Source organism: Vulpes lagopus, chromosome 14 (assembly GCF_018345385.1).
Source record: "Vulpes lagopus strain Blue_001 chromosome 14, ASM1834538v1, whole genome shotgun sequence".
Lineage (NCBI taxonomy): Eukaryota > Metazoa > Chordata > Mammalia > Carnivora > Canidae > Vulpes > Vulpes lagopus.
This window is the reverse complement of record NC_054837.1, coordinates 13885570-13993168: the sequence shown is the minus strand read 5'-3', so window position 1 is coordinate 13993168 and position 107599 is coordinate 13885570. Positions and strand designations below refer to the sequence as shown.

At 46.4% G+C, this 107599-nt stretch overlaps 1 protein-coding gene across 4 annotated transcripts; it reads left to right on the top strand.

The window, feature by feature from the left end:
* Positions 1 to 15327: 15327 nt before the first annotated feature.
* Positions 15328 to 89212, top strand: NF2 (neurofibromin 2). Of its 4 annotated transcripts, none has more exons than XM_041728772.1 (17): positions 15329 to 15948; positions 37930 to 38055; positions 40003 to 40125; positions 42207 to 42290; positions 50845 to 50913; positions 51791 to 51873; positions 53712 to 53787; positions 57752 to 57886; positions 60957 to 61031; positions 62980 to 63093; positions 66010 to 66132; positions 66863 to 67080; positions 68438 to 68543; positions 71858 to 71985; positions 73722 to 73887; positions 75633 to 75677; positions 86290 to 89212. In XM_041728772.1, exons 1-16 carry the CDS (start codon positions 15835 to 15837, stop codon positions 75666 to 75668), a joined length of 1776 nt encoding a protein of 591 aa, XP_041584706.1. In that variant the 5' UTR covers positions 15329 to 15834; the 3' UTR covers positions 75669 to 75677; positions 86290 to 89212. The 4 variants fall into 4 exon arrangements, with proteins under 4 accessions (XP_041584708.1, XP_041584706.1, XP_041584707.1 ...); XM_041728773.1 differs by having other exon boundaries at positions 75633 to 75692; XM_041728774.1 differs by lacking the exon at positions 86290 to 89212 and having other exon boundaries at positions 15328 to 15948; positions 73722 to 73894; positions 75633 to 75760.
* The last annotated feature ends 18387 nt before the right edge of the window (positions 89213 to 107599 follow it).

The window sequence follows — 107599 nt, the reverse complement described above, 5'->3', positions numbered from 1 at the left end:
CAGCCACTCAGGAAAAGCCCAGATGAGTAGATGGAGGTGAAACAAATGAAATGTCACTGGTGTCATGTCATAGAGCTGCCCTTCCCTTAGGCTCTGAGTGTGGTAGACTTGAGGCAGAAATGACAGGCTCCACTGGGCCTCCCAGGAAGCCTGGCTTTGGACCTAATCTTAAAAGGGTAAATAGAGAGTTTGCCAGAAGGGAGCATAGCAAGGGGAACCTTAGGCAGGAAAGCATTTGTGCATAATATGTGAAAAGGCCTCCAGGAAGGAACAGGTTAGAAATGTTTAGCACAATCAAATATAATCAAAGGGTAGAGGTTATTTGGAGGCAGCTTCCCACTCAGTACAAGGAATACCTCTTGAACAATGGAGGAGGCAGCCTTGGTGACCTATGATTGAATGATTCCAACAGAGGCTTCAGAGTAATAATTCATTGGCCATGTGGTAGAAGGCATTTGGTAATAAAAACACAGGAAGCCAGAACTCGTGGACAGAAAGGGGCTGGCTCTCCAGGTCTAGGATGAGAGTCTTCACCAAATTCTAGATGTTTCTGGCCACTTCTGCTGGCAAGAAGGAGGGAGGACTGGCCTGTAACCTCCTCACACTGGTCTGACATTTCCAAGAGGTTTTCCCCATCTCTACCCACTTAAGTGGGGCAAGAGGATAAAAGTAGGCAGTTCCAGGAGCATATTCCCATCCCTGACTAGGAGAGATGGGAGATGGATCTCCTTCCCCATGTCATATGAACCACAGTATGGCAGCTTACTGGAAGTGTAGCTTTGAGATTCCAACCCCAGCCTCAGCTAGGGTGACCAACTCATTCCAGTTTACCCTAGACTTAACCAGTTTTAGCACTGAAAAGCCTCCATTCAGGAAACCCCTCTATCCCAGGGAAATCAGATTTGGTCATCCTAATTGTGGCCCTATCCCTCTCCTCACAACACAAATTTACTCCATCCCAGAATCTTTTTCTTGCTTTACTAACTCTGTTTATGGAGTAATTGAAAGAGTAGGGCACAGGGGCTCTCTTTGTGGCACTCAATGACATGTAATGCTGGTTAACTGAGCACCTGGTATAAATGGGCCCCTGACCCCATGGACTGTGCATTCCAGGCAGCAAACCAGATAGATGTTGGACAACGATTCTACAAATAAGACCATTTCCAATAACTGTGGAATAAATTACCCCTAAAATGTAGCAGCTTGAAACTATAAACAGTTATTATCTCACAATGTTCCAAATGAGTCAGAAATTCAGGAGTGAGTAGTTAGCTGGACTGGTTCAGGGTCCAACTCTGGACCCTGGCTCAGGGTCTCCCACAATGCTATAGTCAAGATGTCATCTTGTGGGTGCCTGGGTGTTTGAGTATCTGCCTTTGGCTCAGGTCATGATCCCGGGGTCCTAGGATGGAGTCCCATGTCAAGCTCCCTGCTGGGAGCCTGCTTCTCCCTCTTTCTATATATCTGTCTCTTTCTGTGTCTCTCATGAATAAACAAATAAAATCTTAAAAAAAAAAAGATATCATCTTGGTGGGGTGCCTTGTTGGCTCAGTTGGAAAAGCATGCAACTCTTGATCTTGGCTTTGTGAGTTTGAGCCCCACATTGGATGTAGAGATTATTTTAAATGATTAATATATATATTATGTATACTATATTATATTTATATCAGCTTGGGCTGTGCTCATCTGAAGGCTTGACTGCAGCTGTGAGAACTGCTTCCAAGGTAGGTTGCTCACACACCCAACATGTGAGTGCTGGTTGTTGGCCAGGGGCCTCAGTTCCTTGCCTCGGTGACTTCTCCAGGCACTGCTTGTGTGTCTTTCCCACAGAGCAGCAGGCTTCCACCTAGAGACCAAGTGATCCAAGAGAGAGTAAATGGAAACTTCAAGGACTCTTGTGCCCTTATAAATCACACTTTGTCATTTCTGCATGTCCCATTGGTGACATATGTCAGCCCTGCTAAATGTGGGAGGAGGCCTTACAAGGGTGTGAATACCACGATGTGAGTCATGGGGGCTACCTGAGAGAATGGCTACCATGATTAGGTTTTGTACTAGGCCCAATTTAATTATTGGGATTGGACTTAGCATTCCAAACCATCTTCTGTGAGCAGGCCTCCCCAGCATCATTTTCTTCTGTCCTAGAATCTCTCCCTCTCCTTCCTCTCTGAGCTCCCTTCCTGCCCACTACTGAGTCTGTGACATCTCTTTCTCCCAGACCTGTCCATCCTTCCCCTCTCTGCAGAGAACTGACCTATCTCTTTTCCTCTCTCCCTTCCCAAAGTTGCTCTCAAAGAATCCACCTTCATAACTCATGGCCAAGGCCTGCTGCCCAATCTGTGAAATGAAATGAGAGGAGCCAGGGACAAAGACAGATGGGCAGAGCTGGGTGGAGAGGAACAGGCAGGTTCATAAGTGTAAAATATGAACAAACCTGCCATCATCTATTCTCTGGGACAAATACATCATCACTAAATGGGCTGCAGAAGAGAAAAGAGACAAATTACCCAGCTGTGGCAGTGTCACCTGTTCCTTATTAGTGGGCTTTTATTCTCAGGCCCAACTGCTCTCTGAGAATTGCATCCCTTAGCTCCTATGGGACCCCAAACAGGAGTAAGAGGGACAAGAATGCTTTTATGTTTCAGCTAGGGCACAAGCCACACTGCCAAGTTCTAGCCTTTCTGTAGTATGCATTGTATGCAGATATGAATTATGTGACTCTGACACAGTGCCACAAAAGTGTTAACAAAATTCCACTCCATGTGTAAGTTGGAAATCACACAAATGCCAGAAAAAGAAAACATTTTTACTCCTTAGGTATTAAACAACTTCAAAGCCAAGGGGGGTGGATAGAATGGATGAAAACCTGTTACGCTACTGCCACAAGGCGGTGCCTCTTTCGAGGGGGTTGGGGGACAAATGACCACCTGTGTCATTATGGAGCACATCACACTGTTAACATGCTTTGGACTCTAGCAACTGCTGTTTGTGACCATTTAGCTGTTATTTTGCCATTAGCTGTCATTACAAATCATTTTAAAAAGCTTTAACAACATCATTCAAGCATTTACAAAGTACAGATACTAGTGCTGAAAACCACACCCCAAATCAATATCTTTGGAGTAGATACTAGATGTTATAAAACACTATGAAGAAGACTGAATCACCTCCTCCACAGGTAGTGCTGTTAATTTAGAAGAGTACCCTCAGGTAGAGATAATGCTGCAAAGATACAAAGCAGCATCATAAACAAAAATATGGTAAGAATGGTTGTAGATTTATGAGCTGTACGAACTCATTCCATCACCTACTTTATATTCATTTCCTGGGGGAAAACAGGTCTTAGAATACAAAGTTTTGAATCATTCAAAGTATACAGAAGGCATCCTTCCTGGAAAATGTAACTTTCCTGGACTTCCCTAGCTATCCTGGTATGAATGCAATTTCTTGAGCCTGCTCCTGGAAGGGGAGTCTTATGGGTTGAATTGTGTCCTATGAAATTATAGAAAATATATATTTCATCTGTGCTCTCAGTTCCTGACACAAAGCTCTTAGAACCCTTATCATTTCCTAAGTGATAAGAGTGCTACTAGCACTTTCTGTTCAAATATTTGATCTTTGACCCTGGTTCCTGATGCAGAGCTCCTGAATCCCTTGGTATTTCCTGGGTGATAGGAACATCTTTTGTTCTAATAGGCAATGCCTTGTGGGATCCTGGATGAGGGTGGGTCATCAGAAAAATGAAGCCATCATTAGAAACTTGGAACTTTGAGCTCTAAGCCCTTCCTCCTGGAAGGGAAGAGGGACTGGAGGTTGAGTTAATGACCAATCATGCCTACCTACAAGATGAAACTGCCATAAAACTCCCTAAAATAGAGGTTTCAGAGAGCTTCCAGGTTGGTGAATATATTCATATGTTTGGAAAGGGGTGTATCCCCAACTCTATGGAGACAGAAATTCTTGCTCCCTGGATCCTTCCTGACCTTGCCCCTATATACTGCTGTTCATCTATATTCTTTTTTTAAAAAAGGTTTTATTTATTTATTCATGTGAGACACACAGAGAGAGAGGCAGAGACATAGGCAGAGGGAGAAGCAGGCTCCATGCAGGGAGCCCGACATGGGACTCAATCCTGAGACTCCAGGATCAAGCCCTGAGCCAAAGGCAGGAGCTGAACTGCTGAGCCACCCAGGCGTCCCTCATCTGTATTCTTTATTGTATAATAAACTAGTAAGTCCAAGTGTTCCCCTGAATTCTGCAAGCCATTCTAGCAAATTGTCAAGTCCAAGGAGGTTGTGGGAACCCCAATTTGTAGCCAGTCGGTCAGAAGTACAGATGACAGCCAGGACTTAGGATGGTGTCTGAAGGAGTAGTCTCATGGGACTGTGTCCTTAACTGGAGGGTCTGCACTGACTCTAGTTAGTGTCAGAATTGAATTGAATTGTAGGACATCCAGCTGGTGTCCCAGAGAATGTTTAGTATGAAAAAGCCACAAATGGGGGATCCCTGGGTGGCGCAGTGATTTGGTGCCTGCCTTTGGCCCAGGGCGTGATCCTGGAGACCTGGGATTGAATCCCATGTCAGGATCCCAGTGCATGGAGCCTGCTTCTCCCTCTGCCTGTGTCTCTGCCTCTCTCTCTCTCACTGTGTGCCTATCATAAAAAATAAAAAAATAATTAAAAAAAGAAAAAGAAAAAGCCACAAATGTAGTGTGAGAAGCATAGGGAGTGTTTCAGTAAAGGAGAAACATAGAAGTGTTTGCCCATTCATGTTTCCTAAATAAGAGATGTTGAAGTCCCAATTCCAGTCCCTCAGAATGTGACCTTATTTGGAAATAAGGTCTTTACAGAAGTAACCAGGTTAAAATGAGGTCATTAGGGTGGGTCCCAATCCAACATGACTGGTGTCCTCATGGACCAGGGAAATCTAGACACAGGGCAGGCAGGCATAGAGGGAAGATGATGTGCAGACATGGGGAGATGCCGTGAACAGACTGGAGTGATGTCACCACCAGCCAGTGAACATCTGAGGACACCAGGAGCTGGAAGAGGCAAATAGGGAGCCTCCCCTCCAAGTTTCTGGGGGAGTGTGGCCCTACTGATTTCTGGATTTGGACTTCTATCCTCCAGAGCTGAGAGATAATATGTTTCTACTATTCCAAGCCACCTGGTTCATGTTACTTTGTTACAGCAGCTCTAGGAAGCTAATACATACTGTTAGCTTAAGATTCAAAAGCATCTAGAGACACCTGTGTGGCTCAGCAGTTAAGTGTCTGCCTTCAGCTCAGGTGGTGATCCTGGAGTTTTGGGATCGAGTCCCACATTGGGCTCCCTGCATGGAGCCTGCTTCTCTCTCTTCCTGTGTCTCTGTCTCTCTCTCTGTCTCTCATGAATAAATAAATAAAATCTTTTTTTTGTTAAAGGTTTTATTTATTAATTCATGAGAGACACAGAGAGAGACAGGCAGAGACATAAGCAGAGAGAGAAGCAGGCTCCTAACTTCAGGAGCCCCATGTGGGACTCAATCCCAGGACCCCAGGATCACACCCTGAGCCCAAGGCAGATGAGTGGCTCAACCACTGAGCCACCCAGGCGTCCCAATAAATAAAATCTTTATAAAAAAATATCTACTGCAGTAAAGAACACAGAAACAGCATCAAAATGTTAATTAGGCAAGATTATAAATTTTAGACAGTCATTTTTCAGTACCTGCTATAGACAAAAGCATGCTTGCTACTGGCAAACCATCATGGGCCCAGAGCCAGACACCCGGGTTTAGGATCCAACCTCTATTTCTGTTAGGCTGTGTGGCCTTTGGCCAGTAGGTTAGCTTTAAACACTTCAGTTGTCTTAACTATCTCATGGACATAATAATCTATTTAACCATGAGAGTTCAATGAGAATGCATGGATATGAAAATGATCACACAGTAAAAGCAATAAATGTGTGCTTTGAGGTTTTGCTATTTGCAATCCCATTTCAAGTGATGATAAAATGGAGGCCCAGAGATGATATAAAAAATTTTGCAAGGTCATACAGCACCTTAGACATAGAGGGTGCTCAATCAATTTCAATTATTATTTTTAAAAGGGCTCTTAAATATGTCATATCATTTATTATTAATGCTTGTTTTTACAGATAAGCTAACTGAAGCTCAGAGAAACTAAGTTGCCCAAGGTCACAGAAAAGTAGAAATTCCAGCTTAGGTCTTCCCGCCTCTCTAACACTGCAAGGGACATCTTGGGAAAATCCAAAGATCTTCAACTCCAGGCCCAAAGGGAATGGGATGAATACTAGTGATTTCCTAAGCTGTTCTAGGTTCCTTTCCTGCTTTTATTTCATATAGGCATTGTTCTCTGCAGGCTGCCTGCCATCAGACTCAGTACCTCAGGATGGCCTCTTGGAACACTGGTTCCTGGCTGTGGCCTCAGAAGTCTCGGGTCCTTGACCACCTGGACCAGGTGATCTTTATGAATCAAATCACTTCCCTGAGCCCCAGTCTGCAGACAGGCCAGAGTCTCTTAGTTTGCTGGGTATTTTTTTTAATTTTAAAATTTTTTAAATTTTTATTTATCTGAGAGGAAGAAATAGCACAAGTGGGTCGAGGGACAGAGGGAGAAGGAGAATCAGACTTCTGCTGAGCAGGGAGCCCAACGTGGGGCTTGATCCCAGGGCTCCAGGATCATGACCTGAGCCACCCAGGCACTCAGGTTTCCTCCTTTCTTCCTTCCTTCCTTTCTTTTTCTTTTCTTTTCTTTTCTTTTCTTTTTTTTCTTTCTTTCCTTCTTTTTAAGATTTCATTTATTTAGGGATCCCTGGGTGGCTCAGTGGTTGAGTGCCTGCCTTTGGCCCAGGGCATGATCCTGGAGTCCCAGGATTGAGTTCCACATCGGGCTCCCTGCATGGAGCCCGCTTTTCTCTCTGCTTCTCTCTCTCTCTGTCTCTCATGAATAAACAAATAAAATAAAAATATTTTTAAAAAGATTTTATTTATTTGACAGAAAGAGAGAGAAATAGAGTGCATGAGCAGGGAGAGGAATAAGGGGGGGGGGAAGAGGGGGAGAATCTCCAGCAGACTCCTCACTGAGCAAGGCTCAATCTCATGACCCTGAGATCATGACCTGAGCTGAAATCAAGAGTTGGACATGTAACCAACTGAGCCACCCAGGCACTCCAGTTTGTTTGGTTTTCAATCTCCACCTCGCTCCAAAAATAATGTGGTGCAGCTTACAAAAATACATCTGGAACATTGGTCCAATAATGAGAAAACTTGAGACATACCTGAATTGGGAAACATTTGACAGATATTTGGCCATTACTCTTTAAAAGGGTCAAGGTCATGAAAAACAAGGAAAGGCTAAGGAACTATTCCAGGTTGCAGGAGAATAAGAGAACCAAATGTTACCAGGAATCCTGACTAGGGTCTTGGAACAGAAAAAAGGCAGTAGCAGGAAAATGGTGAAATTTGAATATAGTCTGTAGTTAATAATAGTATATCAGTGTTAATTTCTTGATTCTGATCATTGTACTATGATTAAGTAACATGTTAACATTAGGGAAACTGAGAGATACATAAATTACTATTTTTGCAAACTTTTAAGTCCAATATTAGTTTTCAAGAGGTTAAGGAACACTTGGCTGGCTCAGACAGTACAGCATGCGACTCTTGATCTTGAGGTTATGAGTTCGATCCCTAGATTGGGTATAGAGATAATTTTAAAATAAAATTAAAAAGATTTTTAAATAATAAAAGTTTAAAAATTAGATATATACTGGGATCCCTGGTAGGCTTGGTCTGTGGAGCACATGACTCTTGATCTCAGGGTTGTGAATTCAAGCCCCGTGTTGGGCATGGAGCCTACTTTAAAAAATTAGATACATGTGGGACACCTGGGTGGCTCAGTGGTTTAGTGTCTACCTTTGGCTCAGGGCGTGATCCCAGAGTCCCGGGATCGAGACCCATATCAGGGTCCCTGCATGGAGCCTGCTTCTCCCTCTGCCTATGTCTCTTCCTCTTTCTCTCTGTGTCTCTCATGAATAAATAAATAAATCTTTTTTTTTTTAATTTTTTTATTTATTTATGATAGTCACAGAGAGAGCGAGAGAGAGAGGCAGAGACATAGACAGAGGGAGAAGCAGGCTCCATGCACTGGGAGCCCAACGTGGGATTCGATCCTGGGTCTCCAGGATCGCGCCCTGGGCCAAAGGCAGGCGCTAAACCGCTGTGCCACCCAGGGATCCCAATAAATAAATCTTAAAAAAAATTAAACACATGTAAGCAATACTTTATGTATATAATATATAATATATGTATATATATACATTAACCTAAGAAAAATAACCAAAAAACCCCTTTAGGTCATGGATCTGTAACCGAGTAAATATACAATAAATAGTGCAACAAATAAACAGTAAGTGGGTGAGGAAAAAGTTACTGGAAAGGTAGGAATAAGGGCAGGAAAGATAAGATGAAGCCACAGAATAGGCAAGGCTTAGCACAACCGCCAGAGACCTATTGCAAATTTGGCTCTGAGCTTCCTAACAGCAAACTCCAAGAAGGAAACATGATTGGTACATGACTCACAATGTATATAAGAGAGAAAAACAAAATTATATCCATACATAGGATCCTATGCAGCCCCTAATGATTTTATTATAGAATATTTAATAATATGGGAAAATATTCATAACATATAAATAAATAACAATGAGCAAATCAGAAAATGATAGAGACTGTATGAAAGCAGTGAGCCAATGGATTACGAAAGTTAAAATTTGTTTCTTGGGCTCTTGAGTGGCTCAGTCAGCTAAGCGCCTGCCTTCAGGTCAGGTCATGATCTCAGTGTCCTGGTATTGAGTCCTACAGCAGGGTCCCTGCTCAGCAGGGAGTCTGCTTCTCCTTCTCCCTCTGGCCCTCCACCTGCCCTGCTTGTGAGTGTGCTCTCTCTCTCAAATAAATAAGTAAATAAAATATTTTTAAAAATTGTTTCTTTCTGTGTTTGCCTCCTCTCAGCACCAGCCCAGGACCCCAGAGGGTGCTGTGTCAACCACACACAGAGGGCTATGTGGACACTGGCTGTGTTTTATTATTTTTTCTTTATTATTGGGGGGAGGGGCAGAGGGAAAGGGAGAGAAAGAATCTGGAGCAGGCATCATGCCCAGCATGGAGCTTGACTCAGGGCTAAATCCCACAACCCTGAGATTAGGGCCCTAGCCAAAATCAAAAGTCAAGTGCTTAACTGACTGAGCCACCCAGGTAATCCAGACTTGGCTGTGTTTTATTTTATTTTTTTTAAAGATTTTATCTATTTATTTATTCATGAGAATACACAGAGAGGAGAGAGAGAGGCAGAGGGAGAAGCAGGTTCCATGCAGCGAGCCCGATGTGGGACTTGATTCAGGGTCTCCAGGATCACGACCTGGGCCGAAGGCAGGCGCTAAACTGCTGAGCCACCGGGGCTGCCCTAAATAAGATCTTTAAAAAACAAAACAAAACCCTGCTGCGTGTTGCCATGGTTTTCTGATCATTGAAAAGGCCCTTGATCCTGGTTGCAGCTTTGGTTCTAGTTCTAGCTTCCTTGGTTATGTTGCCACCAAGGAAACTGGGTAGAGGGCATGGGGGTGGGGAGGTTCTGATTATTTAAAAATAAAACATCTAATTAAAATTTTTTTTGTTTCTCTCTGCTAGTATCAATTTTCTATTGCTGTGTTTATAAATTACCACACATTTAGTGGTAATTACATTTTTTTGTGTGATTACATTTATTATCTGACTGTGTTCATGGGTCTGGAATCCAGGCGTGGCATGGTATGATCTCTTGCATAGGGTTTCACAAGGCTGCAAATTGTCAGCCATTCCATGGTTCTCCCCTGGAGCTCAGGATCCTCCTCCTAGCTTACTCAGGTTGTTGGCAGAACTTAGCTCCTTGTGGTTGCGGGATGAAGTTCCTGTTTTCTTGCTAGCTATCAGATGGGAACCACTCTCCACAACCAGAGGCCATCCAGATTTCCTCGCTATGAGGCCCTATAAGCAGCTCACAGCATGGATGTTTACTTTCTTTCAGGTCAGGAGGAGCTCATCTCTCTGACTTCCTTTATTTTTGAACCCTAAACCTCCTTTAAAGAGTTCACCTCAGGGCCCACTGGGTGGCTCAGTTGGTTAAGTGTCTGACTCTTAATTTTGGCTCAAGGTCAATGGGCTGGAGCGTCTTGTTCAGCCTCACATTGGGCTCTATGCTCAGAACACAGTCTGCTTGTGCCTCTCCCCACTCTGTGCATTCTCTTTCTCAAATAAATAAACAAAATCTTAAAAATAAAAAGTCTACCTGACACTATATTTTACACCTGAAGCTAATATAACACTGTATTTTTTTTTTTTAAGATTTATTTATTTATTCATTCAGAGAGAGCAAAAAGAGAGGCAGAGACAGGCAGAGGGAGAAGCAGGCTCCAGGCAGGCAGGAAGCCTGATGTGGGACTCGATCCTGGTTCTCCAGGATCACACCCCGGGCTGCAGGTGGCGCTAAACCACTGCACCACCGGGGCTGCCCACACTGTTAACCATACTGGAATTAAAAAAAAAAAGAAGAGAGGTGCCTGGCTGGCTCAGTTCGTTAAGTATCTGCCTTGGGCTCAGGTCATGATCTCTGGGCCTTGGGATCAAGCCCCACATTGGGCTCCTTGCTCAGCAGGGAGCCTGCTTCTCCCTATCCCTCTGCCTTTCTCCTGCTTGGCTGTTTCTCTCTTTCTCTCAAATAAATAAATAAAATCTTAAAAAAAAAAAAAAAAAGAGCTCACCTTATTAGGTCAGTATCCCTCTGGGATAATCTCCTTTTTGATGAACACAACTGATTGGGGCATTACATCTGCAAAAATCCCCTTTGCCATATAAAACAACATAATCACAGGAATAATATCCCATCATAACTACTGGTCTTACCTATGGCCAATGGGTAGGATTGCATAAGATCAATGCGGAACATTTTACTTTTTGCTTTTTTCTTTAGATTTTATTTGAGAGAGATTGAGCACAAGCAGGGGGAGGGGCAGGAGAGGGAGAAGCAGACTCCCTGCTGAGCAGGGAGCCTGATGTGGGACTCAATTCCAGAATCCCAAGATCATGACCTGAGCTGAAGGCAGACCTTTAACTGACTGAGCCACGTAGGTGCCCCAATGGGGGACATTTTAGAATTATGCTTACCACACTGCTTATCTGCAGTTTCTATTTCTTTTTTGTAACACATATGGATGACCTATAAGGAAAACACAATGAACCTTATTAAAAAAATAAAAAGTAAAACAGTCTCCCATGAGAAATATAAGTGCTAGAGTGTAAGAAATATTTCTCTTGTGGGTCTTCATATAAAAGATCCCGTGTGTACCTTTGTCAGCAAAATCTCTACTGTAAAGACCGAGTTCCGCAGGGTTCTTATAACATCCTTAGTGCAGGCCACTGGCTTTATGCCAATATACAGTAAAAGTAATTCCAGAAACAACAAAGTCCAGTTTTTGGCAGACAGGTTATAATCTAACATTCACATGAAGCATTTGGTACTAGCTGATTCAATCTTGGTGATGAGTTGATTTAATGAGCCTTCTAAAACCACATGCAAAATTTTGTGCATGTGTATGTGTGTGTATTTCTTTGTGGAGAAAGTCTACTGGTTAAATCAGAGAGTTGATAGAGTGCTTTTGACTAAACAAACAAACAAACAAACACAAAAACAGTTAAAGAATCATTGTTCTAGGGGTGCCTGGGTGTCACTGACTCTTGGTTTTGGCTCAGGTTGTGATCTCAGGGTCATGAGGTTGAGCCCTGAGTGTGGCTCTGCACTGAGCTTGGAGACTGCTTGAGATTCTCTTTTCCTCTTCCTCTGCCCCTCCCGCTTGTGCTTTCTCTTTCAAATAAATAAATAAATCTTAAAAAAAAAATTGCTCTAGATCAGGATTTCTTTACTTGTCACCATTGATACTTTGGACTACATAATTCTTTTTTTTTTTTTAAAGATTGTATTTATTTATTTATTCATGAGAAACACAGAAAGAGAGAGAGAGACGCAGAGACACAGGCAGAGAGAGAAGCAGGCTCCATGCAAGGAGCCTGATGTGGGACTCTATCCGGGGTCTCCAAGATCATGCCCTGGGCTGCAGGCGGCGCCAAACCGCTGTGCCACCAGGGCTGCCCTGGACTACATAATTCTTTATTGTGGGAGGTTGTCTGTGCATTGTGAGATGTTTAACATATCCTCAGCCTTTACCAGGGAGTACAGGAACATTCCCTAGTTATTACACACAAAATCTTTAGACATTGTCAAATGTCTCCTGGAGGAAATGGACCTACCTTTGAGAACCACTGGTCTTCTGGAAGAATGGAGGAACAAAATGTAACTAAGGTGAAATCCAGATAAAAAGAGTCCTGGATACAGATTGCATCTCTCCAGGTATGATCTTGGGTAAACACTACCTCCTTTCATCCTTAGCCAGTTTCTTCATGTGTAAACGGGGGATATAATACCTACTAAATAGGGTTTTGATAAAGATCAAAAGAAATAAAGCATGCAAAGCCTTTTGCAGAGTACCTTATGTAGTAAGCACTTAATGTATTATAGATATTAATATTGTTTCCATAAGCGAAACTACTAAGTATTTCCCTGTGTCCTTTATTTCTTCATTCAGTTGGTATTTACTAACTGGTGTCTGTATGTCCAGATTTTTCTTTCTTTCTAAATATTTTATTCTTTTATGTAATCTATAACCCCAACATAGGGCTTGAACTCATGACTCTGAGATCAAGAGTTACCTGTTCCATGGGCTGAGCCAGCCAGGGGTCCCTTAATTATTTAAAAAAAATATATCTATTTTGGGATGCCTTGGTGGCTCAGTGGTTTAGCATCTGCCTTTGGCTAAGGGCATGACCCTGGAGTTCCCGTTGTCGAGTCCCACATCAGGTTCCCTACAGGGAGCCTGCTTCTCCCTCTGCCTATGTCTCTGCCTCTCTCTCCGTGTCTCCCATGAATAAATAAAATCTTTTAAAAAATATGTATTTTTATGTACAATCTACCCCCCAATGTGGGGCTCGATTTCATGAACCCAAGATCAAAAGTTTCATGCTCTACTGACTGAGCCTGTCAGGCATCCCCAGATCTTTTTTAATGAACTCTTTTAATGAACTCTGCTTGAATTATTCTCTTATCCTGTAGGTACTATTATTGTCTGTTTTTTTTTGTGAATGGCCTTTTAATGCCAGCATAATATTCCATTACATCTATTTTTATTCCTGGTCCTGGCCTCCCTTCTGAGATCCAGACCCATGTACCTACTTGGGTGTCTCTCTAAAAATGTTTAAATTTGGCATCTTTGGCCAATTAGTCCAGTACCTAGCACCTAGTAATCCTTCCATAAACAGGAGGTATTACTGGTCATCAATGTTATTTCTACCCCTGCTGTCTGATCTACATCCTCTTTCTACTCCTCAGTAGGATCCCAGAATCACTCATTTTGTCAGCAGTCCTGGCCCTGGGTTAAAGCTCTCATTTGTTTTCCCTGTGGGGGGCCCTTAGGAGAATCCACCCTGGTTCTCCCACCTACAGGGAAGAACTGAAGCAATTAAAATGAAGACACTCTCACTCCAAGCCCACATAGCCCTGAACAATCATTTTAGTGGGGAGAATTTGCTAGCAGTGGTTAGGACATAAAGTTCCCCCACAGCAGCTTTGCTGGGTGGGCCAGCAAATGCTGGTGATTCATGGCACCACAGGGGCCTGTGGGGGAAGAGCTAGATTTATGCTATAGTGCAGTTACAGCAACAGTGTCTGCTGAGTGCTCCAGAACAGTAGTTCATGGTTCTTGGGGCCGCAACAGGGAGCAACTTGGCAGCCACAATTCGGGGAGGGCAGCACAATGGTATGGCCAGCAGGCTCTGGGTGGGATAAATCTGGGTTTTGAGTCCCATCTTAGCTTCTCACTATCTAAATAATAGTTAGCAGGTGGCTCTGTGGGCTGAGCCTCTCACTTTTCCCATCTGTAGAGGAGGTGATGCTAATGGTGGTTAACATTTATGGATTGCTTACTGTTCAGTCAAAACAGAGGAAACTGTCTCTTCTCAACCATTAAGTTATTTTTTAAAAAAGATTTTATGTATTCACCACACACACACACACACACACACACACACACACACAGAGGGGGCAGACCTATGCAGAGGGAGAAGCAGGCTCCCTGAGGGGATCCTGATGGAGGACTCAATTCCAGGACCCCAGGACCACAGCCTGAACCAAAGGCAGACGCTCAACCACTGAGCCACCCAGGTGTCCCTTATTAAGAGTTACTTAAAAGTAGGATTTATATTTTTAATACAGAAAGCTATATACACCCCCACCTCACAACACACCCACTATAACTTGATGACATTTAAAAAATAAATAAAACACAGCTATGGTTTGAAAGTGGAAATCAGAATACAAAATGAGAAACGCTTTCATTTTTTTGGACCGTTCTGTATGTATAAAAACAGCAATTAAAAAAAAATTTTTTTTTATTGGAGTTCAATTTGCCAATATTTAGCATAACACCCAGTGCTCATCCCGCCAAGTGCCCTCCTCAGGGCCCGTCACCCAGTCACCCCAACCCCCCTCCTACCTCCCCTTCCACTACCCCTTGTTCATTTCCCAGAGTTAGGAGTCTCTCACGAAAAACAGCAATTTCATAGGATTCCACCTAGTATATGCCAGCAGCCACCGTTCTAAAGCTTTCTATGTATTAACGTCCTTAAATTCCTCAACAACCCCACGGGGTAGGTACAATCATCACCCTTCCTTGGTAATAACACACTTTCTGCGAGGGAGAAGCAGAACGATCTGGGGGAGTGCCAGCAACCTAAGCAGCTTCCACGTGACTTGAAAAGTTTAGAGAAACACAGAGGTCAGTATATGCCATTAAGGGCCGAGGAGGGTTTTCCGCCGGGTGTCCGACACGCGCCCTCTGGGGTGCCACACTCCACGCGTACTCAGTCCGAAGGGCAGGCCCCCGCTGACCCACCCGCAGCCGCGTACCAGCCTCTAGGTGGTTGCCCGTGGAAGGCGCGCCGGGCTCCGCTGCCTCAACCAATCTTGCTAGAGTGGGCGTACTCCCTGTGAACAAAAGCGTTCGGAGTGACTGCCACTCAGGCCACTCAACGCCGAGCCCAGGCCCGCGCCTCCAATCACAGCGGAACTTCCGATTGGTGGAGTCCCTCTGAAGTAGGGTGGACTGGCAGGAAAACTCCCGCCTCCCTAGGGTTCTCAGCCAATCGCGGTGTCCGAGCGGCAGCCGCCGTGTTCGGTTGCGCTGTGTGTAATGATCTGGGGACCTGAGGGCGGGGCGGGGAGCAGGCCGGGGTCTGTGGGGAGGGGACGCTTCCCGCGGGCGCGCGGAGCGAGGACGGTGACAGCCACGCGCGCACGTGCGCGCCCGGCCGCAGCGCGGCCCCGAGACCTCCGTCGGCCGCTTCGAGGCGCGCGGGGGCTGGGCCGCTGCCGTCTAGGGGCCCCGTCCCGGGGCGTCCCCAGCGTCCCCGGCCCGAGACCCTGAGCGCCGGGCAGAGCCCATCCGCTTGGTCTTGGCTCGTGTTCCGTCCCCGTGGCCGTAAGGGTCCGCCCCCCAACTCCTCTTTACGCTCCCGGGGCAGGGTCCTCACGGCCCATGCTGGCCGCTGGGGGCCCGCGCGGACCAGCCAGCTCCCAGGCGGGCCAGTCGGCTACCATGGTGGCCCTGAGGCCTGTGCGGCTCCTCCAGGGGGGCTAACAGGTCCAGAGCGCAGGCCTCGGGGCGCGAGGGTCCCGGGCCTGAGCCCCGCGCCATGGCCGGGGCCATCGCTTCCCGTATGAGCTTCAGCTCGCTCAAGAGGAAGCAGCCCAAGACGTTCACCGTGCGGATCGTCACCATGGACGCCGAGATGGAGTTCAATTGCGAGGTAACCGACTGGCAACCCCGACGGGCTGTGGCAAGCGGGAGCCGGGCGGAATCCGGCGGGATCCCCGCTCGCCCGGCCCCGCTGTGGGTCGGGCACCAGCTGGGGCGCCCCTGCCGCGGTGACAGTCAAGGTGGAAGCTTGAGGGATCCAGCTCGTATCATCTCTGAGCATAGACGGAGCCAGCCAGAACCAGAAGGAGCCATCTAGGCCCAAATCCTCACGTTAAAGATAATTGCTGCCTTTTTTTTTTTTTTTTTTTTTTAGGGCTTTTGGGTTTGGAAGCACTTCATTCAGGGTTTTCATTCATTGTTACTGGAAGCGTCCGTGGAAGGCGAAATTCTGGTTTTCAGTGTCAGGCTTAAGTTCCGGCTCTATGTTTGTTTGTTTTACTTCATTAGATATTTTTATGTGCCCCAGGTATTAAAAGTTACTCTTGTGTTTTGGAAAATCTATACTTACTTCCTTTTTTTCCAAAGCTTCCATTTTCTGGAAGTGAACTGTTTCAGATAAGAGTTGATGTCTAATACTTTTCATGCAGTTTACACCATGATGATAACAGTTATCATTTGTTGAGTGTGTTGTAAGCGTCAGACATTAATATGTTTAATTCTCACAACGACCCAATGAGGTAGGCACCCCAAACTATGTATCTAGTTTGTGGCAAAGTGGGATTTTAAGTCCAGCTTTTAGCCAAAATAGTACTGCTTCTCATGTAATTTAAGTCCTTGCTAGTCCAAAGTATAGTCTGTGAAACCAGCAGCACTGACAGAAGTGACCTAAGTCAGGGGTTGACACTTTTTCTGTAAAGGGCCACGTAGTAAATATTTTCAGCTTTGCAGGCCATAGGATCTCTGTTACAACTACTTAGTCCTTCAGCTCTACTATTATAGCACAAAAACAGCCTGATGATTCACTTCTAGTATGACAGTGTGAGTAGCTTCATTGACCTCCCTTGGAAGACTAGGAAAAATTACTTCAAAAAACTCAACTATTTAAACCTTCTGGAAATGGTCCTAAGGGACCTAAGGGACATCATCAAATGAATAAAGGGCTATTTGAGAAAATCTATGAAAATTTGCTAAGGCGAGAGTCTATGGTATTTGAACCAAGGCTACTACCTCCCTCCCCACTTCCAATTCAGCAGAGTAGAGATTCCACTCCAGACTGCTGTAACCCAGAACACAGGGCTCCCTCTTCCCTAGCTCCCTGTCAGACCACTTTTTTCCCAGGAGGAACAGGATTTCAGTGTTTCTTATTCTGCATAAGCTTACTTGTTGCTGAGACTAAGTACTAGATATGTATAGTTGAAAGATGGGGCTTACTTCTTCTATCCAGCTCCTATTCACAGAATGGGAGCTGTGCCTTGTGCATGGCATGCTGAGACTACTGGGGCCCCGGTTACTCCTGGCCCAGGCCCAGCTTGTGCAATGGTGGTTCCATGCCAGAGGAGGCAAACTGAGAAAACTTCAGGCTTGTGTGTGTTCCCCCAATCCTTCCTCTTCCACCAAAGACTCAGAGATTTTACCTGGAGGGAGAAGGCGGCTTTAAAACCTGTAGCTCCTGCTCTCTTCCCAAAGGCAGTTACTTCATTTGCAACAAAATGTGGAGAAGTGTATCCCTAAAGGAACTCTTAAAACAGTGGAGGATTTGATGAAGGGCAATTGGGAGGAGGTTATGGGTGTTTTTTTTTCATTTATGATAGTCATCACAGAGAGAGAGAGAGAGAGAGGCAGAGACAGCATGGAGCCTGATGTGGGGATTCGATCCTGGGTCTCCAGGATCGCGCCCTGGGCCAAAGGCAGGCGCTAAACCGCTGTGCCACCCAGGGATCCCGGAGGTTATAGATTTAATGAAGATCCAGCCTAGAAGGTAGGCCAGCTAGTTTGCAGGAGAAAATCAGAGAACTAAAACAGCTGGGAAGAGCCCTTCATGGGATTGAAAAACTTTACCCCCCAAAGAGCCACCCTTGATTGGATTACTTTGTAGAGCAAGTTATGCTCCAGGGCATGGATGAAAATAATAGAAGAGTAAAACACAATTAGTGGAGTTTAACAGCTGGGTGTGATTAGGGGGATGAGAAAGAGCCCTATTAAAACCACTGACACCCAAGGATGACTGTGGCCATAACTGAATTTGTGCCTCTCTGAAGAAAACATCATAGGCCTTAACACTGTGTGAAGGAAATAGATTTCACTAAAACATTCCAGCTCATCACTAAATGAACAAACCAATAACAAGCCCTGGGGCTGGGATTGGGAGAACCAGTACAGTATCTATATTATTTAGATAACGTATTACCTAAAATGTCCAGTTTCCAGCAAAAATTATGAGGCCTGCAAAGAAACAGGGAACTATGAACCATTCAATGGAAAAACACTAGCAATAGAATTGCCTGTGAGAGTGACCAGATGTCAGATTTTGCAGAAAAGATTTCAAATAGGCATTACAAACATGCTCACAGACCTAAAGGAAAACATAATTAAAGAAGGAAAGTATAATGAACATTTTTGCATCAGGTAGAAAAGATCAGTAAAGAGATAAGAATTTTAAAAAAGAACCAAATGAAAATCCTGGAGTTGAAAAATACCATTACTGAAATAAAAATTCACTAGAGGGACTCAAAGTATATTCAAAATGGCAGAACAAAGAATTAGCCTGCTTAAGATAGAATAATAGAGGGCAGCCCAGGTGGCTCAGCGGTATAGCGGTATAGCGCCGCCTTCCGCCCAGGGCGTGACCCTGGATACCCGGGATCGAGTCCTGCATCGGGCTCCCTGCATGGAGCCTGTTCTTCCCTCTGCTTGTCTCTGCCTCTGTGTGTGTGTCTCTCATGAATAAGTAAATATTTTTTAAAAAGATAGGATAATAGAGACTATGCAACCTGAAGAATAGAAAAAGAATGAAAAATGTACAGAGCCTCCAAAAAAAAAATGTACTAAATCATTAAGTGCACATGTGTGATGGGAATACCAGGAGAGGAAAGAGAAAAAATATTTTTAAAAAATAATGGGTGAAACTTCTTTGAATTTGTTGAAAAACAATAGCTTGGACATTTAGGAAGCTCAGTAAACTCCGAGGAGGATAAATACAAAGAGATCCATGAGTAAAACAATGCTGAAAGTCAAAGACAAGGAGAAAATCTTGAAAAAACAGCAAGAGAAAAGGACTTACCACATACAAGGAAATTCCTTTTTTTTTTTTAGATTTTTATTTGTTTATTCACAAAAGACACACAGAGAGAGAGGCAGAGGGGGAAGCCGACTCCATGCAGGAAGCCCGATGTGGGACTCGATCCCTGGACTCCAGGACCACGCCCTGGGCCAAAGGCAGACACTTAACTGCTGAGCCATCCAGGTGTCCCATACAAGGAAATTCCAATAAGATTAACAGCTGTCTTCTCTGCAGAAATCATAGAGGTCAGAGGCTGTGGGATAACATATTCAAAATGCTCAAAGAAAAAATTTGTCAACTAAGAATCCAACATCCAGCAGAGCTGAACATTTCAAAATGGCTATTTCGATTATGAGGGTGAAATAAAGACTTTCCCAGGTAAATGCAAACTGGAGATGTTGCTCAAAGACCTGCCTTACAAGAAATACTAAAGGAAATTTTTTTTTTAAAGATTTTATTTATTCACGAGAGACACACAGAGAGAGGCAGAGACACAGGCAGAGGCAGAAGCAGGCTCCATGCAGGAATCCTGATGTGGGACTTGATCCGGGACTCCAGGATCATGCCCTGAGCCGAAAGCAGATGCTTAACCTCTTAGCCACCCAGGCAGCCCATTAAAGGAAATTCTTGGGGCTGAAAGCAAGCGGCCTCAGACAGTGATTCAAATTGACATTAAAAAAAAAGAGGACTGGGATGCCTGGGTTGCTCAGTGGTTGAGCGTTTGCCTGTGGCTCAGGGTGTGTCCCAGAGTCCTGGGATTGAGTCCCACATCGGGCTCCCTGCTTGGAGCCTGCTTCTCTCTATGTCTCTACCTCTCTCTGTCTCTGTCTCTCTCATGAATAAATAAATAAAATCTTAAAAAAAAATCTGAATTTCATGTAATTTTCACAAATGATGAAATATTATTTAAAAATTTACATTTAAAAATGTAAAAATTACTCTTAGCTCTTAGAATGCACAATAGGTGGCAAATTAGGTTTATATTGTGGGGGATGCCTGGGTGGCTCAGCGGTTTAAGTGTCTGCCTTCAGCTCAGGGTGTGATCCTGGAGTCCTGGGATCGAGTCCCACATCGGGCTCCCTGCAGGGAGGCTGCTACTTCCTCTGCCTGTGTCTCTGCCTCTCTCTCTCTCTCTGTGTCTCTCATGAATAAATAAATAAAATCTTAAAAAAAAAAAAAAGGTTTGTGTTGTGGGTCATAGTTTGCTGACCCCTGATCTAAGCTTCTTCCTTTCTCTCTCTCCCTTCCTTTCTTTCTTCCTTTCCTTTTCCTTTTCTCCTTCCTCCCTCCCTCCCTTCCTTCCTTCCTTCCTTCCTTCCTTCCTTCCTTCCTTCCTTCCTTCCTTCCTTCCTTCCTTCCTTCCTTCCTTCCGGATTTTATTTATTTGAGAGAGAGAGAGAACATAAGCAGGGGTAGTGGCAAAGGAAGAGGGAGAAGCAGGGCTCCCTGCTAAGCAGGGAGCCTGATGTGGGACTCTATCCTAGGACCCCAGGGTCATGACCTGAGCCAAAGGCAGACTGTTAACCAGCTGAGCCACCCAGGTGCCTCTCTCTATATATTTAAACGTAATCTCTGTTTCCAGTGTGGGGCTTGAACTCACAACTCTGAGATCAAGAGTCACATGCTTTACTAACTAGGTCAGCCAGGTGCCCCCCATCTAAGTTTCTGTTTGGTAAAGGCCATGAGACATTGTTAGAGGCTAACTGGTAGGGAAAGGGATTTTGTATGAGATCTCTTCAGCCATAATTTTACCATGAAAATCTCTTTTCTTTAAACAGACCCCTGACACAAAGAGGATGTACAATATTATCGGCTATAGCAGGGTTTCTCAACCTTGGTACTATTGACATTTTGGCTGGATAATTCTTTGTTACGGTGGGGGCTGTCCTGTGCATTGTAAGATGTTTAGAAGCATCACTAGATGCCAGTAGCACCTTCACACCCTCCCAGTTGAGACAACCAAATGTCTTTAGATGTTGTCAAATGTCTCCAGGGGGAAAGCACCCTTCTTTCTCCTCCTCTTCCTGCCACCATATTGAGAACCACTAATCTATATAGAAGATAGAAGTAGTGATATTCAGAGAGGCAGAATGGTATAGAGTCTGTCAAATATACCAGTAAATGACCTACGATCTTGATAAAATGAGAATCCTGATTTTGTACTTCTATGGTAGGACTGAGAATTCTGCATTTCTAACACATTCTCAATTCTCAAATGATGCCAATGCTGCTGGTCCAGGGACCACACTTTGAGTAGGAAAGCATTACTACAAAGTGCCTAGGCATTGAAATAAAATAGACCTGGGCTTGAATTCCAGCTAGACTACTTCAAGCTTGGATAAGATACCTAAGCTCTTTGAACCTCAGTTTTCACGCATCAGTAACATGGAACTAATAATAGTGACCCTGTAAGGTTTTTTTTTTTTTTTTTTTAAACTTATTTATTTGGCCCTGCAAGGTTTTATAAGGAATCATGGAATACATAGTGTCAGGCAGAAGAACTAGAAGGGACTATAGTTGGCCTAAAGTAGGAGGCTCAGGTCACCATGGTCACTGCCCTGTTGTGATTTGTCAAGCTGTTGCATCTCATTGACTTTCCAGTGTGAATACCTGTATTCTTTTAAAAAAGTAACAATAGTCTGATTTATGATGATAGAGCTCTGAGAAACTATTAGCCTTTCTCTCTTGCCTTATTTTTATGTTGTATATTAACTAAGCAAGATGCCAATACAAGAGATAGCAGATGCATTTTGAAGAAAAAAAGAGATGGTACTTGGGGAATTCTTGACTTTTTTTGGGTCAGAGTTAGGTGGTTTCAGAACCAGTGGTAGTTAACGTATGAATCATGTTACCTTATGCTAATAAGTTCAGAGATTTTTGCTGTAGAGATAGGGAATAAATCTCTCTCTTGCACTACTTGCTGCATTGCACAGTTGGCTTGCTGTTTCACAGGATTTTTCCACTTGAAAGATTTGATATTTGTCATTTTGAGAAAGTGGGTGCTGAACGTAATTTACCAGGAGGCTAAATGGTTATGTTATTTCTTATCTAGGCTGGAATTTTACTCAATAACTCAATCTATCAATAAGAAGAGCCAAATATGAAAAATTTCTCAAAATTGAGTTGTGAGAGATTCTAATACCATCTTATTGGAAACAAAGCCTCCTTCTCTTCTTGGTTGACATCCCAAATGTTTTCACATACCCAAGTGGGATTATGATTGGATTAAACACCAACATTACAGATCATTCCAACAAGGAAGTGGACATAAAGTAGGAACTTTTGCAAAGGGAAAACAGAAAGAACGACCCTGGCATTTTCAGGAAGATGTTACATTCTAGATACCCCAAGATTTAGACAAATGCTTCCCTTTTAGGATGCAAACTCCCGGAGGGCTGTGATTTCAGTAATTTCAGAAGAAAGATAGTTTCTCTCTTATCTTTGGGTTCTCCCATGGGGTGTAAATTGTGCCCATGGATGGCCTGGTACTGCAGATCTGGGACACGGGCAATCAGGTGAATGATGGATGCCCTTGTGCCAGTGAAGATTGAAGGAAGCAGGGCATATACTGGCTAGTGCTGCCATCTGCTGGACCCCATGTCTGCTCTTTTGTAGGAGGAAGGGCTAAAGAGTAGCAGTTACTGTGTGCCAGGTACTGTGCTAAATACTCCAAAAGTACTACCTCATTTGATACTTACAATACAGACTCATTCACTTATTCACTCAACAGGTATTTACTGAGTACCTAGCAGTGATCAAGACCTACTTAGGATGGAAGCCCTGTCATTGGCTTCATTTTCAGAAGCTTCAGCAGGGTACATAGTCTGCTTAAAGTCCCCCACAGAGCCACTGTCTATTCTGAAGAGAAAGAAGAGGACAGGAACAGACAGTGGGAGAGTCTCAATAGTGACCAAGGAGGCTAGCAGTTGCTTATTTGAACCTCAAAACAAGGTGTTCAAGTCAGTTGGGGATGTCTTAGCTCAAGTTCTGGTTTACTGTCTGGGCTCTGAAACAGCACAGCCTAGAGGTTATGAGCATCTCAGGATAGCATCGTCTTACGAGCCTGATCCCAGGCTCTGCTCTAACCTTAGACAAGTTCCTTAGTCTCTCAGATGCCTGTTTCCTCGTCTGTAAAATGGGGAGCATAATAATTCTTCCTGCATGGGGTTGTTGCAGGGATTAAAATGGAGTCATTATTGGTAAAGTACTCAGACTAGCACCTGATATGGGTAAGTTCCATATACAGGTTATTCCATAAGAGAAAGTAAATCTAGGGCCTCTCCTTATTTGGCTCCCTTTCCTAGGCTCTCCTGTACTTCCTCACCCTTTTTGCTCTGGGTCTGTTGTCCTGGTTTTTCTGGAAAGTACCAAGTTCTTTTCATATTGTTGTGCCTTTGCATAGAATGCCCTTCTCACTTGTCTGCTGATACAGATGTTCTCATTTTCTGTCTAGGCTCTGCTCAGGTGTTCCCCCCCTCTTTGTGCCCAATAGTACTACATAGCTACCAAGTGATGGGGCTGAGATTCAAACCCAGGTCATCTGTCTTCTAGGTTGGCTCTCTTTCTGTTAAGCTATGCTACCCACATAAGAAGCTCCAAGTAGAAGAAGGAGAGAAACAAATCTGGAGAAAACTTTGGTATTTGGTAAACTGGCAAAGTAAAGTAGAAATAAGAGATCTTACAAAGAACTTCCTAACTCAACCATTTGTTGATGGCATTTGGTGTAAGATACCATTTCAAAACCATTTTGTGAACCTGCCAGTGGGCCTGAATTTTGGCTGGTGTATGATGTGACTGATAACGTCTGTTCCGAATTCACTTCTGAAAGTGAATCCTTTTCACTTGACATGATTCTACTTGGAATTCCTTGCCTTTGGCTTCAAATGAAGCTTACTTTGCAATCGTTTTTTTCTAGTTACATATTTAACATGCTTTGTGGTCCGAATATTCTTCCCTATATTCAGTCTGGTATTCTCTTAATATTTGATATAACCACATAAACAGCAGTTGGTTATCCTCTCTATTCCAAGGCCTTTTCATGTACTTTGGAAAATTAATTATCTAACTTCTTCGAAATCTACTTCCTTTTCTATCCCTTCTCCCCCTTGCAGTTCAGTTTTAGAATAGCCAATATTTAAAGCATTGGAATTTACAGAAAGATACTTAAGAGGGAAGGTCCCAGATTTCCAGGGTGCTTATAATCTGGTTAGAGAAATAGGATACACATGAAAAGATAATGCGAAGAAGTCTATGTATCTATCTAGCATTGATCTATATCAAATGAGGGTGTGTTCCTGTTAGAGAGAAAGAGGAAAGACCATGCAGTGTGGTGAATGGGGAACACATGCCTCCAGGATTTGAAGGCAGGTTTGTGTCCACAGATGAAGGACACGAGTGTTCCTGTCAGTGGATCAGTGGATGTGGTCTGAGCAAAGGCAGCTGGTGGGAATCCTGTGGTTTGAGGAGGGAGAGGAGAGAGATGTGTTTGAATTTGTAGGTTCAGGACAGATACTAGAGGCCCCTAAAGGTCAATTAAGGAGTTTGTATTCATCAAATGCAGTGGGGAGCTTTGAAGGTTTTATTAGGAGAGTGATTTAAAGTGGCCTCCATGCAGAATGGTTTGAAATGTTTGGGGTAGGGGTGGAAAAGTTTGGAAACAAGGAGCCCAATTAGAAGACAGCTACTCTGGGCCAGGTGTCACGCTGAAACCTGAACTAGCTGGGACCTGGGACAAAATGAGACTGAATCCTACGGCCTGGGCACGAGAAGAATCAGGGGGCCTACTAGACCCAAGATTCAGGAGGTACCAAGGTCTAGAGCTAGTCCTCAGGCTGCAAGGCCAGCCAAGCAGGGGGCAGTTTTTGGGTCAGGCCTGGCCATCTTTGGGCTCAGGAGGCTAGCACGCTTTCCTGTGTCTGGTCTGGTGTGTAGTCAGGGTGTTACTTGTATAAAGCCATTGAGAGCCCTCACTGATGTGTGAACAACCCCTGGCTTCTAGGCAAAATTCCTGTGTGACCTTGGGCATATCTTTTCTTTCCCCACTCCAGGCCTCAGTTCTTAGTCTGAAAAATGAGAGGAAATAACTTGATTTCAAAGGCCCTCTGCTTTAACATCCTATTTTAGGTGATCTGGGCAGAAGAAACTCATTGCACAGCTCTCCCTTTCATATTTCCTTCTGAGGTAGGAAACCATCTCAGGATTTGAGCATGTAGGTGTGAGAAAAATCTGCTGGAGGACAGGAAGGATATTGCTTAGGAAACAAGAGCTGGCATTCCAATAAAAGGGGTAAGTTGGTATGGGAGTCCTACCACTGCCACCTGCTGCCTGAGTGATCTTGGACTTACTTCTGTAAGCTTCAGTTGCCACATCTATAAGATGAGGAGAATAATAGTATTTTTCATATAGGATTGTTTTAAGGTGTGAAGGAAGTGGACCTTTATGAGCACTTAGCCCAGGGCCTGACCATAGTAAGCACTTGGTAAGTAAGTATTTAGCTTCTCGTGTTATCATGAGTTGGGAGTGTGGGAGTAAAGCAGAAAGGTTTCATGCTAGAGGCACTATAAATTTTCTCCTTTAATCATCTTCATTTTCTTTGAATCTTCTTTGGGTTATCCATGCCTTTGTAATTGTAGGGTCTCTGGACTCTATAATTAGTCTGAATATAATGAGCTGTATCGTACACCAAATTTCTGTTTAAGGATCTTCTTTGTATTTGATCTCTATTTATCTAGATGTCCACTGTGATAGGAGGATTCTCTTCTGATTTTTGCCATTGTTATTCACTATGCTTTTGTCCCCTGTGTGTCATTTTTCTCATTTTTTTTTTGTTTTTAATGACTTCTCCAATTATTCATGCTAGTTTTGCATTCTGGTCCAAGAACATTTTTGGTACTTGTTTATTTTTAATTTTAGAAGTTAAAGGCATTTGAGGTCTAAAAAACCCAGAATTGAGTTTTCTCAGAGCTGCTAATCTTTTTAGCCAGCTGGTGATAAGGCTTCTCTGGTTTGTTACAGGATGATGTGTTCCATCTTCCTGTCTGTGCTTTGTCTAATTTAGATTCTAAATCCACATGTTTTAGTACATTTTTAGCATGTAAAAATTTATTATCAAACTAGTGCTGACCTCAGGGGGGGAAAAAAGATCTTGAATCAAATCTTCAGTCACAAGTGTGAAGGAAGACTCAAGGTGCTTATCCCATTTTAGAAATCATGCCAGCCACCACTAGGTGGAGTCAGAGCATCATTTCTAAAGTCACTTGTCCTTTTCCTCTTCCAGCTCTCACTACCATTGGACTTTTGGCTTCTTTGCCAAATTTGAACTGAGCTTTGGAAAATTCACAAAAGTTCTCTGTTAGTGAGTTATGTTACTTACGATTTCCCCATCCACCTTGCCAGTTTTAATCTCCTAGTTTTAGTTGTTTTAATAATTTGACTTTCAGAAAAACTTAAAACTGAAGCCCAGAGTTGTTACTAAACTTATCTGAACTGATCTAGAGTTTTAAATTCAGCAACAGTGTCTTTATCTAGTGTATTGACTGGGGATTGACTGGAGATTAAGTAGTCTCATAAATATGTTGTTTTTTTTTTAAAGGTTTTATTTATTTATTCACGAGAGATACACAGAGAGGCAGAGACACAGGCAGAGGGAGAAGCAGGCTCCATGCAGGGAGCCCGACTCGATCCCGGGTCTCCAGGATCACACCTGGGCAGAAGGCGGCACTAAACCGCTGAGCCACTCGGGCTACCCGTAGTCTCATAAATATGTTAAAGAAAACCACAACCCACAGTAGTTCTCATCCATCTGCAGACACTTTTACCAACCCTGTGCACTCATACTTACTCCTTCCAGTGTTGTTAAGCCAGTGTCATCACTGCTGATGACTATGAAACTGAGTTTATTTTTTTTTTATTTTTATTTTTTTAATTTTTATTTATTTATGATAGTCACAGAGAGAGAGAGAGAGAGGCAGAGACATAGGCAGAGGGAGAAGCAGGCTCCATGCACCGGGAGCCTGATGTGGGATTCGATCCCGGGTCTCCAGGATCGCGCCCTGGGCCAAAGGCAAGCGCCAAACCACTGCGCCACCCAGGGATCCCTGAAACTGAGTTTAAAAGGTCAAGCTAGAAACAGAACCCAAATGTTTAAGATTTCTTTCCAGGCTAGAGTTGGGGTTCTTCATGAGCTAGTTCCCATGAATGGATTATGCTCTAGTTCTGTTTTGCTAGGAACTTTTTTTGAAAGAATGTGCTTTTAAACAAACTAATTTTTTTTTTTAAAGATTTTATTTATTCATTCATGAGGGACACACAGAGAGAGGCAGAGATATAGGCAGAGGGAGAAGCAGGCTCCATGCAGGGAGCCCTGTGCAGGACTGAATCCCAGACCCTGGGATTATGACATCAGCCAAAGGCAGATGCTCAACTACTGAGCCACCCAGGCATCCCTAAATACAAACTAATTTTTGTGATGTCCAAGGCAGGAAGAGTTAATCAATTGGATGATACTTAGTCATGGGTTGTACTTTGGTCTGCTAGTTTTACCTCATATTTAGACATTTAAAATTTAGCTCTGTGTCTACCTGCACTGAATTTATGATTGTTTCCTATTTATAGCTCTCTATGGAATTATTATTCTCAGTATTTCAACATTTGTGATTATTGATAATTGCTGAATATCAACAGCATGCCAGGTACTAAAAAAGGTTGTTTTTCAGCAGCATTATAATAACCGTTTTTGTTACATTAGAGAGTTTATCGTTAATACAGTCAGCTCCTGATTATTAGGAGTAAGGAACACAGCAGCAATAGCAGGGCCTGAGTAAGGAGAAAGCATGTAGAAAGCACACATAAATTAAATATTAGGTGTCATTTACATGCCTGAAAATGATTTTCAGATATAGAATGGAATGTTAAAGGACAAAAAGAAAATTATTATAACAGTGGAAAAAGTGCTACAAGATTTATACAAAACCATCTCAAGCTCATAGACCCAGAGGGTGTTAATCCTCAAAGACCACTTGATGATTGTGGAAGCTGAGACCCAAAGAGGTTAAGTGACTTTCTCAACACAGCAGGTTTGGGTGTTTTATAGCTATTTGACAAGGCTATGATTGCTCTCATGTTGTGAGCTAAATTCCAAAGATAGAGATTGTTTCCTTTGCTTTTGGGGGAGTGTATTGCTTTTATAGCACCATAACTGTATTGTCTCTTTTTGCTCTGTCATCTGTCAGCTGACTTTGAAATGCCTCATTTTTTTCATAGCATCATAAAATTGGGGCCTTGCACAGGGCATAAGAGATTGACAGAGGAAGAAATCAAGGCCCAGTGGAGTTACCAAGGCTCACTCAAGGTTATATATAGGCTTGTGTGTGTGGTAGAGGGAGGGAGTTTAGGATCCAGATCCCCTCTCTGGGTTCACTGCTGCTCCCATAACCTCTTTACACTGAGCTGGAAACACGCCAGAAGCTATAAAAATAAGGACTTCTTTCCTCACCCAGAAAACTATAATCCATTTAGTTTTGAAAGACTTAGAGTTTAAAACCTCTATTTTGTGGCTTCCTAAGGTGCTGTGATTTGTTTCTTACTAGTTTCTTTGGTTCTGTGGAAATTTTTCTTGGTTGGTTCTCTGAGATTTGGATTTCCTTGCCAGGGAATTTTTAGAGAGAAGAAATTAGTATGTGTCACCAAAGGGGGAAAATATATACCTTAAGGCCCAATTATGCAATTAGAATTTTAATACAGAGTGTCATAAATTCTAGCTTCATTGCAATCATTACTTAGAAGACTGTTCTACTCAGAAGCCTCATCTGGTCATCATTATCATTACCATCAACATTATCAGCCAACCACAAGCACTTATGGAGTGGCCACAGGTTATGCAGCACCTGCTCGTATTCTGGGAGACTTAGTGTGGTGTGTCTGTGAGGTGTTTATGTAGTAATCCTTGCCTTCAAGGAGTTTGTGATCTGCAAGATTGGAGGAAGGACAGGAATCTTGGGTAAAGACAAATACCTCACTTGCCTGTGTATGTAAAATACACAGTGACTCACTTACCTGGTTTTGTATGGGGGAAGAGGACAGTGGTGAAGTATAAGAACGGACCTTACAAAGTTCTGGTTCTGGATAAATGGAAATCAGTTTGCTGACTTGGGAGGGCACAGCCTGGGTTGCAACAAACAGGGTAATTGGTTGGAGGGAGGAAGTAATTGGTGGAGGGCCTCGGAAGCCATTAATTTAAATAGATTTCACATACTAACAGATGATTGGAGGACTGGGAGAGGAGATTTATTGGCTGTGGTTGATTAAGGCAGAAACTGACAGGCAAGAGATTGGAGGTAGGTTTTTTTTTTTTTTTTTTTTTTTTTTTTTTTTTTTGCAAAGAGGAGGTTTTTGCCTAGATTTAGATGAGGGATGTAGAGAAATCTACATTGTGATTGGTAGAACAGATAAATTAATCTCTTTTTTATGAGGATCCCCTTTTCCCTCATGTTGGGAAATAATGGCTGATAAGGTTTGGAGTGTCCTTTAATTGTGACAGCACACAGCTCAATAGTTTTGCAATTTCAGCTTATGAGACACAAGAACCTGCTTCTGTGGTATGGTGATACCGCACCCTGAGTTGGGTCATGTTGGTTTTACCCCTCTGTTACTCTACGTTTTTTATCCTCTTTGATTAACAAGAATAGATTTTAATGGAGCTCATTATTCACTTATTGCACAGCAAAATCATTTTTATAGCTTTTTCCATTGTGTTTATCTTGTAAGTGGAAGTATTTGGTATCTGTTTTTTTTTTTTTTTTATAACAACAGACAAAAGTTGTATTTAGGCTAGCATCTTAAATTTTCTAGACTTTTATAAACTAGTTCTTGTAGGCCAGTCATGACTGCAGAAGTCAATCAGGAGTAGGTACTGAGAGGAGAAATCATAGTCATCCTTGGTTTTCCATTTCTGAAATAGTGGTAAACACGTGGTGCATGTTCTGAGCCCAGGGAGGCACAATTCCTTCATTGCTCTCTCTGTAAGGGGGCTAATCTTTTGACAATAATTTTTATGGCAAATGCTAGGGCAGCTTGTGAGCTAAACCCTAATAAGTGAATGCTGAGTTTGTCAGTTCTCTTTCATCTTCTGTGCAGCTAATCAAATAGCACCCCCTGTGTGGCTGAAAATCTAGTCCACCTGACCTCTGTGAAATGGAATGTAGTTTCTTAGGTAGCTTTTTCCTGATTTGAGTCTTCTCTTTAAAAATCTAAGTTTAAAAAAAAATAATAAAAATAAAAAAAATAAAAATCTAAGTTTCTCTGTGGTTTAATTCTTGGGCATTTCACATATGGCGGCCAAATTTGATTCTCTTGCTTTAAGAAAGTTGTCGTTTAATCGTGTCATTCTGGCTATGGCCTTTTCCTATCATGTGGCTGGTTTCCTACTGACCCTCCCTGGTTGTGTCAGGAAGGAGGAGGGATTTGATTGTTGATGGATGCATGGCCCAAAGAAAGCAGTGGGAGAAATGCTATGTGAAGGCTTGAAAGTAAAAAATAAATGGTAGTTTTAGGGTTGTGAGTCTAAACCTGGCCAACTGTAAGATCACTGTTGTGGATGTTATTCATAACGTTTCCCTGGTTAATAGACCCCAATTGGTGCTGTAGTTTATTGGTGTCAGTTGCTTCCTACCCAGAAGAGTGCTGTGTTACTGCTGTGGAGGGTGAGTGCTTAGCACTATTTACTTAAAACATTCTAGGTTGATAAATTACCAGCACTTCACTTTGGGTAAAGCTCATAAATCCAGCCCCTACAAAAAATAACAAGCTGACAGCACTTAGTCCTGTTTATAAAGTTCATACGCATCTATCTTTGATACAGGCACAAGTATATATCTATGAAATAGCACTGCAGCCTGTAAAAGTAATGGGAGAGCAGAGTCACAAAGCGAGAAGCATTGTACTTCCAGGCTCACTACTCTTCACTCCCTCCCGCTTGAAGGGCACCTCGAGGACAAGGCCTGCAGCGCAGGGGCTTACATACCGTGAAGTCCAGATTTGTGTTCCTTCCTGCTTTTCTCCTCCCTGCAGATCACCTTTCTCACTCCCGCTACCTCTCTTTTCTTGTCTGCGAAATGATCATCTGCGTATTAGCATCCCTCCTCCTCAGTAGGCTGAGATGAGGTGCTGTGGAGCTGTGGTGATGTGTGTGGAGCAGTTTGAACACTTTGGCCAGGTGGAGAGACATGGGCCTCGGTGAACACTTAGGCAGAACCAGGAGCTCTTCTATTTTGGCAGTCTGTTCAGGAAAAATGACAAACCCTAATAAGAAGGCTTTTAAATAGTGTAAGTGCAAAGCCCGAAAGACTTATGTGTTAACAGGTATCAGAAAAGGAAATACTTTAATAGAAAAATAAACAGGAGACTCATCCCCCTGGCCGTGGCTCCTTAGCGATCTGGCAGGTATTGTTACGGGATGCCTGACTGTTCAGAACCTGGGACCACATGATTCCCAGTCAACTTTGGAGAGTCCGAAGTGTCACATGCATCAGGCTGGAGCGGCGCATTCAGTACCGCATTGAACATTCAGTACTGCAGATAGGGTAATTATGCTGCTTGTCAGATACTAGAAAAGTGCAAAGAAACATTCCTTCAGTTTGCAATAGCTTGGACCCAAGCGGCAGACATGCTGTTCCCTCTGGCTGGCATGACCTCGTTTCTTTAGCCCCTTCACCAGAGTACCAACTACTGGCTGGCTCCCAAGACCCAGCCCAAACAGTGTCTCCTCCGTGAAGCCCCTTACCCCAGCTCCTAGCCTGAGCTGTCTTCTCGCAGCACTCTGTTCTGTTAGCATTTACCAGGTCTTGTTTTCATTATCCATTTACCTACCCGTCTTCCCTGTCAGACATGAATGGGGACAGTGTCTTGTCCTGAATTCATTTATCTCTTGTGCTGAGTACAATGACCAGGACGTAGTGGGTGCTCAATAAATGTTTGTCAAATGAGTGATAGCATGGTTAGCTTGATGAGAATTGATGGTGCCCTTTCTGATCTGTCATCCATCATCCATGGAGTGAAACAAGACCGGGAGGCTTTACATGGCACCACTTGAGAATGTAAGGAGAGGAGGCGGAGTTAGAATATATAGCCATCCTTTATTGAGTATTTACTGGGCACTATATTTACTAAAGTATCTAGGCTTTTAAAATATATTAATGAATTTATCCTTAGATCAATCTGCCAAGACAGGGTCTGTTTATCATCCCCATTTCGAAGCACAAGGAAGTTCAATAACTTGCCCAAGGTCACACAGTGACAGCGCTGAGATTCATACTGATGTTAGGTAACTATTGCCTGTCTCTGCCTCTTAGACTGGTTCCTGGAAAGAATTAAGCCCTAATGTACAGAGGCATCCATCTTAGGTAATGATTTAACTTCTCTCCTGTATATCTAGAAGAGATATGGTTATGTTTCATCCTTGGGAAGAAAGGAGAAAACAGCTGTCCAGATAACTTTTTGGTGGCTAACCACTTTCTGCGGTTAAAGTGAGAGAGGCGGAGTTTGTTAACCAAGAACTGGTTTTAGGTGGTAGTTTTGGTCCTTCTGGAAGCACAGCAGTATTCTCTAATCAAACTGAACCACAGCACTTTCATTTTCTACAAGGACCATCTAAGGTTTTTTTTTTTTTTTTAGTTTATTTATTTAAGTAATCTCTACACCCAACGTAGAGCTCAGACTCATGACCCCGAGATCAAGAGTCTCATGCCCCACCAACTGAGCCAGTCAGGCACCTCTATCTAAGCTTTTTTTTGCCTCTAGACCTTTACATTCGCAGTTCCCTGTGCATGGAACACACTACCCTGCTTGCTCCTTCTTCCCCAAGCCCAGTCGTCACTTGGCTCCTCTCTCCCATGATAAGAGTTGGTTTAGATACCATTTCCAACCCCTCTGGGATACAGTCCTTTCTTGGGGGTCTCTACAGCCTCTGAGGGTCCCTGTGTAGCACTCAAAAGTGTTATAGCACTGAAAACCACACCTGGAGTTGATGGTTTTGTGTGTAGGGTGAGGAAGGTGAGTATCTGTTTTTTTTGTTTTGTTTTGTTTTGTTTTGTTTTTTAAGATTTAAGATTTTATTTATTTATTCATGAGAGAAACAGGCAGAGGGAGAAGCAGGCCCCACGCAGGGAGCCCAACATGGGACTCCATCCTGGGTCTTCAGGGTCACACCCTGGGCTGAAGGTTCAGCTAAACCGCTGAACCACCCGGGCTGCCCTGATTATCTGTTTCTGACTGGTTCATGCCCTAGTCCTATTCTGTAAGAGCAGAGACCGTCTCTTTTGTTCTCTATTTATCTCCTGCACCTTGGGTGGTTCTTAGACACAATATGTGTTCACCAAGTATTTATTGAAGGAGTGGTTGCATGGGGGCTTATTTATTTATTTGAGAGAGAGTTTGCCAGCTGGGAGGGGAAGAGGGGAGGGAAAGAGAAAATCCTAAACAAGTGCATGCCCAGCATGGAGCCCGATGTGGGGCTCGATCTCACGACCCTGAGATCAAGACCTAAGCTGAAATCAAGAGTCGGACGTCTGACTGAGCCACCCAGGTGGCCCTAATGAGGGCTAATTTTGCTTAAGTTTTTGAGCCCTGGGTTTTTGGAGCAGGCAGATCTTCTGTTGGATGGCCACTCTTTGTTGTGTCTTGTATGTACCAAGGCAGCCGGGCAGTGTGGGCAACAGAGAGATGACCGATACCATTCTTCCTCTGAGGCACCTACAATCCTGGGAGACATTCAGACATTCATATCATGTCACAGTATCAGCATAATGCAGTGAATCACTGATAGAACCGTAAAGACAGGCATGGTCACAGTCTAGTAAGTCAGCTGACACCAAAGAAGCCCATTCACGGCCCAAGACCTCCCTTCAGAGTGTTACGGGAACCACCTGGAACAACTGTGACCAGTGGTTCTCATTTGTAAAGAAGTAGAAAATCAAATTAGGAGGACTAAGCAAACCTCATACGCTTGGGGAAGGGCATGTTGAAAAGTAGAACCTCATGTAGGTACATAATATGTTAGAGGTTAGATTTAACCCCAAAGAAAAACTTCTTAATTACTTAACAATAAAGTGGTTTTTTTTTTTTAAGATTTTATTTATTCATGAGAGAGAGAGAGAGAGAGAGAGAGGCAGAGACATAGGCAGAGAGAAGCAGACTCCATGGAGGGAGCCTGATGTGGGACTCGATCCCAGGACTCCGGGATCATGCCCTGGGCCGAAGGCAGGCACTAAACCACTGAGCCACCCAGGCGTCCCTAGAGCTTTTTTCTTTTTAAGATTTTATTTATTCATGAAAGACACACAGAGAGAGGCAGAGACACAGGCAGGAGCAGTCTCCATGAAGGGAGCCTGACGTGGGACTCAATCCCAGGACCCTGGGATTACGACCTGAACCAAAGGCAGATGTTCAACCACTGGGCCACCCAGGGGCCCCCAAGCATTTTCTTTTATAAATAGAGCTAATAAGACTTTAAATCAAATGTATTTAGGACATTTCTGCTTGTCCTCTGGCACCTAAACTTATCCTAACACTTAGTTATTCCTCTATTCCCTCTGAAATATGCCTCTCCTTCGGTATGCTATTTCTCCTCTAGTAGAACCACCTGGTGCTCAAGCCAGAAATGCAGGTGTCACTCTTCATTCTTGTTCCTGCAGTCCCTAACAGCATTCAGGAGTCAGCTCTGCGACTGCCTCTTTCCCACTTCTCAGGCTGTCTTGTCTCTTTCCCACTGCCTTCATCAAGGTGGGAGTTGGCCTCTTTTCTGCCTTTCTTGATTCTAGGCTCCTTTCCTCCAACCCATTCTCTGCCTCGTTGATGGAAGCACATTCCAGAATGCTGATCCAATCCCCTAGTTTCTCTTCGCAAGAGTCTTTTTGGACTCCATGGCAAGCCACCTGGCCCCACATGGCGCCACATTCCCACCATGCCCCCTCTTGAGTTCAGGCTGTCTCAGCATTACGAGATGACTTGCATTTCACTGTAGATATCATGATTTTCTTTTTTAGAATTCTGTCTTTCCATCCTTCATTTAACTCTCATTTGTTCTCTAAAGCCTTTTCTGACTTAAATCTTTGCTGGTGTCTTCCACTGGTCCCATGAGTCCACCATTTTGCATTCTCTGTCTGGTGTTGCTGGGCACATAAGATGTGCTCTGTAGTGCTTATTGAAAGAGTGAGAGGTAGCAGAGACTTTAATTCACATTGAGCTGTAAAGAAGCAATATCTGGCTCCTGTAAGAATGGGTTTGGTTTCAGGGCAGGAGAAGAGTATTGAGATACCAGTTTCTTCCAGGAAAAGGTGGTTGGGGAGTGCTGGTGGAGAGCAAGACAAATGAAGCCCTCAGAGAAGGAAAAGAGGCCACTGAGGAACTGAGGGAGTTGCCTACCTTAGATCACCAGGAAAAGACCAATGCCTGATTCAGAAGGCTGCCAAAGAATCTGAGGCTCAGTTTCTTTATTTTTACTTAAAGGGAAGAGTCTACAGTAGGTAATTACTCTGGCTCACATCTGACCTTAGAGTCAAAGTTAAGAATCTAAATAGGGGCATTCTGAATGGGGGTGAGAATTTTTTTCCCTTTCCTCACTTTATTGCAAGCTTCCTGGGAACAAAGACATTGTCTATTAGCTTTCGGGGATTGTTTTGCATTTTAAAAACAAAGAAGTAGAAAGGAATACTGTAAAACTGCATTAATATGATACTGTGCTTGAGAATTTAAACACCCCCAAAGTCAAGAAATTGACTCATCATCGTCTTCGCAGCTTTGGTTGAGATGCACTGCACATCCAGCTTGCCGACGGTGCCTCCATGGCAGAGCCCAGTCCCGCTGTGGCTGTGGCCGTGAGTTATGACAGCCTGGGAATCGATGCTGTGATCTTCCAGGCCCCTGGGTGTTCAACTTCTCCAAGTTAATGTTGGTTCTTTAGCGTTACATTATCTTGTAGAAAGGTAGTCATTTATAATTTATATACTATGTACTGGCTTAAAATAGAGACAAGAGGATAATCAGCATCCCAAAGCTTCTAGTTTTCCAGCATAACATTTCTTCAGTGAAATCTGCCTGTAGGAATTAAAACCTGCCATGAATTTAAAAAAAAACCCTTGTGCTATTGTCAGACTGGAGAAATGGGGGTGCCACCAAACATTTAGTAAACTTGCAGAAGGGGAAGGAGATTTTTTTAAAAAATAAAACTTGTCATTTTATTTAATCTACTCAAAATCATTTCTGAAGACCTCAACCTTTGCAGTGTCCCAGGGGCCTCTCCTCACAGAGAGGAGATGGGGCAGGGCTGGAAGGGCATACAGGAGAAATGGCCTTCCCCAGCGAAGGACAAAAGCCAATTCATATCTCAGCCACTTGTCTGCTGCAGTTTTGGTGCCCTTCCATATAGGTTGCTACTTTGCTCTTTGACTGTAAACACAGAGAAGGGATGGGCTTTCCTGTTGAGTACCTCATAGAGAACACACTGTTCATTCATATATATTAAAAATAGAAGCCCTACTTGAAAAATCCTCTGTAAAATTAGGTTTTAGCAAAAGCCAGATATCAGAAGTCTCACTTTTTCTTCCTTCTTGCTTTTATAACATGTCTCTAAACCCTAAATTTTCTTCCATTCCTTTTCATTATGCACTTTCTGTGTGCCAGGACATTGGGAGAAGATTTCTAATGAGGGCAGGAGAAGGACAGATGCTTCTGCAGTCGAGTGGTCTTGCCCTTCCAGTATGTCTGGTGACTTTGCATTTGAATCCCCAAATTATTCTTACTGTGACCTCCATCTCTATGATGTGTCTTGTGTGCTCACAACTGCACCCAGTGTATATTTGAATGTCCACCAGATACCTTGGGTTGGGGGTGATGTTGGGGGCTGGGAGGGTGAGGGGCAGCCCAGCTACGGGGCTAGTATGGGAACATCCTGGGTGATTTAACTTGGAAGCCACAAGGTGGCAACATTTACTAAGTGGCTGGGCATTTTCTTCTCTTATTAAGATATTGAATGTACTTTTCCATTTTCTCTGATTGAAAAGCTGAGAAAAAGATTTAGCAACCATTGCTTTAGGTCCTTTTGAAAGTGAAGCTGTAGGATAAGCATGCTGCAATATATTGGTGTTTGTTCATCCCCTGGGTTTAGATACAGAGTTTGAAATTGCTCTGTGTGACTGTGGGTAAGTCACCTCTCCTTTGGTTTCAGTTATATATCAGGATGGTGGTTGGGCTGACTGGTTGCTAGTGGCTCTTTTTGTGCGTGATTTATGACTTCAGTTACAACTTCCTCCCCTCTCTTGCTTTTTAAATAAAACTTCCAGTAAAACTTGTCTTTAAAACCAAACCAAATCAAACAAAACCAGTAGCTGTTTATCAAAGGACAGTGTCATGAGTTAAAAAAAAATTAATGACAAAGTCTCAAAGAAATTAATATCCCTAGAAGCTAGCCATCTCCCTGGGTTAACTCAAGAGGCTAAACTCTCCTAAATGAGGATGCTTATTTACCAGCTTTCCTAAATTAGCAGCTTTGGGGATATTAAGATCTGTAAGGAACTGTCCAAGGGAGGTATTGTGTATGCTTTGGAGTGATTAAGCCATTAAGCTCTAATTGGTATTTTCCCACTCATGGTTTGTGTAGAAAGCTTTAAAATTATTTAGGAATTCTGTGCTCATCAGCCATCTTAGTGTCATCCCCACATTTTGGAACCTGAGAGTAGGGAGTGCAGAGAAAAGGTTTTTGTTCAAGCAGATTATGACTTTTGCTCACAATACCCTTCCTGTTGGCTTGTTATATTGCAGATGAAGTGGAAGGGGAAGGACCTCTTCGACTTGGTGTGCCGGACTCTGGGGCTTCGGGAAACTTGGTTCTTTGGACTGCAGTACACGATCAAGGACACCGTGGCCTGGCTGAAAATGGACAAGAAGGTTGGGCTGGAACTTGATGAGACCAGTGAGGCTGGTGTGTGCTCTGGTTTTTCCCTGAGCATGTGCCTAGCTTCTTTGCTTATCTTGGGGTACTATGGATACACAGTAGAGAAGGGGGCAAGTCCTGAAGTAAGTCACGTAGAAAACAGGTCCCAAAGATGCCACAGGCTATCTGTTCCTCACATGCTCTCCTACAAGCAGAACCAACCAAGATGAAACTGTTGCCATCTCTGGCTTCTTTATTCCCTATCACCAGGCTAATTGCTTCTGGCTTTATGCTGTTTAATTTATTGAACCACTATTCAGGCTTTATGAATAAAAATTATTATATTATTATCCTTTTTTTTTTAATAGTTTATGTCTTTGAAAGATTTGCTTGGGACTCATGTTCTTTAGGGAATGTTTTTAAGTCTTTTTCAGAAACACTGTGGCCCAACTCAGTTTAGACATTAACATGATCTAAGGAATAAAGAGTGCCCTGGTCCCTGTGGCAAAGAAAGAATGTCTGTTTTTTTTTTTTTTTTTTTTTCCTTTATAATTCTCTGAGGCTTCTGAGGCTTAGAAGACAAGTTGAGACTCCCAGCAGTTCTAATGTGGCTTAGAAATGGATATTGCCTAAGGGAACTGCCTTCTGCACAGATTCACATATGCACACAAAGGCACACTTACCTACTTACTTGCCTACCTAACCATGAAGACATTTGGGAACAGGGCCATTTGTTTTTGTTAGTAACTCCTAAAAGTCCTCTAGATCTCAAAGTAAGTCAATGTCTAATTCTTACCCAAATGGTACCCTCTGCAATTGATTTTATCATCTGCTGTATGGCATGATAAACAACGAATGCCTCCTGTTTTTTTACAAGTTTGACTCTAAACTCAAGTGTTCAATTTGTGTTTCCATATGTACACAGTAATCTGAATCATGTTGGAATCTCCACTGGTTATAAATTTCATATGGTAATTCCCAATGATCATAAGCATCAGAATGCCACCATGCACCAATGTCCATGAGAGTGTCCTAGATCTGGTTTATTTTGGGTCTCCTGGGCATTGCCACTTGGAATTTGGGCAGAAGCATGAAGAATTATCTATCTAAGACAGCAAAACTTTCCGTATCTTTTTGTGAATCTCAGCAAAGTAAATTTTAAATCATACCTGAGTGTTAGCCAAATGGATATTAGATTGGGGGCATCAGGAGCCATGGAACCTTGCTGCTCAAAGGAAATAAATTATGACACATGTTAATGGAGCCTTGTAGCTTGTCACATGGCATGTTTATGTCCTGAAATGAAATTCATTCTGGAGAGCAGATGGTTCAAGCTTTTCAGTGGGTGGATGAAATTGTTGGAAGATTAAAGGCAGCATGGTTTACTGACTGTGCTCAAGTATTTTGTAGGGCATCTCTAGAGGTTCCTTGAAACAAAGGGTTGCCACCATGGACACATATCATTTCTGTTGTTCAGTTAATGTTTAGAGGATTTTACAAAGATAGGGTTCATCATCTCTAAGCTCCATCTCAATATGGACCTAAATGTTGGGGGTTGGCAGCAAGAAAAAAGAATAAAGGAAGATTCCACTAGTTCAGAAAATTAAAAAACCGTCAGCCCACTGTAAAGGATAGTGCCCAAGACCTCTGAGCTATAAATTTCTAGTTTTTAACTATCTCTGTGGCCTTGAGAACATCTGTGCCTTAATAATCTTAGCTCTACTCCCCTTTGGGGATATTGATTAATTTGGTTCAGAAACGCCATGTGAGGTGAATATTACCTCTTGTTATAGATGGCTTTGTGAATGCTTCATACTGTAAGACCATAACCTTTGGGACATGTGATGAATGTAGAGAGAGAAAAACATTTTTATGCTCTATGTGAAAGGTTCTTTGATGGTGGCCGGGGAGAAACAGATGCCAACATAGCTTGCTCTTCTTTTACTTTTGTAATTGTGCAGGTGCTGGATCATGATGTTTCAAAGGAAGAACCCGTCACCTTTCACTTCCTGGCCAAATTTTATCCTGAGAATGCTGAGGAGGAGCTGGTTCAGGAGATCACGCAACATTTATTCTTCCTGCAGGTACCCCTGTCCATGCTAGCCCCGTTTGTTCTGCAAGAGCTTGCCCACGCATTGCTAGGGCAGCCTGGATGACCCCCTTGGAGTTGGCCACAGATGTCTTCACATTGCAAAAATGGTCTGCCTTTGGGAAGTCAGTCCCTCTGGTTCCATAATGGGAAAAAAACCAAAACCCCTTGGAATAGAACTGCACTCGAGTGATGTGAATTGGTGTCAGACGAGATTGCAAAACTGGTAGTGTAAGGAAGGGGTCTCTGACTTGAAGTCTCCTTGAAGATGGATCCTGTTTTCTTGTCACTGAGTGAAAAGTACCTAATAGGTACAAAGGAAGTCCAAAGAGAGAGTCTTAGAGTAGTTCTTCCAAAAGTTTGAAATCTGGGGTCATTAAGATAGGACTTCAGAACTCCAGTGAGTTGGAGTTTCACTCCACGTGGCTAATTCTACACATGTGGAACTTCAGACATTGTGCTTCGTGCTGCCCATTGCCTTGAAGTGTCATATTCCTCTCCCACTTCTTTGTTAGACTATATAAGCCCCTTGAAGGCAAGGCTCACCGAGTGCATAGTAGGCATTCCATAAGTAACTGCCCAACCCAGTTCAACAAGTGAGGAGCTCTGTAACTGTGGGTTCAAAGACCACTAGTTGGCTGTCACTGGGAGACAGTGAGTAGGAGTTAGTATGAGGATGAAACTCTTGTCAGTTTTGTTTGTGTTCTAACTGCTCAATTAGAGCGCTGCCCCAGTTTCATGATTAGTTGCAGGGACTGGCGCTGGAGCTGCTTGTGTGCCCAAAGGTGCTCACTGTCAGTAAGAGAGCAGATTGCACAGGAGCATTGGTTATTTCCCAGAAATAGATGTATGTTCTGTCACATAGTCCTCGTATAAATAGTCCTCATATAATTAGTTTGAGTCTCAGATTGTTATGTTCAGTAAATATTAAGTTAAATGTAGTAAAACCCCCAAATAATTTGTTTTACAAAAAAAAAAAAAAGTGTGAGTGTGCATATATTTACACACACACACACACACACACACACACACTCAGACTCCCCATCCCTAACATTTTCCTTCAGAGGGAAACCTTTTCAGTTTATCTACTGAAAAATCCACAGTGTGGATTTTTTTCCCTCTTTGAAAAGAAACCAAGGGATTAGAAAGTTGCAGTGCTTTGAATAAAGCCACATAATAGTCTCCTAGGCCCCAGAATGTCCTAGCGTTAACAGAGATGGCTTTCTTGTTAGCATTTAGAAGCAGTACCCATCCTTCATGTGACTTTGACTTAATTTTCCCTCATACTGAAATGGTAGAGTGTTTTCACTTCTGAGCAAGGCAAAATTTACTACTTTTATGAATCTGGTGACTGTTGCCATCTTTGAAAAGAAAGTTGGCTTTCCTGTTATGTTTATTTCAGTGTGCCCCCACTTCGGGAGGCTCTCTTGCCTCTCTGTCTGGAACATCACACGCTTCACCATTCTAAGAAATTAAATGCAATGAGATATGTTAATTCAACATTATGGCTTAAGAATTATATTTCCTGGACCTCACATGTACTTAAGAGTTTAATCGATCAAACTTTATTGCTTCCTTTCTCCTTAGAGCAGGCATTTTGAATGTGATGGTTTTTTTCCTGCAGTCATAACTCAGTGGCCTTGCTGACTTTTGCCTTGTGTTAAGACTTTAAAGTAGACTCCATTTCCTCTAGTGGTGTGTGTGCTCAGCAGGGGCCGAGGCCACAATCACCACCAGAGCTGGTACTCACACTTCCGGAATTCACAGCTTCTGTCTGTCACAGTCCAGATATCAGTCGCTATTTTAACCAGAAAAGTCTTTTTCCTCTTCAGCATTTGATCATGAATAGAAAATATAAGGGTTTCTTTTATGCGTAGTCATCTTACCAATGACTTCTCAGTGACTGAACTCCCAACCTGTCTGCAGCAATAAAAAAATTGTACCCTTTGTAAGAAAATCATTAACAGACTGGTTTGGCAGCCCTCATTAGAACACCCTGCAGCCATCTGCTGTGACCAGCATGTACAGCTCACTTCCTCGCACACAGTGTCATGTCTCCCTTGTTGCCCCTTTTAGGTAAAGAAGCAGATTTTAGATGAAAAGATCTACTGCCCTCCCGAGGCTTCTGTGCTCCTGGCTTCTTACGCCGTCCAGGCTAAGGTAGGCTCAAAGAAGGGAAGTGCCTTCCTCCTTGGCATTAATGTGTGTCACAGGAGCACTTCAGTCTTTTGTTTCTTTGGTTTTTCTAGGCTTCAGAGAGACTTTCCCCAGGAAGGAGACGTTTAAGACTTGTGGGCTGCAGAAACTATTATCACTGTCCCAGATTCTGTATAATCTTGTGAGGATTATGATGAATTGTCTGTGTAATCTCATTATGCACATGTGGTTAATTACAGTCGCCGGACTTTTTATTAACCAGGGAAAATGAATTTATGGTCTCCAGTTTCGGCCAAACTATAGCCTTTAAGTCAGAAAGGCCCAGGTCTTTATCCCAAACTTATCTTCTGACTGGCAGCCCTGTGTGTGGGAACCACACTACTGCCTCCTTCATCCATCCCTGATGAGCATGGTAGGTGTGCTCATGGCTGGGGATGACAGGCCTTTTGGCTGCCCTGAGCCCAGTTGAGCTGTCAGTGAGTCTTTCATAAAGAAATCACTGTGGATTGGGAATGGCGGTGAAGGAGACCACTGCTCTTGTGTTTTGTCCTGTCTTCATAAGGCCAACTACAGGGTCAGTCAGGGGTGCTTCATGTCTCTCAGATACCCCCTGTACTTGGTCCTACTGCTTCCTACCTCCCACTGCAGCATAAGAAAAGGTCCCCAGAATTGGGGCACCTTCATTACTTTTGTGATTTTGCATAATATGTTCCGTTTTTATTTTCCTTTTTCGTTAGAGGTGTTCATAAAGCCATTTCCCTGTGGTGTTATAAAAATTAGTAAGACACTTTGAACTTCTTAGCCCACTTTTTTTGGGTAGCTTAATACAATTTCAGATCAAAGCCAGGAAATGACTGGCCTGTCATTTGGCGGGGGGAGGGAGTCTGTTCATGCTGGTTAGACTAACAGAAGCACCAGAATCAATTCAGCCATTTGATGACTCGTCTAATATTTGCTGAGTATTCACCAGGCCTGAGGAGGGATTGTTAACTCTGTCACAGATACAGACACTAAAACGAGTATCTGCTCTTAGCAATTTGCCCAAGGTCATTTGGACAATCTTGGGTAAAGCTATGGGCAGAATTCATGGCTTTGGGATTGTTTTGTGCCTCCCCTATTCCACTGCCCAGAAAAATGAGTAATTGAAAAAACAGAAAATGGGCCTTGATTCAACTAAAACATATGCTTCCTTTTATGCTTTGATTAAGAATATTAATAACAGGAAAAATGTGTCCTTTCAATCAGTATTGCCCTGACAGTGGTGAAGCAGTCATTGTCACTCTCATCAAATCTGAGCACTTCCTGGCCCAGAACCTAGTTCCTTTTTAGCACGCTTTCTCCCCAGCTGAGAGGAGACCCAAGCTCTCAAGGACACTACTTCTCTTTGAAGGGCTTTAATCTCAAAGGCTACATTTCCTTTGCATGGATTTTGGACCACAAATTCAAAGGCCACCTGTGGAAAAAAATAACTTTTCAGGGAACCAGCAGATGTTTGCTTAAACAGATTTCACTGTAGGAAAGCCCTACTAATTTGGATCCTACTAATTTAGAGATGAAAGTGATTCACAGACAGCATATGTGGTTCATATGGAGGAGGATGTTCTAACTGTTTTTTCCAGTGTAAATTTTCAGGATCTTACAAATAAAGGTAATCTATGGCTTCGAGTTTGCATTTGAGAAACTAAAGATTATTATAATGTGCTTCCAGTTGCTAGGACTGTTGGTTAACATTAAAAAGGTATCTCTGATTACAATATTAAAAAGATCTTACATGACTGTAATGTTTTACAGTTTTACAAAGTGTTGTCACACATGAATATTTCATGTGATACTCAGTCTAGTCTTTTCCATGAGCCACAGCTTGAGACCATTATGCCCGTTTTGCAGATGAGTAATTTAAGGTTCAGAAAGAATTAGTAATTTGTCTAAAGTCGTAATACTTTATATTAATTCTTTTTTTAATGGGATTTATACCCACTTCTTGATGGATGGGATTTAAAGCAGAATGGAACTAGAGAGTAGAGCTGGGATGAGAACCCTAGTGTAGGGGTGGCCTGACTCTTGCCCTTCCTGTGTAGCATGTGAGGGAGGTCTCTGGATAACACGCACTGTCTTTCTCCAAATTCCAGATTCATTTGTAGGGTCACATAAGTCCAAACTTTTCAGGAAACTATACTGGTTTTCTTCCATCATATTCAGTTTGTTTTCTCCCACAATCTTTCTGAAACAGACAAGAACTTTAGAAGTATGGTGTGAAAGGGAATCGGGCTCATTAACACTTGGAATGTAATTATGCACAAATGTATTCATTACAGTATTTCAGCTGTTCGAATGATATAGACACAGCTAATTCCAAAGCATAAAGAAACAATTACCCTCAAAGTATAAATACAAATATTAATCACATGGTTCAGTTGACAAGAACCATATTTCTTGGTTAGAGTTTGAGTTATGTTTGACCGTTTGAATAAAAAATCTGAGCTGGGTTTGGGGGTTTTTTTGTTGCTTGGCTTTTTTGTTGTTTTGTGGTTTGTTTGTTTGTTTGTTTTTTGGTCCAGTCACATGACATACCAAACCATCTTATAATGTTTTAAGCCTCCTGTTGGGTTTTGGTGTTTGAAATGTGTTCTAATTAAAAATGACTTTGGGAGAGAATGGTATGTAATTTACCAGTCTTGTAATACTTACCTATAGACAGACTCTTAGTGTTCAGAGAAACGAATGGTGGGAGAAGAGGCTTAGTGTTTCTTGGTACTCTTTGATGCCAGGCACTTAAAAAGTTGGGGATGCATAAAGTATAGGTGAAGAGTGGCAAGTGTTAAGCCTGGAGAAGTCTATAAGGGTCCTGATCATAAAGGGTCTTAACTTTATTGTGTGGGTGGTGCAGAGCCAGTTATTATAGTTTAGAGATGTTGTGCCCAAGATTATGTATCCGAGAAACCACCAAGGAGCCGACACTGATGCAAACACACAAGGGTTTATTTACAAGCTTGAGCTTGGGTCCAAGTATACCCGACACCCAGCGGAGCAGGGACTTAGACTGGTGGCTCTGTGAAGGACAGATTGGAGTGAGGCAGATTTGGAAGCAGGGAGACCTGTTAGAAGGCTGTGCGGTGGTTATCCTGGCGAGAGGCTTTAAGGATCATACCTCTGGCAGTAGTCAGTTGGATGGGAGGAGACCAGCTTGAAAATATCCAGGAGGTAAAAGTTAAATATAAATGGTACTATACTTTGCACATTCCCTCACCCCTTTTTGGCTTATATTTTTAGATATTGATATTTTTTCCTACTCAACATCAATTTTGAGATGTATCATGTTGTATGTGTAGATGTAGATGATCGTAATTGCTATATGGTGGCCATTGATGAGTAAGCCTAATTTACTGAACCATCCCCCTTTGAAGGGAGAGGTAAGTTTAGTTGCTCCCTTTTTCCTCATATTATAAACAATGCTTACTGAAAATCCTTTTATATGAGTCCTTGTGTACATGTGCAAAAGCTTTCTCCGCTTAAGGTAGATTTCTACAAGCAGAATTGCGGATATATTCCAGAATATAAAGGATTCTTGAGTATATGAGAAAAAGTATATGAGTATAAAGGGCATGCATAACAGGCACTTTATAGAAGAGAACATGAGAATGGTCAGTAAATACAAAAAGATGTTCAACATCACTGGTAGTCAAGAAAAAGAAAAATTAAAGCAACACTAACATACATTTCAAACTCATAAGATTGACAAGGATTAGTAAATAAGAGACAAACGTTGTTTGAGCCCATGTGCTGATGGAAAGGGACTGTGAACTGGCCTGATCCCTATAAAATGATGGATGCAGTAGGAGCCCATCAGGTGAGAGGACACCCCGTCCCCGTGTCCCCAGAATTCCACTTGTAGGTGGCTACTCCAGAGGAACTTCCATACAGTGTGCCTTTTTTACTTAAAACTATTAGAATAGATGATCCACTTCGTTTTTATTTATTTATTTTTAAATTTTTAAAAAAGATTTTATTTATTCACGAGAGACACAGAAAGAGAGGCAGAGACATAGGCAGAGGGAGAGGCAGGCTCCCTGTGAGGAGCCTGATGTGGGACTCCATCCCAGGATCCTGGGATCACAATCTGAGCCAAAGGCAGATGTTCAACCACTGAGCCACCCAGGAGCCCCTGTCCACCTCATTTTTAAACTACCGAACAGTATTTCCTGAAAAAGAGGGACTGTGGATTATTTAAATGTCTCATTATTGGTAGATATGTAGGTTTGTTTTTCTTCTATTGTTTAAACAAATGCAGTGCACATCTTTGAATATGCGTCTTTGGGCACATAGGAACAATCTTTCTCTAGAAAAAATACCAAGAAATGGCATAACTGGGCTGAAGGATAAGAACTTTTAAAATTTAAATAATGCTGAGTGAAAGAAACCAGACATAAAAGGCTGCCTATTGTGTGATTCCACTTATATGAAATGTCCAGAACAGGCAAATCCGTAGAGACAGAAAGTAGATTTAGTGGTTGCCAGGGGCTGGAAGGAGGAGGAAATCAGGACTTCACTGCTAAATGGGTATGGGATTTCTTTTTGGGGTGATGGAAATATTCTGGAATTAGATAGTGGCAGTAGTTGTACAACATTCTGAATATCCTAAAGACTGCTGAATTGTATGTTTACAATGGTGAATTTTGTGTATTTATTGGAATAAAAAACATTAAATGTGTATGGCCAAATTGTCCTCCAAAAGTTTTGTCCTAATTTAACTTTTTTTTTTTTTTTTAAAGATTTTACTTATTTATTCATGAGAGACACGGAGAGAAAGAGAAGCAGAATCATAGGCAGAGGGAGAAGCAGGCTCCCTGTAGGGAGCCTGATGCGGGACTGGATCCCAGGACCCCAGGATCATGACCTGAGCCAAAGGCAGATGCTCAACCACTGAGCCACCCACACATCCTGTTCTAATTTAACTTTTAAGAACAGCATGTGAGAATACCTGTTTTTCTACATCCTCAGCAACAGTGGATGTTAATAGTCTTTCAAAATTTTTGCTAATCTGACAGAAAAAGAATTTTTTCCTGAAGTTTTCGTTTCCTGATTACCATAGGGGCTGAGAATATTTTCACAGATTTACTTGTGATTTGTATTTCTTTCCTCTGTGAATCAAGTGTTTAGAGCTTACCCATTTTTCTACTGTATTGTCTTTTTCTAAATGATTTATAGGAGCTCCATATATTATGGGTGTTAACCTTTTATCTCTTTTTACATGTATCAGATTTGTCAATCTTTTTCTTTTTATGTTTTGAGTGATTTTAGAATGGTTTCACCAACCGTTGTACACATATCCTATATTTTGTTCTGGTATTTTTATGGATTTTCATTTATAGGTTTGAGTCTTTAATCCACCTGGAATTTAGTGGACTGGTATGTGGTAAGAATCTATTTGTTCTATGTATGTATTGATCAAATCTTTGTTTTGTGAAATCCTGTTCAAAGCATTTGGTCTAATTTTCCGTGTATATAGAGGTTGGATAGCATTTCACATCCAGAAAAAGTTTCTATTTAACCTAAGAATTGACTTCAAGAGTCCTTTAAATGGTGAGCTCCTTTCTTTCTTGAGTTTAAATTCAATTGGTTTATATTAGGGTGGATCCAGGTTTTGTGGGGCTTAAAGTTGATAGAACTTAGGGGCTTCTTTTGTGGGGGGGCTTCTTTTTTAAATGCAAGAGTACCAAATTGTGAATATAAAATTAGATTCAAGCCTACCCAGGTGCTGGGGCCTAAAAACCCAAACTTCATTAGCTTTAAAGTAAATTCACTCCAGGCTGTTTTTAGAATGCATGTGTACAGAGAGGGTGAGGGACAGCCATCTCCATCTACGGAGTGGCACGACTTTCTTTTATCTTAACCAACTGCCACCACTTAAAGATTTTCTCCTCCTTTTGTTTTTTAAGGAGACATTTGAGAGCAGACACACACATCAAGGTGGCTTTAATGTTGTAAGTGGAGTTAGTCCAGTGATGAAGTTCCTTAAGCTGCCTCTGCATTGCTCAGATGTGTAACATTTGATCACTTGAAGTAGCTGGGAGCTCAGTATGATAATGTGGGTCATTAATCTCATGAGCCTTTGGAACCTGGATTTACAACTTTAACTTTGCATATCTGCTTACTTCTGCATTTAGAGTTTGGTCAGCACCATTAAGAGGTTTGCAAATGCAACTAACAGCTTGCTTTCGCATCCTACTCCTTCAGAAATCAGAGAGGCAAACAGTGGCCAATGTCATAAATAATGCAGAGGATAATACTGACATTTGCAATAAGCCAAGCACTATGTAAAAATGCTTCTCTAGATCATCTTCATCCTCATCACCCCCTTACCAGGTAGGCACTATTATGACCCTGGCTTTTCAAATAAGAAAGCTGAAGTTGAGAGGGAGGATGTCCCAGGCCTCAGAGGGATACTCCAGACCAGCCCCCCTTCAAAATCCTCTAAGACCAACACTCATGTAACAAATTAGGAAAGAGACTCAGAGGTAATGCAATCAGAGTTTTTGGCCTTTTTTTGGTAAGATTTTTATTTGTTTGACAGAGCACAAGCAGGGGGAGCAACAGGCAGAGGGAGAGGGAGAAGCAGGCTCCCTGCTGAGCGAGGAGCCCAGTGTGGGGCTCAATTCCAGGACCCCGGGATTATGACCTGAGCCGAAGGCAGATGCTTAACTGCTTAACTGCTTAACTGACTGACCATCCAGGCACCACTGAGTTTTTGTCTTTTGATATCAGGTTGTATTGAGTGCTATGTGTCAAACATAGTTTTACAATTTTTATGGGTATTATTTAATCCTCCCAAAGTCCTGTAAAACAAATAGTGTCATTATCCCCCATTTAACAGATGAGAAAACTGAGACACAAAAATTTCTAAGATTACAGCTACTAAGTGGAAGAGCTGGGATTGAGCCTTTAGCAGCCTGCTTCCAGAGCTAGGCCGCTGCCTGTACTCTGCAGCTCCCTCCAAGACAATGCCCTTAAAACTCAGTCCGGTTACTGGCTCATCACATCCTCAGGCCTTTGGGACATCAAGAGATACCAGGTTCCTTCAGGTTTTTTTAAATGAAGACATGCCTAGACAGAGGTACAGAAACTGTGGCATATTTTAAATATTTAAATTTGACAAGTTAATTACTTTAACATTCATAAAATAGCGTGGTACAATTCTGCTATTTGAAAGATAATGATGAGATTCATAGAAAACATTAATTAATTCATAGTGCTTTTTAACAGGGTGGCATGGGAATAAGGCACAATTTAAAGTTGCTAATGAACATTGTTCAATCCCAAGAGACAGGCTTTGATTTTTATATTTAATATGTTTATAGTTGCTTCTAAGAAATACCTTGATTTTGGGGGGGCGCCTGGGTGGCTAAGTCACTTAAGCTTCTGACTCTTGATTTTGGCTCAGGTCATGATCTCCTAGTCATGAGACTGAGCCCTGTGTTGGGCTCATTACTGAGCGGGGAGTTTGTGTAAGATTCTCTCCTCTCCCTCCCTCTGCCCTTCCTCACTGCCCACTTGTTCATGTGCGTGCACGCTCTCTCTCTCTCTCTCTGAAAAAAAAAAGAAAGAAAGAAAAATGCCTTCATTTTTTAATGCCTGGTCAGACTTAAGTGTTCTCGGAAAGAGAGATTTTTTCTTTTTTCTTCTTTTAAAGATTTTATTTATTTATTTGACAGAGAGAGAGTGCACACACAAGCAGGGGAAGTAGCAGAGGGAGAGGGAGAAGCAGGCTCCCCCCTGAGCAAGGAGCCTGATATGGGGCTCAATCCCAAGACCTGGGGATCATGCCCTGAGACAAAGGCGGCAGACACTTAACCGACTGAGCCACTCAGGCATCCCAGGGATATTTTTTCTTAAATCAGAATATGAATTTCCAAGTTATTGTCCCTGAATGGGTACATTAAAATACAGGGCCTATTTCTGGCCCCACTAGTCACTTGCTCTGTAGCTTCAGGGAAATTAGTTAACCTTTTTCTCCGTTTCTTTGTGCAATGGGAATGACAGCATTGGTATCAGATTTCTCCAAAGCTCTTTTCAGAGCCTGAATGAAAGGTATTAAAACTACTGCCTGCGTTATTCCCAGCTCCCAACCTAGCAATTGGCTCCAATTACCATCCACTTAGAAGGATTTGTAGGTAAGACTCTTATCACACGTTGCTAATTACAACTTTCACAGTTGTGTTTTGTTATTTCCTTTCAAAAGCTAATGTTTTGGTAGTGGCTGCTTTCTTTGTGGGTTAGAAAACACAGCTACATTTCCATACAAATGTCACATTCTTATTAGCACATCACCCATCCATCCCTCATGGGATTATACAACTCTGTTCATAGATATAATCAGCTTTGTATTTTCATTCAAGGATAACAAACTAGCAAGGTTGAAATCTTGACTTGTCATTGGAACTGAATTGGAACTGAATTACTCCCCGAGCTGGGAGGGGATAAGATAGAGTCGAGCTCTGTTCAGAAATGGCATTTGTCTCTAGAATCTCAATCACTTGCCCTCCCTTTCTTCTCCTTCCAGTATGGTGACTACGACCCCTCTGTTCACAAACGTGGATTTTTGGCCCAAGAGGAATTGCTTCCAAAAAGGGTAAGAAATCAATCCCCTGTTTGGGGAGACACAGTGGAGATGTGGTCTATGAAAAAGGTAACTGGGGGACTTGAAGGAATATTGGAAGTACCTGGCAAAAACATTTAAATAAATATTTTGTAATCAATCATGAATAAGAAATGTAGAATTTCTGTTAAGAATATTAAAAAGCACTGGTTCATGAAGTTTGTTTACCATTGCCAGAGCTAGCATGGCCTTGAATGTTTGTTTCCTTCAAAGTGGGTGAGCACCGGTGATTCCCAGGAAAGACTGTTGGAGCAGCATGTGTTCAGCTCAGGGAGCTGAGCTGTTTGCAGTGGGGCAGGGAGAACAGAGATGAATTGGGGTGGACATTGTTTTTAATCCTTGGTGGTGTTTTTATTGTCCATTAGCCACAGAAGCAGGCCTTCCCTCCCTTTTGCTGCTCCCCATTTTATAGCTCCACTCATCTGTCATGTGTAATAAAGGCCTGCTTCTCACCTTTCCCTGACTTTCCCTGCTCCTTTGATGGCTTTTGTGCAGGAGGAGGGAGCAGCACATACAGTTTGGCCCAGCCAGCAGACCCAAGATTAGTGAGCACTTCTGACAGAGCTTGGCCAAGCTCCTCCCTCTGGGATGCACAGCCCGAGAAAGAGGGGCTGCAGCTGGGCAAGGGGTGCACTTAGGCCTGAGTAACGGTGCACCCTTCTAAGTTGTGACTCAGATTGAATGGCGCTTGTTTACACACCCACCTCTGCAATGTTACTGGCTCCCTATATGTGGCTTTTTAAAAATAGCTTTGCTGTTTTGTAAAAATGATGCATAATTATAAAAATGGCAAACAATACCCAAATTTTCTTTGTGTGTGGGTTTTTTGTTTCACTCTATTTTTTGGTAGGTAATAAATCTGTATCAAATGACTCCAGAAATGTGGGAGGAGAGAATTACAGCCTGGTACGCAGAGCACCGAGGCCGAGCCAGGTGAGGCTGCTTCATTATGGGTTTACATTTCCATATGGGTTTTTTGTTGTTCTTGTTGTTTTGTTTTGTTCTTGGAATACAAAATTAGGCCATGCTTGTTGAACAAAATGCAGTACCGAGGTATATAGAAGGAAAAAGAGCTGGGAGTAGCTGGCCTTCAGTTTTGTGTCCTTCTTTTAATGCATGCACAGTCTGTCCAGATGAAAAGACCCATTACATTCATTGGTAATTCAGTTTCATGTTAAGGATTAGAGTGTATGGATATCCCATAGCTTTTTTGTCCATTCTTCTACTGATGACATTTGGAGAAGCTATAGATTTTTTTCTTCCTGCAATGTACAGTCTAATATTGTTATATAATTAAATGAGTAGTTCTGAGGATACATTCTTTGCAAGAGTTGCTGAGTCAAAGGATGTGAGCATTTTGTGTTGACAGGTGCCAGTAAATCGCCTTCCAGAAAGATTGTACCTATTTACCTACCTACCAACAGTGTATGTGCATGTCTTCCCCCCTCATTTCTCTCTCCAATATTCATTTTTATCAATCTAATTTTTGTAATCTAAAAGGTGACTTATTGAATCTTAAGTATTCATTAGCATTTCCCTGATCACTGTAGGAACTGATCATCTTTTCATTAGCCTTTAAAATACCATCCTCTTCTCCAAATCAACTTCCTATAATGTGCTTTTGTTTTTAAAAATTTGTGTACTGAAAAGTGGACAAGTCATAAATGTACCACTCAATGAATTATCACAAAGTGAAAATACCGTGTAATACCAGGTGACGATAGCACATGACCTCCCTGCCTTAACTCACCATCCTTCCTGCTCAAAGCTAGCTACTCTTCTGATCCCTAATTCCATTGAATAGTGGCGCCTGTTTTAAGTTTTTTATAAATGCAGTGGGACAGCCTTTATTTTTTGTGTCTCACTTCTTTTACTCAGCATCATATTGTGAGATTTGGGCTTGTGGTATGTAACAGCAGTAAAATTTTCATTTTCATTGCTGTGCAGAATTCCACTATATTAATAAAGCGTGAGTTATCCATTGTACTACTGATGGACATTGAGGGTGTTGGGCTGTCTTTTGGTTTTTGCTATTAAAATAACATCAAACAATTTTTCAAGAGTTATTATAGCAATTTACATCAGCAGTGTGTGTGATTTCTAGTTGCTCCACATGCTTGCTAACACTGTATGTTCTCTTAGGCTGAATTTTTAAAATTCATTTGAGAACATTTTGAGATTGGAGAAAGACAAGAGGCAAAGTCATAGTGAGATCAAGTTAAAATATTTCAATATTGTACCTATTTGGAAGTTTTCTGCAAGTCATTGCTGCTTTAAGAGCTTACTTTAAATTTGACTCATAGCTTAGAAATAGGTGACCTGGCTTGGATTTTACAGCCCAGATAGCTCTTGGCCTAACCTCCAACAGCACCCAAAGAAATAAAAGTCAGGAAGGTAGCTCTCAGAGAGAATTGTTTGAATACCAAAACTTAGGTGAAGAAAGTTCACAATCAGATAAAGCCACAACTTAATTCTGCATATCTAAATCCATTTGAGAGGTAAAGATAATATACCACGTGCTTTCTTGAATTCCTTGAGCCGAGTGTCATTATTTACCAAGGACAAAGCATGAAATTGAAGCCAAGAGACACTGTAATGAATCTGTTCTCTGGCTTTTATGGGGATGGGAAATTCTACTTGACCTCCATGTGTTTCATAGACTTAGGGCTGGGAAGAGATCTGTTGGTATCTGCTCTGGCTGGCACACAGGTTGGACCGCCCTCTGTTTTCTCACTTAGCTCCAGTGACAGCGTCTTTCATTCTCCTCACAGGGATGAAGCTGAAATGGAATATTTGAAGATAGCTCAGGACCTGGAGATGTACGGCGTGAACTACTTTGCAATCCGGGTGTGTTGAAGCCTCTTTGAGTTCCCTGTGTATAAACAGAGACTGAATCAGATGCAGACTGCTAAAATGGGTTACTTCCTTCTTCCAGGGTGGCAGACTCTTTAATGGTTCAATGGAGGAGAAGAGAAGAGGAAGGGGAGAGGGTCTTATAGTCTCATTTTCTATTTTTGGACTTCAGTTAGATCCTAGGTAATTAATTGTCAGTTGAGCCCCCAATGGGACTTGGGCCTGGTCCTATGCTCAGCAGAAACCTGTTTGAATGCTCTGAGTGTAAGGTTTGATTATTTCTGGCTCTTTGGGATCTGGCCCACAGAGAGCACCTGTAAATACTTTCTTCCCCCAGGCCACAAAGTAGAGTAAAGCTGCTTTTATAGATTACTGATTTGTTTGGGTAGGACTCTTGTTCTCACTAGCAGGCTAATTGGTTTTCTATTTAGACCATTAATAGTCCTACTGTCCTCTGGGAACTCACTGCTTCTGCACCAGAGGCTTCTGTTCTCAGTCCTGGCTCTGTGAGCCTCTTGAGCATCTTTCTCCAGAGGTTCTGCTGCTAGATGCAGCACATGGGAGCTCCTTCCAGAGGAATTCATGCAGTTGGCTCAGGTACTCTATTGCTGGTTCCAAATTGCAGATAAGTAGATGTTAAACAATCACCCACAGCAGTCTGCCTGCTTGCCTGCCTTCCTTCCTTTTGAGAGAGGGGGGTGGTGGGAGGGGCAGAAGGAGAGGGAGAGAGAATCTTAGGCAGACTCCACACCCAGTACAGAGACCCTGGGGACTCAATCCCAGGACCCTGAGATCATGACCTGAGCCAAAATCAGAAGTCAGACATTTAACTGACTGGGCCATCCAGCGCTTCAGTGGCTCACCTTTCATACCATAATTATGGTTTGCTTTCCTTTTTTGGGTTCCTATAAATTTTGTATGCAGTTTAAGTAAATTATAATACATTTTAAATAATGTAGGATAGCTTTCTACCTGATTTATTTTTTAAATACAAAATTTTTAATGGATTGCTTTGTATAAAATTATACTGGCAAGTTCTGTTATTTCATATAGTAAACAAGTGCCTACCTAAAAGACTTTCTATATTAACGCAAAAGGTTACTTTCTTAAGTTTTATTCATTTTTATCTGCTGATTGTCTGGTTTGTTTAAGTACAGACTAATTTAACATATTTCTGTGGTTTTGGCCACTTAATTCCTCTCGGCCCATATGCCCACCATCTAGATACTAGAAAACTAGTGTTTTACAGTCCTTAAAAAAAGTTTCTTATTAGGAAATATTTCTATAGCAGATTAAAATACACAATTGTGTGTGTGTATGTGTTTTGTATTACACAGTAGACATGGCTAATGGATATTTTAGTGTCTTTTGTGTTCAAGTTCCCCTGATTTCACCATCAACTAAGAAAATTATGTGCTTAAAACAATTTAACAGAGACTGCTTGAGTCCTGCCTCTCTGTTTATTCTCTCGAAGTGTTGGGAGTCATGATAGGAAGCAGAGGATAGAATCCTTTTTTATTTTTTTTAATTTAAACTAGTCACAAACATAATGAATTATGTCATTTTCCAAAATGTACCGCAGCACTTAAAAGTACAAAGACTCACTTGTGGGACGCCTGGGTGGCTCGGTGGTTTAGCACCTGCCTTCAGCCCAGGGCATGTTCCTGGAAACCCGGGATTGAGTCCCACGTCGGGCTCCCTGCATGGAGCCTGCTTCTCCCTTTGCCTGTGTCTCTGCCTCTCTGTCTCTGTCTCTCATGAATAAACAAAATCTTTAAAAAAACAAAACAAAAAGCAAAGACTCACTTGTGTTAGTGCGGTAGTTTTAAGAGCTTTGCAGACAAACAGAGGAATCTCTCTCAAGGTTTGGTAATAGCACCGGACTTGGGGGCTTTTGAAGGAGTAAAAAGATTTATCTTGGAGCACTCACTTGTCCACCTGACACCTATTGTTAGATTGGTCCTTCTTATCACAGTCTGAGCACCTTCTCGGTTTGCAGACCTATTTTCCTGCCTTTGAGTCTGGTTCAGTTTCCTAGTTGTCAGCAATAGGTCAGATGCTTTAAGTCCTTGTACAGGGAGCTTCCTTCTATTACCGCACAAAGGCCATACCACACAGTGCAGGTGTATGGGCCTTCAGCCTGAGGATGTAGCTTCCAGGTGCATAGCTGGGTCAGTGATCTGGGGGTCCAGGACACTTGCTCTATGTCTACTCTGACTGCCAACCAACATATGCCAACCAACATAAAGTTAACATTTCAAACAACTTTATTGAGGTAAAATTTCTTTTTTAAAAGATTTAGTTATTTGAGGAAGGGTGGGAGGGGGGAAGAGGGAGAGAATCTTTCTTTTTATTTTTTTTTTATTTTAGAGGGGGAGAATCTTAAGCAGATTCCCCACTGAGCACAGAACTCGACCTGTGGCTTGATCCCAGGATCCTGAGATCATGACCTGAGCAAAACTAAGATTCAGATACTTAACTGACTGAGCCACCCAGGCACCCTGAGGTATTTATATACAATTCATTCTGGTAAATTTTTTCCAATATTCTATTATAAACAATTTCGAACATATAAGAAAGTTGAAAGAATTTTACAGTGAATATCCATATATACCCACTGTCTAGGTTCTATAATTAACATTTTACTATATTTGCTTTATCACACTAAGAATACATTTTAACATAAAATAAAACCATTTGGGGACACCTGGGTGGCTCAGAGGTTGGGCATCTGCCTTTAGCTCTGGATGTGATCCTGGGCCCCGGGATCGAGTCCCACATCGAGCTCCTTGCAGGGAGCCTGCTTCTCCCTCTGCCCGTGTCTCTGCCTCATTTTTTCTGTGTCTCTCATGAGTAAATAAATAGGATTCTTTTTTTAAAAAAAAAGAAAACCCTTTGATCCCAGCACTTACAATTTTCTTTCTAGTGGGGCACCTGGGTGGTTCAGTTAAGTGTCAGACTCTTGATCTCAGCTCAGGTCTTAATCTCAGGGTCATGAGTTCAAGCCCTGTGTTGGGCTCTACTCTGGGCATGTTGTCTACTTAAAAAAAGAAAAAAAAAAAAAGAATTTTCCTTCTGGTAGTACAGCTACGTTTTCTTTTAATGTAAGAGATGCTTAATCCTACAGGTTTTTGTTTTTGTTTTTGTTTTTTTAATCCTACAGGTTTTTATTCTACATCTATGATAACCTGATTATAATAGTTCCCCCTCATCCACAGAGGTACCTTTCCAAGACCCCCCCCCCATGAATGCCTGGTACCGTGGATAATACCAGACCCTATGTATACTATAATATGTTTTTTTTAAAAATATGTATACTTGTGTTAAGTTTAATATATAAATTAGGCACAATGTAAGAGTAATAACAATAATAACAAAAAAAGAACGGTTATAACAGTATACTATAATAAAAGCTATGTGAACATGTTCTTTCTCTCTCAAAACATCTTATTGTACTGTACTCACTCTTTTTATGATGATGTGAGATGATAAAATGTCTACATGAAGAGACGAAGTAAAGTGAATCACATAGGTGTTGTGATGTAGCATTAGGCTACTACTGACCTAATGGTAGTTCAGAAGGAGGATCATCTGCTTCCAGACCTTGGTAACTGAAACTGTAGAAAGCAAAACCACAGATGAAGGGGGGCAGGGGATGACTACAATATTTAATTGAAGGTAACAATGCTTAGATTGCTGCTATATTAGCCATCGAGCCAGTAACAGAAGGCCCCAGTGACCCGTCTCTGGGACATGAGCCCTGAGAACTGTATTTTGCCTCTGCCTGCCCCAATTTAGGAAGCTGGGGGCCCCCTGGGTTACACAATAGCTGTGACTTCTGTTGAGGCCTGTTGGAACTCGTCAGATATAACAGTGTATGCCAGTTTCTTTAGGAAGTTGAATAAAATTTCAAACTTCCACCGGTGCTGATAGTGACTGATCTTTGTTCAATCTACAGAATAAAAAGGGCACTGAGTTGCTGCTTGGAGTGGATGCTCTGGGGCTTCACATCTATGACCCTGAGAACAGGCTGACCCCCAAGATCTCCTTCCCATGGAATGAAATCCGTAATATTTCATACAGCGACAAGGAGGTAGGACATGCTTCGCATGCAGATGTGCCAGTCATGCAGCTTATGGACTTTCCCCCTCTCTCCTCCTTGCTATAGTGGTCCCGAGCCAGACTTCTCCTTGTTACCAGTAAAATCCTTTAACCCCAGGCTTTGGGTTTTTGGTTTTTGTTTTCTGTTAACAGAATACTATTGGCATCCTATTTTCAAATGGCATCCCTAAACCCCCCTGCTGACTAACAAGAGGCTGGGGAGCTCAACTTGTCAAGACTTACCTCCAAAGAATAGTAAACAATCCAGAAAGTAACCTCTTCTTATTATACTAGGCTTTCTATTTCTAGAGAGAAATTCTCTTTGTATTTTTAAGTATAGTAGGCAGTAAGCCCTCTCTCTCTGTGTCCAGTGCTTGAAGATACATGTGGTGGGGATATCTATTTAGCTCCCCGTGTGTGTGTGTGTGTGTGTGTGTGTGTGTGTGTGTGTGAGAGAGAGAGAGAGAGAGTGTGTGTCTCAGTGATAATTAAGTAAGAATATCAGAACTAACTGCTTGTGAGAATTTGAGAATAATTAAATTTGGAGAACTTAGCTGAACACTTTAAGTTAGAAGTCAGATATTTCTATATAGGATGGTGACCTTTCCCAAACACTGTAATCTTATGTTTGTTTGTTCACTAGTTCGTTCTTTGTTAGTTTCAAAGGAATTGTCAAGGATCTGCTTTGTGTTAGGTTTCATAGGAGAAACAAAGATCTAGAAAATCCAGTCTCAGCCCTCAGGGAAGTTATAGTTAAGCGAGGGCCTGGCTGCTGTAAGACAGACCTGCAGTGAGGATGATCCAGTGCTTTTTCGCTTTTCCACTTATGAACACTCTCGCCTCAATTCTGATTCCCTCCTCCTGAGAACATACAAGAGTAGGGGTCAGGTTTGGGGTATCTGTGTCACATAAGGAAGCAGAGATGCAGAGGGATCAGGTAAGCTGTGATTGGGAATAGCAGGGGCTGAGCTCTATGTTTCCTGAAGCCATAGCCCTGGCAAGGGTGGGGAGGTGTTTTTCTGGTAGGGGATGTTGAGGGTGAGTCCTGAGAGCACAGGACATTGAGCAGAAGGCGCAGGCCCAGACAGTGCTCAGTTGCTGGTGCCTGCACAGTTGGGAAGCTGAATGTGGAGTGAGGAACAGTGATGGCTCATGTTGTTGCCTGCAGAGCCCCCACCCTGAGCAGATTTCCTGTTTTCCCATCCCTAATAGCAACTCAAGAAAGGGAACACCAGGCTCCTGGTTTCCAATAACATGGTTGAGATCTACTCGGCCATGCTCGATGAGACAGATTGAGCTTCTTAATCCAAAACATTCTGGCTTTCAAATTTTCTGTAAGTAGCCCAGAAGAGGAGCACTTAGGTATTTCTTTTTTAAAGACTTAAATTAAAAGCTCCACATGACTTAAAGCAGTAGGTATGCTATGGCATGGTAGTTTTTCATCTCTAATTTCCTAAAGTCTGTTTACTGCATATCCACACGTTTGTGTGCTAAAGGCTCCCAAAACACTCGTTTTTCACAGAACCCAAGGATTAAAGTCTCCCCTAGTATGGCCTGGTACAATAAACTCTTAATATACCCTCTCCAGGGGCAGGGTGCCATCACATTCCATCATGTCAATAACTCATGCAGTAAGAGGACCTCAAGCTGACTTGACATAATAGGAAGTAGTCTTAGTAGTTATGCATGACAGCCGTGCTGTCAAAACAGAAATGTTGGTTTATTTTAAGTGATCCATTGATTCTCTGTGCGCATCCCAGCACAGCGCAGAGCCTCTGGTTTCCCTACTACTTGTGGTTTCCCACTGACAGTTCCTGGGTTTGACTTCAAAGCCAAAAATAAGCTCACAAAATTCTCAAATAGCAGCCTCCACAAGAACAATAGTGCTTCTAAGTTAGTTTGACCAAAAGCTAACCCAACGATCATTTTCCTGAGTGTGCTAACCGCTCCTTAGACAAAATAACATGAGGAAGAAATACCCTAGAGTTTATCTTCCCAAACGCATTTGTCTGCTTAGCAAGACTTACTGGGGAATAGATACCCATTTTTTAAGTGCATCTGAAATTGCGGATCTGTCTGGTCTGATCAGGAACAGTTGTGAACAGTGATACCATTTGTTCTTTATATGCTTCCCTGCCTAGTGGTCTGGCCTGGCATCTCCTTTCTTGCTACCAAGCCCGTCCTTATCACTCAGCTTTCTCTCCCCTTTGATTTCAGGAACTGTTACCCTCTTCTTCCATGGTCTGTTCTTCACACTTTATTCCTTTTATGAACAGCTTTCAGCTGATAATCCCCACATTCAGAAACCCATAGTGATGATCTATATGGTGGCACATCAAACCCCACCTCCTCTGACTGTCTACCTGCAGCCCACCCCTGCTTTCCTCCCAGTCTGAGCTCATGGTATCATCTTAGTCATCAGAGAGCTAATAATGTCAGACACACACACACACACACACACACACACACACACACACACACAATGCTCATTTTCCTGATCTCTGCCTCATTCTTTTGTCCTGTCTTGAATGGCCTTATGTCCAGCCTTTTAGCTTCCCTGTCATACTCTTTGTCTATGACCTGCTGAAGTTCCCCTCCTACTTAGGGTGGATCTACTCTGAACCCCCATGACATTTGTGATTTGTGCCACCCAATGAGGCACAACAGATGATATAATTTCTCCAGTAACTGACTGTCACTAGTTTAGTTCCAGCTAGGTAGTGAGCTTCCTGAAGGCAGAACTGAGCATATGGCTCTACAGCCGGCTTCCCAGTATTGGTCCTGTGGTGTGGCCCATCAAGGGCTGGCATTTCAGGTTTCCAAGCCTAAGATGGTGCTGACAACATACCTTCCAGGATCTTGAACTTCCACAGCCGGAGACTTGGCGCCCTCAGCTACTTATAATTCACCATAGTTTAGTGCCTGGGCACCAGGAAGCCAGGACAAAGCATAGCCTTTTGCTGGATCTTTGCCAGTGTAGTTGCTGCTTTTGTGGAATTTCCCAGTTGATGCTAACACTCTAAGCTGTCAGACTGAAACTGTTTTCGGCTTCCTTTTTTCAGTTTACTATTAAACCATTGGATAAGAAAATCGATGTCTTCAAATTCAACTCCTCAAAGCTTCGTGTTAATAAGCTGGTAAGTTGATCCTGGGTTTTGTTGCTGATAACTGTAGTTTTTCTGGAAAACCGAGTGCCTTTTTTTTTTTTTTTAAGATTTTATTTATTTATTCATAAGACACAGAGAGAGACAGAGACAGAGACTTAGGCAGAGGGAGAAGCAGGCTCCACGCAGGGATCCCGATGTGGGACTCAATCCTGGGACTCCAGGATCACGCCCTGGGCCTAAGGCAGATGCTCAACCGCTGAGCCACCCAGGCATCCCCCGAGTGCCTTTTTTTGAGAGATTATTGGAGTGACCTCTTACGATAGCTCACTTGCTATACACTTTGCCAACAGACCTTCAAAGACTCTTCCCTTTAGCATAACCTAACAAGTCAAACCTAAACTTTTTGTGATGTGGAGTTTTTAAAAATTATTTTTATGGAGGTACCTTATACATATAAAAGGATAAGTATAATGTGTATATAAGGTATAAAGAGAGGCAAAAATAAACAGCTACGTACCCACTACCTAGCATTAAGAAACAGCACATTTCTAATACTGTTAAACCCCTCATGTTAACATCCTATTGGTTGGTTTCCCTCACCCTCCTCCCAAAGAGTGATCACCATTCTGAGCTGTGTGTCTATTACTCACTTGCTTTTCCTCGGAACTTGACTTCATATATAGCAAAATGAAAACACTACTAAGTTTTGTGAACTTTTGAAGTTTACCAAGTGCTGTCAACTGTCTATGTTCTGTCACTTTTTTTAATATAACATTATTTTCTGGGATGTATCTGTGTTGATGCTTCAAAATATGAGCCCTTTATTTTCACTGCTATTAATCTTCTTGTGTGTGTGTGTGTGTGTGCGCGCGCGCGCGCATGCCATTTACCTATTAATGAATAATTAAATGCTTTCTACTTCTCTGCCATTTTAATAAGGCTGTTGTGAGCATTCTTGTACCTGCCTCCTGCTGACACAGACAATAGTTTCTCTAGAGAATATCTGCTTAGGAGTACAAGTTGCAGGTCTGTAGTGTATGTCCAAATTCAAGATTACACCATGTTGTTTTCCAAAGAAGGTGAATTAATTGACAGACCCAATGCAGTGGGTGCAACTCCTTTTGCTTTATGTTTTCCTCACTTTGTATTATCCAGCTTTAAAATTTTTTGTCACTATTGTGTGTATGAAATGGTATCTCAATGTCATACTGATGTGCATCTTTATATTTATTAATGAAGTTGAGCATCTTTCTGTATATTTTTTGGCCAAGCTTGTCTTTTTTGTCGAATACTTGTTTTATGTCCTTTGGCTGTTATTCTCTGGGTTGTTTGTATTCTTTATTGGTTCTATCATTTCCCAGCTTGTGGCATACTTCCTCCTTTTTTAATGTCTTAACAAAGAATGTTTAAGTTTAATATAGACAAATGTGTATATCTTTTCCTTAATCATTTGTACTACTTGTGTCTTATCTGATATCCTATATCATAAAGATATTTTTCTATATTCTCCTCTAAAAATTTAAAGGATTCAATCTTTGCATTTAAGTCTTTAATCCTCCTGGAGTTGATTTTTGAGTATGATATAAGGGAGGGATCTTGCTTCTTTTTTTCCACGTGAATAACTTTTTGTCACAGCCCATCCTATTGCATGAGCTTTCCTATCCTCCCTAATTTGCAGAGCCACATCTTAGGAGAATGAGATGCATCCAGAAGACATGCCCAAGTGTCATCTGTTCCTCTCTTAACTTGTGATATATGCCCCCTGGCATACTTGAGGCACCTCCATTTTGCCTATTTCCAGAGCAGAGAGCACTGGAGGCCATTAGTAGGGAGGGCCATGGTGTTTCAGTCTGTGTTTTACTTTTCAGGTTCCTGCTGCCCTCAAGAGCCCAAGACCAAGATTCTGTAGCACTGGTGAGCTGGTAAGCAGTGAAGTAAATTTATGGGTTTAACATTTCTACTGCTTCTGTGAACACAGATTCTCCAGCTCTGTATTGGGAACCATGACCTTTTCATGAGGAGAAGGAAGGCTGATTCTTTGGAAGTTCAGCAGATGAAAGCCCAGGCCAGGGAGGAGAAGGCTAGAAAGCAGGTGAGCAAGAGTGTGTCTGAACCACTGTTGTCACTGCTTTGTGGTCTTAGCTGAGAAGGTAAGGAGCAGTCGTGGGCTGACAAATATCGTTTGGCCACCTTCTCTTATTTTATTTCTGTTGGATCTTTACTGGCTGATGCCCTGCCGGTGGGGTGTCCGCTCTGGAAATGAGGAATAAACTCCAATAGCATATCTAAAAGAAACATCTCTAGTTATTTCCCCACTTAAGTAAGTGAGGTGTGATTAATGCAGGTTTGGGAAGAGATAGGCAAAGCCTGAGCCCATCTGTCCGTCCACCTACCTGGCTCACTTTCGTTTTGTCTGCTTGTCTCCTTTGCCCATCCTTGTCCTCTTCTAATTAGATGGTGATAGAATGCATGGCAGCATCTTGTGCTGCTGCGGGAATGCTAATTAGACTTCAGCTGCACTTCCCCACCACAGGTCAGCCCAGGCGGCACATTGCTCTGGTGCCCGGAGCACTTATCGGCAGACTGGACAGTCTGCATCGTTGTTTTCTACTCATAAACCATTTCGACTCACTGAAATCCATAAAACTAATCTGAGCCTCACTGCTGAGAATACCCACTGTGGTTTTGGACCAACTCCTAGATGGAGTAGCCGTAGCTGCAGTCAGCTGCCCTCAGGACTTGCAGGCTCAGAGGTGTAATCATTAGTCTGTGTGCAGCTCTCTGATGTGGGTGCTCCAGCAAGGCTGGCTCCCTGCCCTGAGATTTAGAATGAAATGCCCAGTTTGATTCAGCATGCTTTCAGTGTTCCGTCTCTTTGCTTTCTGAAACGGCAGACTATAGATGAGCTGTTTGGGATGCTTTCAGGGCCACAGTGGTGGAATGGGTTGTATCAGACAAACAAATGCTCCTGAGCCAGCATGGGTCTTAGGCCTCTTTTCAGCTGGGGAAAGCTTACAAGCGAGAGATCTGAAAACGTCAATGAGTGTGGAGGCCTCAGGGCTGTGGCAGAGAATAACATGCATACACCTTGGACCTGCATGGCCTATAGAATGTCAGAGACATGTCCCTGGCATCTGGCAACCACAGGCCAGGGGCTTTGTGGCCCAGTGGTACAGATACTGACCTTGGAACTAGATGTGAAACTTAGTATGAGATGTTAGTAAACAACTTACCTTCCAGACCTCAATTTTCTCACCTGTCCATTGGAGCTAATGGTATGTCTTCTCTGTCTTAGATCAAAGGACACATTGTACCTAAAAGCCTTTGTGAATTTAAACCACCTTGCAAACAGGTGGTCCCTCATTATTGGGTGGAGGTCCCTGGAAAGTGCAGTGCTGGGAAGAGAAGGTGGTTACCTGGGCTTTTTTTCAAGTGGAGAATAATGGAGAAACAGTAATCTACCTAATGGAAATTGTAATGCAGTGGAAATTAGAGAACAAATTGGCCAAGGTTTTCACTGACCTGCAAGAGGAAAATTGGAGAAGAATTTACAGTATTTTATTGCTTGTCTTTGCATTATTCTCTTGAGGCCCAGTGCCCTTTTTTTTTTTTTTTTTTTTTTGGCTCAGTATTTAGAAAAAGCAGCAGTCTTAAAAATCTTATGCTTGGGAGAAGATTGAAGCAAGAGATAAATAAATGTGCTCTATTTAAGGAAGAAAATAGTGCAGTGGTCACTTCTGGCTTCGCTTTTTGAACTCAGTTAATACCCTAGGATCACAGAGAATAGCACTTGTCCTGTGCTTGTTCCCCTTATTAGGCTCTGCATGTGGCCCAATTAATACAGTGATCCAGAAGGCACAGGAGGTGGCATCGGCTTTGTACTGGTGCCTTAAGGATGGAGGAGTGAGGGCTGCATTCCTTGCTTGGCTCCCTCACATTGCAAGCTTGGCTGGGAGTTGCCCCTGCATGAGGCTGGGCGCCTGTGCCGTGGCACTGCAGCACCCCCCACCCCCCCAACTGTGACACACAATGTGTGAACTACCGATGCCTCACGCGCAGAGTCTTTCCATCTTCTTGGGTCAGAGGCACAAGCAACTGTGGATGAAATTAGAGATGTGGGGGCAGCCTGGGTAGCTCAGCGGTTTAACGCCGCCTTCACCCCAGGGCATGATCCTGGAGACCCGGGATCGAGTCCCACGTCTGGCTCCCTGCATGGAGCCTGCTTCTCCCTCTGCCTGTGTCTCTGCCTCTCTCTCTGTGTGTCTCTCATGGGTAAATAAATAAAATCTTTTGGGATCCCTGGGTGGCGCAGCAGTTTAGCGCCTGCCTTTGGCCCAGGGCGCAATCTTGGAGACCCGAGATCGAATCCCACGTCAGGCTCCCGGTGCATGGAGCCTGCTTCTCCCTCTGCCTGTGTCTCTGCCTCTCTCTCTCTCTCTCTCTCTGTGTGACTATCATAAATAAATAAATAATTAATTAATTAAAAAAAATAAAATCTTTTTAAAAAAGAAAGAAATTAGAGATGTGGGTGGGGTCTGTGTGGATGACATGGCGGCGGCGGGGGGTGGTGCTCAACCAAACAGAGGAGAGCTATTGGTTTCTGGCGCTCCGTCTCTGGGAGAAGGAACTTGTATTGTGTCTTGTCCACTGCAGGGCAGAGCCATGTGAGGTCTACTAACAAAAAGGGTTATTGGCAGGGTGGCCATTTCAGCACATGATGTGTGCAAATGCCTCCTTCGATCCAGGTAGACTTGGCAGGGCTTGCTTTTCTGTCGTTTTGTTTGTTCCCTCACCTCTAGGTGTTGTTTCAAGGGACACAGCTTTCGATCCTGCAGCTGGTTTGGAAGGAAAGAGGGTGGCGGGTAACAAGAATGACACTGGCGACCTAAAGGAAAGGGGAGGAAAGAGGGTCTCCTTGGGGGGACTCTAGACACTGGGCATCCTTGGGTCCCCGTGGCACCGTAAGCATGGGCCCCATGACTCAGTGGCCACTGTCATTGGCCCCCAGATGGAGCGGCAGCGCCTTGCTCGAGAGAAGCAGATGAGAGAGGAGGCAGAGCGCACAAGGGATGAATTGGAGAGGAGGCTGCTGCAGATGAAAGAAGAAGCAACAATGGCCAATGAAGCTCTGGTGATTGCTGGGGGGTCTGGGCCCCAGGAGGCTGCATGGGGACTCGAGCAGGTTTTGAGAGTTAGGCCTCCTGACGTTTGCAGATTAGTAACAATCACTTTGACGTTTCAGTTTTAAAAAAAAAAATCAGTGTCTTTTCTTTCTACTTATGTCTGTGGAAGCAGACCCAGGTGGAATTCATGTGCCACCAAGCCCCACTTTCATTAGAGCTCACCTTTAAAGCAGGGCTTCTCAGCCAGCCCTGGGGCCAGATCACCCTTTATGGTGGGAGCTATTCTGTGCATCAGAGGATGTTTAGCAGTGCCCTTGACCCCTATCTGGATGCCTACAGCACCACCTCACCCCCAATTTGTGACAATCAAAAATGTCTCCAGACATTGTTACCTGTCTCCCAGGAGGCAAAGTCTCTGCTGGTTTGAACCACTGATTTAAAAGGAAAGAACAAGGTAAAGTTGGTTTTCTCCCTCATAAAGCATAAGCCTCAGCTCACATGGGTACTCAAAAAGGCTTGCTTTTTGCTCCCCATGGGTAGAACCTGAAGGGCCTTTCCAAAATGTTGAGGGTATGTCTTGTCATTCCTTGCATCAGTGTCATCTGATGGGACATTCAGTGACAGGACCCCAGGAAGTTCAACACTCTCATTCTCACTGACCTGAGTGTCTAAGTCCAGATCTGGGTGGGATGACAAGCATGTGGTCCCCATTCCAGCTGATAGCGCTCTTCTCTCCAGATGCGGTCTGAGGAGACAGCTGACCTGTTGGCAGAAAAGGCCCAAATCACTGAGGAGGAGGCAAAACTCCTGGCTCAGAAGGCCGCAGAGGCTGAACAGGAAATGCAGCGCATCAAGGCCACAGCCATTCGGACAGAAGAAGAGAAGCGCCTGATGGAGCAGAAGGTGCTAGAGGCCGAGGTGCTGGCGCTGAAGATGGCTGAGGAGTCAGAGAGGAGGTTAGAGGTGGGGAGTCCTGGACACTGGGACCCAGATGAGGGGCTGTTCAGTTGTAACCTGGGCCCGAGGCAGAGCTTGACTGCACCTGTCCGTAAGCTGCTTCTCCATCTTCTGGGGCAAGGGGGAGGCTCCTCCCTAGACAGGTTAGTGAGGACTGGTGCTTAAGCCAGTGTGGAGTTTGGGGGCTGGAATTAGCAGAAAGGCTCAGGAGCCCAGTTCTCTTGTTGAGCGGACCTCTGGTCATGCTTGTGTCTGTGATAAACTACTGTCCCTCTGGTAGTCGTGTGTGCAGAAAAGCCATTAAGCATGGCCACAGACTGCCTTTAGCTGAGGAGCTATCAGGAGGCTCTTCTTATATTTAAAAAATGTGATTCTTTTCCCTTTTCATGTAGGGGACATGTGGGGAAACAGCAGCTATTTACCTTTAAAGAAGTAATGAGGAACCTGCTTCCCTGCAGCCCTTCTTGGTGCTAAGGCTCCTGAGACATATAGGAGGGGAGGGCCAGGATCCTGTCTGAGGTCAGGATGTGCCAGCTCATGACCAAGTTGAAGGGTAGAACTGTAGTCTCTACTTTCCAAAGACTATTCTAGGCTCTGGATTGTTCTGGTATTGCAGCCTTCAGATAAATGCTGGCACATTCCCCAGCATTTGGCTCTATTGATTTAGAACACTTGAATTTGGCTTTTTGCTACCAAGGTGCATTAGCTAGTTTCCTCTCCATTTTCTGCATGTCTTTCTGGGAATATGATTCTTTGTTTCCTGCTCTGTTCCAGGCCCCTTTCTTTCTTTGTGCAGGTCCCTTCCCCCCATTAACTAATGCATATTGGGCCAGGCCCCCTGGGTCCTGTGTCTTGCAGGGTGAGGCCCTCAGTGTTGGTGCTCGTCGTCGTCCTCTTGCCTAAGGTTGGCCCCAGGCCTGCAGTTGTCTTACTTGGGGGCGGTGAAGAAGCAGTTCTCTCACATCCTGCCCTCCATGATCCATTATAAGACTTTTGAGCCACCATACTGTACCTTTGCCCAGCCTACTCTCACCCAGAAGTGAAGCAGAGGAAGCTGCTAGCCCCTGCCCCACTTCTGCTCCCTCTCTACCAACTGCAAAGGTTTGAACTTGACTCCTTCCCACTGACATCCCTGTTCTTCTGGTTTAAATTTACCATTGCAATGAACACTACTCAGGAATGTTGTCCTTGATTTGGAAGTTCTGATTTTCACATAATGTGTCCCCCTCCACCCCAACCCATGGTCTTGTTTGCCTGATCTGGTGCCATCCTTGGGGTTAACCTCCAGGGGGATAGTGGGAAAGGGCTCTCTTTCGTCTGTCTCCTTTTTGAGCTGGCTCCCTCCTTTCCTTGCAGGGCCAAGGAGGCAGATCAGCTGAAGCAGGACCTGCAGGAAGCCCGAGAAGCAGAGCGAAGAGCCAAGCAAAAGCTCCTGGAAATCACCACCAAGCCCACATACCCGGTGAGCCTGGCTGGGGGCTGCCAACCTGCAGCTGCTTCAGACCTCATAGCCTTCCTTTCCCTCTCAACCCTTTGGTTCCCCTGGGGGTGCCCCAGCAGAATGAGTGATGCCAAGGGCCTGCAGCTGGAGCCTCGCTCGGTAGAATACCTGGTCTGCCATTTGGCCTTGGACTAGTCACCTCTCTGATTACATAGATAGCAGGCAGTAGGGCCTTTCCCAGCTCTGCAATGTTTTTCTTATTTTAAGTAATATAGTCCCAAATTATCCTCAAGAGAGGTTAGCCTCTTGATGCCAAGCTGAATGTAATCTTCAGCTGCCTGTGTATGCCATACACCAGCCTTGTTGTTCTGGGCAGGGGTACTCTGTATACTGCAGAGTGAACTATTGCCACATAAGAACCAGTTTCCAAACTCATTTTGGGACAAGGAGGCAGACTTCAATTAAATAGGGTCACATGATGAATAGAAACGTCTCTTCCCTTCCCTTCCCTCCCTCTGTGCATCCAGTTCAGCAAACTGTTCTGTTCCACATAATACCAGGCAGCTTTAGAGTCTGTATTCAGACAGGGTGTACAGGAGTCTAGAGGAGAATGTAGCCCAGCCTGTAGGGACACTAGGCACATAGAACAGCACCTGAGCTGGCTTTTAAAGGGTAAGTAGGAACTAGCTGGGTGGGAAAGAGACTGCATGGTATTCTAGCCAATGCACAGATGTGCGTAGGGCACAGATGCATGCATTGCACACTCATACACGCAGCAAAGAGGCACACAGGGCACAGAGACATGAACAGCCCAGGGTCTGAGGGGGAGAGAAATGTGGGCAGTCTGCTATTGTCATCTATTCTGGTATCTATTACTGTGTGACAGGCCACCCCAAGCCAGCCGTATAGCTCAAAACAACCATTCATTTATTCTCTCTCAAGGCTTGGTGGATTGATTGGGCCAATGGTCCTTCCTCAGGCGGTTGCAGAGCAGCCAGGACTGGAGTCATTGGAGGGCTCATCTGGACTGGATACATGAGATGCACATGGTTTTTTAATTTTTATTTATTTTTAAAAGACTTTATTTATTTATTCGTGAGAGACACACACAGAGAGAGAGGCAGAGACACAGGCAGAGGGAGAAGCAGGCTCCATACAGGGAACTTGATATAGGACTCGATCCCGGGACTCCAGGATCACGCCCTGGGCCAAAGGCAGGCACTAAACTGCTGAGCCACCCAGGGATCCCCATGCACGTGGTTTTAAAACGTATCCTGGAACGGGGTGCCTGGCTGGCTCAGTTGGTAGAGCATGAGACTCTTGATGTCGTGATTGCAGGTTTGAGTTACATGTTGGGTATAGAGATTACTGAAAATTTTAAAAAATATATAAATAAATAAAACCTACACTGGAGCAAACTTTATGCATTCTTCAAACAGTAAATAAATAAGTCCTGGAGGAGCACATCCGTATCAGCCTTTGAATCATATTTCGTGGTACGGATGGATTGTAATTCATTTAAGCAGGCCCCTATGGATGGGTATTTAGTCTGTTTTCCTCTGCAGTTGTGAACAAAACTGCGGAAAATATCCCTGAGCACAAATCTTCATGCATATGGTAAATGTACTGGCAGAATAAATTCTCATAAATAGAACGGTGGGGTCAGGTTTCCCATCGCGATCCGCTCCACAAAGGTTGTACCAGTGTCTGTTCTCACCCACAGAGCAGTATTCAGCACCCATCTTTTCGGAAATTTTGATGAGGTATAACATACATACAGAAAAGTGCCAAATTATCACTGTACAGCTTGATGAATTCTCACAAACTCAACACACCCATGCACCCAACACCCAAATCAGAAAACAGAACGTTCTAGTACCCCCAAAAGCCCCCTCTCAGCACCACGTTCAACACCCACACAGACAGTCTGCCTCAGGCCTTGTCATCGTCTCAAATGAGTGCTCTGGGCCTCTACTGTTTCCCAGACGCCGTCCCAGACTCAGCCAAGGATCCAAGGGTGAAAGAGAGGCAGATCCTGCCCTTAGGAAACTTGCCAACAGGGACGCCTGGGTGGCTCAGTGGTTGGGTGTCTGCCTTCAGCCCTGAGTGTGATCCTGGAATCCTGGGATCGAGGTCCGCGTCAGGCTCCCTGCATGGAGCCTGCTTCTCTTTTCCTGTGTCTCTGTCTCTCTGTGTCTCTCATGAAAAAATAAATAAAATCTTTAAAAAAGAAAAAAAAAAAAAAAAGGAAACTTGCCAACAGTAAAAGAAGACACAGCCAAAAAGGATTTTCACAGGGCGGAATTAGGGTAGTGCCATAACAGAACCAGAAACACAATGTTAATGCATAGCAAAGAAAAGAGTTGCCATCTGGCTGAGAGGGATCTAGAAAGGCTTTGGTTGAGAAATCCTAGTATTTGAGAAGGGCCTTGGAAAAAAGATGACGTATATGGGGAGAGCAAGGTGTATACAAGTTTAAGCAAAGGAACAGAAATGGTACTCTTCACGATCTGATAGGGCAAACAGTAGGAGAAGCTAAAGTAGATTGGCCCCATATTTTAGACGACCCCTTGTTCTGGGATGAGAAAGTCCTCAAATCTGATCTTTTCATCCTCTGCTTCAAGCCTTACTCTGGCTCCACCTTCCAATTCCAAGCCCCCTTAGCATACAGGGGAGCTCTTTATAGCCTGGTCCCGGCCTCCCACCCTCCCCCTTATGCTGGCACTACAGACCCTCAGCATTCTCACTGAGCATTCTCTGCCCTGCTCAGTACCAGGCCTCTTGCCTGGCAAGCCGTTTCCTCTGGCATATCCTCTGGTGCCAGCAGAAGCAGCATCTTTTCTAGCATACCTTCTCCGGCTCCCTCAGCTACTGTTCACTCCCTGGCTACAGTGTCTACCTTACTTAATCATGATGATCTGTGAGCACCTCTGTTTACTGAATGATACTTTCAGCTGCTCAGATCTAGGGACTCTTTCTTGTTCTCTGCCTCTGCACCTCCTAGCCCAGGGCCTCAACAAAGAAGTGAGTGGGAGTTTATGTTTAAATTTGGCTGAGCATGAAAAGCTGTTAAAGGTTTAAGGGAAGAGGAATGATTTACCTAGATTAGAGATCTTTGGGGTTGATCACCTGGCAGCAGCCAGTTTGACTAGACTGGGGGAAGAGAGACAGGGGTGATTATTTTGACAAGAGGCCATGGTAGTGCTGGGGGGCAGGGCCTGAGCTGTGCCCATTGCCTCTGTGGCTTCTGGAGGGTCGGTGGTTAACATAGCAGTGCCCTGTGTTCTCATTCTCATAGAACCTGACTGTCCTAACTGGAGATTTCTCATTCATAGCCCATGAACCCAATTCCAGCACCGTTGCCTCCTGACATACCAAGTTTCAACCTTATTGGTGACAGCCTGTCTTTCGACTTCAAGGATACTGACATGAAGCGGCTTTCCATGGAGATAGAGAAAGAAAAGTATGTAGTCCCTCTGACCTCTGTGCCCCCAGCCACTGAGCTAGAGTGGGGCCATCTGGGCCTGGGGAAACAGAGGGTCACTGCAGGAGCCTATCACTAGCTCTGCAGGGCTTGCTCTGTTCCCTCTGGAGGAAGAATTTCCTCATCAGAAGTGAAGGTCATCACACCATCACTCTGTCTTCCAGGATAACAGTGATCCTTAATTGGTGACCTGGAGTTTACGGTGGCTTAGAACCTCATCTGTAGTCTAGGACTGGTTGTCAAGGGTCTCTGAGTAGCAGAATAAATTCTCTGACTGCTGTTCACTTGGTGATAAAGCCTGTGATAATGTTCTACCATGGTAACATAACAGGTTTCCTAGTTGTGTCCTCTAGCAGTTGAGATCTGTGGTACTTCCCATGTCTAGAACAAGGGTAAGGGAAGACACTGAGGCTCAAGGCCAAGGAAAGCAAATGTCCACGTCAGGCTAGTACTGCTACATGGGGCAGCCCTGAGATTGAGCCCTGCATGCCCTGTTCATAGCAATTTCTGCTATGTGCTCCTCCTTCCTTTCATGGTTGGTGGAGGTAGAACTGAGGCAGAAAGGACTCTCACTGCAGAAGAAACATGACTGAGGCCCCCTCCTGGTTCCCAGCCATAGGTAGTGGCCATTTGTGCCACAGCTTTCTGGAGAACCATACAGTGAATGCCTGGGTGTCAGGGCTTTTTAGCTTTGTCTCATTTCATTCCCACTAACAAACATCAAGCTGACATCAGAGATAGGTTTCAGTGTACCATTTATAAATGAGAACACAGATCTACAGTGTTTAATGAACTCAGCCAGCATCACACAGCTGATGAGGGACAGAACCCAGATTCAGCTCTAAGCCTATCTGAGGCTCTATGCTCCCACCTTGTCCAATATCCTTGGGATAGCTCTCTTGGGACTGTGTCTCCTGGAGCCCAGGGTAAGCAACCATGAGCCTCTCGATCTGTGGTATCTGCTGTCCGAGTTCCCCCTCCAGCCTTTCTCCATTGACCAGGCATTGGGAGCATTTCATGGTTGTGATTGGAGTGAGGCTACATCCTGTTCTGGGTCCTGCTTTTTTGTAGTTTGTGTTTTTTATTATCAGTGTACACAACAGACTCCACATACCAACCGTAGGAATCACTACAGAATGTTCCTGGTGTTTGTGTTGCATGGTGTGCCTGATGCCCTTAAGTTGGACACCTTGAAGATAATTTTCAAATTTTCACCATCACAGATACAGAGTATCTACCATGGTGGGGATCTTTCTCTTCCTGGTGTTGGCTGAGTGAGCTTCCAACCTCTTTAGGAGAGGACATCCCAAAACAAGTAGGGATATGGCCAGTACCTGTCAGAAGAGGTCACTTGAATCACTTACCCAAGAAGGGTTGAGACAAGGAGATTGTTTTGGATGCCAGGAGTCTTGATTCATGTGTCATTACTTGTGCAGAACTAAAAGCTTTCTATTGTAACGGGCGTTTATAGAGCACTTAATGAGGGTTTACCAGAGGGCTTTCCTGTGCTTTATTTTACTTAATTCTGACCACAGCCCTGTGAGAATTATCCCAATATCATGGATGAGGAAACAGACTCAGACCTGTTAAGTGACCGGTCCAGGCTCCCACAGCCGGAGAGTGGCTAGACAGAGGTGTGGGCCCCAGGCTTCAAGACCCTGGATCCCATGTCTCACTGTCACCAAAGCCATGACACAGTGTCCTCTTGTTGGCAGAGTGGAATACATGGAGAAGAGCAAGCATTTGCAGGAGCAGCTCAATGAACTCAAGACTGAGATTGAGGCCTTGAAACTCAAAGAGAGGGAGACAGCCTTGGATATTCTGCACAATGAGAACTCTGACCGGGGTGGCACCAGCAGCAAGCACAATACTATCAAAAAGGTACCAAGTTTCCTGTCTTTTGCTGATCAGGACATTCATTAATGAAATGTGAGGTTGGCATCTGGTTTCCTGAGTAGCCGAGTCATTAGACTGTTATTTTTTATGCATACTTAGTTGAGGAAATTGTTTAACTCACGCCAGAAAGGGAATTTAATCCACCAGTGACAGTGAACCCATTGGCTTGATGGAAGGGGAGCCTGTGTTAAAAGCTCTGATGAAATGAATCATTGTTACGAGACAGGTTTTGATCCATCATTTAGCAGTAAAGCATTTTTGTCTTTTAAGCCAAGGGGAGTTCTGCCCAGGGAGCTGCCTTACTTCATGAGAAAGCAAAATGAAACAGAAGCTATTGAGAATGGACTCTTCCTCTAGTCTTTTTGGGTTTCTAAGTGGCAAAGACTATAAAAAAATTTTGTTCTTGCTTTAAAGGAACCAGATTCTGAATTTTTAACTTTTTTCATACTTAGTGTCTAGAAGAACCTTAATGTTTTAAAAGGTGAGACTTCATTTCCATTGCTAGCAGTTTCAGATTGTTTTCTACTGATATTTTGAGCTTTCAGCAATTTTAGAGATGGTAACATTGGGTATACATGTCAGCCCAGGAGTGTACCTCTCTCATGTTGGGCAAAGCAGAAATGGCCTCTCCTGCCACTCATCTGCTCCTAACTGATGGCCCAGGTCAGGCTCATACCTGTTAAAGAGGGAGGTGTCATTAAGATCAGACTGTTCGGGGATCCCTGGGTGGCTCAGCGGTTTAGCCCTTGCCTTCGGCCCAGGGCGTGATCCTGGAGTCCCAGGATCGGGTCCCGCGTCGGGCTCCCTGCATGGAGCCTGCTTCTCCCTCTGCCTGTGTCTCTGCCTGTCTCACACACATCTCTGTGTTTCTCATGAATAAATAAATAAAATCTTAAAAAAAAAAAAAAAAAAGATCAGACTGTTCATTGAGTTTCCATCATGATAGTTTAAATAGGTTTAATTTTTTACTCTTTATCTCAGTCTTTCAAGCAGTGTCCCAGGTATCTGTTTTCTTTTCTTTTTTTAAAAAAAGATATTTATTTATTTATTTATTTATTTATTTATTTATTTATTTATTATCTATCTATCTATCTATCTATCTATCTATCTATCTATTTGGGGGGGGTGTACATGTGCACAAGATGGGGGTGGGGAGAGGGAGAAGCAGGCCCCCTGCTGAATAGGGAGCCCAACATGGGGCTCAATCCCAGGACCCTGGGCTTAACTGACTGAGCCACCCAGGCACCCTTAGAATTACTTTTAATAGCATAACCAAAAAAGATAGGCCTTTCCCCATTCCACATTCTTCTTTCCTTTGGCTCCCGTCATTTACTGGGTTTCCCTTCCAAAACAAAATTATTAAACAGTTAGCAAAAGGAGAGCTAAAGTTGAGGACTCAGCCAGGGAACTGAGAGGTAAAATGACAACGGGGCTAGTGAGCCAGTCAGTCCTCAAAGGAGCTGCTGCAGGCCCCCCACCCCAGTCCCTGGTTCCTCATCTGGGCACCCGGAACAGTCACATCTTTGCTACTGCTGTGGTGAGCTGGGCCCTCAGCCACAGCCTGGAATGCTGAAAGCCGAAGAGACCTTTTTCCAAGCCATAAAAACAAACAAATGAAGTCACTTGTCACAATTTCAGGCCTGTCTGAGCATTTTGCAAATGGCACATGTGGCATTGTTGATATCACAGGGTATGTTTTTGTTTTTCTTCATTTTATTTTGCTGGTTTAGCCTCAAGCCCAAGGCAGAAGACCTATCTGCATTTGAGCCCTCAAAGTAGGTTATTCCCAGGTACTCTGTATGTGGTGATGGTACTACCCTCTGTGATACTAACCCATGCATGAGCTTGCCTGTCTCTGTCCCTGGGCCATGCCTAGCCCTCCTGAGGGCAGGTGGTGCCTGGGTACTGGCCGCAGCATGCTTTGAGTCTGAGAGCAGGCATCTACCCTGTGGGGCCAGACCAGCCTCCAGGGGTCCAGAAGGCTGTCTCGTTCTGAAGAGCATGTCATGGGGCTGTAGGACTGGCTGTCCTTCTTCACATCTTGTGTCATCGTTGGGCTGGGGATGGTTATGCTTCTTGTCCAGTGAGGTCTGTCTAAAAGTCGTTTGTCCCAGTGGCATAGTCCTTAGATAAATAGCCCTAGCATGGAAACGGGATAAATTTGGGTGTCTTTAACTCAAGATCAAGACCTTTCATGTGGTGACAGCTTCTGAAGACCCATGGTCATACCGGCCACTTCTGGTGGTAGAATGAAGGGGCTGCCTGTACTCCCTCATTTTCCTTTAGAGCTTCCCCTTTCTGTACACATCTGTTTTCTTTCCAAGTAAAGCAAACCACCAGCACAGTGGGCTGATTTCTAATCCATCTAAGGGGACCATCTGCCTGTTGGTGCTCTAAAGGCCATCTCTGCTTCAGCACCCCCCACAGCCTGGGGCAGAGTTGTGGTCAGAGTGAACTCACATTGAGACAGTCGCCGGCACCCAGTAGATGAGCAGGCTGGTTGTTGAGTGAATTAATGGAATGATTGCTGCTTTCCTTTTGCAACAGTTCATCATCCTCCCAACATGCTTCGGCAATAGGGAGAATTTATTATGCCCAGTAATAACATCCTACCTCTGCTCCTCACCTGATCCCCAGCAGTATGCAAGCCAGTGAATCCACCGACACCTGACAGTCACGTAGGATGTGTCCTTTGGTGTCCTCGGCACAGTTTCTGCTATTAGGATAAAATAAGCTTATTGGAAGCTTTCTACCAAAAAGTGAGATCTGGCATAAGATAGATCTTATTTGCAGTTGTTATCCAAGCAAGAGAGGTTAGCTATTAAAGTCCCAGATGGGTCTCATTACAAGATGAATTCTATCTGTCAGTGGTTCCAAGAACCCATAACATGAACCCCGATTTGTGTGTGATGCTTTTAGTTAGGCTCCTCTTTCTTCAGTTTTTGTAACAAATGTTGGCATCGAACACCCCACCACCAAGCAGTGCATGCCCTGAGGAGGGCAGTATGGCCAACACAGAAATTGGGCAGGCCAGGTAGATCATTGGTTCAGGTAGTGACCCCATGGTGCCCAGAAGACCATGGGGTGGAGCCACTTTGTGGCTAGCACAGGGTCCAGCAGAAAGTCCCTTTTTGTCTCAGCCCGTGCTGTCAGCTATGCCCACATATGACCATACCATTCTGTCTTGATAGGATTTCATCTTTCTTCTTTCCGTAATGATTCAGAACATTTAGATTCTTCAGGGGCCTGATTTTGACTGTCAGTTCTCACTGAGCTCTTATTGTAGACAAATGAGGTTTGATTTGTAGTCAAATTTGTACTGCTCCTAGGACATTCATAGAAACTTTTTTTTTTGTTTTACGTCTTGACGTAAACCTGTTTTCAAAGTAGGCTGCCAGGTTCCAGTTAATCAAGAATTCTGATTACTCGAGGGTTAATAAAAGCATGGACTTGGGGATACCTGGGTGGCGCAGCGGTTTGGCGCCTGCCTTTGGCCCAGGGCGCGATCCTGGAGACCCGGGATCGAATCCCACATCAGGCTCCCGGTGCATGGAGCCTGCTTCTCCCTCCGCCTGCTTCTCCCTCCGCCTGTGTCTCTGCCTCTCTCTCTCTCTCTGTGACTATCATAAATAAATAAAAAATTTTAAAAAAATTTAAAAAAAAATAAAAATAAAAATAAAAGCATGGACTTGGCTTTTGATACAGCTGGATTTATCTCAGGATCACTAGATGAAATAATGGGGTTTTTGCTACACATGAAGTTTGATACCCTTTCCAGTGTCTGGACTTCAGTGGTCTCTGGGGCCAGTGACCATGCCTGACAAGCAGCCCCCTGCCTGTGCCGGGGTAGCTCTGGGGTTGTGCCTGCCACAGTCTGGGCCAAAGAGAACCTAGCTGAAGGGAAACACCACTGTGGGCTTTGGAAGCATGGCCAGCTAGCATGTGAAGGGCAGAGCTCCATCTACAAAGTCTGGGACAAGATATGTGAAGGCTGGCAGTGAACTGGAGAGTTTTCAGTGTGCTGAGAGCTTATTAGTCTGGGTTCAAAGCAGCCTGCATTGATTTTTCTTTTGTTTTTCATGTTTTCTGCTCATAGATTCTTTCAAGAAAAGAATGGTCCTACCTAGTTGGCTACCACAGTGCAGACGTGTTCCTCCACCTCACCGTGAGGTCTCAGTATCTGACACTGTCTCCAAAGTACCCTCAGGGGCTGAGTAGCACTTAAACTAATTCCAGGGGTTTACCCTTGGGTTCAGGGGTTGCCATGTTCCCTTGGGAATGCCAAGAGGCTGTCTGGTCTGGTTAACTGAGGTTACCACTGTTCTGCCACTTACTTTCTCTGTAATTGTTTCTCTTGAAGCCCAGTGTCCTCACCTGTAAAGAGTGAATAAGACAGTCCCTAACTCTGCAGGATTGTGATAAGGATTAAGTTACACAGGAAATAGTTCACCATAAGAGCTCAGCAATTAACTTCCATGTGTTTGGAGGTAAAAACTTTGAAAAAGGCAAAATTAACTTCACTGGTTCTTTTACTATCTGATTTGAGTTTGCAAGGGAATATTTTGCTCCTCCTGCTAATCTCAACTCCCTACATTTCCATTTTGTTCCCCCAGTTGATAATCAGTGCAACTGGTTTGGCATTTGCAACTGACTCATAGTGGCCCCTATTGATCAGAAGCTGCCCCTAAGAACTTAGATGCATTTCATTCTCAGTGAGGGCAACAGTGACACATGTTCCTGGCCTTTGAATCTTTTGAGTGAGGGAGATCTGGCAGTGAGGCTGAGGTGAGGGGGACACAGGTGTTGTGGGCTTCAGAGCCACAGTGCCAATGAGGTGAGCAGTGGCCAGCTGTGCTGCACAGTTGGAAGGTGAAAATGCAGTCCTCGAGCTTGCACGTTTCAGGGTCTTGCTTCCATTCCCTTTCAAGGGACAGGTTTCACTCCCTGATCCTGAGCTGGTCTGCTCATCATTTTTTTTGCCCCTGATCTCCAAGGAAGCACAGGATTTCCAAGGAAATCGACAGATGGGAAATCATGGGGGTCACGTAGCTTAGAAAGCTTATTTTATTAGTAAATGGTTTGAGCCATCAGGGTCTAGCTGTGGTTTCTGCTGGTGGAAGAACACAAATGAGGAGCCTTGACAGTTCTGAAGCTGTAGCCGCCTCTTGGTTCAGGCAGACATAAAAGTCCAGTGTCATCTTCAATTTGCACGGACTCCCCTTGGAGATGCAGGGCTGGCGAAGTGGAGTAGAACACTTAAAACACCCAGGGAGGTGATAAATCACAGGGCGAGATTGAATATGCGTGAAAGGCATCTCCCACAATTAAAACAAACGGCCAGAGCCTCCCTGGTGACCTCTGGTCGCTCGCCTCTGAACGAGCTTTCTGTTGGCTTGTGTGTGGTTAATGTGTTCAGCCCTTCCATGACCCCAGTCACTTGATGCAAGTGGCTCTGCTCGTTCTGGAGACTGGGCATTGTCTGGTGCAGCATCCGCTGCCCTGACATAAAAGGCAGCACACTGGCTCCATGGCTCCAGAACCTTTCTTTTGTTGTTGTTGAAAGGTAGCAGAGGCCAGAGGGTGGGGCGCTGGGAGAAAAACAGGGGATGGATTAACAAGGAGCAACAGCACAGCACGCGTGTGGATAGAAAACACATGGAAAAGAATGCAGTGGCAAACTCTTCCCTGCTCTGTGGAAAGTCCAGGAAAGGCAATGGGAGACGTGGACTGGTCTCAGGGAGTTTGGTCTTCATGGACATGATGCCTGGGCTCAACTCCAAAGGCCACTTCTACTTCACACATGTACCAGCTAGAAGATGTCCAGGGGCCTCTTGACTGGAGAGGGCTCTTGCTTATTTCTGGTAGCTGTCTAGATAGAAGTATCTGTCAGCCTCTTTTCTGAAAGACCATGACCTAGTTCCTCTTTTTGGTTGGGAGACTTTACCCAGTCAAGCAGTTGCCCTTTGGGGAGGTGTTGAAGAGCCTATGAAACCTGCTTTGCTCTCCTAGGATATTTTACAACCCTTTGAAAGTGCTTGATTACATTGCTGGGCCTTATTTGATGCAGTAAAACATCCCATTTGGTCCCTCAGCACCGAAGATGCGTTTCAGTGCAGCTTTCCTCCGGCACCTGATTTGTTACTGCAACAGTGGGAGGGAAGACGGGATGCAAACTCATTCTGCGGGCTTGAGGTTCTGTTCTTACGATCCTTGCCGTGATTTCCCTTCTGATATTGGCAATTTGGAAATGACATCAGCATATCTGCACCTTTTTGCTAAGGTACTCGGCGTGCAGAGTATGCTGTAGCCATGAGTTAGCCGCTACCTGCCCAGTGGGGTGAATCAGGCTGATTAGTCCATTTTCCAGATGAAGGAATGGAGTAGCAAAGGGCTAGGATCACTCAGGCAGCTCAAGACACAGGCACACATCAGTTTCTAGGCATCGTCCTGCTTTAGGTCCCTAAAGGATTAATATACAAAAGAGACCCCTGGCAGATTTTTCTCTAGAACAGATAAAGAAGCTAATAACAAATTGAATGTGTTAATTGGGATGGACTTGGCCTTTCATCCCACCTCTGCTTAGGGATAAGTGTGCGCACAGCTCTCATCCTGTGTATATCACCAGATGGCATTCGGTGCAAGCCGTCACTAGGCAAGATGGCAGAAATGCTTAATCTGGCCAGTTTACAGCAACTGTGCCCCTTCACTGGCCTTGCCCCCTCAGCTTGAATTTGGAAGGGGGACTGTTGATCACACCCGAAACCAAAGATTATGTTGGAATTTGCTGCTGCTGGATTTGGCTGTCACCTTTCTGCTCCAGAGTTGGCTTTCTCCTGGTGAATCCCAGCGCCAGAGAATCTGCATGTCCTTTTGAATCTGTGCCCTCCCCCGCTCCTTCATTTTCAGTATGTAGTGGCAGAGAGGAAGTATAACATGATTTTAGGGCTTGCATTTCAATTCCACTGCGTTTTTATGGGACATGCAGAGTCTCCAAGCCTAGAGTTATTAGGTTAGTATCTAAAATGGGTTCAGCATTGTGGGTCTTATTGTTTAAAATGGATTAGGCAGTCCCCCCTCCCACCTTCCTTTCTCTTCCCTCGGGATGAGTGGATTGAGGCAAGGCCTCCAGAGACTAGTTGGAGGAATCCTGGCGCTCTGATTAGTTTCGTTCTCCCAGCTTAATTGTAGAGCTTCCTTTCTCTCATCATTGATAGCCGAAGTGGCTCTGTGTCCTGCCCACCCCCACGCCACCCTTTTTTGCTTTAGGAACAAGATTATCACAATGCAGCCTTGTGAATCAATTTTCTCTATGTGCTGATGAAAGTGTAATTCATTCTTAATCAAGCAGCCTTGCTGCTGTAGGCTCCGTGCCGGAATACATTTAGTTACCCTCCCATCACTTTGGGAAATGATTCCCCCAAAAGGACTTTTAGAGGAGAGCTGGAATGGAAGGAGAGTTGGCAGCCAGCTTCTGTTGTGTTTTTCCAGCAGGGGGCACTCTTGGGAATGATGCTGAAAGATGCTTTGGAGCTGGCCAGCCACATTCTGCTGGGGGGGGCGGGCAGGCTGGGAGGGTTTGGTGAGCCATTTCTCAGAAGTGGACAAGTGCTAAATCATTGCATCTTGATGGGCTGCCTGAAATGCTTACCCGGTGAGTAGGAACCAGTTGAGTCTGCATCTGGCGTGCATGCCTGGGTTAGGGAGAACCAGCTGGGCACCTGATCCTGCTAAGGCTTAAGAGGAGCCAACCTCCTGTCTTTTTAAGGAGACACATATGTCTCCCAAATCTGAACTTGTTGAGATTAGGTGGATACATCCAGTGGTCATACCACACACAGTTGTGATAGCTTGAAGAGGTGTAACTCTCCAAGTGGCTCCCTCTCCTGCCCTTTCACAGCCTGGTGGCTGTCACAAACAACTGGCAGTTTGATAGACAAAGGAGCAGGAGGAGAGGTGACTCCACCAGGGTCCAGGCCCCACAGGTGGATCAGAGCCTCTGTAAGGGGAAAACCAAGTTGTATAGATCTGCAGCAGAGCAAGCAAAGGAAGTTTGTCTCCTCAGAATGGAATTGGATTAGTGACAGACGTGAACAGCTGGTTCAGTCAAGAGAGAACTTAATTCCTCCTGTATTATTCACACGGCTGATTTTAATCAGATGTGAAGAGACAGCTAGCTGGAAGAGAGAAGCAGGTCAGCCCAGTGCCTGGTGAGGAAACTTCATGTTCTTTTAGTCATCTTTAGGGAACTGGCAAGAGCACTGCAGGTTGGGGGCTTTGTGCAGGGCCCATGTGATTTACTGCTTCTCACGGGAGCTGGGCATGACCTCCAGGAGCTCTATGGCTGGTGCTTGTGCTGGGGCTTTAGAACGATGCATGGCAGACGTGGTCAACTTGTGTTCAGACAGAGCTCTAGCCGCTTATCCTCAGAAGGAATCCAAGAAGGTGGACCGGAGTCCGCAGGTCCAAGAATGATACAGCCATTGTCCATGAGACCCTTCTTCTCTACCCATGTCCTGACGCTTTCTGCTTCACCTACTAAAATTGGGAGGAGACTTCTCCCTGGTCAGGCTTGGAGATAAGCCATGGCGGTGTGGGCATAGACCTCACACCCTGTGTACTTGGGAAATTACCCTTGCTCCTAGAGGCGGTGCCCCCCCACCCCAGCAGGTCAGGCTGGAGAGTGAGGAAGGGGTATTGCTGGGCCATCAAAGGGAGTGCTGGGTGGCGGTGGGGAGCTCGTGAGACTGGCTTCAGATCTCACAGTGTGACCCACAGGAGAGAGGTGAGGGCCTTCATCAGGCCATCTCTGTGGTGCTGTGCGGAGAGAGCTAGGCCTGTCACTGAGCGAGAAGGCAGACCAAACGTTGACACGGGCTCGTACACCTTAGGGCATGGGAGGGTAGCAGGGAAACCAGGACACTGGTTGGCCGGTGTTCATGAGCACACAAAGACCCACAGAGGCAGTTTGTTTTATGAAGGCCTCGCTTTGTGCCATTATCCTCTGAGCCCTCCCCTTCTCTCTTATGGATACCTCCTGCCTGTAGCTGTACAGTAAACGTGACAGTCAGTAGGCCTTCTAGAAACAGCAGGTGGTGACAGATCCCACAGGTGAGAGGAACCAGGCAGAGTGCAGCTGGGAGCTGCTGTCGGCAGTGCTGGGGCGGCCCTCCTGACCTCTGCCCCTGGGCTTCTGAGTCCTCACCCAAAGGAAAGAAGCCCAAGGCTTCTCCTTGCAGAGCCTCATCTTCAGTGCTTCCCTACCTGCTTTCCTGCATGAGCACAGGGAGAGCCGGCTGGCTCAGGAGGAGGACATTTTGATGTCTAAGATAAAAGATGCTGCTGAAGGGGGGACCAGGCAGAGGCTGGGGTGCTGACTGGAAGGGTTCTAGCAGCAGATAGTGCGCTTGTGGAGGTAATTTCCTCAGACAGTAGAGTCCCTAAGGGAACTGGGTCCACCAGGAATCACACAGTTGTCAGGTGTGCCTGTGGGCCGATGCGGGAGGTTCCCAGTGTCCTCAGCACCAGCAGTCTTGTCAGCCATCTCTTTCTGGTGGGTCTGTCTGGCCCTGTGGCAGCCCAGTGCCTTATGGAAGATTGTGCTGCTCTCTCCTCCTGCCGAGGCCATGTGTCTGCAGTGCTTGCCTCCTTCTGTGTGGCCGGAGTATTTGACTTTGCTACAAACCTTTCTGTGGGCTGGGGTACAACTCCTGCTCTTGTAAGATAAGAGGTCGGGCTGAGCCCCTGCCAGGCAGTGTCAGGTGGGGATCCAGGGAAGCATCTTGCCTACCCAAGAAGAGCTTTGCCTCCCAGCAAACACATGCTTGAGTAACTGGAATCTGGTGCTGCAGGAGCTGCCAAAACCTTCCCCTGGCACCTCGAGGGGACAGCCAGCACGCAACTCCAGTAGAGGATCCAGGAATTCTTGGAGCCAACGTTGTACAAACGGGCAGAAGGCTCTCAGAGGCCCCCGCAGCCTGGGCTTCCTGCCTAGGGAAGTGGCCAGGCCTCCCGGGGGCTGTGAAGGCCAGCGCAGTGTGTGATCTTGCCTTCTGCACCCTCTCTAACCTGTACTCTGTCCTGCTCCCCCAATGGAAGGAGAGGAGTCAAAACTGGGGTTGGGGGGGAAAACATAGTGCTGTGATTAGTAATAGGAGCTGTTGAACTCTCAGTGCACATCATGCATGGTGCTGAGTGCTTCCCCAGTTATTCTGCACGTCCTCCTATAAGGAAAGGGTGCTACTACCCCTACTTCACGGTGGGCAGCAGAGGCCAAGTGACCTGCCCAGGGCCATCTAGCTGCCCCTTGGCTAAGGATCAGGCACTGTGCCTGTGTTGACTCAGTGTGTGGAAGGGCTGTATCTCCCTGTCCCCTGCAGGTGCCCTGTCCCCCTGAGGAGCCTACCTGAGGTCTTCTACAGGATTATGGAAGAAACCTGAGTGGAGATAATGGGTTTCACACCTTAAAAAAAGGGGGGGGGTATTTGTTTATTTGAGAAAGAGAAAGAGAGAGTGCATGCATGAGTGGGAGGGGCAGAGAGAGAGAGAATCTCAAGCAGACTCCATGCTGAGCGCAGGGCCCAACATAGGGCTTGATCCCAGGACCCTGAGACCATGACCTGAGCTGAAACCAAGAGTCAGACTCTTCACTGACTGCACCACAAAGGCACCCCTGAGTTTTATACCTTTTGATTTAAACTCTCCCTGAAAAGGATTTTGTCCCAGTGATTCTCAGGTTCTCTTTCTTCTTTCCTGGTTACCATTGAGTACCATTATCACAGAGCACGTAACTCCTGACCGTTCTCCTCTGACTACATTTAGGGAGAAACCCATCTAAACTTGGCTCCCTTCTAGAGGGAGTTCTGCTTAAGCAAAGAAATGAAAGCTCTCTCCATTCTATTAGAGATGGGTTTTCCAGAGAGCTTCTGAAATTGGTTCCACTGAAGAAGACAGCTCAGACGCCTCTCTACACTTAGCTTGTTAGTCAGGAACTTCAAGGCCACAAGATTTGGCAGGGTTTAAAGAGTCGGCTCTCAAGCTGTCTCATTTGAGCACACTGACTGCCTGTGTTTGATGGAGAAGCGATAGGTTTCGAGCCTCCCTCCCCCACCCTTTAGGGAGCTGAGATAGTACCAAGGACTTTTTAGATTTAGAGACTGCCAGAGGTCGAGGGAATGGGCCAGACTATCCAGCCAGCTTCTGTGATTTAACTCTAGAGAAAAGAGGCTCAGAGAGGTCAAAGGTATCCACTGAGGCCATGCAGCAAGCTGGTGACAGAGGAGAGTTAGTGCCTGGGCCGTCTCAGCCCTATGTGGAGTTTTGCCATTCCCATGCATCAGACCATTTCTGTTAAGCCTACATCTTATTCACTCAACAAACATTGAGCTGCTACTAGGTATGAAGCAGTAAGCTAACTGGGTTTGGGAAATATGAAGATGAACAGTACTCCATGTCTCCCTTCCCTGAAAACCCTGCTTTGTGAGGTCTAGGAACTAGATGTAGAACACACAGTCTCCCCCAAGTAGGTGATTTCTGGAGGGGCCCAGAGCAGGGCACTGGAAGGGGCCTGTGGTGGATGCTTCTGTTGGGGAAGCTACTGGGAAGTGGCCTCCTGTGTCAGGGGATGAGGATTCAGCATGTCAGGGTCACAAATTCTAGTGCCTTTTCCACCCTACCAAGAGCTCAAGCCCTGATCGCCTCCCTCCCTTCTGTCCCCACCAGGTGCTCCTCAGGGCAGCATCCTTCCTGGGAAGGCCTTATAGTAAGTTTTCAGACAGAGCGCTGCCCTGTGGGAATGGTCCTCCTTGCCCAAACCAGTCCTAACTAGAAAGCTCATCGCCTCCCAGCTTGTAGATGGAAACCCCCTCTGAGCTGCTGGGTCATGTACAAGTCTGCTTTGGGGCCACCTGGGGAACAGCATTGGAAGGGTCTCCCTCCTCCTTGTCTGTCACAGGCCTGCCTTGCCTGAGGCTTGTATGCCAAGCTGGTCCTCTGAGCCCTGGAGAGGATGAGCATCCCCGGCTGACATGACCACAGGCAGGGCCCCACAGAGGCACATTAGAGACTCTTGTAGATGAGAATGTGAGACTAATACAGTGTCCAGGGGATCCGCTGCCCTCTGTGAAAAGACGGTGATGACATTTTCCTGCTGACATGCTTCTGTCCACCAGCCATCCCTCCTGGCATGTCCTCATTTGTCACTTCCTAATGTGAGTTCCTGGGCAAATCTGGAAACTTACTTGGGATTGGGCGCCAGCTTCTTCAACATCTATCTGAGCGTCTTCCCTTTCACTCCAAACCAATCCCTAGATTAGTCCCCAGGGCAGGACAGCACCTGTCATGAAAGTAGAAATCCAGCCCCCTTTCAACTTCTTCTCTGCTTCTTTGCAGCTCACCTTGCAGAGCGCCAAGTCCCGAGTGGCCTTCTTTGAAGAGCTCTAGCAAGTGCCCAGCCACCCCAGGATCTGTCACATCTGCTGCTCCTGGCACCAGAGGGATGGGTCAGACACCGTGGGAGTCATCATAGATGGGCCGGCTGGGAGCTTCTGTGGAAGCTCTGGAACTTTCCCCAGCTGAGTGGAGAGCCCAACCCCCTTCATGTGCAATTGCCTTGAACTGTGACCTGCAGAGAGCTCTCTCGTGGGGTTCTAGTTCTTTTTAAAATGTTTAAATATTTGTCTTTCCTCATCTAATGTGAGGTTCCATACTTCCTTTGTCAAAGGTGCCCTGGGGTGTGTGTCCCACTGTCCAGTGCTGACCTCCACAGCCCAGGGAAGTGGTTGTAGGGAGTGAAGTGCACCGGAGCCCTAGAGACAGGGAGGCTTGTACCATGTACCCTTGTACCACAGGGAGACAGAGGCTGGTGCCACTGTCCCTACCCCACCCTGGGTTCAAAACATTCATCTCCTCCACTGGTGAGGACCTGGCATGCGAAGAAGTATGGTTCACCCAAGCCCAGGCCCTGAGCGACCTGCCTGCCAGCCTGCCTGCTGCATATCATCGGTGAGCTGACCTGTGGCTCATGACAAGCCACACGATGGGTCCTCAGCCCAGGCATGCCTGAGGCTGCACTCTGGCTGCCAGCTGGTGGGGAATGGGAAAAGCAGCTGGGACTGGGGGAAGACTTTAAGCAGGAGCTGTGATGACAGGCTGGCTGCCAGCAGAGGGGCTGGGAGGCCAGCAGAGCTGTGTAGGAATCTGCTCCATACCAAATACTCACTCCCCTCCTTTTGTCACCTCAGACCAGTCTGAGAGGCAGGCAGGAGCTGTGTGTCTTCCTCACCCCCCTTCAGCCTTAACCTTTCCTGCCTGCGGCGGGCCAGGGAGCTCCCTGGTCACGTTGTAGTCAGCACTTGGTAGCCCAGCCAGGGTCCATTAGGGCTCTGAGGTCCCACAGGTACTCCTTGCTGAGGCCCCAGTCTTGTGGCTGACCATGTGCCAGCAAGCCCTTCCTAAGCCTTGATTGTAGTGGGCCTCCTTTTGGTGTTACCCTTGTACACCAGGCGGCCCTTTATTTTATATTCTCCCTTGGGCCGTGTGGGTCCCTTGTGCTCCTCTCAGCACAAGCCAGATGCACAAGCCAGGTGTCCACTCACTGTTGGTGCTCTCCACCTGCTGTGCACAACTCCCTACCACCGGAGCAGCAGCAGGTCACAGAGCCACCTCCATGGGGCTATTTTCTTGCCCTTTCTTTTTTCTGGTTTGGTGGTGCTGCTGTGATCCACCGGCCATTCAGATCCTTCTAATGGGGCTGCTACATAGAGCAGGAGATAAGTCTGAACCAGCAAAAAGAGGCTTATTAAGTGAGGACATGTAAGGGCCTGGAGCTTTCCTGAGAGCAGGGGTATCTCTGGCTGTGCTGTGCGGTTTTGAGAAACTCAGAAGCTCACAAAAGATCCTGCCATCTTTCCACAGTCAGATTGACCTAATGGTATCCCAGGCTAGCCACTCCCCTACTGGGCCACCTTGCCCTAAGGAAGCCAGCTGTGTGCATCACCCACTCCCCTTAGGACAAGCAGGGTGTAACTCTACATCTGGACACTAAGTGTGGATGGCTGTGGCTGAGTTTCCTTGTGTTTCCTTGTCCCTCAAAATAAGCCTCTTCCCCCAAGATGTCCCAGTGAAGGGAGGCGTTTGTAATGTAGGGCCTGGCTCTTGTATTGAGGCTCTGTCTCCCCAGGCTCGCCACCCATCCTTCAGTTTCTATGACGAGTTACTTTCCTCCTGACCTGTAAATTTGATCTGTAGCAGTGGCTGTGGGCACAGGAGCATGGTAGTGGTTTATATAAATGTTGTCAGGCTTTTTTTTTTTTTTTTTTAATTTAACTGCTGTGTGTGTGTTCCAAGTCCGGGAAATGCCGAGCCATGTGGCCACAAGGGAGCCAGCTGGCATCTGAGCTGTGGCAGGAGCACCTTCGGGCCCGAGAGCAGACTTGGGGAAGGGGGGCCAGGGAGCCTTGCTCATCCAGGAACACTTCAGCTCTCCTTGGAGGCAGGAGCTGGTGTGTACCTCCCAAAGAAGCCTAGGTGGAGAGGATGGTGGCCCTCAGAAAGGTCTTGAGCCACAGTGGAAGGAAAAGGAATGAAAGAGGAGTTTGGTTTTCAGGGACTTGTGCCTATAGCTTAAGTGTCTGTGGTCTTTTCAAGTGAACACAGGGCATGGGAGCTTATTAAGTAAGGAAGCCTCTGAATTCCACTGAGAGCAGGGCCCCAGCCGCAAAGATTTCATTAGGAGCTCTTCTGACAGTTCTTGGGCTGCCCAGCTAGTGACACTCCCTGAGGCTGCACTGTTGGCCCTTAGCTGTTCTGCACAGACCACCTCGTTCATCCTGACTGAGGCCCTGCCTCAGCCCCAGCAGGGCTCTGACCTGTGGCATCCACTCAATTATGTACCCACCAGGCCCTGCTAGATGACACCCTGTGGCATTACATAACACTTCTTAAGTGACCATGTTTTGTAATCTTGGGGACCGGCTTCTCTCTCCCTCTCTTTTCTCTTTTAAATCAAAACAGCAAATACAGGCGCTGACAAGCAGGACAGTGACTGAGTGTTGCTTGCTGACAGGGCTGGGGCATTGCAGCCCCTGGAGGGGCCGCCTCAGTGGAGAGACAACCTCTCCCAGCTGCCCTGGGGCCAGGTAGGCCCCTCGTGGGCTTCCAGGGAAGCTCCATCCGTTTTCAAAGATGTCAAACCACACTTGTTCCAGTGGGGCCTGAATCTTGCTTCCCGTCAGGGCCAGACCATGGAAGGCTATTTTCTATTCCGGGGGATTGTTGTAATTTAAATGATTGTTTTAATAAAAATTATAAGCTGTCAAAAGTGTCTTGGGATTCCTTGGTTTGCTTGTTTCCCAGCCATTGAGGCGGCAAGATGGGCTGGATGGTAGGCAGGCTCTGAGGAGATGGGGCTTCCGCCTTCCCTGACTGCTCTGGACTTCTTCAACTTCAGCCCATGTTGCAGTAAGAGAAGGATCACCTTTTTCAGGCTAATGACAGCACCGCTTACAATACTTTCACCCGGGAACATCCTTTTCCCCCTGTGGGGCACTCAGGGGCTGAGAGAGAGCTCTGGACAGGGTCCCAGTGCCTGTCCTCAATTCCAGACCTGAAAACTAGTGCCAGACTGGGCAACCCCTTCAGGTGCTTCGGCTTTCAGGCACCCCCATTCTGAGCTCTGGAAGAGGGGGTTGGTAATGGGGGCTTGCAGAGCCAGTGGGGGCCCTGGGCACTGTCTACAGGACAAATGAGGCCTGTATTGTCACAGGACCACATGACATTCACACTTCAAGTTGGGAAGCATTGCTGCAGAGCTTATGTTTTTTTGTTCTGTTTCTATTTTCTCAATCAATACAAATCCTTTAAGACCACAACTACTATAAGACAACTCTATCTCAAATCATGCAGCCTAAAATGAAAGATTCAGGTGGCACAATGTGTTATCAGGACTTCTCAGGGACCACAGTGCTGTCTGCCACGTGTCAGAATACATTTCTGTCTCCATTGTACAGGCCAGTCATGAAAAAAAAACCTATCAGAATACAAAAATATTTCCAGGAGTTGGGAGATAAATATAGATAATTTTAAAAATATATTCTGGAAAGATATGTTTGAAGTTGTAAAATTAGAAAATTGCAAAATTTGTAGACAACATTTTGTTTTAAATTTATAAAATTAGGGGCAGCCTGGGTGGCTCAGCAGTTTGGCACCGCCTTCAGCCCAGAGCCTGATCCTGGAGACCCAGGATCAAATCCCACGTCAGGCTCCCTGCATGGAGCCTGCTTCTCCCTCTGTCTGTGTCTCTGTCTCTGTCTCTCTCTCTCTCTCAATCTCTCTGTCTCTCAGGAATAAATAAATAAAATCTTTTTTAAAATTTATAAAATTAGTAACTAATTAGATAAAGGCACTTGACTTATTTAAAATGTAGACTATGGGATCCCTGGGTGGCGCAGTGGTTTGGCGCTTGCCTTTGGCCCAGGGCGCGATCCTGGAGACCCGGGATCGAATCCCACATCAGGCTCCCGGTGCATGGAGCCTGCTTCTCCCTCTGCCTATGTCTCTGCCCCTCTCTCTCTCTCTCTCTCTCTGTGACTATCATAAATAAATAAAAATTAAAAAAAAAATAAAATGTAGACTATGTTATTTTTAGTGATTAGAAATAGTTTGATTTCCTATACAGTGCAAGCTAGAGAAAGTACTTCATACATACTGGTCATTTTAAGCTGCCCAGACAATATTTTTGCCTCACTTTTTAAAGCCAATCCCTGACCCCCTCGCCAAAGACAGTAATATGTTCACACAGATGCTGAACACTTAACTCCATTAAGTGGAGTTAGAACTAATAATAATATTACCTGATATTTTGGTACTGGGGAGACCAGTTGAATTCTCTGCTTTTTTTATTTTTTTTTAAACTTCATTTTGACGGTGCTATAAACCCAAGGCTGCTGGCCAGACTGTGCTTAATAGTAGCGCTTGCAGCCCGGTCCCACGGGGTCCCGGAGAGGCTCCCTCCAACCTCCGTGCCAGCACTTGGTCCGTTGCATTTGGTCCTCACCTGACAGTTGAGTGCCTGTGGCTGTTCCCAGGGCTGCCCACCCCAAGAAGCCTTTGCGTTGGAGGAATGGATAGGAAGCCACCCACGTACAATGATGAATCCTGGCAGCAGGACTCTGGGTGCAAAGGTATGGGTGCAACCATGTCAAATCTCATTTCTTGCACATCTGGGGAGGAGAAAGTTGAGCTGCCCCATCTCCCTCTGTCCCCCTCTCAGCCAGCCCAGGCCAGCAAGAGGCCAAGGGCTCCTTTCCCCTCTCCGTGGCGATGGGGCTCCCTGGTAGCCTGTCATTGCTGCATTATGGCAGGTTGCTGCGGCCGCAGTCTCGGCTCTGGTGGGGAGTCAGGAGCTCGCTTACAGGGAGACGGCTCGGTTCATCAGCCCCGAGACCTGCTGAGCTGACTCAGAGCGGAACCCTCGCCTCGTCCTCTCCTGGTGCCCACTTGATGCCCATCTCACTGGGGTGGCAGCCTCAGAATAGCACCTGGCATGCTGCCTCCGAGCCGAAGAAATCAAGACATCTCCTGAAGAGTGCCGCAGTCAGAGCGGGGAGCCTGCCTCACCCTCCCTCCGAGAAGCCCTTGCTCCTGGCTGCCCCCTTCCTGCTGGGCCAGGGGCTCTGCTTCCCCAATCCCGTTTCCCCCTCTGAAAAGAAGGTTGGCGATGACATCTTTGGGCACCTCTGGCATGTTGTCAGAATAACGTGGAAGACCAGACGCAAAAAAAATACTCAGATTTCTAAGAAAAAGAGTGAGGATATGTGGCAATTATCATCATTATTTACAAGTAATAGGGGAGCGGCACTCATGAAGAAACCATTTTTTTTTCTTTACACCCAGCCATGGAGAGGGCTAAAGAAACCACTAGCTGAAGCTCTCAGCCCCTTCTGACCTGGAACTCAGACCTGGGTTCAAATCCCTCCTCAGCGACTTGCCAGCCGTGTGACCCCAAGCCAAGTTACAGGGTTTTATGGGGATTCATAAGAGAGCTCCAAGCACAGTGCCACTTGGTGAGGGTGGCTCTTTACCTGGATGCTCCTTTGTGGGGGTAGGGGTGGGCATGCAGGGAGAAGCAGAGAAAAGAGCAGTAGTGACCCAGAGGAAGCCCTGGCTCTGAAGGGTCAAGCCCACCAGTGGCCCCCACGTGGGCCTCATCTCTCCACCTGCACAGGGAGCTTAATGAACCTGCATCTGGCCTGTTTGTCCTCGCTGTGTTTGCCCAGTGCCAGCTGCAAAGCCCCGGAGATGATAGATAACCCGGCTGGGGCTGCATGGAAAGGATGTTCTGGTTTTGTCACATTAATACCCGCTGCTCCGGTCAATAATTTACCGGAGGCTCAGGGGGAGAGAGGGGCTGGGTGGGCAGTGCTGGCTCTGCACCTGGAGCCCTTCCTGAGCCTGTGGGTGCCCGGGCTGTAGAAAACCCAACCACAGACACCGGGGAGGCACGCCAGTGACCTAATTTTCTCTTATCAGGCATAAGGAAGAAGTCCCCATGGAGTCTTGCCCATTTCTAATATAAATAATGTAATTCCCCCGCCTGCCTGCTAGGGGAAGAAGGGGCAGTCTTTGATCTGAAGGAATTAAGTCAGTAAACAAAAGGGAAGAGGCTGTGGAGGTGTCTCCTTATGGGCACCTGCGGTGCCATTTGCCCTGAGAGAAAGGAGTTAAACACAGGCAAGTGAAGTCGATGGGGGCGGGGCAGCCTCCCGCCACTACCCCCACCCCTGGATCTCCCTTTGTCCCCCGCTGAGCCTAGAAACACCTTTCCACGGTTCCAGCTGCAGGCCAGCCCATGTATGGTGTCCCCCTCCCCCTCCCTAGACTGGCCCAGCTGGGACCCCTGGCAATTTTCAATGGAGGATAATTCTGGGAGAAATATGTGTGCCAAATCTGCTTGGTCTGGGATATGCAGCTTAGCCCAGGGACCCCAGGCCCGAGGAGACACCCTCCCTGTCCCTCTCTCTGCCACAGGATAAAGGGGCCTGTGGCTGGCAGAACCATCCAGACTGTGTCCCACAGAGGGCAACTCAGGCTTCCAGCCTGCACTTCAGGAGAGCAAGCTTTGGAGCATGGTCCATTAGAGGCTCTCTGCTTGCCGCTATATGGCCTTGAATAAGTCCCTTTTCTCTCTGGGCTTCCAGTCCTTGGCTATAAGGTCAGGTTTGAACCAGAGGAACTCACACTCGCTTTCTTATTCCAATAGTCTTCGAATATCATATTTCTAAAGGAATTCCTCAGCTGATCTCCCCAGGCCCTGTCAAGCCAGTTTCACTCTCCCAGGGAGCCCAATAGGAAGTGAGTGACCCCCCTGGTATCCCACAGGATCAATCACAGCCAAGAGCTGGACAAGAATGGGGTGCCCTGCACAGATAGCCAGGCTCGCCCCGGTCCCTTCGGGCTCCACGCTCCTCTGGCACAAATGAGGGACTGGCGATTGTGGAGTCGGCCCCCAAGTTAACATGCAGGGCAGTGGGCACCGGGCCAGGGGGCTGCCATCGCCACCCTGGGCTTTCCCACCGCCTCCTCCTGAGCAGCACCCCAGCTCCTGGCAACCTCTGGAAGAGGATGAGGTGGCGGTAGCTGCGCCGCTGCACTGTGGCAGTTGCTGCGCCCTGAAGCCCATGGGGACTTCCCTTCTTTGCCCACGCCTACATCCGTCCCCCAGCCTTCTGCTCCCAGCCTGAAGTTCCTGAAGCTGAATCTATTAAGTCCTTCATATTAGCCAGCAAAGGGGGAAACAACCCTCTTTCATCTTAACTGGAGTGAATTTGCATTAACACCTGGGGAGTTCTGTTTGCCTTGAGAAAGCACATTGCTATTCTGGGCTGCACACGCTGCGGAGTTAGTTGCAGTATCCTATTCTTTTATTAATACGGCTTTTCTCTCCTCTGTCCTCTTTCCCATGGAAGAGAGAGAGCTGCTGGGGATGCCAGGGCTCCCCGCCCCACGTAGAACCATCCAGGGAAACTCGGGAAAGGGGGGCAGGGAGCAGGTGCCAGGTGGAGGGGCACTGTTTCCCGACAAGGCAGGCCTGTGAGCTGGTCCCCTGCTCTCTGAGAGGCCATTCGGCTCCAGGGACAGCCCCTGCCCCAGGCCCAACCCAGGACTCCCATCCGCCCAAACTGTGCTGGGGCCAGTCCGTGCTGTGCTGGGCGTAGGGTAGAGAGGCCCGAGGTCTGGTAAGGCAGTGACTGAGTAGAACACCACCCACCGCAAGGAGCTCCTTGGGCAGTGAGGGGAGCCAGGAGATGCTGATAACTTGGGGATGGCTCCCACGGGGCTGAGGGGCCCCAGCAGGCACCATGTGGAAGTCACAGCATTATAGGCAGGCCTGACTCAGGAGCTCCTGTGTGTCTGCCCCAGGGGTGCTGGCCCCAGACCCTCCAGCAGCAGGCCTGATGTCAGCCACCCTCACATGCTGTCAGCCAGTAACTCCTTCGTGTGACTTAGGGGTGTTGCACCTGGAAAATGTCGAGTCTAGATTGGGTGTGGGTTGGACAGATCTTGGTTTTCAAAGGAAGTTCTAGAAGGAGAGAAAGGGGGTACGGGATAGGGAGGAACAGTAAGCAGTGACACACCTGCCCTCAGTCCTTCTTGCTTTCTAGTCTTGCAGGATGCCCAGCTCCTCTCCAGGTCCAAACCTGGAGGGGACTTGCACCCCGTCTCCCTCCACACAGCACTCATTGGCCAGAGCCAGGATTTGAAGGCTGAGGGCTGCTGAGAGTCCAAGATGAGCAGTACAATAGCCACACACCCCCAGCCTACCCCCCCATCCTACCTCCTGCTTCCTGGCAGTCCCAGGAGACAAAGAAGGGGAGGAAGATACAGGGAAGACAGGTGGGCCCCCCATCTCCTTTGGGGTGGGAAGATGAGCAGAGGCAGGGTCCCTTGAGGACTCTAGGTGGCATAGCAGAGCAGGGCAAAGGGGGGCGGGGTTCCTGCTTCCAGTGCTGCTCTGTGGAGAGGGCTTGGCCTCTCAACCCTCACACTCCTTCCCTGCGCGATGGAATCGGTTCCCAGTGACCACAGGGTCACAGATACCAGATTCTGAGCCAGTGCCTGTCGCAGCAAGAGTTTATTAAACAAGATCGGCCACTGTGTGGTTATAGCTATTTACTCTTAGCTTGTTCTGGACTCAGTTATCAAAGGAGACAGCTCAGGGCAGCAGGAGCTTTCGTGGGCAAGGAGGAGATCTCCCAGAGGTCAGCCGCCTGCTTGTGTGCCTGGGGCAGCTGTGCCTCTCTCCAGACCTCCCTGAGCTTACCCCCAATGAAGGGGGGAGGGGACTGTGGCCGATGGTGGGGCGGGGTTAGGGGAGCCCTCCCAGCACTGGGGCTCAGACTCTTTGTAGATTGACAGCAGGACAGAGGCTGATAGTGGCAAATGTCCCTGAGTGGGTCAACAGCTGCAGCTGGTTGGCACAGTCTCTTGGGACCTGAAGGGGTGTCTGGAGGGTCTGGAAACCCTGCGCCAGCATCAGCATTCCATGGGCATCCCCGGCCCCTCTGGCAGCCTTCCCACCCCTACCCTTGTCAACTGGGCCCATGCCAGGTGCCATGGCCGTTCTCTCCAGTGACATTTACCAGTTGGGAAGTAGACACTGAGATGTGAAATCAGTGCCAGCCTGGGGCTAGCCCACTTCATTACAGCCGGCTCTGCTCCACTGGGTAGGTCAGTACAGGCCAAGCATAAGCCCCCTCCCAGAGCCCCCCAGCATCTTCTGGCCAGTCCAGCACCAGGCCTGGCTCAGGAGAGCAGGCTCTAAAACCCACTCTAGTGGGGCAACCCTGTATGTCTGGGGTCAGGGCCACTGGGTCCCCTTAGTACCTGCTCCAGCCAGGCACCAAGGAGTGTGAAAACAATAGCATGGATCTGTGTTTGCCTTGGCATACTTGGTCTCTCTCTTTATTCCCCAGTGGCGCCAGGAGGGCCACGTTCACCACTGTACACACCAGGGCTCAGTTCATGGCGGCAGCTCCCAGGTAGGTCCCTACCTGGTGGCATCATGAGGCCTCATGAGAGACCTGTGCAGTTCCACTGCCCCTGTGGAAGATGGGAGGAGACTGAAGCTCAGGGTGCCCATCCTACCTCCGCCTCCAGCCTGGGATCCTTCTGCTTCTCAGCTTCAGAGGAGAGTTCCTCCCTCTGGCCCAGCTCAGCATGGATGGGACACAGTATCCTATATCCCTTTTATCTGCGAGTGGCCATGCACTTTCTGAAGGGGGTCAGCAGAGGGGCCAAGCCCAAGGCAGGACAGGTGTGGGATGGGCTGTCTGGGGGTGGGATCAGATTCTGGGAAGAGAGGCTCTAGCCCTGGCCCTCGTCCCCACAGTACAGATGGAATTGAGGATTCCAGGTTGGGCTTAGCCTTGCTGGAGTACATACACTTGTTCATTCCTGAGTCTCCCACTTGGCAGCTCGTAATTGACTGGGACATGTGGCCCCGAGGGTGGAGAGAACGCGAGTCCTGGGTGCACACCTGGGCTCCGCCTCACCCCAGCTGGGGATCTCCAAGCAGGTCACATCAGCACTTTGAGCTCCAGTTCTTAAAGCTGGAAAACAGGGTCACTGATGTCCGCCTTGGATGAGGAAAATGAGACAATCTACCTTAAGTGCTCAGCACTGCACCTGGCCCCAAGTGTGCCCTGTGGCTGCGGGGAGTACACGCTACCCGGAGGATGCTGTCTGTGCTGCCACAGCCTCACTTATGTAGCACGTGGGATGCAAAACTCAATCCTGATCCACCTGTAACCTCCAGAACACCTGGGGTAAGCAGGTGGCCAAAACCTTGTGTGCTTTTCCCCTTGCCCCTGTCCAGAGCCTGGCACTGAGTAGGTGCTCAGTACATATTTGCTGAGTGAAGGAAGGGGTCTCAGTTTCCCCATCTGTGGAATGAGGATCCTGATCCCCACTCCCTAGGCCGTTGTGCAATTCAGGTGAGATGCTAGCTCAGAAAGCGTTGGCTTTTATAATTAAAATGCTGAGGACGAGGGAGCCTGTGACTTCCCAGCAAACCAGCTGGGGGGCTGGGAGAGAGTCTGGGGCATGATGCCCCTGGCCAGCTGGTTGGGTCAGCTGAGCTGTAATCACCAGGGACCTGGTCATCACTCAGCCACCCCCCTCCCCCACCCCCTCTGGCCCAGAGGAGCATCCATCAATGTCTCCTTCTCCCTGATGCCCAATGAGCCAGTCCCGCCTGAATCTGCGGGCCCCACCACTTGCAGCCGCCCTGCCTCCTCCTCTGCCGTCTGCTGGAGGAGCTGGGACCAGGTAAGGGGCAAGAGGCAGGCAGGCACGGGCCTCACCTCCATGAATCCTCTCTTCCTCTGGGTGAGGAAGCACTGCTGTGTCCCCATCTTAAGGATGAAGACATTGGCTCTGAGCGGCCAGAGACTTACCCAGGGTCCCAAGAGTGAGTCCCAGAGCTGTCATTCAAACACTGCTGGGTCTGGCCCCAGACCCCCCACTTTTAATGGCAGCCACCTTCCTACAGACCTCAATTTCCCCTGTGCACGAGAGAGCTACTGACTCTCCGAAGGTTCAGGCCCCACAGAACCTGCCAGAGGAGGTGCCGACTGCTCATCCCATCCCAGCATCCCAGGGACAGCATGATGAATGGGGATCTCGCAGGGGGCAAGTGTGACACACCCACACACCCGCAGACCAACCGGCTGGGTGATGGATCTTTTCTTCCTCTCCTCTCCCCAGGGGCTCCCTCCATCTGGTCAGGCGAAGAGCCAGGCTGATGGATAGGCCACCCACTGGGCCAAGCTCACTACAGTCACCACCCACACCCTCGTACCCTCGCTGCTGCACCTCAGGGGCAGGAGGGCAGCTCTGCAGCCCCTCCAGCAGTTCAACAAAAACACGTTTATCTAGTGCCTACTATGCGCTAGAACACAGAGCAAGCAAGACAGACTGGGAAACCAGCTGTCACCCTCCAATGTGACAGATGTGGCCAAGGGGCAAATAGATGGTCACTGTGAGAGCCAGAGGAGGCCGCTGACCACATCTGACGGACCAGCGTGATGGCAGAGGCAGCAGCTTATACAAAGGCTGTAAACAAGGAAGGGTGAGGCATGCTCAGGCCGCTGGAACAAGTTTGGGATGCCTGCGGCCTGGAGCTGGGATGTGGGTAGGGGGCCAGTGGGAGAGGGAGCCGAGCCAGGTCAGTATTTCCAAAAGACCTTTTGGCCTCGGGGGAGGAGTCCTACTGAAGGTCTGTAGAAATTCAGGAGCAGCAGAGAAGGTCCTGGTGGTGGGACCAGAAGAGACAGCAAAGGGGAGGATGTGAAAGCTGCCAGAGCCAGCGGTGGTCGATGCCAGAAGCTGCGGTGCTGGTACTAGCCCCATTTCATAGATGAGGAAACTGAGACTTGGAAATGGGGAAGGACTCGCCCAAGGTCACCCAGGGAGGGAGAAGCAGAGCTGGACTGGAGATGCAGTTGCGTGATGGCCAATGGTCCCCAAATCCCCCCAGCACCCAGGCCTCGTCCCCAGACTCAGCCTGGTGGAGCACTGGAGCCCGAGGACATCCTCCACCAGTACAGGCATCACCTCATTCGAGGAGGCAGCTGTCCCCTTCCTGCTGCCATGGACCAGAGCCAGGCAAGAAATATCACATCATTAAAATGACAAATCCCTTCACTAACTGAACTGGAAGGCCTGCCTCCCTGCCTCAGATCCCTTCAGTTTCCTTCTCCCTCACCCCCCTCCTGGCCACCCCCTAGTTCTGGGCTCATCTCCCCTCCCAGACTGGCAGGAGAGCAGGCTGGGACCACCCCCTGTCCCTGAGATGACCTTGGGTCTCAGTCCTCTGGCAGTACCCTCCCCTCCCCCAGAGGAGTGGGGGTGGGGCTCCATTCTACAGGTTAGGAAGCAGTCTCCAAGGAGGAGGGGGATGAGGCCCTCCAGCTGGGGCTCCCTCCTCTACAAGGGTCCTGGCCATGAGCCCCCACATCAGCAGCAGAGGGTTGCCCCAAGTGACCCCAAAGACCCAGCCAACCCTGGGATTCCATGCCCCCTGTCCTCCCTGCCCTGTCCCTGCTCAGAACAAGTGCAAAGGAAGCCCCACTCACATTCCAGAATAGGGCCTGTGATCTGGGCAGAGCTTTTCTTTGGAGCCAAGCCCATGTCCCACCTGGGTTGGATATTTCTTGTCTGTCCAGGGGTTTTCTCCTGAATTCACAGGCAAGAACCCTGGTGGCCTTAGGCAGGCCACTGTCCCTGGTTTTCCCAGTGACGATGGGGGGGGCCTCACTGCTCCTTTTCACTGATGCTGAAGCTGAGCTTGAACAGGACCTGGTGGTGTTGACTGAGCACATGTCTTTCCTCATACCCACTGATATATGTCATCATCTCATCCACACCTGAGTGTACGGGGAGGCTGCACGTGCACAGTGCAATGCCCACATAAATGCGTGCGGTGCCCACACAGCTCTGCCCCGGCCCTGGGTTCTTGGGGCCCAGGCATTAAGCCCCCTGCACGTGCATACCAACCCCCATACATGTGCACAAACCCAGCCACAGATGCACACGCACCCATGCTCGCCCACACCCCCTCACACGTCCACCAGACCTGCCCGTGTACATCTGTGTCACATGCCCACAACCGTCGGAGACCCACGTGAGGTTCAGGCTCCTCTGGGGAGCAGGGCAGGTGAACAGATGCCGGGAGACGCCGCCTGGCCCTGCAGGCAGCCCCAGTTCCCAGAATGACCCCCCCCCCACTCCCCATCCCTCCTCCAGGACCAGCCAGCAAGGACAAGCCGTCCGCCCGCCCAATGTCCTGGTCTCCTTGGACGCAGACAGAGCCCATGGCGGCGTCTGGCGCATCCTGACTTGGCCGAAGCAACTGCACTGCGCTCCTGCCCCCAGCCCCCTTCCCTGTGCCCAGCACTGTCCTGCCTCCCCTTTCCCAACTGCTGGGCAGCTGCCGGTGCCCCCCCACTCCCACCCTCCTGGGTCCATGATGGGGAAGGCACTTCTTTCAGAAATCACCACAGGGCATCTTACAAAGCCCTCCTAATTGACCTTGAGAGGTCTTTCTTCTCTCAACACCTCAGTTTTCCCCTCTGGAAAATGGGAGGGAAGTCAAATTAGAAATTTCCAAGATCCTGTCCGCCTCTGGCTGTGTGATTCTCCCAAAGGCCAGGAGAGAGAAGATGGTGTCGGGGGTTGGGTGGGGAGACACAGGGAGAAGGAAGCAGAGTGGTAGGGGCAATCCCTCCCCGGCCCAGCACCAAGCCTAACAAGGTTGGTGGTTAGTGATTGGAGAGCCCCTGAGTCCGGGACCGTGCTTGGTGTGCATTCTCTGGGTTGATCCTTCCTGCCACCTCCCAGTCGGTGCTTCATTGCATTATACAGATGAGGAAACTGAGGCCTGTGGAGATGCCCTGAGGAGCCAAGAGCCCCCTCAGCTCCCTGCACTTCCTCACACTAAGGGCCCCCATGTGGGAGCCATGCCTGAGACAACTCCCGTACTCCCCGTCCTGCCCTGGGTCAGGGAGGGTGGCATTCCGGGAATGGCTTTCTCTGGAGCCAGGCACCTCCCCCTCCCTGCTCCCTGCTCCTGGCTCTGAGCCCACCCTTCGGCACTGCCCATCCATCTGCTGTCACTTCCTGGCAGGGCCAGTGGGCCATACATCACCTGACAAAGCCTGAGGCAGTCGGGCTAGGCAGGTGGGCAGGACATTGCTGAGAGCCCTGGACCCCGGTGCTCGGCCCCAGTGTGAGCCACCTCGGTGCTGGTGGTGGCACTTCAGACACTGTCTCCTGCCTGGGAACAGGGAGCTGGGGCCAGTAGAGGAGGGGTCTCCTTGGGGTCCCTAAGTCCGTCCCAGAGGTAGCCACCTCTTGTGGGGGGAGCAGGACAGAGGCGGTCAGAGGCCACAGGATGGCCTGGAAAAAGGGGAGCAGAGGTTGGGCTGATGGCCGTCAGGTGGAGGGCACCAAGGTGGAGCATCTGGCAGGAGGACAGAGATTTTTATCTCCTCCCGCCCCCACCTGCCTAACTGGCTGATGTGCTGGGGAGCTTTCCTAGCTGAGCTGCAGAGGCGGTGGGAGCCAGGTCAGCCAGGGCCAAGGACTCACGGCTACGGCCCCTCAGCCACCGGCCCTGCCTGGCATCAGCCTCCTGCCCCCTCAACATGCACACTTCCACAGCCTGCCCTCACCTTCCAGGGCCACCTCAGTATAGGGAGCCTCCCATTCTTTATCCATTCATTCACTCAGCAACTATGTATGAGCACCTACCAAATGTCACAACACTAGGGATGCAGCGGGGAAAAGAATCCAGTATCAGGCAAGAAAGAGGAGTCCACGGTATGTGACATTGTGGTGTGTGCAAGCCCGGATCAGCAGGCAGTGGGAGGACAGGCACTGTTTTTTCTCTTTGTGTGTGTTTAAGAAAAAATTTTAAGCTAGGGTGGTCAGGGAAGGTCCACTGGGAAGGTGATTTTTGAGTAAAGAGATTAAGGAGTGAGCGATGAAGATGTCTAGGGGGAGTGCATTCCTGGCAAACAAGAGTTGGTGGGGGTGGCACGCTGTCAGGAGCTGCCAGGTAAGGCAGTTGGAGCCGCTGGAGGGGGGGGCAAGTGGGGGTGGGGAGGTCAGGCGGGAGGGATTAGGGGCCCCTTGTGACTTTGACTCTCCCTTGGAATAAGGTGGATGCCGTTCCAGGGCTGTGAAGGGATCATGCCTGAGTTTAGGAGAACAACCAGTGGTTGGTTAGGGACCCATGAGAAGGGCATGTGACAAAGGCCCCTGGCCCATAATCTCCCTGTCCTCCCTCTATCCCTCTCTCTCTTTTGTTTTCTTTTCTTTTCTTTATTAATTAACACAGCAAATATTTGTTGAGTGCCAGGCATGGTCCTAGCCTTTTGTGAATTCAATCCAAAGGACGCTCTACCCTGCCTCCCTTCACACTTCACAGTGTCTGTGCCCATGTGCCTGGGGTGGCAGCTGGGCCCGCGGGTCAGCCCCTGTGTCCCCTCGCCAAGGTGTGAAGTAGCAGCTGCATGTGTGCAGAAAACCTACCAAATATTGGAGTTTGGGGCCGGTCAGCCTCACATGTACATATGAGACCCACATGGAACACACAAGGATGTCCTCTCCCCTTCTCCATAGGAGAAACAAGCAGGGCGACGGGACCTAAGACCATTTCCTATTTTAAATGAGGACACTTTGTGGTTATCCAGAGTCCTGGGGGCCAGGCTACGAGGAGGACACACGGCTGTGGCTCTTCTTGTGCGGAGAGGAAGGACTGGGATTACAGGAACCCCTCCACCTTGTTCCATAGGGAGCTGGCGTATGAGTTTTGGGGTCTTTTGTGTTGTGGTCCCCAAGGCCTCCCCCTCCTGACATGATGGGACTCGAGGTCTGGGAGGGGCACGTGTAGATCCCTCACTCAGTTACCCCAGGCACCTGGCTTGGAAGGAGCAGTAGGTGAGCAGTAGGTCCCAGGGGCAACCCAGTCCCAGCCTGGGAAGGGGCCCTGCCTGCTGCTTCCTGCCCCTGGCCCCACATGGCCCCCTGGTTCACCCTGGCCCCCCACAGCTCCTCTAATTACACAGCCATAAAGCACAAATCTCTAACGATCCAATTAGTAACGCCATTACTGTTCTGTCCAGGATTAAAATTACCAATTAAACTGCTGTCGATTTTATCATCACTTAGGCTCAACACGACCAGGGCACCGTGGGCCTCAGAGGCCCGTTAATGTGGGCCTTTGGGTGGGAGGCTGGCTGGGGCTGGGGCAGTAGCTTAGTTCAGCCTTGGAGGACAGAGACTCAGAAGGAAGTCTTCCATTCACCACCCCTGGCATCCTGGTACCCTGCCCCAACCCTGTCTCTCAACGTCAGGGACTCCAAAGGATCATAGAGAACTGGTGGTGGCCAGGGCAGGAGGGGCTCTCAGAAGACCAGCTCCTCCCTGGGCAGCACCCCCAGTCTGGGCCTCTCCCACAGTCCCCTTGTCAAAACGTACCCATTTCATGTCCTGGTCTCTGTAATGAGCTAATCTGCACAGCCCTGGGACAAGGAGCCATAAATGTCACCCGAAAGCCTGGCTCCCACTTCCCTTGCCCCCTCTCTGCCATCATAGGGCTCTCTCCTTGGCCCACAGGCTTGAGGGGCTGTTCTTACTTCACGTCCCCACTATAGGGGTGGAGCACCACTCTGATGAGCTGCTTATAAGTCACTACTGTCTGTCTCCCAGATGACATGCAGGGGCCCCTTTGGGAGGTCCTCAGTGCCTTGTCTCAGAACAGGGGAGATCTTAAAGGACAAAGACCCCAGGGAACAGGCAAGTGTTGGCTTTGCCTGGGGGGGGTGAGCTTCCCGTCCCTGGAGGTATGCAAACACAGGCTACCACTTAGCACGTGGCAGCAGGTAGAGGTAGCAGCTCACACATGGGGAAGGATGAGCATTGGGCTAGATCACTGAAACCAGGTAAATAATTTGGTCCTCCTGAGAAAGAATTGGAGATGTAAGGGTCTGAGAATCTCCAGAAGCTCTCTACATCTTGCCCTAGAAGCGCCTCTACAGAATGAGAGGGCCAGGGGAGGGGGCTTTGGGAGGGATCCAGGCAGCCAGAAAGAGAGGCAAGCAGGAACCTGAAAACTCAGCCCGAGGGGGTGTGCTTAAAGGCTGCCAGTCTGCAGTATTTCGAGGAACCCCTGCAATACCTATGGAACTGTGGTGCTGAGCCCTGGGCCCTGGGCTCAACACCCTCCATACCTTCCTCTGTTCATGCTCTCACCCTCAGAAGCAAAGGCACCAAGATCAAGACTCCAAGTTCCGGGATCCCTGGGTGGCGCGGCGGTTTGGCGCCTGCCTTTGGCCCAGGGCGCGATCCTGGAGACCCGGGATTGAACCCCACGTCGGGCTCCCGGTGCATGGAGCCTGCTTCTCCCTCTGCCTGTGTCTCTGCCTCTCTCTCTCTGTGTGACTATCATAAGTAAATAAAAATTAAAAAAAAAAAAAAAAGACTCCAAGTTCCAATGACTTGCCTGAGGTCACACAGTTCTTCTCTTAGGTCTGACGCCAGAGGACATACTCAAGCCCCCTGGAGGGGGCAGGGTGTGCCAGGTGAGGCTGCAGAGCACGCCCACAGGGTCTACACATCTCAGCACCTGTGTAGCTGCTTGTTCAAAGGGCAGTTTACACACAGCTCTTTACATCATGCAGCGAGATGCAGAGAGGAGGGGGCAGGCCTGTGGGGGATTCCAGGGTCCTGGCCTCACCCTGCTCTGGAGGTGGCAAGACCTTGCAAGGAGAGGCGTCTTCCCCCTGCTCCCCATGATGCCAGGGCTAGCCGGAGATGGGGCCTCTTCTGGGGAAAGCAGCCGCCCTGGGCAGGTCAGTCAAGTGTCTCATCAGAGGCAACAGACTGAGGCAGGGATCTGGGAGCCCAGAGCAATTAGGAGCTGGCTCGCGCCTTGTCTCCTGCCAGCTGCCACAGCTGTCACTCAGGAAGTAGGGCTGGAGCAGGGGCTGGGCCAGAGGTACGCAGGATCCTGCTCCCAGCCAGCAGCCTGGTCATACTCTAGGCATAGGCTCCCACTTCCCAGGAGGAGAGACAAAGGTCCAAAGGGGATGAGAGGTGGGGATCTTGGTCATTTCCTGGGTGGGACATCTGCAAGTCCTCTTACCCCTGCTTGGACTGTTTCCCCCTCCAAGCCTTCTTCCCATGACCAGTGGTTCTAACTCTGGCTATACCTTAGAAGCTCCTGGAGAGCATTTTAAAAATACCCTTGCCCAGGCCCAAGCCCAGCCAAGAGGGAGCTCACTCTGGGGTAGAGGGGGCCTGGGTAAGTGCCTGTGCCTGTCTCTCCCAGGCCAAGTTTTTGCACTTACTAACAGCAAACTCTGCCTTGAGGACTAGAAACTTCTCTACTTCTGTGGCCATGCCTCTCTCTCCCTTCTAGACCACTCCTGGGCTCAGGAGAGTCTGGGGGCCAGAGAAAGAGTCTCTAAAGGTCCAGCCTTTCAGCAACATGTCTCAGCACCATGTATGTCAGGGACAGAGGCACCAGGTACTGTCACTTTCTTCACTTCATCAGATCTCAGCAACCCTAGTTGTGCGGTGGCTGTATCAACCCCATTTCACAGGAGAGAAAACTGAGGCAGAACTGACATACTCAGGACATAGAACTGGTAAGAGCAGTCAGATTCATCCCAGCCACATCGGACTCTGAGTCCAGTGCTCATTTTCCATCACCAAGTTTCTTCTCAAGGAGCAACAAACTCAAGGACCTGTCCCCTTTGCTCTATGTCCCTCTGATGGACTCTGTCTCCTGCTCTGTCCTGTCTACAGGACCTTAGAGGGGGTGCCCAAGGCAAGATGGGATCAGAACAGATAGGGGCCTCTAGTTTCCACCCATACACCCTCCCAGCTGGGTCAGCCTCTGCAAGTCTATAAATTCCATTATTCATCAAGTGACTGTGTGAGTTTGCCTAGACGATGAATATTTTATTCACCTCCAGACACTGTCCCCAGAGGGTTCTTGGAACAATATGGTTCCCTAGCCAAGGAGCAGAGGCCAGAGCCTCTGCCCTTCCTGGACACCCCCTTCCCTTTGGCAGCCCCCTTCCTCCCCCAGCAGGCCCCCCAGCTTGGACAGGGCTATGGTTAGCAGTCCTAGATTGACCTTGAGCTTGGCACTTGTCCTCCCTCTACTTTGATAGCATCTTCTGGACAGTGGGTTCATTTACTGCCTTGTCAGGCTCCCCATCCCTCCACGACAGCGCCCCGCAGGGCTGGGCCCGGGGCTTTGCCAGGAGCTCTCCCTGGTGCTGAATGTGGGTGGCAGGAGAATGCTGGCCTCGGAGGAGCGGTTTCCAGCCAGCGAGGGCGGCAAGCCTGTGAGTTTTGATAGGAGAGGGCTCCAGGCTCTGGGAGGGAGGCACCCAGCCTCTGGACAGGGTGGTATCCACTTCTCTCCCCTTGCTTTCTGCCACTTGGTGGATTCTTCTGGAATCACAGGTGGCTCACCTCTCCCAGTGACTCTAGCACCCCGAGCCAAGGACTAGTGGGCAGTCTGTGGAGACCCCTCTGGAGTTGAGTCTCCCGATGGCACCCCAGGGAGTATAGTGTGATGGCGTCAGCACCTCCCCAGATGGGGGAGCGACAGACATAATTCACACCCTGCAATCACGCCATCTGCTCCCCTGTGACGTGCAGAGGAGAGGACGGGGCTGTAATGCCGAAGGGCTGGTGGGTTGGTGGGTGATCATTCATTCATTCATTTTCTCATCCATTCATCCAGGAGATGTTCATCCAGCCCCTGCCAACTTCCCAAGCCCGACCCAGCCCTGTGCCAGGCACCAAATCTGGGGGTACAGATTCAGAGCCTGCCCTCCAGAGGTAGGGGTGGTCCTCTCACATTTTTGAGCTTTTGCTTACCCTGGCTTTTCCTCCCGGAGTTCCCTTGACTCATAGTAAGAGCTGTCATGTCCTGTGCACTACAGGATCTAAGCCTTCATTCTGGGAGCAAGATCTATGCCCACTTGACAGGTGAGTAAGCTGAGGCTCAGAGAGGTGAGTGTAGCCACCCAAAGGCATATGCCTGGCTCTGGGTTCTCCATGCAGAGTTTGTGGCGCCGCCTCACCCACCCCATGTCCAAGACTTGTCTTTCAAGCTGGTTTCATGTCCTTCCTCTACAAAAGCTTCCCCCACACTGCCCTTCACCAGACGGTGAGCTGTCACCTCAACCATGCTGCTCAGCTCTCTGGTACTTGTTCTGTGAGGCCCAGGTACAAGCAGCAACCTCTCATCCTCTGACTCCTGGCCTGACCTGCTCGTAGGACCTCACACCCAGGGGCCGCCCAGTGGCCTGAGGTGCACAGTGGTGGAGGGCTGAGGAGGTCTAGGATGGTTCTCAGAGGAGGCCGCATTCCTCTGAGCCTGGAAGGATAAGATCAGAATGGCCCAGAGCCTGACTCCTAAAGCCCTCACCCTGACCCCAACCCAGCTCCTGCCTTGGGCTCCAACCCCAGCCCTGCCTCACGATGGTGCATGACCCAACCTGGTCCCTAGGCAGGGGTCCCCTCAGTCACGAATGGAGGCAAGGACAAACTGCTTTTAGAGGTTTGGGGGATGCTGTTCTGGTTACATGCACAGCCCAGGGACAGGCAGACAGAGAAGCGAGAACACGTGCAGCCGGTGGCACGTGGGAGTCCCCTAGGCCCACAGTCAGCTCTATGGGCCATGGCTTTGCATCAGGGGAGAGACTCGGACCGGCCTGAGTCACCAGAGACGGGGTGGCAGGGATGGCCCAAGCAGTGGAGTGTACTGTGACCTTGAGGCTGTAAACCTCATCAGGTCTTGTCCCTTTGGCCTGGTGGGAGCCTGTCCCAGGGAGCAGCCTGGTCACAATATGTATAACCTGACCCCTTGGCCACAGACTGGAGGGAGGCCTGTGTCTCCACAGATACTCATGCCCTCCCTCAGTGCAGACCCTCAGGGCCTGGCTGTGTTGGGTAGGCCCATTCACTCAATTTTTGTTGAATTTACTCACAGACCATTTCTGCCTTGTGCTTTGAAAATTCTCCACTGCCCTGGCTGGGAGCTACAGGGGATGCAGCCGAAGCTGCCCCTCTATCAGGTGAGCGCCAACATGCTCTGCAGTAGCCTTTCTAGACA

Coding starts and splice junctions, on each gene's coding strand:
- NF2 (XM_041728774.1), top strand. CDS start 15,835: ATGGCCGGGGCCATCGCTTCCCGTATGAGCTTCAGCTCGCTCAAGAGG. Junction 38,056..40,002: donor GGCTGAAAATGGACAAGAAG/GTTGGGCTGGAA, acceptor GTAATTGTGCAG/GTGCTGGATCATGATGTTTC. Junction 68,544..71,857: donor CCACCAAGCCCACATACCCG/GTGAGCCTGGCT, acceptor TCTCATTCATAG/CCCATGAACCCAATTCCAGC.